Source organism: Cibotium barometz, chromosome 6 (assembly GCF_041138505.1).
Source record: "Cibotium barometz isolate CiBa-2024 chromosome 6, ASM4113850v1, whole genome shotgun sequence".
NCBI lineage: Eukaryota > Viridiplantae > Streptophyta > Polypodiopsida > Cyatheales > Cibotiaceae > Cibotium > Cibotium barometz.
In genome coordinates, this window is record NC_141051.1 from 17258921 (window position 1) to 17403099 (window position 144179).

The 144179-nt window shown below is 44.0% G+C and overlaps 2 protein-coding genes across 2 annotated transcripts; one reads left to right on the forward strand and one right to left on the reverse strand.

Moving 5' to 3' along the window:
* Positions 1 to 5180: 5180 nt before the first annotated feature.
* Positions 5181 to 32645, forward strand: LOC147637461 (vesicle-associated membrane protein 721-like). The gene is made up of 5 exons (XM_086799254.1): positions 5181 to 5595; positions 29873 to 30014; positions 30130 to 30250; positions 32026 to 32088; positions 32230 to 32645. The coding sequence occupies exons 1-5, from the start codon at positions 5406 to 5408 to the stop codon at positions 32374 to 32376; spliced, it is 663 nt and encodes a 220-aa protein (XP_086655380.1). The 5' UTR covers positions 5181 to 5405; the 3' UTR covers positions 32377 to 32645.
* Positions 32646 to 51367: 18722 nt separating this feature from the next.
* LOC147637462 (serine/threonine-protein kinase BSK1-like) lies at positions 51368 to 113037 on the reverse strand. Its single transcript, XM_086799255.1, has 10 exons — positions 112467 to 113037; positions 111975 to 112195; positions 108244 to 108379; positions 88078 to 88211; positions 87135 to 87240; positions 75045 to 75130; positions 69463 to 69651; positions 53225 to 53395; positions 53010 to 53123; positions 51368 to 52403 (listed from the first exon to the last, which is right to left on the reverse strand). The coding sequence occupies exons 1-10, from the start codon at positions 112546 to 112548 to the stop codon at positions 52158 to 52160; spliced, it is 1485 nt and encodes a 494-aa protein (XP_086655381.1). The 5' UTR covers positions 112549 to 113037; the 3' UTR covers positions 51368 to 52157.
* Between the last annotated feature and the right edge of the window lie 31142 nt (positions 113038 to 144179).

Sequence of the window (144179 nt, forward strand, 5' to 3'; positions counted from 1 at the left end):
GGCACAGATCAGCCTATATCTGATGCAGATGTGCATGATGCACTTGAGGATGAGAGACAAGAGATTGAGGGCTCTAGGAATATGCCTAGATGGCTGGTGCAGACTTTGCGTGACAGCAAGTTGGATGCCCCTTTGTCTAGTCGCACTCGTTCTGGCTCTCATGGTGCCTCTTATGCGTCAGATTGTTATGCATTGGCTGTTTCTAGTATGTGCGATGAAAGTGAGCCTGTTTCATTTGATGAGGCACAAAGTTCAGAAAATTGGATGGCTGCTATGCAAGCAGAATACGATGCTATTATGAAGAATGGTACATGGTCTTTATGTGACTTGTCCCCTGGCAAGAAGGCCATTGGCACTAAGTGGGTATACAAATTGAAGCGTAAGCCTGATGGCACAGTGGATCGCCATAAGGCTAGGCTTGTTGCAAAAGGTTATGCTCAAGAGAAGGGCATTGATTTTGATGAGACTTTTGCTCCCACATGTCGTATGACCACTGTTCGTAGCATCTGTGCATTAGCAGCTCATAATGGTTGGAATGTACATCAGCTGGACATAAAGACTGCGTTCTTAAATGGAGATTTGCATGAGGAGGTGTATGTATCGCAGCCTCGTGGTTTTGTTCAAAGAGGGCAGGAAAACAAAGTGTGCAGGTTAAAAAAGGCTTTATATGGTTTAAAGCAAGCTCCACGAGCTTGGTATGAAAAAATACATGCATATTTGATTGCACATGGGTTTCAGAATAGTCCAACAGAAAGCACTTTGTATGTTAAACGTGTGGATGGTGTACATCTAATCATTGCTCTCTATGTCGATGACATGCTGCTCACAGGACCAAATGAGAGTCATATTGCTGATTTTAAGGCTGATTTGAATGCCTCTTTTGAGATGTCAGATTTGGGGCATTTGCATCATTATTTGGGGATACAATTTAAGCAGTGTGATGGAGGTATTGCTTTGTGTCAGACAAAGTATATTGAAACATTGTTGCGGAGATTTGGCCTTGAAGACTGCAAGCCTATTGCTACTCCAATGGAGACAGGTTTGAAGTTGAGTCTTCATGATGCTGGAGATCACTTTGATGTCACACTCTATCAGACAGCTGTTGGTTGCCTCATTTATGTATGCATTACGAGGCCAGACATTCAGTTTGCAGTCTCACAGGTGAGCAGATTTATGCATAGCCCAGGCATTAAGCATTGGCAGGCAGTGAAGCGTATCTTTCGCTATTTGAGTGGTACTCGATCATTGCCGCCAGATTTACATGTTTTTTCAGATTCTGACTGGGCTGGTTGTTATGACACACGCGTGTCCACGAGTGGTTTTTGCTTCATGCTTGGAAGCTCATGCATATCATGGTTGAGCAAGAAGCAGCCTACTGTGGCCACTTCTAGTTGTGAAGCTGAGTACAGGGCAGCTTTCACAGCTACGGTTGAGTGTGTGTGGCTCAGACGCCTTATGGCTGATTTGGGTGTTGGGCAGCCATCTGCCACCACCATCTTCACTGACAGTCAGAGCGCATTGGCAGTTGCGCGGAACCCAGTGTTCCATGCTCGTACGAAGCACATTGAGGTGCACTACCATTATGTCAGGGAGAGACTCTCTGCAGGAGAGATCAGTTTGGCTTATGTGCCAACACAGGATAACCTTGCAGACCTTTTCACAAAGGCTCTGCCTCGTGAAAAGTTCGAAGCTTTTCGCAAAGCTTTGGGCTTACTCCCTTTTGTGGATTCGTCCACATAGCTAGACACTTCCCTATACATGAGTGCTAGCTCTTGTTCACCGCATCACTCCAGGGGGGATTTGTTACCATATTATAGTAGTGATGTGTGTGAACACACTTAGGACCGCCGGGGCACTTTTTCCCTCACTAGGAGGTTTTTTCCCCCGTGCATTGTATATACGCCCATTATCTTTTAGGGTTGGTCATCTTTTATTTTTGGCACTCATAATACACTACAGTGTTGTGCTCAAGCTTCCTCATCTTCTTGAAGTTGTGTGTGCATTCCTGCAACCCTAATTCCAACATTTTTTCTAATTTTAAAAATAGTTATTTATTCCTAAAAAATACATTTTTTCTAATTCTAAAATATTTATTATTTATCTCTGATAAAATTTATAATGTACCTTGCGTAGCTCAAATTCAAGAATTATCACCATGAGCCCTTGTAATGCTTATCTTAAGGAATTTTATGGTTCATTACCTAGAAATTCTCATTTCTAAAATTTACAACATGCAAAATTAAAAGATAATTGATATCATTTATTTTTTAGAGAGAGGGACCCTATAATTGTGGTGATCATTGAGTAGAATATTTGCCTCCAAACTTGGACATAAATAAAGGGGTTGAATGACATAATTGTTTGTTCACTTGTGTGTGTGATGCCCCCTTTATTTATGCATCTTAAGTAGCTAATTTTCAAGATGTAGTTGAATGATAGAATTGTTTGTTCTCTTAAGTAGATGTAGCTAAGCCACTGACTCATATGTGCTCTTGCTTTGATTATTGCAAGTAGTCACCTAATCCATCCTCATGGGACCTCTCGTAGCTTTTTGCATTTGCTAACCCTGCTTTATGAAAGCAATGTGTTGTCCCTCTAGAGCTCAAGCATCATTTTCTATGCTTGAGAATAAGTGTGTGAATCAGGCCTTGTTTCCTAGTTGTCTTTCACACTTGAATAGATACCCAATAGATACTTCCTTGTTCATTAACAAAGAAAACATTTGGTTTTCTCTTGTACATAGTTACAAAAATAAAATTCAAGACAATTTTATTTAAAGCCTTGGACAACACTAGATTACGTAAAGTGAAGGAATTTAAAATCATAAGTCAATACCACCTCCTATGAGAAATTAGAGAGAGCTATTTGTACACTCATTGTTGAAAAGTTCTCCTTTGATTTCCATTTCACTAATGTCATGGTACTACATGAAGTCTTAGAAAGACATGTCACTAACAAAAAGTTTTGAAACATATTGTAAGGATGTTATTAAGTAATTACACATAGCTTATAATTTAGAATCCAAGCAAGCCCAAGAAAGAGACAATACACTCCTTAAATAAGTGGCACAATGTTTGTCACAAAAGATCTTACAATAAAAGAGTTGTGCATATCATGCACTTAAAATATTTCACCTTGGTGAACCTTTTGTGTGGAAAAAAAGCATTTTTGGATATAAATAGATGTGGTTGGATGATAGAATTGTTTGTTCTCTTAAGTAGATGTAGCTAAGCCATTGACTCGTATGTGCTCTTTCTTTGATAATTCAAGTAGTCACCTAATCTATCCTTATGGGTTGGAGTATAGCTCTTGTAGCTTTTTGCATTTGCTAACCCTACTTATGAAAGCACTGTGTTGTCCCTCTAGAGCTCAAGCATCATTTTCTATGGTTGAGAATAAGTGTGTGAATTAGGCCTTGTTTTCTAGTTGTCTTTTACACTTGAATAGATACCCAATAGATACTTCCTTGTTCATTAACAAAGAAAATATTTGGTTTTCTCTTGTACATAGTTACAAAAATAAAATTCAAGATTAAAGCCTTTGACAACACTAGATTATGCAAAGTGAAGGAATTTAAAATCATAAGTCAATACCACCTCCTATGAGAAATTAGAGAGAGCTATTTGTGCACTCAACGTTGAAAGGTTCTCCTTTAATTTCCATTTCACTAATGTCATGGTGCTACATGAAGTCTTAGAAAGACGTGTCACTAACAAAAAGTTTTGAAACATATTACTAAGGATGTTATTAAGTAATTACACATAGCTTATAATTTAGAATCCAAGCAAGCCCAAGAAAGAGACAGTGCACTCCTTAAATAAGTGACACAATGTTTGTCACAACAGATCTTACAGTAAAAGAGTTGTGCATATCATGCACTTAAAATCTTTCACCTTGGTGAACCTTTTGTGTGGAAAAAATAAGTATATCATTTTCTTTGCTACTCTAGAGTGAAAGGCACTAAATTAGAGATAACATAATGGGTCTCATCATCAAGAAATAGAGTATAAGCAAAGCAACAAAAAGTTAATGTGGCACCTCGAATCATGCACATCTAACATAAAGAACTAAGCTTGTGGAGCTTTATTTGGGCTTCACTCAAGGTTTAAGGCTTATGAGCATCCGTGTGTAACAAAATTTATTAAAAACCTTGGCTACGCTCCTTATATGAACATCCATATAAATTGCAAATCATATGTTATACATTTTAAATTAGCATAACCTTGAGTTTGATGAGTGGAGCAGCTCATTGAATTTATTAAAAACCTTGGCTTGGCTACACTCCTCATACGAACATCCATACAAATTGCAAATCATATGTTATACATTTTAAATTAGCATAACCTTGAGTTTGACGGAGTGGAGTAGCTCATTGAGGATTTCAAACTAGTTTTACGACTCATACCCAAATTTTAAGGAGGGGCATTCCACATGGGCCCCTCCCTTCATAGTTCTTAGAAAATGCGATTGACATGTGGGGGATAGTTGAACATGGACGGGCATTATTGATTGTCCATGTGCTAGCTTGCAATCTTGTCACCATCATGTGTAAAAAGTACCTAATCTTTCCCAAATCAAGGCTTGATTCTAAGCATGCAAGTAATGTTTGATGTGGTAGTTGAGAGAAAGAAAGAAAGATATATTAAGCGTCTACTAAAGACCCAACGGGCTTATGAGACCAAAGTGATACAATAATGTCCATGGCATATCTTATCATGGAATGGAAAATAAAATAGAAAGAAAACATAAACAAAGCTATCTCACTGGGGTGATACAAAACTGTCCATGGAATACTAAGAACATAGAAACATGAGAGCAGCATCAGCTCCAAGTAGATGGTATACCACTCTCCAAAATATCAAGCATGGGGCTAATGAGTATGGCCGAGAGGTCTCCCTCAGGTATGTCATGTGGAGCATGTCCTGGATCTGGAGCTGATGAGGTGATCGTGGTCGACGACCGAGGGCGTTGGGCACGCTGGAGTGTGGAGGCTTAGTCCGAAAGAGGGAAGGGAGAATTTAAAGGCGGAGGGGGGATTTTTATGTCATAGTCAAGCCACAAGATGATTAGGGCTTAAGCTGTTGGACCACGAGAGAGAGAGAGAGAGAGAGAGAGAGAGAGAGAGAGAGAGAGAGAAGGTAATGGGAGAATTAATAAGAGAAGGAAAATGCAGGACGAATTTGACTTTAGCCAGCTGGAAACTTCGGCTCCCCTTCTTTGAACTCAAGTGCTGGGGGTAGCCCGCTGAAACAATTGTATCTGCTTCTTTCCGATCCGATCCGATCATCCGACCCTCTCCCATTGAACAATCAGTGACCCCGCCGCGTCTCCTCCTCTCTCTCCGCTCCATTTACGATCTCATCGAAATTTCTCTTCCACTGCAGTAGCAGAAGACCCCGCCAGAAATGGGCCAGCAGTCGCTGATCTACAGTTTCGTGGCCCGGGGCAGCGTGGTCCTTGCGGACTACACCCACTTCACGGGCAACTTCAGCACCATCGCCGCCCAGTGCCTCCAAAAGCTTCCACCCAACAACAACAAGTTCACCTACACCTGTGACCAGCACACCTTCAACTACCTCGTCGAGGATGGCTTCAGTAAGTCTCCCCATTCCCTCCCCTCCTCCCCTTTGTTCCTGATGTTCTTGGGCTCACCATGTTGATTTAGACCTGCATGATGTAGCATAATAAGACCATAGTCAGAATTAAGGTTTTGCGTGCATATATTCCCTGCCCTGAACATAAAGCATGGTCTTGATGCCATATAATAGTTAGAAGACCAATTCTTACAAGAGTTACTCCTTTGAATGGATTTGTCCCAGGTGCAACCTCACCCTGCTGGTTTCGGTAGGGCTTGACCCTTAAGATTTGCAGGTTGTGAGGCTCGGGCATTCCAAGCCACCCCTAAGATTGGCAGACCTTCTTCTGACCTCAATTTTTGGTGGGAGCTTGGGCATATTTTCCCTGGACATGCAGCATGTTTATGATGCCATTAGAGTGAGCATCTCCTTATGTAGAAGGTGAGGTGGTCAGACCGAGGGCCTCCTGACCCTCTGGCTTAAATTTTGGACTGGCAGGCCACATGTGTATAGTCAAGCCACCCTCTAGACTGACAGGGCCCATAGTTCCAAATGTAAGGCGGCCTTACCTTGCGGCCGGATTTTAGCTGTCCAAGCCACCCCTTCCACCCTTGCTTTTGGCTATTGTCGGTCAATCATGCTTGTCCCAGTCATAATTCACCATATATGCACCTTATCCCCATGTCTTCCTTGGGACAAAGAAAAGGCTATGAAAAAGACATGCGAACGTTGAATTTGTTAAAGCAATCAATCATAAGGGCGAGTTGCTTCTTTTATATAAAACCATAGGCTTGGCTCTACTATTAACTGTTTGTTCACTCAGTCGCATGTAGTGCTGTATTGTGAAGCATATGTACTTGCCTACAACTTTGTAGAAGTAGTCTTGGACAGGGCGGCCTCATGACAGTGTCCTAGTGGTAAAAAAGACATGTGACTCAATAGCATGTAGTGCTGTATTGTGAGCTTGCGTGAAGCATATTTACTTGCTTACAACTATGTAGAGGTAGTCTCGGACGGCAATGAGGTGATAGCCCAAGCGGTGAAGGTGTCATACGGCTTCCAGCTACTTTTGTCACGTGCACGCCCGTGCCATGGCTAAACTCCAGCATGAACAGTCTAATCCTTGATTAATCGAGCAGCTAGGACATGCAGTTAGGTCATCAACACCATCTTCATCAGGATCAGAATCAACAGTAGCAGCATTAACATCAGTAGCATCAGCATCAGCAATAGTATCATCATGATCATCCACATCGGCATCATCAGCAGCCTCAGCATCAGCATCAGCATCATCATTATCATAAGGAGGGTCTAGATGATCTGTCGGCAGCCAGCAGCATTCAGTCGTCGGCAGCCAGCAGATGGTCTAAGCAGCAGCCAGATTGGCATGGCAGCAGTGTGGGAAGCATCTAATGCTTATCACATTATTAAATGGGATTTAATCCCTTAGTTCAGGTCCACAGCAGCCTTTGCAGCTGGCCGACCTGAACCTCAGCAGCATATATAAGCATGAAGGCATAAATCAGTTCATTCAGCAGTTTCATTCATTCATCAATTTAGCTATCAGTAGAAGTTCTGTAAGGGGCTAGAGGTCAACCCCTTTGGGCTCAAGCATGTAAAGACAACCATGTAACCTTTTTGTACCATATAATACAAAGAAAACCCTTGACACCAATCTCCCTCTTCTTCTCTTTCCTTTGTCTTAATCATGTTTATTCAGCATCTTGTTCTTAATTAGGCTTAGGGTTGTGGATCAGTACAGCAAGGCTTCCGCGCATGCAACATTGGTATCAAAGCATTTAGGCTCAACCCACTAAGCATAGTCCCAAGGAAGGTGCACTGTTCCGGCAGAAGAATGCAGCAGGGTAGCATATGGAGTGGTTTGCAATAGGTGAAGCTAGAGGAAGCATTCTCTGAGGGTATGTACGTAGAACCAGTACATCATTAAGCTCTCATATCAGTTCCAAAGGCCTAGCTACAAGCATGATCAATTTTGATAGGTGACCCACCGCTGTGTTAAGGGTAATGGATATCAGCCAAGTTTGTGACTCCATGAAGCTTACAGCAACAAACTATCATACTTGGTCTTCACTCAGCTGTTTTGCTGAAAGGATTCGGTGTGTGGATGGCTATCTCCACACCTCACTTGGTGGAACCTGCTTTGAGAAGCATATTGGATGCTTGGGCTCATCTTATCATCATCCATTGCATGACTCCATCTATACAAGTGAAACTTGCGGCATCCGGGGGACTAGGGCCTTTTGACACACTTGTTAATACCATCAATGCAAATTAAAACATTTAAACATGGTTACAGCCTTAACACATATCCATCATCACTTTGCATAAAATATAAAAGCTGGACAAAACATCCACAAATGCTGAAAATGGAGCTGGCACATGTGACACCGCATAGAGGTCGGAATGGGCCGACTTCCCCCTTGGAGTAATTTATTACCCAAGGAGAATAATCATGTACAAGCTTTGAGGGCCTTACTCTCCCCATGGGAAATGCCGGATTATCCATATACAAATGCCATAACACAGCCCAACACAAGGCTACCAAACCGGAACACATGCTGTAGAAATGCCGAGCCAACAATATAATCCATATACCTCCGTGTGGGTATTGATTTGTAACACGCGGAAGCTCTGGGAGTCTTCTTTCAGCCTTAAACACCAATGAGAACATGTTGATGCAAAAACGCACACAAAAGGGAGAGTAGAGAGAGAGAGAGTTGGAAATTCAGTATATTCATATGGTACAAAAAGTTACCCCTAATCTATAGCCATAGGCTGCCTTCATAAAAAGGTGGAATACACCAAAATACTCCTAGTCTAAAGACTCACTCCATAAGAGAGAATGATCTATCCAATGAGCACATGTGCTATTTATATTCTCTTGGACACTTGGTATGCAGCAGTCAGCCAGCCGACTGGTAATCATAAGCATTTATGCGCCTGCAGCTTGAAGCCGCCTTTGCTTTGGTTCAGTGACAGCCTTTTGTTTCAGCGGACAGCTCTTGCTTTGCTCTGGTACAGCCGACAGTCCTTCTTGCAGCCAACAGTACCCACTTGCAGCCGACAGGTCATCCTTGTCCCCTTCTCCTAGTCCACACTAGCCAAAACAGCACCTTATGCTCCAAGTCCTGGTTCTAATGCTCTTTTTTTGGCTGCCCCTTTTGGACTAGCTACTGAGAATGTTCATGGCAATGCTTGCTCATGACATGATTCTTTCCCAAAAACCACGGGTCTTCATGCAATAGAGCTGGTAGAGCAAGTACAACACTCCATTCAGCCGGTACAACAAGTACAATGGTTGGTACAGCAGGTATAGTGGTTGGTACAGCCGGTACAGTGGCTAGTAAAGCAAGTACAGTGGTTGGTACAGTAGGTACATCAAGTACAAATGTTGCTACGACAGGTAGTGGTTGGTACATCAAGTACAAATGCTAGTACAGTAGGTACAATGGTTGGTACAACAAGTACAGTGGTTGGTACACCAAGTATAGTGGTTGGTACAACAGGTATAGGAAGTACAAATGCTGGTACAATAGGTACAATGGTTGGTACAGCCGGTACAATGATTGGTACAGCAAGTACAACAAGTACAAGGACTGGTACAACAAGTATAGTGGCTAGAAATCATAATAAAATGATTAAATACCCTTGCCTTCAGTATTTCTTCGCAATGGAAGACTCCAAAACAGTCCCCAACAGCCGATATTCTTCATGGGGTAGCCTTCAAGAAAGAGAGAAAGAGAGTAGCCATCATTAGGGCAGCCTGTAATAGAAAGAGAAGCCTATGATGACAAGTGGAGAGTCACACAAAAGCTGAAGTGACAAGTGTGAGGCCACTTGTCTCACTTTGATCCACTTTCTAACAAGTGTCAGGCCACTTGTCTCACTTTGGTCCACTCTCTTGCCACATGTCCCAATCTAAGAGATGCGTCCTTCCATAAACTTTCTCTCTCAAAATATCCCAACTGGTAGACATTCTGTTATAGGCACTTTGCCAACTCTTGGTATCTACTCGATTCTAGATGTAATGACGCGAATAGAATTTCCATCGGAGTCGGGCCAAAAATAGCAACTCTCCTAAATTTGAGGAGTGTGGTCCTTTGTATTCTAGGATAATCCCCCATTCCCAAAGCTTGTACTTTCCAAATATTTAGACATCCTGGAGTCCAGCAGACTCCTTTCACACTGGGAAATGCCCTGGTTGGTGACAATAGGCACAATTTGTCTCTACCCGGAGTAATGCTCATCAGATATGGATAGAGATCGAGAGGAGGTACGGGAGAGTTTTGACAGTGAAGATTGCCAAATTGGAGTCAGATTTGGAGAAGCTTACAATCAATGAGTCAGATAACTTGATTGAGAAGATTGGAGAGTTCACACGTATCAAGCTGCAGCTTGAGGAGTACGGGAGCACCATTAACAATCCCATCCATAAACTACTTGGTAAATTGTCTGATTCCTTTGATTCTTTGAGGGATAATATTTATTTCCGTGATTCTCTTCCCCCTTTTGAGAAAGTTGTGAGTTATCTCCACGACAAGTGTATGCTTCGCGGAAAAGGCAAGTCAGAGTCTGCTTTTGTTGCCTCTGACAAGGGCAAAGGCAAAGGTGGAAAAGGGAACAACAACAACAACAACAACAACAACAAGAAAAACAAAGGCAAAGGCAATGGTAAACAGGATTCTAAGAAATCCAAGGACAAAAGCAATGAATGTGATTACTGTGGTAGGTTAGGTCATACCGAGGCTCGCTGCTTTGCTCGTCGTGATGATTCTTGAGCAGCCAAAGTGTAACGCGCGGAAGCTCTGGGAAGTCTTCTTTCAGCCCTAAACACTCTTGGAAACCTTCTGATGCAAAAACGCACCATCTGATGCAAAAACGCAGGTAGAGAGAGAGTAGAGAGAGAGAGTGAGAAGTGCTGGAAATTCAGTATATACTATGGTACAAAAAGGTACATATCTTGCAGCCCTTGGCTGCCTTCATAAAAAGGTGGTTAACCCTAAAATCTGTCCCCTATGGGACTTCTAAGGATCCAAACCCCCTAGTGGGATTGAATGAGATAAATGATGAGCACCATTGCTATTTATAGTCACTTGTATGGCTGGAGGAGCTGGCCGGCTGCTGTCGGACCAGCCAACTGGCATTAAATCTTCATTAAAATATTGGATACTTGCAGCCGCCTTTTCCAGGTACAGCCGACTCCATTTGTTCAGCCGACAGTCCCCTTATCTTGCAGTCGACAGCCTTCTCCTCTGGCCCTGCTCCAGTCTACACTACCAACAGCTCTCTGTGCTCCATTTTCTGGTTCTAATGGTCCTTTTTCTAGCTGCCTTTTCTGGACTAGCTGAGGAACTTGTCCATGGGCATCTGTGCACATGACATCCCCCTCTGCTAAACTTGATGACGGGATTCCAACCTGCTCTTGGATGACTGTCATCCTCCCAATCCTTTTCCCGAAGTCCCTCTATCATCATCCATCCCTGGCAAACCCTTTTCTCTGAAATCCCGGCGTGTTCTCCAAACCACTCTGTCTCTGATGAAGATCTATGCCTCTGGTTTCCTCTAGTCCACCATCCATTCGTGCCCTGACTCTGAACACCTTCTTGGTCTTCATTCCTGGAACTGAGTCTGGCACTCTCACATCACCCTTGGAGGATCAACCTCCCTTGGGACCGTTACCTGAGAACCTATCTGGCTCACGGAACTGCCATCCCCATCTGGCACTGTGGAACACCACCAACAAACCTCCTGGGAGTTCTTCCCGATCTGTGTTCTTGCCGTGGGCTTCGAATCCGTGTACTTTCCTGTACCTTGGACCTGTACACCATCATATGGGACTGAATCAACGTTTAGCCTGGCTGGGCCTGATGCTCTGATACCAATGTAACGTGCGGAAGCTCTGGGAAGTCTTCTTTCAGCCCTAAACACTCTTGGAAACCTTCTGATGCAAAAACGCACCATCTGATGCAAAAACGCAGGTAGAGAGAGAGAGTGAGAAGTGCTGGAAATTCAGTATATACTATGGTACAAAAAGGTACATATCTTGCAGCCCTTGGCTGCCTTCATAAAAAGGTGGTTAACCCTAAAATCTGTCCCCTATGGGACCTCTAAGGATCCAAACCCCCTAGTGGGATTGAATGAGATAAATGATGAGCACCATTGCTATTTATAGTCACTTGTATGGCTGGAGGAGCTGGCCGACTGCTGTCGGACCAGCCAACTGGCATTAAATCTTCATTAAAATATTGGATACTTGCAGCCGCCTTTTCCAGGTACAGCCGACTCCATTTGTTCAGCCGACAGTCCCCTTATCTTGCAGCCGACAGCCTTCTCCTCTGGCCCTGCTCCAGTCTACACTACCAACAGCTCTCTGTGCTCCATTTTCTGGTTCTAATGGTCCTTTTTTCTGGCTGCCTTTTCTGGACTAGCTGAGGAACTTGTCCATGGGCATCTGTGCACATGACACAAAGCCAAGTATAAAGCCTAGGATGCTTCTAAAGCATGTGACAAGGACAACACCAAAGATAAAGGCAAAGTTTTAGAGGAGGGATCTGCTAAATTTGCATACATGGCAGTCACAGATTCATCCACTTCTTCATAGGATTCATTTCTCGTGATCACAAATATGACTTCTCCTGAAGACGTTAGTGACACACCTGAAGCGGTGGAATTGGTTGGTGATAGTGATGCTTTTGTCCACATGACCAATTAGGCCCATCTCTGAGAGGACTACCAGACTCTCTCTTCTTCAGTTCGTATTGGCGACAACTCTTCACTCCCTGTCACCGGTGTTGGTAATGTTTCTTTGGGTTCCTATGCCACCTTACATGATGTTCTACATGTATGACGGATTTTCAAAAATCTGTTTTCAGTATACAAAGCTTCTGAGAAGGGACTTGGTGTGTACTTTGATGATGAGGTCATCAAAGAAATCGATAGGAAGACTCTCTTGGTTGTTGCCAATGGAGTTCATGATAGGAGTCTCTACAAGATCACCAAATTTTCTTCTAAGATCCCTCACACTGATTCCCATATTCATCAGCTTTTCTCCCCCTTGATGGCTTTGGTTTCTGAGGCAGATACTTCTCTGTGGCATTTTCGCTTCGGTCATGTACCCATTTCTAAGCAGGTTGTCAGTGGACTACCTCAGCTCAGGTCTCTCTCACACATCTGCTCATCCTACATGATGGGCAAGCATGATTGAGATGCATTTCTAGAGGAGGCCACTAACCCGACTAGAGCTTATACATGCAGATCTTGCAGGACCTACGGAGGTTGAGTCTCTTGGAGGGGCTCGATATTTTCTTCTTCTTGTGGATGATTTCACTCGCATAGTTTGGGTATGTTTTGTGGTTCGCAAGTTAGATGCTTTTGCCAGTTTTAGGACTTGGATCGCGATGGTGGAAAATCAGTTTGGGGGTAGAGTTTCATTCCTCCGGACTGATAATGGTGGTGAGTTTGTACCATTTGATGACTTCCTTGCTTCGAAGGGCATTCATCACTGACAGACTACAGCTCTTTACAATCCTTAGCAGAACGGAGTTGTGGAACGGAAGAACCAGACCATCAAAGAGATGGCTCGTGCTTTGTTGCATCATGCAGGTCTCCCTCCTGCTTTTTGGGGTGAAGTTGTGGCTACCTCAGTTTATCTCATTAAACGCTCTCTCACAAAAGCGGTTGAGGGGATGACTTTGGAGGAGGCTTTTACAAGACACAAGCCGTCTATTTCTCATCTTCGTGTTTTCGATTGTGTTGCTTATGTGCATGTCCTAGATAAGAAAAGGACCACACTCGCACTGAAGTCAAAGAGGATGATCTTCACAGGCTATAGTTTGAGATCCAAAGGGTACTGCTTTTGGGATCTGGAGGTTGATGACATCATCATTTCCCGTGATGCTCGGTTTGATGAGAGCTTGTTTGGCATTGATTCCTCTCCACCTGATGCATCTTTCAACTTTCTGGATGATCCATTCTAAGCAGATGCTAGTGATCTTATACCTCTTCCACGTCCAGCTCCTCCTCCTCCTCCCCCTGCTGCAACCTCGGTGCCAGTTGCTACTTTATAGCCACCTGTTCTTGTTGCACCAGCTTCTGCAGCTCCCAGTCCCTCTACGAGTCTTGCTTTGATTTCCGGATTACCCTCACCAGTGCTTATTTCATCACCACTTCCAGCAGCATCGGATGAGTCCTCTACTACAATTGGATCTTCTGCTTCACGCTTTGAGAGGAAGGCTGGCCTACCTCGGTGGGTTCAACAACTCTTTAGAGATTCTGGTCTCATTGATGCACAGCTCCATAACCAGATCTCTACCACCACCCCTGGACCTCACTGTTCATCTCGGGCTTCCACATCTCATCACACAGTGAATTATGCTCTCATGAGTTCTCTCCAGGAGATCGATGAGCCTGAGAGTCCAGAGGAGGCTCTTTCATAGCCGCAGTGGGGCGGCAAGCCATGGAAGCAGAGATGGCCTCTATTGCGAGGAATAACACTTTGTCTTTGGTACCACGGTACAAAGCCCACCTTGTTGCTCGAGGATATGTTTAGAAGGCAGGTGAAGACTTTGATGAGACATTTGCTCCTACAACTAGGTATACCACCATCAAGATTGTTTTGGCTCTAGCTGCACACTTCAGATGGCCCGTGTTCCAGATGGATGTCAAATCTGCTTTTCTGAATGGAGATTTAGAGGAGGAAGTTTATGTTGAGCAGCCTCTTGGTTTTGTGATTCAGGGGGACAGGACACCCATGTGTATCTTCTGTAGAAGGCTCTTTATGGTCTCAAGCAAGCATCCCATGCCTGGTATCAGAAGATTGATGCCTTCTTGTTATCTCTTGGCTTTGAGAGGGCATATGTTGATAGCAATCTCTATGTGCTTCTTTTTGATGGAGATATTTGTGTCATTGTTTTGTATGTTGATAGCCTCATTCTTTCTGGCTAAGATACTTGGTTGGTCACGCAAGTTCAGTCCAAGCTTTCAGAGACATTTGAGATGACTGATCTTGGCCTTCTACATTATTTTCTTAGGTTGGAGGTTTGGTATGAAGATGACTGTATCTTCATTTCTCAGCAGAAGAATGTGAAGAAGTTGCTTTCACTTTATGGGTTGTCAGATTGTACACCTCTCTCTTGTCCCATGGATCCCAATGCCAAGTTATCCAAGGAGGATGATACACCCTTGGTAGATTCCATAGAGTACCAGCGGATTGTTGGCTCATTGCTTTACCTTCCCAACACTCGTCTAGACATCTCCTATGCTACAAGTGTCCTCAGCTAATTCTCTTCAGCCGCTCGAAGGTCTCATTGGCAGGCAGCTTTGAGAGGTCTTCGTTGTCTTCGATGTACTTCAGATTATAGCATCACCGACTCTAGTGGTGCTGATTTGGTTGGCTTCATAGATTTTGATTGGGCAGGCTGCAGTGATACTCGGAGGTCTACATTTGGATATTGCTTCATGCTTGGTTTTGGATTGGTTTCTTGGAAGTCTCAAAAGCAGAGGACTGTTTCTACTTCTTCCATCGAGGTTGAGTATAAATCCTACCTTCTCTCCTCCACTAAGGCACTTTGGATTCATCAGATTCTGGAGCATTTGTGCTGTGCCAACACTTCCACGGTTCCTATCTTCTCGGATTCTCAGAGTGCTATTGCTCTAGCTCAGAATCCTGTGATACGAGGATGATCCAAGCATATTGAAGTGCATTATCATTTTGTATGTGAGTGGATCGAGTTGGGACTTCTTCGGCTGGTCTACTATTCTACCAAGGACAATGTGGCCGATTTCTTCACCAAACCACTTCTGAGAGCTACTATGGAGGTGTTACTTCAGCGTGTTGGTATTGGACCGTAAAACCTCTGGCACTGAAGAAGAGGTGTTGGATTATATCATGTCCAGAGGGTCTACATCACCTTTTCATGCTTGTACTGGTCATTTTATGAGACCCTGCATTGGCATATTTTAGCAGATATTATTCAATATTTTTAACCATTTTTAAGGCATTTTTAGAGCGTTTTATGCTACTGGTTTGCTGTCAAGCCTGCTACAGTTGGCCGACCAGCACTCTGGGGGAGTATATAAGGGTTGACCCCCTTTCTCCCATTTCATCTCATTCTTTTGCATCTTGTTGAGGTCATTAGCAACTGCTTCTGCTTCTACTTCTTATCATTGTATAGCACCTACGGGCTTCCCTCGTGCTCAGTTTTCAGCAATAAACATCAGTTTCTAGCATTTACAAGTCTTGTACCTAGGCCTACGTCTGTGTTTTATATTTGCTTCACTTTCTTTCAGTGTTTGGTCCTCGCATGATAAACCAGATTACCAGCCAACTGTATCCTGCTCATGTTGTCACGATGTATGACAACAGCTCCATCATGATGCTGTCCCACATCACCAAATAGCTTTTTCAGCCATACCACCTCACATGCAGCCATAGCTGCTCATCGATACTTTGCCTCTGTGCTAGATAAAGCAACTGTGGGTTGCTTCTTGGTACTCCAACTCACTGCAGCACTTCCCATGCTAAATGCATATCCACTAGTAGACCTCCTGTCATAAGCACTACCTACCTAATTTGCATCTGTGTAGCCATACACCATCACATCCTTCCCATGCTCATAGAATAAACCATAATGGGCAATGGTCTTCACATATCTTATGATCCTCTTGATAGCATCCGAATGTGGCTTCTTGGGACTACATAAACTGACTGACTAGTCCCACTTCATAATATGAATCTGGTCGAGTAAATCAAGTCCATGACCTTCTTTCTGTACATAGTACCATCATCCAACTCATCACGATTCACCAAGATTAACCCTTAGCTTTATGTTCAGCTCCAATGGTGTTGCCATAGGCTTGCATCCAGTCATGCCATACTTTGCCAACATATCCAAGGCATATCCCAAATACCATGTGATGTCGTGATAACCTCTATGCCAAGAAAGAATATCAGCTCTCCCAAATCCGCTGCTTAAGGCTACCTTCACATTGGCAATGTCATCCCCACAATCACCTATGACTATCAAGTCATCCACATAAATAAGTCATCCACACAAATGACAATCACCACCATACCATGATCTGTCTTCTTCACACATAGTTAAGAGTCTGAACTTTCCACATAAAATCCAATGCTCACAAGATACGTGCTAATCTTGTCACTCCATGCTCGGGGTGCTTGTTTCAACCCATATAGTGCTTTCTTTAATCTGCATACATATGTGGGAAAGTTTGGGTGTACATAATCCTTTGGCTGTTCCATAAACACTTCCTCTTGTAACTCCCCATTCAAGAATGCGTTCTTAGCGTTCATTTGATGCAATTCCCAACCTTTAGACACAACCAATGAAATCATAGATCTCACTATAGCTATTTTAGCCACTGGCTAAATGTCTCATCATAATCAAGACTGTGTGTCTATGCATAGCCTTTAGTGACTAGTCTTGCCTTATATCTTTCCACGGATCCATGTCACGTACATTTGACTTTGTAAACCCATTTACGTCTAATCACATTCTTTCCTTTTGGTAACTAACTCAATCAAATTCCAAGTATCATTATGTGCCAAAGCTCATCTCCTCATCCATAGCTTTGTCCCATGCTTCTTTGCCAATAGCCTTCTTATCAAAACAAGAAGGCTCCATGTGCTTAACCATAGATATCATATATGCATAATGCATAGCATGCCCATTGTATGTGAATATGTGTATTAGATATCTCACCCTTTGTGACCTCCTCAATGGTTGTGGGTCACTACGAGCTCCCTGAGCTCTAGCATGTGGCGGTACATACTTGTCATTTCTCACACTTGGAGTTCTTACCACTGAGATTCCCAATTCATCATCAAGACTCTTTGTTTGAACTTGATGAGTCAGAACCTGCATTCCCAATGCCAATGCCTTCAACTTTCTTTTTATCCTTATATCTAATGCACTACGCTCAGTGCTCACCTCATGTCTTGACCATGGACTCACATTATCACTACTAGATGTCTCATATGGGCCAGACATACTAGTGGACTCCTCCAAAGGTAAATGTACATCCTCATTAGTATTAATGTCATCAATCATGACACTCTCACTTTGCTTATACTAGTTGGCTATCTCATCAAATATCACAACTCTGCTAATGAGAACCCGCTTTGTCATTGGATTGTAGCATTTGTCCGAGTTGCGGCCAGTTGATATTGTACTAATTCTTTCTATCTTTAGCGGTGCATTTGTCCTATCAACTACTTATTTGTTGTACTAATTCTTTCTATTTGTTACTTTCCTTAGTGCTAGGCTTCATTATGGCTAAGTCTGTCCTACATCTCCAGAGGTTTGACAGAAACTCAGTACGAAGGGCTTTATGTGAATATATGCTCTTATGTATGTGTGTGTGTGAGAGAGCATATCTTGATACAAAGTTCTACACCCACTATTGGGCACTGATGATGTTTGTTAAATCCCCAAGGATCTCCTCGTGATCGTTCCTGGTACGAGACTCAAACCTGCAAGCAAACAAACAAACAACAAGGGGGTGCAGGCCTGACTCACCTCCCAACCATGACAGCCGTGGGCAAGCCCACAGTCTTGGCTGTCCCCACCGAGCCACGAGCTAAGCTAACTAGGTTGACGTACTGACCAATCTCCTCTTCGCGACGTCCCATACCGCCACGAAGCTACCCTCGCGGGCCTCGAGATTGCTGCCGGCCTCGGCTGCGTAAAGCAGGTGCACGTCTGCACTAGATCTAGGCTCCAAGACCATAGAGCTCTCACAAACTCGCAAGACTCTCTATATCTCAATAACAAACCTTGGCCACCCTTTTATAGGCTCTTGGCCGGTCATCGGGCTTCCATACTTGGGTGCCCGCCCGTCCATACTTGGGTGCCCGTCTGTTAGTCTATCCCTAACTCAGCTCGTCAATCAGCCTGCCTAGCTCCAAGCTTCCCCAAGCCTTGAAACCAGTCTTGCGTGCGTGTAGCACACGGTAGATACACACTGTGCACATGACATACTCCCCTTCCTCTAAGAGCTCACTCCTGAGCTCATTAAAAAGCCAGGGTAATCTCTCTGAAGAGTAGTCAATGTCTTCCATGTAGCGTCCTCCTCAAGACGATCCTTCCACTTAATCTTGTATTCCGTGATAAGCGTATTACGCAATCTTCTTTCACGAAATCCAAGAATCTTTTCAAGTTCGTGCGGAACAAATGTCATGTCCTCGACATCTATAATTTCTTGAGGAGTAACTAACTGATCTGTTCCACCCAGTACTTCCTAAAGTCTACTGACATGAAATACAGGATGAATTTTCACATGAGAAGGCAAATCCAATTCATATGCAACTGAACCAATCCGTCGTGTAATACGAAATGGTCCACAGTATCTAGGGGATAATTTCGGAGATCGACCTGTCCGTAAAGTCTCGGAATCTTTCGGAACTCGCAAATACACCATCGTTCCTTCAGAGAACTCTTTGGGTGAACGATGTCTATTAGAATAAAATCTGTCTCGGTCTTGTAACATTTCCTGCATATCTTGCAAAAAATTATGTGCTGCATCATGCTGAAGTCATGAGAATCCTACTGTAATAGGTGATCTAGGTTGAAAACCATACATAAGCATGAAAGGACTAAAATCTGTACTCGTATGCTTAGTACTACTATATGCAAATTCTAACATAGGAAGATAATCCTCCCATGAACTCTGTCTTTTGGATACATATGCTCGAAGCATATCCTTCAAAATCTGATTCACTCTTTCAGTTTGGCCATCAGATTAAGGATGATCTGAGGAACTCAAATTCAAAGTTGTTTCCAACTTTTCAAAAACAAGTTTTCAAAAATCACTCGTAAACTTAGAGTCTCTATCACTGACTATGTCCTGCGGTAACCCGTACAGTCTAAACAATTGCTCGATAAACTGCCGTTGTAATTGCGTAGCTGTAATAGTCTTCCGGGTCGATAAAAATCTAGCCATTTTTGTCAAGCGATCTACCACAATCCAAATAGAATCGTGGCCTTGATGTGTTCTTGGCAATCCGGTAATAAAATCCATGGAAATACTTTTCCATTTATTACTTGGGATTTGCAAAGAATGCAACAACCCAGCCTGTCTAAAGCGTTCAGCTTTATTTGCCTGACAAATTTGACACTTGAGAACATAATCTTCTACATACCCTTTCATCTTTGGCCAATAAAAAGTGTGTTTCACTAACGATAGCGTCATGTGTACCCCAGGGTGTCCAGCAGAAGGGGCGTCGTGACACTCCTTAAGAATCTTGGACCTAATGTCCGGGATCTATGGTACACAAATTTTGTCATTACGGAATAGTAAACCATTCGGATTCATCCACTGGTCTCCTGCAGCCTGAATGGTAGACTGCTCAGTCATTGAGTCTTGGTGAATCAATGAGCTCTCGTCCTGGATCTTCTGCCAAAATGGACCAAAATAACTATCAGTCTTGCAAAGCCCTCTCAATGACTGAAATAAGTTAGTAGAAATTTCGGTGAACGACAAAGTATTCACCTCTCTAATTCGACTAAGCGCATCTACAACACTATTCATGGACCCTTTCCGATTAACGGATCTCAAAATCAAAATCTTGCATTAACTCCGCCCAACGAGCTTTCCTTCCTCTCAAATCATCTGCGTCACACACATACTTGATTGACTGATGATCAGTCAATACCACAAACTTGGAGCCATATAAATAATGTCTCCAAACCTTGAGAGCATGAATCACAGCATAAAGCTCCTTCTCAAGGGTTGGCCAACGAGATTGTGTGTCGTCTAGCTTTTTACTTTCAAAAGCAACCGGTCTACCATCTTGAAATAAAGCAGCCCCGATAGCATAGTCACTGGCATCAGTTTCAAGAACATAAGGCCGACTAGGATCAGGTAATGCTAAGATAGGTGTTTCCTTGACTTTATCTTTCAAAAGTTTGAAGGTCATATCCGAATCATTATTCCAAGTGATAGGCTGATTTGACTTACGTCCACGACCTTTCAATAAGTCGGTCATCGATAGTGTGAGCTGAGAGTACTCTCGCACAGATTTCTGAAGAAAAACTACAAAACCGAGAAAAGAACGAAGTTGTTTCACTGTACGCGGTATTGGCCAGTCCAAAACCTTCTGAACTCGGTCATAGTCAATGCTCAATCCATCTCGAGTGATCTTGTGTCCCAAGTAAATGATTTCTGTCAGAAAGAACTCACATTTACTTAATTTAGCATATAGTTGATTCTGTCTTAAAATAGATAAGACAATCGTGAGGTGTCTGACACGATCCTCAAGAGTACGGCTATATATCAAAATATCATCCAGGAACACCACTACAAATTTTCCCAAATGTTCACGAAAAAGATCGTTCATCATTTGCTGGAAAGTGGCTGGAGCATTGGTTAACCCAAAAGGTAATACGAGAAACTTGTAATGGCCATACCTAGTCCGAAAGGCGGTTCTTTCGACATGCCTTTCATGAATACGTATCTGGTGATAGCCAGTACGTAAATCTATCTTCGTGAAATATTTCGCTCCTGCTAACCGGTCAATCAGGTCATCTGATCTAGGGAGAGGATAATGGAAAGTGGAATCAATACACAATGGAAAGCGGTATACAAAGAAGAATCCATTATATTTTCAAAATCAATTGTATTTACAAGAGGTCCCTGAGAGGGATGTATACAATCACCTAAAATACTATACTGGGTGTCCCTATGCTGAAAAGAAAAAATATGACTAGACCAATCTATCTAGACTTAAAGAGTCTTAAACCACTCAATCCCTAATAACAAGTCTACATTTTCTAGGTGCATAACATAGCATTCCAAAGTATCTTTGTAGTCTTGAATCTGGATTGGAAGCATCTCCACCTTTCGATCCCAAACTTACCTTCCCGCAGATAAGCGTACCTCATAGGTATGATCGTTGGGTGTCGTATCAAGACTCAACTTCTGCACAAGTTTGTAGTTAACAAAGTTGTGTGAGCTGCCAGGGTCTAGAAGAATGTGAATCTTATGGCCATTCACTTCTCCATAAACTCGGAGAAAATCATGCAAGCCCACACAGTCTGTCTGCAAACATCTCGATCCTCAGTGGCAGGCTCCGCTGAAAGCAGGTCACTATAAAATGCAGTGGCAATGGCTCTGATCTCCCCGAGCTCAGTAGCTACCGATCCATCCGGTCTACCAAGCTGGCGGACTCCTGCTCGCGCATGACGGGGTCCAGTGATCTCAAAAAACTCCCCAGTCACTCTATCACCAAGCTGCGTCCACTGAGAGGCCTGACGACGATAGTAAAACTCATGTCTCTGCTCCTCTACCTCTCTAACCTCCTGGCGTGCCTGGCTCAACTGGGACGCCACCCACTCACATGCAGGCTGCTGCTCCTGAAGGCGCTGTAGCGAAGCAAGGCTGCGTCTCAGCCGTTGCTCCCGCTCGCGAATCTCTCCCAGTCGTGTCAAAGCTGCAGCGTGTAGAAAAGAGCTAAGATCAATGAGTCCCTGGGCACACTGGCCCGCTGCATCCTGGTCAGCGCACTGACTATCATGCCAGATCCTCTCAATGTCCTCAGCGAGACTGGGATCTGCAAGTACCCTCTCTGGGATCCTCAACTGCAAGCTGGGCTCCCGTGTCCCCTCCTCCAATGTCAATATAACTGGCGCATGATCTGAAAATGAGGTGCCAGCGAGAATGCCGACGGAGCCCCCTCGCTCCCCTAACCAGTCACCCACATAAAAGCGATCAATCCGTGATAGATTAGTCCCTCCCTGCCGGCGATCCGACCGAGAGAAACTAAGACTGTCCTAAGACCGGGAGAAAGCCCCATGCTGCCATGCATCAGTGATCCTCAGTGACATGCAAAACCGGTCCCAAGCTGCAAGCTCTGTGCCGTGCACTGTAACATGACTGCCTCCCACCCTATCTGCCGGGTCCTCAAGCATGTTGAAGTCTCCCCCAACACACCAATGTGCGGCCTCTGGCAATGCATCTGTAACCTGAGTCCAGAACTCTGCTCTGGCACTAGCATGATTGGGCGCATAGATGTTGAGCACACCCAATAGCTCACCATGCATCCTCAGAATGACATACTGTGCTCTACCAGGCACAATGATCCCTCGATCCACAATGGCCTGCCGCCATGCATCTGCAATAACCATGCATACTCCTCCCTGTCCACCCAAAGGACCAAACCCTGCAGACCAAAAAGTGTCCCATCTACCAGGCATCACCGAACCATATCTCCGGATCCTGCTCTCACCCAAGTGGTGCTCCTGCATCATCAAAATGTCAGTGCTGCCACCAACCAGGCATCTCTGAAGCTCCTGCCTCAAGCAACCTCGATAGCGTATAAAGTGTGCTCCCCAAGGCCCTGTACATTCCATGAGATGATCCTCATGGATGCCCTGCTGAGGTGGATGCTGTCTCAGCCGTACGGCGGGCGTTTGCAAGCGGCTTGGATGGAGAGTAGTCCCCATCCGAACGGCTGCGAATCTGCCCACCCGGTGTACTGCAAGAATCCCGGATCAGGCGCCAGTGGCTGTGGCCCATGGCGACTGCCTCCTGCTCTGACAGAGAAACCTCGTGTATACTCACATATCCAGGGTCGCGTGCCAAGTCTGCCACTATGCGCACGACCAAATGCCGAATCCCTGAGGTATCCACACTCCCGGGATCCAAGAAAAAATGAGCCAACTCCCAAAGTCGGCCTATCACATCTGTCACCTCCAGATTGCTCATGTGGTGAGAAAACTCAACTGCCTGAGTCTTCAAAGTGCTGAGAGCGAGCTCAAGAGTCCACTCCCGATCACAAGGTCCACATAGAGGGAACGAGAAGGCCACCGCTGAGTCTAGTGCCTCCTCCCCGCGGGCCGGAGGTATCACTACATGAACTCGAAGGGGTGCTGGCTCATGGGGGGCCTCTGCTCCAAAAAGCCGTGTGAAGGTATAATCAAAGGCCTCCGAGCGCTGTCTAATGCCAAGGCGACTCAGCCGACTGCGGATAGATGAAATCCGTGAGGCCCTAATCGGCATAGGTCTCCTCTGTGATGCTCGAGCGAGGTCAGTGCTCAGCGCTCTCCGGATTGCAGGTGAGCGCCAGGGAACTGCCAGGGTCTCCCGGGAAGGTGAGGCGGGCGGAGGGGGAGGCGAGGGAGGTGGAGAGGGAGCCGCTGCCGAAACCGGAGCGGGGGCGCAGGACGTCAAGCTTAAGATTATATATTGGGGTTTATTGTCAGATTGCATGACAAGCCGGTTATGGGCCTACCCACAATATGCAACTCTTTTTAGCTTTTCAGTAGTTAAAGCTTTGATGGTCCAGCTTTATAGCCGTAGCAGATGTGTGTACAGCTACGCAAGCTATTTCAAGTGTACATGCCTATTCATATCCCACGACAGTAACACTTTGGTTGTTTAGGAGCTAACTCATGAGAGTGCAACCTTTGGAAACAAGTGTTAGTTTTCAAGATTTTAAGGTTTAGACATATACTTCGATTGGGAAGCTAGTCAAGGTAGTTGTTCTTTGCGCACAGATATTGTCTAATCCTTGGACCAAGTTATGGTCATTAGTCTCGAATAGAGTTCTTTCTTTTGAGAGCAGTTGTTTCAGTTTGTGGCACTTGGTCAGCCATTGGCATTCCACTTTTTGATAGATCGTGACAGATCCACAAACTGGTGTTTTGTAGTAATCGTAGCACGGGTATGGGGTGTATCATGGTGGTGTGGGACGCCATGATCCATCCCATGCTACGGGGTTACACCAAATGTCCAGGCTTCCTTCGGACTTTGCGCCTACAAACGCAAGGCTACCTCATCATTTTGAGGGATAGATACTTTCCGCTTCATACAGCCAGTTATGATATATGCTAGCTTTCGTCATAACCAAGTCTGTGGTGTCCAAGGTTCTCATAGACTTTCCAAGATTGGGAAGGTCAGATTTGCTTTGAGTTAAGATAACATAGCTTTTCGCGGTTGAAAAGCATATATTTTTGACTTTCCAAGTTTGGGAAGTTAGATTTGACTTCGCTTCCTCCGAGTTTTGGAAGTATGGATTTGATCTTTCCGAGTTTGGAAAGAAGATTTGATATGTCCCCTTTTGGGAAGAGACTACTGTAGTTCAGTAGTAGATTTTGGGTTTTTTCGGAGTATTCGGTTTTTCCCCAGAGCATAGGACATTGAGATTAAAGCATGGTGGTTAAATGGAAGATACTTTTGTTGGGACAGTTGTTGCTTACCTTGGGCACTGGAAGCATGTTGCTTACCTTGAGTATTGGCAGCATTGTCAGAGTAGAGTTACTCAGATGGTTCATTTGACATGTTTTTTTTTTGCCTAGGATTTTGTCCTCGAGACTATGGGTTTTCGATCCATAGTGGGTCATTTCTAGTGTTGCCAGTTGACTACTTCTGAGTTTTTGTGAGCTCAAGAGAGTATGTCATGTGCACACTAGGGACAGGCAGGCAGATAACGAGCTAGAGTGCTATCCGTGGGAACATGGGTCAGCAGCATCACTTTTTGTTTTTGTGTGATTTTATTGGCGGGCACTTTTCCCTGAGCCTATATAAGGAGTGACAGGGCCATAGAGTCACACACCAGCCAATGGAGATGTAGAGCGTGGAGCTAGCAGCGCACGTGATCACCCGACAGTATGGGACGCCAAGGGCTCTGGCAGTTTCCACGAGGTTCTCTAGCTCGGGCTTGGTGGGGCTGATCGAGTCATGATCAGCATGGGTGGATGGCGAGTATTCCTGCACCCAAGGCCTGTTTCTTCTTTGCTCTCTAGGGTTAGCGTTTGCTACGTTTTCCTGTGTTTCATGGCTGTTTTGCAGGTTTGCATCTTAGAGAGATCTCGGGTCTTGACACACGGTGTGCTTGAGGGCAAGCTGCTAGGGTTAGGGTTTTGTTGCTCAGGAGGAAGAGTATCTTACCGAAATAATATCTTGAAGAGGCACACACGTATCCGTAGGAAAGGGGAAAACATAAAGTGTTACATGCTACATTATGCAGTGCTGCAAGCTTTGTCGAGCATCCTTGATTCTGCTTTTCTTTTTGGTGAAATGGCTGGATTCTTCTTCTTCTCTCCCTTTCTATCTTATCTATTATTTATAGGGAAAGGCATGGAAATTCACAGGTAGAGCTTATTTGCTCTTATATCACAGTGAGTCTGTGATGATTTCTTCCTATAGTTTAGACATTAACACAGGATTAAGACCTTTGGGAAGCCTATGTCAGAATATGCAGCGGAAATGATGACCAAATCTGGGAACACAAGAGCAAAAACGCAGGCAGAAAAAACAGCACAAAAAGAGAGAGATGTAGGCGTGTAACTCTGCTCTGATATACACAAGAAGATCCCGAATATGATACAAATAAGGCATGGGGGCTGAGGAGCTATATATACTCCCCTAGAGGGCAGTCGGCCAGCACTGGAAGAGGCCCACGACTGGACAAAACCAACGACTGCTGAAAAACAGCAGTCGGCCAGCATCTGGTGCCCCATGTCTGCACAGAACAAGTCGGCCAGCACTCAGACAGCCCACGACTGCTACAGATGCAGTCGGCCAGCTTCAGAGTGCTCCTGGCATCACCTGGCAGCCCTCCCAAGCCTCAGAAAAATGGGAAAAAATAGGGGAAAAATACGGAGAGTGGGGAAAAATGATAAAACACCTCATAAGGGCGGGCACACCCACAACAAAGGCCCTGGTGTATAAATCTAGACAGGAGATGACTTCTAACACCCCCTCTCAGCTCCTGGCTGTGTAACCAACCACTGGGAGCTGGGGTGCCGCCTGAGCAAATCCTGAGAGCGACTTCGTGAAGAGGTCCACCGTACTGTCCTCCGTCGAACAGAACTCCAGCAAGATGTCATCAGCAACAATCTGTTCACAAACAAAGTGCCTCTGGATGACCAAGGGTTCCTCCAGTGGAAGCCCAAACCTGCAATGTAACCTCCTCATGCTCCGTAAAACTGCTCCTCGGGCATAAGTAGATCTCCTCGTGTCCGGATCTCCTCCCCAAACCAAGTCACTCCAACCGCGGAGTCGGACTCCATCCAACAATCCCCCTCCTGTGTACAAGAGTCTATGATCCTTCGCATGCCGCAGAAACCACAGGAAACGCAATCCTGCCTCACAAAGAGACATCTGCAACCAAGAGCTCAACTGCCTCATCAGGAAGCTCCCGTCCAATCCGGTGTCCATCAACCAGATCCATGAACCATACAGCTTCTGAATCACAGAGACATCACACTGCTCACAAGGATCAACACCTGTTACGGTGCACAAGCAAGTCCTGGAAGCCTGATGAAACCTGTCAACCACCCCCTCTGAATCCGGAACCACAAAGCGTGGAGAAACCACCTCCTTCTGCAAGTAAGCACCTGTCACCTGCCTGGCTTTCCGAAAGGTCCCCGTGGAAAGAACATCCTCAACTACTGGAAGTTCTATGTCCCGAACACGACGAGACATCAGAGCATAAGTGACCTGTTCAGCTTCCTCTGACTTACGAACACAAGAACTACCAACCTCAGTACTGGAAAGTTCCTGCCAACTGCTGCCATCTACTGGTAAGCTATCCACCACCTGGTCTCGGAAAGCCCGCACCTGCAGCGTATCCACACCTGAGTAGCTATTGCCACACTGCCACTCATCACAATCTTGAGGACCTGGGAGAGAGAGTGCTGAAAGCCTGTAGACTCCATTCTCCACTCCACCTTCCCAAACCACTTGGCCTGTTGCTTTGTCCCGGAGAGCAACAAAATGCTCATCAAACTCCACCCGTACGCCAGTCTTGCAAACCTGATGCACTGACAACAGATGAAAACCAAGTGCCGGAACATACAACACCTGGGAGGAATGCTGCCCCCCTCTGCCATCGGGAACTATCTCCATCCTGCCCTCACTGTGAACTGGGATAGTGGACGTATCCCCAGTAAGAATATGACCAGAAAGCCTGCAGAGATCCTGTAAACCGGAACGGGAAGGAGTCATGTGCCTGGAAGCACCACTATCGAGAATCCACTCCCGAGTATCCGTTGCGGAGAGTCCTCCAATCTCCTCCCTGCCTGAAGAAAATGAAGCATCGGTGTCCATCACCTCCAGGTGCACAAAAGCCGGAGTCTTCATGATTGCTGAGGAGTCTTCACCCTTCTCGGTCTTCCGCTTGGGACACTGCCTCCAGTAGTGGCCTTTCTCGCCACAATCATTACAGGTCCTCTCTGCCTTCAGTTTCTCGCGGTCACTAACGGACATCTTCTCAGAAGACTTCTCCGACGAAGCCTTCCCCTTGCCCGAGTTACGGCCTTTCGACTGTTGGCCAGTAAAGGCCTCCGAACCTCCACCCTGAGGAGGGTTCGTAAATCGTTCCTCCTGGTCCAAGACCATGGGCACAAGCTCCTCCCACGTGATGGTGCTGAGCCTGCCACTGGTAATCAACGACGAGTAGAATGCTGAGTACGAAGAGGGCAAATGTGACAGCAACGTGATGGCCATGTCCTCTGACGATATCTCCTTCCCAGCCTGGAGAACTTCCTGCTGAAGAGCCTGCAGCTTGTTAATATGCTCCCGCATCGTCGCCGACTTTGCAGGGCTCATAACCCGCATCTGTACTTCCAAAGAAATCCTCTTCATGGGTGATACCCTGTTGTACAGAGAAGCCAAATGTTGCCATATACCTCTGGCCAGCGTCATGTGCTTTACATGATTGATTACCTGTGGTGTGCAGTTGAGGAAAATAAACGAACGGACCCTGGCATTGACGCGATCCCACATCTGCGTCTGGGCCTCCCGGTCCTTTCGGGTTGACGGTAACTCCCCTACCTCTACTTCCGGCCGTGGAACACCAACAACGACAAAATCGGCGAGGTCGTAAGACTCCAGAACGGATTCCATCATCACCTTCCATATGCCGTAGTTGCTCCCGTCTAACTGACGGTCCACCGGGAACGTGGGGAGTGTCGGGATCTTCACATGTCTCTCGGCCATCTCATACAAATCTGCCATAGCGGGGATGTACTCTGAAAAGGGTGGGTGGGTGGGAACAAAGAAGAACTGATACCTGCAAGTGGCTGTCCAGCAAATCAGCCCGCCTTCCTCTTGCTTCTCCTCTTCCCGATCAGCCCAAAACAGTCCACCAATCAGCCACAAAACAGCCCCCTCTTGCTCACACAAATCCCAAGACCTATCTAGAGCCTAGGCTCTGATACCATGTCAGAATATGCAGCGGAAATGATGACCAAATCTGGGAACACAAGAGCAAAAACGCAGGCAGAAAAAACAGCACAAAAAGAGAGAGATGTAGGCGTGTAACTCTGCTCTGATATACACAAGAAGATCCCGAATATGATACAAATAAGGCATGGGGGCTGAGGAGCTATATATACTCCCCTAGAGGGCAGTCGGCCAGCACTGGAAGAGGCCCACGACTGGACAAAACCAACGACTGCTGAAAAACAGCAGTCGGCCAGCATCTGGTGCCCCATGTCTGCACAGAACAAGTCGGCCAGCACTCAGACAGCCCACGACTGCTACAGATGCAGTCGGCCAGCTTCAGAGTGCTCCTGGCATCACCTGGCAGCCCTCCCAAGCCTCAGAAAAATGGGAAAAAATAGGGGAAAAATACGGAGAGTGGGGAAAAATGATAAAACACCTCATAAGGGCGGGCACACCCACAACAAAGGCCCTGGTGTATAAATCTAGACAGGAGATGACTTCTAACAGCCTAATGCAGAAATTAAGGTGTGTTGCATTGACATCAAGGCTCTCTTATATAGAGGCCAAATCGTTACATTGAAGAGTCGTCAGGTGAATACCTTGTGTGTGGAGGCATGGCTTTCCTTGAATGGATGTGTCTGCTCACATAACCTTAAGCAAGAATTGCGACCTTTCTTAAGTGTCCTTTGAGATAATAATCAATAACTAACAAACAATAATGTGTAAGGAGACTTAAGTCACAATCGTGACATCTTGGGCACTATTAATTACTTACATGTACTTCTACTTGTTTTATATCTTCGTATGTAATTTATTCAAGGATTACAAAGACTTGAACTATATACCAAGTGCCAGTATGCAGTCATCCTATAGGGGTGCAAGTAGTGAATCAACAAGCATCATCTAGGGTTGGGTGCACAAGCGCTACACATTTCTCATATTGGGTTTGAACGTAAGGTTTGAGCACATCAATTGCTTATTGACTGAATCCTTTTTCACCATCTAGCTGCTCATTATTTTGTTGGAAGATGTTTTCCTAAAGTTTTATCTAAATGATTTTGTTTGTGATGTTACATTAATATGTGCAGCCTACATGGTCGTTGCTGATGAGACGATTGGAAGACAAACGCCCTTTGCATTCCTGGAGCGTGTCAAGGATGACTTCAAGCGGCGGTTTGGAGGTGGGAAGGCAGACACTGCTGTTGCTCATAGTCTTGATAGAGAATTTGGGTGTGTATTTCTAACAAAACTATGAGATTTGTTTTTGAAAGTGTAGGATTCTTGAACCAAGCTAGTTCGATTAGTTCTTTTCACTCAGTCATAACTTTTTTGTGTGAAACTATAGGCCTAAGTTGAAGGACCATATGCAATACTGTGTTGATCACCCTGAAGAGATGAACAAAATTGCCAAAGTCAAGGCTCAAGTTTCTGAAGTGAAAGGCATCATGATGGAAAATATCGAGAAGGTGAATATTCGGTGCTAGCTGCTTTAGCTTGAATAACCAGTTGAACATGTGTCTTGACTGCCATCAAATTTAAATTTGTGCAAAGGCTGGTTACAGAGTATCCCCACCAATGTGACTTTGGGTGGGGAGGTGGACAGCAAGATTGCCTATCCATCCCTGAAGGGTCCTCGCTGATGGTCAGGGGTTTCTGTGTAACCAGCCTAAGTTTTTTTTGCCTCTGCTTCTGTATATGATTGCTATTGCGTGTTCTTGTGGATGGTCGGACCTGGAACTAGGTTCTTTAAGGTTAGTAGAATCTTCCATGATGGGTAGAGGAGCCACTTGCCACAGCACAGAGTCTCTATAACATTTCCTTTGGGACAGTCGCTCATAGTAGAATCTTCCATGATGGGTAGAGGAGCCACTTGCCCACAGCATAGAGTCTCTATAACATTTCCTTTGGGACAGTCGCTCATAGTGACCAGGTGCAGCAGAAAATTGCAGTTCTGTTTACGCAGGAACCCCATAGCACCCAGCCTATCCTGTGGGGAGTGGTTCCATGGGTGAACAAGTCAATCCCTGGTGCCTGTTCTTTACTCTGTCTAGGATGGCACAGGCCTGGTACATTGTCTGGTCTTGTATTGGATCAAACGCAAAGAAGTTTCTGTTTGTGTAGTTACTCAATCAGTTGCACATTAAATGTAACGAAGTTTTCACTTCTTCTTTGTTATCTTTTTTATGCGTTTTTAATTCTGCTTTGTCTCTCAAAAATTTTCCTTCTAATGTGTATGTTGTTGTGGAGTGTTTTTCAACATCCTTCTAATGTGGAAGGTATATTCTTTGTTTTGATTTGGTCTCTTTATATTTGATTCTCGGGAAGGAATATTACTATCTATGGTAAGTTTTGTTTTTCTGCATTTGCAGATTTCTTTCATCTATTGTGCTTACTGCACAGAGTTTGTGTGTGTGTGTGTGTGTGTGGGTGTGTGATGTGTGCTGGTGTAGTGGTTTATGTACAGGGCACAGGGCTCCTGCTGAGAGATACAGAGTTCACTAGTCCTATTCCCTGCGCTTCAATGCTGTCAAATGGATCATGTCATCTGCTGGATTGGCTATGGCATTCAAAACTCCATTCATTACTCATGCACGGGCACATGAATACAGGCCCTTAGTCCACCTCCATGCACCATGCACCCAGCATGCACACCCATACCCATACACCTTCCCATTCATGTGCATTTTTTATTCTGCTTTATGTCTGTCAAAAAATTTCCTTGTTGCGGAGTGTTTTCAAAATGTGAAGTATTTTCTTTGTTTTGATTTGGTGTCTTTATATTTGATTCTTGGGAAGGAATATTACTATCTATGGTAAGTCTGCGTTTGCAGATTTCTTGCATCTATTGTGCTTGGTGGACAGAGTTTGTGTGTGTGTGTGCTGGTGTAGTGGTTTACACACAGAGCACAGGGCTCCTACCGAGAGATACAGAGTTGACTAGTCCTATTCCCTGCTCTTCAATGCTGTCAAATGGATCATGTGATCTGCTGGATTGGCTATGGCATTCAAAACTCTATTCATCACTCATGCACGGGCACATGAACACAGGACCTTAGCCCACCCCCATGCACCATGCACACCCATACCCACACACCTGGCCATCCATGTGCAGCCAAGCCCAGCTGCATGTCTGGCATTACAGCATTCTTCTATGGAAGCTGTTATTGCATACCCAATCTTACAACGATTAGCTAATTTAGTTTCTATGTACTTGCTCTGTTCACTGCCTCGATTCATGCAGGTTCTTGACCGAGGAGAAAAAATTGAGTTGCTGGTTGATAAGACCGAAAATCTCCGTTTCCAGGCAAGTGTTTTGTAAGGAGTAGTCATGGGCTTATTTTGTTCATCATTCTTCTTTTCAGGACTGCCAACTTCTTGATGAGGTCGAGTAGTCGTCATGGAACTTAGCTTATTGAATTCTTATTTTACTGTCATTCTTTCATAGGCGGACAATTTTCAGAAGCAAGGCAAGCAGCTCAGGAGGAAAATGTGGCTGCAGAACATGAAAGTGAAGCTAGTTGTTCTTGGCATTGTGATCATTCTCATCCTCATCATCTGGCTCTCCATATGCAAGGGCTTTAAATGCCATTAACTATTGATGTGTGCGGCACTTCTTCATCACTCTTGTATACAGTGGTTTTGAAATAAACTTAAGTAGCAAACTGCTTGTCTATGTCTAATGTACGAGTTGTAATACTTTCTTTTAGAGACTAGTGACTTCTAGTTCGGGAAATGTGATAAAATGCTGTGACTTCAGTTATACCTAGTGGTGTGGTGCTGCCGTTTTAGCAACCAACATTTTTGTCTATTTGTAGATGTGATTGATTATTTCTTCTATGCAGTACACTTTATTGTAGTTCATTGGCATTGCCAGAATTGTGGCCTTCTTTTGAAAGTTGTGTGCATGTGTGTGCGCCCGCGTGTGTTTGATTTCACCTCTCTTGCTGGACAGCATGGTCTGATAGCCACTTCATTAAGGGCCCGATAACAGAGTTTTGGTCTTTTAAAGTGGTGTAGTGTTCTGTGAAAGTCAAAGTAAGTGTTATTAAGTATTGTTGTGTTACAATTATGGTGTGAGAGTGTTTTAGGCTCCGAAATCTTCCTATATGGTTGTGTAAGAGTTAGCTGCATAACCTTCATATATGATTGTGTGAGAGATCTTTGCAGGTCAAAGTGAGTCTTTGTAAGTATTCTGGATCACAAATACGGCATGGATGTTTCTTAGGCTCCAAAGTACTACGAAACCTACCTATATGCTTGTGTAAGAGTTGTAACAGCTTACTCTTCATTGTGGTGGGTAGAGAGATTATTATAGCTGAAAATTGGCTCGAACTTGTACTATTAGGTTTCTAGCAGTTCAAATTTAGATTGTTTGTGTGATTCCAAGAATCATGATTGTTGGCAGGTCGGGATATTGCATACAAAAAGTACATTAGATATGAAGTACTTCATATTTAATGTAATATTTTGACAAAGTAATTCATATCTAATGTAATATTTTGACAAAGTAATTCATATCTAATTCATATCTAATGTAATACCTTTCCATGCACGTTGTTTCTGTTATCAAGTTGGCTTACACTTTCTTCATAACTGCTACGAGCTTTTCTTGGTGTTTGTTCTCTATCTTCCCTCTCTCTCTCTCTCTCTCTCTCCCCCCAACGTCCAACTAGCCTTAGGCCCAAGATCCTCATGTAGTTATCGTTTTCACAGTCCATATAGGGGATGCACCTTGTACCTCTTGGTCCTAGACAAGCACCTTTACCACTTGAGCTATCACCTCCTTGGATTGTACATGCAAATCTTTAGTGAGCTTTACTTTGTAATGTGCTAGTTTGATTCGGTTATAGAGCAATTTTTGTATCAGTGGTCCATTATTCCTTGTGAAGTTGCACCTTTGCTTGGTATACAAGATTGGATTAAAATGTGTTACTTCGTGACATGAAACATAGATAGTAGCATAGGTTTTGTTAGCTCTATGAGCTTTGGTGATTGGTAGAATAACCAGGTGGTAAGAGGACTCACTCCATTTTGATTATCAGGCAAAGGTCTAAAGCAGAGCGATTAGTTAATGGATTTTCGATTGCTTAAAAATGCGTGTATGTACTGATGCATGTGGTGTATACGTACGTGCAGACGGATTTAAGTCAAAATGGGTATGTTGGACCGATACAAGGATCCAAGGAGGAGGATATGTTGTACCGTATCAAAGGGTGTGCCAGATCAGCCCAGGAGGACGAGTACGTGTACAGAATGAGTACTTGTATTGATCCTGGTTGAGTATGCATGTGGATCCAAACAGAAGGGGCTGTCACAGTTCAATCCAATGAAGATGAGAAGAGCCTTGTGGCTATGTGAAGACAATGCTCCTAGTCAAGGCCATGATGGCGGTGAGATAAATGAGAGAAGAGCTACATGTTCAATTGGTTTTTCTTTTGAGGATAAGTTGTTGAAATAGGTAAACCATGACAAAGAGAGAAACATATATGCAGACGTATTGACAATAAGACAATAGGCTAATTCAATGTGAGTCTGCATGCTTGCATGCTAACTCTCTACTTTCTTTGACATTTTCTCCTGCACTTTTGCTTTCTTTGACATGTAAGGAGATTGGACTTCCTCCTCCTGCTCCTTTATTGACCTTCAAAGTCAGCTATCCTCCAAAGGTAAATATGATTTATGTCTCAGTTGTGGAATAACCTTGAGTCTCTCATAGGTCTTTGAAGGATCGTATTGCAAGACCCTAGCTATCGGAAATCGAAGGATTGTATTGCAAGACCCTAGTTTTTGGATCATGTTGTAAGGCCCTAGCTATTGGAAATCCATCACCAAAAAAGAGTGGGCATTCCAAAGGCCTTGATCTTAATAGTTTGTAGGACTACCAAGAGGTTTATCAATGTTTCCATACGTGAGCTTCACCAAGCAATTGGTATCATCTAGGTGAGGCTTCCCCAAGCTTCTTGACAACGCTTGATGATAATGTTGGCTACTATCCAAGACAAGGAACATCTTTAACTTTGTATCCAATACGTAATATTACATTCATTTTATTACACTCAAAGTACTAACCTCATTTGTTCAATGTGACCTTGTTTGGGTTTGACTTTTAGGAATTGAATGGGACTTATAGCTTGACTCTAGCTCTATTGGATCTTGCACATGGACTCTCAAATTGCCTTTCATCAACTCTTAAATATCTCTCCATAAGTGAGGATTTCTTTGCAATAAAGAACTTACGGGTACCAGACTTTGGAGGATAGAAAAGCTATGAGGCCAATGGTTGCATTTGCTAGATAGTGGGCTAAGTTCTACAATGGTGTTAAAAAATCTATCTAGCTCCTCTTTCAAAGATGGCACGTCCAAAGGGAAAATTCTACATCTTTCACAAAAATGAAATGCAAAATCTCCCACGCATCTTGAATTAGAGGAAGAAGACAAGCCATACTCTCCATCCATGCATGAGAGCACACAATGTACATCCACCTAGTTTTGTTTTCTTTTTTATCTTGTTTCTAGCAACATCTCACGTGTACTCATTCGTTGGCTATTTGTTTCTCTTCAAGAATGTGAAGTTAGTCTTGCCTGTGATGTTGAGACTCAACTAGAAAATGAGCCTCACTCTCCATCACTCGATGCCAACCTAGCATGTGTAACCACATTCTTTGTTTTTTGAGAATTGTTATTGTTTATAGCTTTTATTTCTTGTTTCTTCCTATGGCTCCTCATCGGGTGGTTATGTTTTCACTTGAAAGGTGAGCCTTTGCAAGTTCACATTTAGGAATGGAGTCATTTGGGACAAAAACAAAAGCCTACAGGGCATTGAAAGAAATGATACAACCTCCTTAAGTGGAAGACCATGGTTTTGATAGTATTTTTTCTCCATGCCACATGTTTACCCTCAATCTTAACAATTGAAGTGGCTTATACTTATTATGAGTGGCTTATAGTTATTGTAAGTGGCTTTTACTTTATGTGGTGGGGGGTCTATTATAATTCTATTGTAAGGGAATGAATGTTAAGTCAAAATTTACTTATATACAAATGACTAACTTTCATAGTAGGCTGAAGAAAAATTATAAATGATTAATTGGCACTAAATCTACTCCTAACCAATTGTGTATATGAATTTTATCACTTCCCAATTTGGCATCAAGGTCAAGATAAGGTTGTAGCCATATATATGGTAGTAAGTGTGGACATAGGCTAATAATGGACCGAGTATGTGACCTTATCTCATGACACTTCACTTGTGCTTTGCTCATTCTCATCAATTTAATTTGAGTGTTGTGCTTCCATCTCTCTCTCCTTGCTTGCTGCATCTATGCGTGTGTTGCTAACTCCAATAATTGGTATTAGAGCAAGTTATCTAAGCCCTCAGCCCCTTGTCATCTTCTTCTCAAGTTGCTCTTTTGATTTTCTTAGATTGAGCTATCCTCTTAGGTAGAAAAGGCATACCATATAGTGTGCAGTTAACTATGTTACCAATGTCAGTTAGCTATGTTAATAGAACCTTTTCATATTTCAGAGTATTTCGGGGCTCGTTCACTTGTTAGGTTTCTGTTGATCCTAAACTCAAAACCTGCTCTACAAATCCATCGCTCCTTTTAGGCACAACTAGACTACACAAAGTCTCACTCATTGTCTATAAACAAGATGTGTTTCCCTTGTCGCTCCTGACAAATCTGGTCATATCGAGGATCCCCAACCATGCATGGAGCAATTGCCTCTGCATACTCTGGCAGTGCACTTCACATAGACAAAAAACAACATCAAAGAAGTTCAAGAAATTAGGATTTTCATTTATCACTCAATTCACCAATACCCTTCTCACAACGTCTCTCTTAGCAACCTCAAATCTACAAATCCAAGCACATATTGTAGGCACATAAAGTAAACAACAAAGAACACATTGCTACAATATCACAATACGACAATTCTAAGTCAAGACAAGATGTCACCATAGTATCATAAAGAAAGGCACAAGCCACAAACCATCCAAAAATCATAGTCAATGCAATATCTACCACAAATCATCCAAAAATCTCTACCATCACAGTCAATGCAATGTCTACCACACCCCATCCAAAAATCTCTACCACTACACATCAATAGTGAAGGCAGAGTGTAGGTTCTCACTAGTCATTGTTGGGATTTGTCGCCGCAAGCACGTCCACCCTGTCCTCATCCATGTGAGTTGTGTTGGCCTACTCAAATACAACTCTCTTCTTCCTATGAAGAAGAGGCTACACATAAGATGTGAGAAAGGTGTCATCGATATCCATCGCAACACACATGCGCCTTGTGTGGAGACATGCCCTCAAGATAGGGGCAACACCGTATCCCAACTCGAGGGCTATGCCACTATGATGGCACAATAACTCCAGATAGCAAGCCAAAAAAGTATGGCTCCTCTCCATACTCCCACAATACTTTGCCCCATCTGGACTCCTAGCTCTACTGGGGCTGATGGCAAATGATGGTATGCTATGGACTCCAATGGCCGTAAGCATGGTCTCAAAAAGCCACACACTGTCTAACACAAAAAGAGGAGGATCCATCCCTCAATGGTGGCAAATCAAACCAATATAAGTTAGACTGCAAGGGCACTAAACCAACAATGAATATAAGTGAGACTGATTAGCAGGAAATGAAGTATGAATGAGCAACACAAACCCACAATCAAAGCTAGAGTATAACCTTGGTCCTCATCCCTACAAGCTCAATATAGCCGTATAGGGAGCATGATGAATGACGAGAATGCAATGCCAAATCTCAAGATCAGACAAACGACAAAACTGATCCACCCATCCCACCACGTGTCCTACATTTAATGCACAAAAATACATATTGGATTCATCCCACTTGACAAGAAGGATTCTTCATCCCAATTGAGAAGTCTTTCCCTATGGAAATGAAATCACCATGGAATGTAAGACACCTCCTACGAGGAAGAAAATCAGTGCCATGCTTAGGCACCATACACAAAAGTGCTTGTCTTCTTGACGAGCATTGCGAGAGAACACCCAAAAAAGACAACCGTAGTACTCACATAAACTTATCATCACCATGACTTATACCAACCAGTTAGCTTATCCAATTTAACTAGTTTGAAATGCATATCAAAAAACTTCATTTGACACAACCAATAAAATCAAATGCAAAAAGAACTTCATTTTGCTACATTATACACCACCAATTGACCCAAGTATCTCCTTGTGTAGGTTTTATGTTCAAGAAATTTTAGGTTCAAACAATTTCTTGAAACTATGGTGAGTGAGGGCTATTCTCATCTTTAACTTCTACTTTCCAAAAGGAAAAATTTGTAATTTTTCTTGCCTCTTCCTTCATTGCTCATCCTCATGATCTTCACACTATGAACTTCTACCACATCCACATCCTGAGCCTCACTCACCATAGTTTGAGAGCCCTCCCCTTCCTCAGTACTCACTTCTTGAACCTACACTACATCTTCTTTTAGCAAAATCCATAACAACAAAACTTATGGAGATCATAACTTGACAAACATGTCCACTCATAAACCACATGAAATGAAAAAACAATTAGGGCACCCAAACAATTTCTTGAACATAAACCATGAGATCAAATGTTGAGCAAGCAATTAATTTATCACAAAGAAAATATGGCAAGCCAATTACCCAAAGAAGGTACAAAAATGTATATTATGTAAACAAGAAGCCTGCTAACATATGTTCATCTGTGAACTATAAAAAAATAGAGGCAAAAAGTAGCCCGTGCTAGCACAGGCGGCTGCTTTGCCTCTCTTTCTTTATATTTTATGACTCAAAAGCCTTTTAAGCACTCCAATTCATCTTATAAGTGAATAAGACAGTAAGCTATGTTCTCTTATTTTGCTAGGGATTGAACAAAAGCATTTCTATATTTTATTTGTTGCACTGTGGAGCACCATTCATGAAGCCAGCCGCCATGGCAAAGCTCACAAACTAAAAGTTGTAGAGAATGGCCAAGCTACTATGATAAGTGGCTACCTGAACTTGTCACTACACACGTGTTGAGATTAGCTAAAGGTGTGATACTAAGGCTGCCACCACATGGATGCCATGCATCTACCTCTCTTACAAAGCTAAGGGAACTCTATAAGGATCTCCCGAGACTTGGTCACAAAATCCTACACATACCTGCTATTAGTACAGTACAAGGGTTTCATCCATACACTATGCTTCTCAATCAATGCTATATGGCATAAAATATTGCCTGCACCTAAGTGCAATGGTCTATGGTATAAAGAAAAAAATTGATATATGTCTTGGTGTAAAATTTGATGTCTGGTTATCCAATTAAAGATATCAAAAATTGATATATGTTTTGATGCTCATATATAATATATTTATCAAAAAATATAAAAGTAGATAAATATACTTTAAACATTGCATTATACCTATGATAATATATATATGTTTCTATATTCATTTACAATATGTGAAATTGCTCTATAAAATTTTATAAAATAAGTTTTAAATTTTAACATTAGATTATACATATGTTAATATATATATATATATGTGCTTCTATATTAAATTAGGAAAAAATAATTTCAACATTAGATTATACATATGATAATACATATATGTGCTTCTATATTCATAAATGAATAGATATGTGTATTTATCCATTTACTTTTGGTTGTAATATAATATATTATTGTATTGTTATATATGAATATATATATATATATATATATATATATATATAAATGAGATGAAGCATCATGTATCGAAGGTAGTATTTTATCACAAATATAACCTAGAAAATGCTAGGCAATCAGTACATGAGGTTGGTTATAAATATTCATTAACAGTAATGGGGGAATATGATCTTTGCATCAATGATCTGACAATGGTGGGCATGGAGTAACTTTGTAATGGCCAGGATATTCATGTAACCAAATTCCGCAATCCAAAATTACAACATATTTTTTTAACAAACACAAAAAAATCTAGTAAAATAAAATACATAAAAGAATTTCAAGCGTTAAATAATGTTGTCGTTTACTTTAAAATTAATAGTTGGTAATCCTCCATATTGTGCACTCATCTTGGGCTATTGCATAATTTTTGCTCTCTGACATGATAGCTAAATTTGAGTATTTTCTAGCTACTCAGTGCTCGATAGGTGTGTGTGGGTTAGTTCTCTTCCAAATGCCCCATGGTGTGACTATATATGGGCCAACAAGTGGAGCCAAACTTCTACTTCTCCAGGATCAAAGGTTTTGTGAGAGGTGTCAATTTCAAACTTATAGGAGCATTTTGATCTTCAAAACAAGAGGTTTTCCCTTTATCCTTTACCACTTGATAAGTGAGGGAGTTAAAATGGAGGTTCAAACTCTGAGCACCTTTGAAGAGGGGTTTATTTTAGATGCTGACATCATGCAATAGTTTTACAAAGTCAAAGTTTAGGCTTCACCAGAGTCAATAGGCCATGAAGAAAAACAACAGTTCGCAAGTGTTTTAGACATCATTGAAGTACCCCCTCTTAATATAGTAGTTTGCATGCACCTTATAAAAACATGCAAAACATACATGCTATGCAGGAAGTCCCTATCTCATATGATGGTTATGTTGCCTTTGAACTCCCACCATGCAAGGGTGACTCCACAATGGTGGGGATGGAGCATAGAAATGATGGCCATATTTGGGCAGACTGTTACATGCAGCTATGATTGTTTTCCTGGTATTGTGAGGTTAGGTAGGTGTGTAGGACATCTGAGATCCTATAATTTGAAGTTTAGTGGTTGATGAAACACAATAGGTAAAGCCAAAAAGGTCCCCTAGGTAAGTGCCATAACTAATGACACCGGAACTTTGGAGTGTGCCAATTGCAGAGTGCCACTAGACGGTGTAAAGCAATGCCCTATTGTTATGTATTACTGTATACCAAGAGATCAGGAGAATTCCACTAGATGTGCTATACATCTTGGGCACCATGATCATCCATTTGGTTGCTAAGGGATCCTGCGGAGAGAACGAAAGAAGGATGTTGAAGAGAAAGTAAAATCACATGCAAGGGTCAGTCCTTATGCACACCAAAGTAGGTTCAAGTAGCTTTGTCCAAAGAGATGGTTCTTGATTTGCTACTTAAAGAGTCATAGGGTGCCACTAGACACACTGAGGTGTCTAAATTTTTTAGGGTGATTACTCCAGTCTAATAAAAAGTGGATTGAAAGATGTATGCAAGAGGCTAGAAAAGATACCATGTATAGGCCCAAGGGATCGGAGGCCATGCTTGATCTCAAGAATCGCATCAGGTATCCATTTATTCATAGTCTATTATTTCTTGATCAATTGAATATGAAACTATAGCCACATGTATTCAAGATGTCGATGATTGGACTAGGAAGTGGATTAGATTTAGTGAATAGGATGAGGCCTGGAGGGAATTTGCAAGACATGTGGGTGCACTTTGACCATGTGCATAGAGTGCCAAGGTGGTTGACAATTGGAGCCTATGCGTACCTTCAAGAATTGTTGGCAATTGCGACGTTTGAGATTAAGGTTGAGGATAGATATGCCCAGATAGAATTTTGGAAGATGTTGAATGCTACTGTGAAAAAGAGTGGATATAATGTACCTCAATTTAGGGGATTCATCGCAAATGAGGAAAGTGTAAATTGGATTGTTGTTTGGAAGGTTTATTTTAGTGGGAAAATAGATGCCAAAATAGATGCTAGATAAGAAGCGTTCTTGTTTTTTCCATTGGGAGCAGAGTATGGCAAAACACACTAAGAAATGTATAAGGTCTTCTTTTCAAGAACAGCACAAGGTGCTTTGTAGAAAATGGAAGAATGCAGCAAACAGAGATCTATGCCAAGAATTGCAAACATGAATTGCAGCAATGGTGGAGGAAGGGTCATGCTATTGATAGTGAGTTTTCATCCTTGGAGACGTGACGCTTGGTGGGAAGTGCATGCATTTCATTGGAGTGCATGGTTTTTGAAGCAAGAAGATGATGGGTCTTTTCTTCCCACCACCAATTTGGCAGAGAACAAGCACTCAAGTATGAGAGCAGCAACTGGTTTTAAGAAGCACCTTGCATTATTGTGTTTGAGGCCACGGCTGTTGACCTGTCCATGGTAGTTTTATAAAGTGCCAACTCAAATTCCCACAGCAAAAGGTTGGTTGACTTGAGACACACTATCATGGAGGAGGTCAATATTAATAGTCTAGAGATGCAAGAGCTCCACCAAGAGCACAGAAGTGTTCAACACAAGAGACCAATTTTGGCTACTCAAGGGGTTGTGCTTGAGAGTGAGTCATAGACCAGCATATGTCGCAATAACTATGAACTAGAGAAGGGAAAAAAGTACCATGCCAAGGGTCTCTATAGTCAAAGAAAGAGGACTAAATTAGAGCTTTTGGGCCATTCGTCAAACTAGGCCAGGGTCCAAAGTGACATGTTTATTAATCCTAAAGAATGGCCACCACAAGAAACAGGGGTGCTTGCCCCTAGCTTTTGGGGGTCGGCGCTCCTGCCTTAGTCATGATGGTAACCCTAATGGCTTTACAGAGGGGTTCATATGGTTCTGTAGTTCCTTTAACACCCATTATTGTTGGCAGGTGGACACTACTAATGTTATTAGACCCCCAGGGCTTGCTCCTAGGGTATAGCCTATGTCTCAAGGGGAAAACCTTTCTAGTGAGGAGATAGCAAGTCTAATGCTACAGGATTTGTGCTGGAAAATAGATGGAGTTAATCTTGTGGCTGTGACTCCAAGGGTGGCAATAATGGTGATTTTGTTCTATTAAGAATTAAGAAACGATGAATGAAAAGTGTTGGAAGAAGGAGCCCTATCATAAAATTAGCTTCTAGATTTTATGGACCACCAATAGTTCCAAGTTCAGTCATGCCAAAATATAGAGCTGGGAAGATAGTCCACTTGAGGAGCATGCTGACTAAAGAATTTTGTGAGAACATAGAGAAAGGTCATTCAATTGTAGCAGAGATTCTAAGAGAGTATATTATCCTTTTTTGTAATGAGATGAACATTATCAATTTTGTCCTGATTCTCTAGTCAATCACAATTTTATCTTTTTGCTTGTATTATGTGCCACTACTACACTACATTTGCCCCGCACATAGACAATTTTAACTCATTTGAAAATATATTTTTTCCATGCAATTGTATTTTGGAATAATTTTTGATATTTTATTTTTGCATGCAAATATTTTCTTCAGGAAATTATCTATGTCGATGAGTTTGCATCAAGAGCTGGTGGAACAAGGGGTGGTAGAGGAAGACTCTAGGATGCAACTTGGAAGGAGTATATTGGCAAGAATTTCCAAGACATCGTTGTCTTTCACAAAGTATGCTCCCCTGATGGACAAGTCTCTCATGAAGATCAAGGCTTTAACAAAGGGTGCTACATTCAAGTCCATGCCTGTGACATCAAGCTTAGAGAAGGTGGTGCTTGTGAAGCGCTCCAAGCTCCTATATTTATTCAAAGCTCAGCGTGGAAGGGAAGATTCATTCACTTGTCGGCCTAGGCCTTGCTATTGAGAAGATTGATCTTCATGCCATCCAACTCGAGCTCAAAGGAAATTTTATTATAATTCCTTCGCTTAAAATTCCTACCGACTCTACTGAGCCTTGTAATTGTCAAGGAGAATTTTGGTGTGACAACACAGTGAGGATGTGATGGTAGACAAGCTAGCACACCCATATAGGGAAATGCAATTTATGACTCTAAGGCAAGACCCAATGACATATACTTTGGCAAGGCTAAGGTAATCTCTTGACTTGAGCAAATACAAATGGATAAGATAAGCTATAGGTGTTTCACACTTATCTTAGGACCAAAACTCACTTTTACATTAGTCTAGCTCTCTACTCCTAATTTTCAACAATTTAATTAAGCTAGGCACATTATCAGGCATATCTTAGTGTTGTCACATGCTTCTAGTACTTCACACATTATCTACTACTTGATGGATAAATCCAAAATGGCTTCTTATCATGCTTTAAAGCCACCTTGCTCAAAACCTACAAGCTAGCTACTTTTATGTGCATAACATACTGCTCCTACTATAAAATTATAACAAGATATAGAAGGTGACTTGATATGGGAGATGACTTGCATAACATGCTACTCCTACTATAAAATTATAACAAGATAACAGAGGTGACTTGATATAAAAGACAAGATGCTCATACAAAACTATGATAATTTTAGATGGCAAATGTTTGCATGCAACAGTAGTATATAGATAGTGAAAGTGAAGTCAATGGTATAAGGTTAAGATTATTAGACCATTAAATCATGTATATTTCTCACTTTCTAAAGGACACATTTTTCGAGTGTTAGCCTACTAGCGATGTTGCTAGGACTCAAGATGAAAGAGTGGAAGTGTAGTCTCATAGCATGATTTGTACTCCAATTTGTGTTGTGTGAAACTCATTCAAAATAACTCATCCACACTCAAAACCGCTACCATATGATTTGAAGACTTAATTCTTAACTAATTACTTGATTAGCAAATAATTATGAAATGGCAAGATTGAAAATAGCACACTAAGGAGACTTGTGATTTCACACATCCTTTGTGGACTCCTTCACAAAGAAAAAGTTATGGACAAAGTCTAATTTCCATCCACACTACTAAAGTACTAGGAGGGTGACCAAATGGTGCTGGACACTTATTATCTAGCTACCACACGTAAAGAGATGCGATCCACTCTATCACCATATCCAACGATAAAGTTTTTGATCAAGTCGTGTCGCTCCATATGCCACATATCATCCCAAAAGCATTGGCACTACTTGAGATTTCAATTGAGATTTCAACACTCCCCCTCAAGTTCAAGCCCATCTCATGTACTCATGTACTCCAAGTTCCTTTTTGAAATGATGGAACTTCTCAACACCCAATGGCTTTATGAAAATATGGGCCAACTTGATCATTTGTGCCAACATAAACCAACTTTATCTCACTTGCTAGAACCTTATTGCGCTGATGTAATGAAGACGTCTTCCAACGTTCACACTACCTCCTCACACATCATGAGTGCTTGTGGGCTCATCAAATTTTCCTTGCCTTTCCTTGATGCTGCATGTATCATGGATGTCTTAAATGCATCACTATAGTACCTCCTTCACTAGTCACATCTCGTGAACTAGTCTCACGTAGTCTACCTATCCATGGCGAAGAAGATGAAGACCCACCTAAGGAGTCTTGCGGACCTATCAATGTGTCTATGCTTTGGGGGGCTTGATGACCAACCACACCATCATCCAAAAATCAGCTCCAACATTGCCATCTTTGCCTCACTAGCCTATGAACTTTACTTGAAGTGTCATATCATGCACCACAAATATGGGTGTCTTGTTCACTATGTAAATTATTGTATGCACGACTTCAACCCAATAATAATGAGGCATGATCCTCTCATTCATCATAGCTCATGCTACCTTTGCAATCTTCCTCTCAATAATCCCATTTTGTTGAGGGGTGTACCTGGGGTGTAAGTTTCCTCCCATGAGTTCTTAAGATTGCATGAAACTTATTAAGATATGTACTCACCACCACCATTGGACCTTAAGAACTTTATGTGCATGCCTTTCTATAAAATATATTTGAATGGTTGAAAGTACCTAAACACTTTGCTCTTCTCTTTCATAAAGTAGACCCATACCTTTCTAGTATGGTCATCATTTCTAGTTTGTGTAGGCCCCATACCTCTATATGCACAATCTCTAGAGGCCTCCTAATTACATTTCCATGTTTGGGAAATGGATGCCCATCTTGCGTGCGAAATTGACAAGCATCACATACACCATGAGTTTCATCAACTTGAAACTTAGGAAGCCATGTTACAAGACTTTTACTTGCATAGTCTTTAACCTTTCCACATTTACATGGCCAATACTCTTCTTCCATATCTCCATGTCAATGATGACATCTGTGCCATTAGAGAACAAGGCGGCAATAACCTACCATTCTTCTTTCCTCTTACAATAATATTGTCATTCCTCCTCAAAGGAGCCATTCTCATTGAGGCGAACTTGCAAATCTCGATTTCCCATTTGGCCCACTGACACTCACTAACACTAAGTTCTTGGTTATTGTAGGCACATGCACATTACTTAATTGCTTTGCTTTGCCATCCTGTAGCCTCAATGATATTTTTTTTCAACATGTGTAATAGAGTGAGCAATGTCATCTCCCATCGACACATAGCTTGTACTTGTCATAGGTTTGATGTCATGAAACCGTTCATCCTATCATGTGGTTTGAGGCCCCAGAGTCCACAAACTATACACCACCTCTACCTCTCTGCCTCATCCATGAGGAGGATCTTCCCTTGTCTCATCTATCTACCTCTACTAGAATAGAAGGCTTGCTCACCTCCTTGAGTGTTTCGTCACTTCTTCACAGAAGAGAGGAGGCACACTAACTCTCCAAAGTCTAGGAAGTTCTTTTGCACACCAATATTTTCAAAGCCTTTGGAGTCCCTACCAAGCCCACTCACGATAATAGCCACAAGGTCACCATCATCCACTAGAGGACCAATGACACTCAAAGTATCTGCCAAGCTTTTCACCTTCTAGACATAATCATTAATTGACAAGAATTCTTCTTCATACTATTCTTGCTTAAGTTACTTTTGCGAGCCTTTGTATTTGTGTCATAGAGACCCATAAGTACTTCCATTCCTCCTTGGGATTCCTTGCATCCTATCTTATCTATTACATATTAACCATTGGACAACCAAGGCACAAGGAGAGGAGAGAAAAAAGAAATCATGGATTTCTAAAAAATAAAAGAAAAAAATCCCTTCGATTGACCCTTTGTATTCCGATTGACTCTTTGTATTCTGATTGACCCTTTGTATTCCGGCTTCCATTCCTGCATTTCTCTTCTTAATGTCTTTTACATACTGTTGAGTACTAGTATAAACAATCATGTCATCACTTGTGCTCATTGGGACTCAATACAAGACTTGTCTTGCCATCTCATGCCATGACTTATATTCTGGCATAGTTGCCTTAGATTTTACCATAGTTGCACTCTCATGCCGCCATGACTTATGTTATGCCATCGTTGCCTTATCGCCTGGCTCTTTCTCCTCATCACTAACCAATTTCTACATGCCTTCAACCATTAATAAATTTTACATACATAATTCCAAGCTTTAAAATTATTCCTATCAAGCTTCTCATATGATTTGCAATAAACTTGCATCCGTCGTACTTGGCTGACAAAAGCGCTATATACACTTCATAGTGAAAAACTATAACAATACAAATCTGAAAACAAAAAATACGTGTGATAACCAAAAAAATATTGTTTTAATATTTTCTTGTAGAGGGATTTGCGTTGAGGATTTCTAGCTATAAACACCCAAATCCAATACCGGAGCAAAAGGTTATGGCCAAAAGGTCGTTTTTGAAAAGAATATTTTCTACACGTAGCATGTGACCCTCTTCTTGTAATAATGCAAATATATGAACCATACATGGGTATCAATATGCTCTTTAAAGAGTATCCCAATTCTCCAATGAGTGTTCAATTCACTCAATGATCCAATCACAAGCACTCAATGATCATTGAGTGTGTTCGATCTAATGATCATTGAGTGTCTAATTACGTTGATCCAATGACAAGCACATATACATATACATGCACATACACAACACTATGTTCTCGAACAAGGCAATCTCTAGTACTAGTATTCATTGGTTTGCTCATAACAAGTCAACTGTCTTCTTGTAATAATTCACATATATGAACCATACATGTGCATCAACATACTCTCCAAAGAGTGTCCCAATCCTCCAATGAGTGTATGATTCACTCAATGGGTCCAATGACAAGCACTCAATGATCATTAAGGTCCAATCCAAATATCATTGAGTGTCCATTCACTCATTTCACATCGAAATGACAAGTACATATACATGCACAGACAACTCCTCGAGCAAGGCAATCTCTAATACTAGCATTCACTAGTTTGCTAGTAACAAGTAAACCACTACAAGAGCTAAAAGTGCCTGATTCACTCAATAATCCAATGCCAAGCACATATACATGCACATAGACAACTTTATGTTCTTAAACAAGGCAATCTCGAGTATTAGCATTCACCAGTTTGCTAATAATAAGTCACAACCACTATAAGAGCTGAAATTGTTTACTTCAATTATGAGATTAACTCACTCATATATAGCCATACATTTCTATTCCAATGGTCTACACATTCATCATTTATCTTGCTCACATAGAAGCTTCAAATCAAACTCAAAAAAACCCTATTGTCCACACAATTTCCACACAAAAAATGCTTGACAGTTTCACTATTGTGGACCAATTGAGCCCAACTCCACTTATGAGCTTTAATACATCAACTAAATACATCCATACATGCCAAGGACCTAATTTACCAATAAATTTGACAAGAGCTTGAGCAACTTAGCTCAATCTCAAAGCTTTCCAACAACTTATAGGGTTGAAATTTCACTACTAAGTGCTACCTTGCATTGTTGGGCTTAATTAAAGCACTTAATCACCTACAAATCAATGACTAATTGTAGTAACTTGCAAGGGGGATCATATGTTTTACTTGCAAAGGTCCTCCTCTTACTTGGAGCTCCTAAATTTGAGCTCTAGTACCAAGATCATCACGCAAAAGTGCAATCCCATAGCTTGATTGTATTCCAATTTATAACATGAAATCTCATACACACTAAAATGGCTAGCTTATAATAGGGAATTGATTAGGGGATCTAATCCTTGCTTAATTAGCAAAATAATCATAAAATTCAATAGTTGCAAATAGCTCACTAAAGGAACCCACAAACACCTCCTTAGTGGATATCTCTTTACATAAGAAAAGATGGGGGCAAAGTCTAATATCCATCCACACTACTAAAGTACTAGGAGGGTTCCCTAGCTACCACACACTACCACATGTAAAGAGATGCGGTTGCACGCTGTCATCATATCCAAAGACGAGGACGTGGACCAAGTTGTGCTACTGCATATGCCACATATCTATCATCTTGGAGCTTCGCCACTACTTGAGCTTGCTATTTCAATCACACACACACACACACACACACACACGCATGCATATACATGATATAAACATACATGCATGCACATATGTTCATGTGATACATGACAAATGACACCATATACATCACACAAAAGAAAGTTGTGTTTTCCTACATTTATATTTCTTTGAGATGAAATGTAGCAACTCTTGCCATACTTACATGTGACTAATATAGAATATATAATGTTAAGATATATTCTTTACACTTATGAGTGACATGGCACATTACATGTGACATATGACATGGCATATGGCAATGCTTTTTGCCAATTTAAAAGTCCTACATTTTTATATATTTCCTAAAAATGAGAAATTTAAATATGAAAGCATTCACAATTATCTTTTATACAATTATTAACCCCTGTGATTTCCAAGGGCAATTGGACAAGTTGATCCTTTCACTTACGATTACTCATTTGTGGTTTTACTAGCGTTACGTTGAATTCTTAGCCTTCATTATTCATTAAAGTTGTGTATATCTCAAATCAACATACTATTATTCGTGATTAGAACAATATCATCAAATTATAACACCAATGATGATTACCAAGCATTCTCTACTTAATATTTTTCATAGCTTCTATATATATGTGCTCTAAGAGATGCCCTCTGCTCAATATATAACCAATTCCAATGTGGAAGCAAAGATCAAATCTTTCACGCGGTGTTGTGCAATTCCAAATTTTGTTGCTTCCTATGATCTATAACTGGCTCAACATTTAAGTTGTTTTTGAGGGGATGAAGTGTATTATTATAAGTCTAAGATGGAGTTTTTGAGGGGATGAAGTGTATTATTATAAGTCACCTCTTGAGGGTTTATAGCATATCCTTAGGACCATGATCGAGGGGGCTAGAGCACACCGACTGTGCAGGTTTACTGTCACTTGGTGGAATTTTGCAAGGCTTTTGACTCAGTCCCCAAATCACATCTCCTTGGATTAAAAGAGCTCCACTTCCCACCTAAGATGATCCAAGGAACAATGGCACTATATGCGTCTGGTCTGAGCACTAGGGAGCCTTCTTGAGAAATCAATAGCACTATTGGGGTCAAACAATGTTTCCCACTCTCCCCAACTATAAACTTTTTGACTTACATAGTAGATGAGATTGAGTTGGTTATATCATATATATATTTGGGGATCAATTTTATTGGCTTGCTTTTTACTATGTGCCCAACCACCATGCATTACAAGTAGTGGCATACACACACTAGTTGGTTCAAGTCATATGCAAATGGGCCGCCTTCTTACCTTTAAACACAACCTGGACCCCCTCTTCTTGATCTTTCACGGCAGGAGATTAACCACATCATCCGTCTAGATGTAACTCAACTTCATACAAACAGCACATGGATATCTCCGGTCGAGCTTACATCAAAGCTCCAATCCTTCAAAGAGTGTCTTGAGGGATGGATTCTTTGAGAAGCCCTCTAATCTCCAAACACATGTCCATGCCACGAGGACTGCCGTTGGTTAGTTGAGGGTGTCGTTGCATCGCCTATGGATTGAGACAACGAGAACAGAGAGAGCACATGAGACAGACGAGCATGCGGACATGTAGTAATAAGGAGAATGAGCCCAAGGGGCATTATGATACTCGGATACCCAATTTATTATGAGACACTACCACTGTCCCTGTCTGACCCTTGTCACAAGTGATGCATTGTCGAGATCAGAAATCCATGGGACTATAACAAACTATTGAGGCAGCCACCCAAGATGTTGTATACCACATTGACAATCTATCACTGACTTCTTTGATTCTCACCAAAGGGCCTCAGTTCCAACTCAACCCATACAAAATCCACCAAGACAAATGGATGAGGACAGCAAGACATCCTTGTCGAGTGGAGTCCTCGAGAGAGAGCACAGTGCCTCCAAGGAGTAGGGCATCCCCCGCTGATGACCCAAACCCTCCTCTCGCCATCTCCAAAACTTGCTCCAACAACACAATAGGCCACAACCCCCCAAGTAGTCCACACTGATAAAGAGGACACACTGAGTTCAAACACACAACTCTCTTACTGCTTCTACACAATAATGTATACACGACCACATACCACTTTACCACATCAATCCAGACCCAGATTCAGCCTTCACTGTATCTTGATGTGTGAAGGTGTCATAAAAACAATCTTCATTGTCTTTGTAGGCGGGTTTTGCTTCAAGTAGAATTTTTGACACCATAAATAAAAAGGTTCACTGCCATGATGTGGATGCTCTACAAAGCCCTAGCGCTTGTGTACTACTGATTATAGCACAACATATCTTATGGATCATTCTAAACAGAACGTCATTTCACATCTCTCAATGTTTAATTTGCTTTCATAACTCAATTATTCATGTAAGCTTTGGGTACGCATCACATGGATTGGATTGAATCTTATCGTCCAGCGATCAAAGGTGATATAAATGTGACGTGTTTTGCCCCTTAGTAGTAAATCGAAGGTGCTATTAACGAATCACTAACTGTATCTATGGAAGACAAATGACTAGTGGAATCCTGAGACTTCAGGATCAGCTACATATACCTAGATGAATCCAGGAACATGCCCAAATTCACCTTATAAGAAAGTGCATGTTATAAACTCATGGCAGTCATCCACAAGACTAAATAACCATCCATCATGCATAGTAAGGTGGGGATTCAGAATTCTCTCCCAAGAACTTACTGAAATGCATCTGCCATCATCGCATGGACTACATTAATCATTCCTGGTATCAAACCTCACGTTCATAATATTAAAACCCACTACATTCATGCATAATATTAATACCCAGGACATGCATGATATTGTTACCTGCAACACATGGTCTTCAGCTTTTAAGTGTTTCCAAAACACTATGGCATTATAAGCCTCCTGATCAATGCCGCAGGCCATGGAGCACAAAACAAGCTCTCCGATTCTATTTTTCCTGAAATTCCACAGTTTCTAGAGAGAGTTCATCAGATGGGGTTGATGGCAGTGAAAACAATTGCAAGCTTATCTTTTGCAATAATGACGACACAACCTTGCACGAGCTACACCCCTACTTGAAGCATTACAAAAGAATAGGAGTAGGCCATAGATAAAAGCAAATCTGTTGGGTCAGTGCCAAAACCCCTGTGTACTCCTCAATGCAGGAGACAGGTAAACCCTTTCTTGAACAAAGCAAACACATATCACACGTACTGCATACTCGAGAGATACAATCACCCAACAACCTTCAGTCTGTGTCAACATCGTGTACCCTTGAGAATCCAAATCACCGTCACTTCAAAACTTCCACAAAATGGCTGGCACACTAGCTCTTCCCACTCTTTTTGGCCTCTAAAGTAGCACCTTCATCCATCATGTCAGCTGCTTCTTTTTCCATGTTGAGTTTTGCTAGTGCAACAGACTGCAAGTAAAAAGCTGTTGCCCATTCGGGATTTACATACTGAGCTTGCATTGCATCACGAAGACCCGCATCAGGCTGATCTGTCATAAGGTAGGCCAGGCTGCGCCTTGCAAAGACAGTTGGAGATACCATGGCACCACCATTGATAAACTGCACAATATACATTACAACATTTTTTTCAAGCCCAATCTCAAGAAGGGACACAAGCATGCATACCTTTTTTTGTGAAAATTATTTGAACAAAGATCCTTAACAGTGTACATGTATGTTAATGGAAAGTTCAAGTTATCTCCCAAACTCAATTAAAACCAAAGCATGATCTTGATTCCATAAGCTTGAATCATCAACTCCATCACGCATAGCATAGACTACATGTTACTCGAGATTTGTCACCTCAGTAGACAAATATTTCTCACTTCTCTGGAGGTGAAGAGCATAGTTATGCCACAATGAAGGCTAGCACACGAAACATACACACACACACGCACATGCATGGAGGGTAGCTGCTGGGCAAATCGCACCACTTTGAATAGAAAAAATTAACATAAACCAGCTGGCCACAACTTGGATGAAAACTTCAAAGAAAATTTGCATGTCTGTTAATAATGCAACAATGGGGATTTAATGAGCTATTTTTTAAATTGCCAATAATCAATGAGAAATCTTGTTATTTACCAATAATCAATTAGATATTTTAAGGGGAAAATAACCAAGTTGCCTTAGCTTTAACCAGGTCTAGATGAAGGTCAAGCTTACTTCAGAGTACCGTTCGATAGCTAAACCAAAATCTTTTTCGCGGAAAGCTAGATCACCCTTTTTCCTGGCATTCAGCATCTCCTGCATTTGTTTAGTCCACATCTGGAAAGAAAGCTGGCCACAAACACCAAAGCACAAAAGAGAGAGATTAAGTGCACAAAAGACATGTGAAATATAGGGTTGACAACTAATAAGAGAGAGATTACAGCTCTCACCTCATTTTCACCTGCATCATCTTTATAGTGTGTCTTCACTAGAATTTCATGTATTGCTGTAAGATCCATCCTGGAGCATGCATCTTTGAATCCAGAAGATGCACGGGTAACACTAGGTAAAGGTTCAGGAGGCAGCTGTTTACGCACACCCAGCATCGTAAAAGAAGGCACCTGTGCAACCATGTTCATTAAGTCAAGATAAGATGATGGTGACACCTTAAAAGGCAACACAGATGTAGCCTTCATCTTGTATAACCACTCCAAACCAAGAGGCGAATCAATATCACTTTATATTTTTTCAAAAAAAAAGCTAAAATGGCCTATGAGACCAAAGAAAATACAACGTGTATAGAATACATAATGGTTTATGCCTAGAGCATCCCAGAAGTGCCATTGCAACAAAGAAATGAAAATGGGCATGCGCTGAACATTGCAAGAGCTAGAAAAGCACTCTAGAACATTAGTGATAAGTTATCGCCAGATGCTCCTTCACTAAGGCTGCAGGCTCTCTCTTATCAAAAGAGGGGGTGGAAAAGCCCATGCACATGCACACACATACACAATATATTAGGCGGAATACAGCCTAAAGACTCCTATGTACTCCACTATTTTTCCTAAACACATTATGTATTCCACTTTGGCCTAAAGACTCCTATGTATTCTACATGCGCATGTGTGCATGCCTGCGTGTGTCTGTGATAGAGAAAAGAGAAAGAGAGACCTTACCTATGTTTTCAAGATGAATGAAATGGAATGGTGAGATGAGGTGAACATGTGAACATGGCAAGTTGGATGCCAGACCTGTGCAGGCATGCATGCCTGTGCGCGCATGCGCTGTGTGTGAGCGAGAGAAAGAGAGACCTTGCCAATATTCTTAAGAGACCATAGTGGAACACAATATATACTTAGTATTAAAAAAATATGGGGGATGCTTGTCACATCCCCTAGAGCTATCATAAAAAAATATGAAAATGAAATGGAATTGTGAGGTGAGCATGTGAATATGACATTTTGGATGCCAGACCTCATCAGAGTTTCCCATATGCTCCTCTTGAAGGGCTATGAGCTCATTTTTGTCAAGGCAATGGATTTACTAAAACACCTGAGAATCTCCCCTTTCAAGCGGCTGTGTAATAATCCCTGTGTGCCTTTAAGCAACATGTCTCAGGTTTACCTTTGGGTCCCTTGCTATCTCGTCTGAGTAGATGTGGCCCCAGACATCCTTGGTTTATGGACATTCCTCTAGGTGCGCAGGGTATACAAGAATGCAATGCAAATCTGTCTAGCTCCAACTAGTACCATAATGGGCGTGTAATATGTGATACATAGGCGATGGCAAGGCATACCTCGGAGCATGATCTCCGGGTGTGAGTGTAAGTGAGCTAGCCGCTCCTGGATATGGTGCTGGTGTCGAGCCCGTTATCTCTCTGATCTCCCTCTGATGCAGTCTGGGAGTCTGGTAGCCTGGTGCTCTCGGTCTCCGTCTGGCTCAGAGGTCCGCAGCGCGCTGAAGTGTAACCCCCTCCTGTGTCAGAATAGGCACTGGGATAGATCTCTGGAAGAAATCAGTGAGCTGGAGCTGGAGCTGGAGCTGTCGCCCACCTCTCCCTGTGGCATGAGTCCGTAGCAGTGTCTCTCTGTGGCGCTATGTCTCTAGCAAGAACTGGCCAAATCTGCGCTGGTCTGCGGACTCCATGATCTGGCGGAGTGAGGGATGTCCACTGAAGATGGTGGTGTATCTCTCTCTAATGACACTATATGCTGTGCATCTGCATACATAATGTTCCTCACTCTCAACCTCCTTCTGGCATAGTCTGCATATCCTCTCTACTCTAGGGATCCGTGTTGCCCTACCTGCCTCAATCTCAAGCTAGTGTGATGACACTCTGAGCTGGCCAATCACCACTCGGGCACTGTGAGGCATGTACACATCCATGTATCCAGGTCTCTGTATGAATCCATCCGCTGAGATATGCATAAACTGATCTCTGTAGTATAGCATCTTCGGCGGTAGAGGCTGACTGGGTATAATCCAAGTCTCTTGAGTGTATCGCTGCCATAAATCTTGCCGAAGGACTCTGTTCCTCTCACTGTGAGAGAGTTGGATGTGTGGTGCATGTATATCATACTGGAAAGGTGGCAGGTGATCTATGTCAAGACCATGCTGAGTGACCCACTGTATCATATGTGAATACCATGATCTCCTATCTCCACTCTCTGCGAGCTGCCTGGACGCCTCAAAGCTCTATGTGAGAGTCGATCTGATGGCATATCTTTGATCCTCTGTATGAAGCAGATCGTCTGGAAGAGGGCCTCTACTAGCATAGGAGGTGCAGCAAACTCCGTCCGGACAATGTCATGTGGGACGGAGGGTTTGCTGCGGATCATCCGTGAGAGCATGAGAATCTGAGGCCTCTCGATCTGAGACCATGTGGAGGTGGCGAGCCCAGGTGCCCATACTGCTGCAGCATACATCAAAGTAGGGGTGACTAGTGTGTCAAACAACCACCCCTTCGTGCGGGGTTCTTGGAAGTGTGCCTGGTGACACTGTCTCTCTAGCATGGCCAGAGCTGCATACCCTCATGTGAGTCTATCCTTGGTTGCCTGTGCCATAGTAAATCTTCCTGGTGGAGTCGTAAATGTAATCCCCAGGTACACATGAGTCTACCTGTCCTCCTGCTAGTGTGAAGATGGCCTATCGTCGAACCGGCCCTGGCCTTGGTTTTCCCAAGGTTCACTGTAAGCCCCCTCTGTGTGCAGAAGTCATCGAGTGCATGGAGATGGTGCTGTAGTCCCATCTGCGACTCACAGACCAGAATAACATCATCTGCATATAGCATAATGTGGACTGTGGTACCTAAGATGTCTACCCCATCCCCACCACCGTGACCAATGAAGTCAGCCACCTCATCGATGTATAGCCCAAATAGTGTAGGAGAGAGTGGGCATCCTTGCTTCACACCTATGGTGCTAGCAATAACATCAGATAGCCCCCCGAGGCATCGTATGCGCCTGAAGACCTGCTCATATAAGGAATAAATGCCCCAAACCATCTCTGATGGGATCCCCAATGACTGTAGGCGCTGGAAGAGTCTCTCTCGTGGCACCGTGTCAAATGCTTTGCGGAAATCCACAAAGCAGCAGTATAATCTCTTCTCTCGCGCCCTAGCCTGGTCAATCAGACACCTCAGAGTGAATATAGGGTCAATAGTGGAGAAAGCTCGTCGGAATCCAGCCTGCCCTGGTGCTCGCAGTCCCTCCTTCTCTGCATATGAGCTCAACTTTGCCTCGAGCACTGCGCCATAAAGTTTGGCCGATGTATGACGAATCATGATAGTCCTGTAGTTGCTGGGGTCTAGCATGTCTCCCGCTTTGTGGAGAGGCACGATGGTGTGCATAGTCCACTCAACTGGTAGGCCCTCCCCTAGTGCCCTATTAAAGAGGTGAGCAACAAAGGGTCCCAGTGTGTCAGCTGCATAAATAAGATGCTCACTCTGTATACCTGTGTGGTCAGCTGATCTCCCATGCTGTAACCGACGGATAGCTCTCTCTACCATCGAGGCGGTAAAGAAAGTGGAGGTGGTAGGGCGGGATTCCTGTGACTGTGGTATGGGCAGCTGCTGAGGGATATGGTAGAGGCTCTTTGCATATGTGTGCCATGTGTGTGGATCCTCAATCGGGGTACAAGGAGGATCTCTCATCCTGCGCCATGTAGTGGCTGTATCTCTGCTCATGAGAAGGTGGTATATATCCCAGTACTGTGCCTCCTCATATGCACGCCTCTTACGGCGTGTGAGGATCCTCATCTATCGGCTCGCCTGTCTCTGTGTGATGGTCCCCAGTGCTCTCTGGGCACGGAGGTGTCTATATAGCTCTCTGCACTCATCATCATACCACCGATTCTGGGGCATGCTCCCAGATCGATCTGTATGTGCAATGTGTGTATGATGGGGGAAGCTGCGGGTGGCAGCCGTATGTAGTAGAGATGACAGTTGGGTGGTGAGTGTGTCTAGAGGTGACAGGGGATCCATCTGGAATAGCCCGTCATATACATGATGCTCATATATGTCTGCCAAGTCATGGGTGAAGTAGAAGGTTGTATGCGATGCCTATGTGGGCTGTGTGGGTGCTGGTGTGGAGCTCGCCAGTGAGACAGTAAGAGGTACGTGTGATCTGCACCAATAAGACAGGGGGGGATGGTGAAAGATGTCATTGCCTGTGTGGTCTCCATGGACCCCATGATGTAGTCCACTGTGCTACCCCCCTGATCGTGGAAAGCATGTCAGTGCTCCTGAATCCTGCCACTCTCATCCCGTTATAAATAACGAGATGGTGTCGCGCTCCTAGCTCAGGTAAGTGAGAGAGAGAGAGAGAGAGAGAGAGAGAGAGAGAGAGGCGGAAGAGAGGGCGGTGAGCAGTGAAGCGACGGGCGGGAGAGAGGCGAGCAGCGAAGCGAAGAGAGGGAGAGGGAGAGAGAGAGAGAGAGAGAGAGGAGAAACAAGAGAGCGAAGCGAAGAGAGAGAAAGAAAGAAAGAAAGAAAGATTTTATTAACGTCTTCCAAAAGACCGAACTCGGCCTATGAGACAAATCGGTGTACCTGTATGGGGTATCCTCTGTCATCCCAACAAAATGAAAAAGTACTGAACTAAAAAGCTGAATCTGGGTGTGCAATAAGTACAATGAGTGGTGAAGGGGATGGAGCTCTACTACTAGGAGAATGCAAAGCTATATGCATGTGTTGGGGTAAAGGCATTATGCCCACCCTTATAGTGTGTACTAGCCCATAAGTTTTATAGTACATAGTACACTTAGTACTTTTAATGTACTAAGTGCACTATGTGTACTAGAGCAAATATACATGTGTGATAGGGGAGTCACACACTCATACTGTGAGTTGACTTATCCCCACATGTCTCTCTCTCTCTCTCTCTCTCCCTTCTTCTCTGTGTGTGTCTCCCACATGAAACTCTAACTCTCTCCCTTCAACTGGTATCAGAGCCTCTCCATCCTGATGCCCGGCATCTTATTTCTCTGTGCACTTAGGTTGCAGTCATCCCCTAGTCGAGCCTCTGCTCACGGGTGCCACCTGTTGACGCCAACATCAGCCAGCATCGCTACCTCCTACAGACCGTTGGCTCCCGCAGCGGAGCTAGTGCTTGCAGCACCTCCTGCACACCCTACGTCAGCAGCAGACTACGCAGTGCCCACCAGCCATTAAATTTGTCCACAGGCTCCCAAAATGGGTGCATGTGCGACCATTCTCGCATGGCCAAGGGCAAGGCCAACACCCAACATGCTGTGCATACAGGCAAGGATGGAATCTGGAGCCTGAGAAGGACACGCGCATCCACTGGAGCTCCCCCGACGAAGGCTGGATTGAAGGAGCTTCCCGCGACGCCGTCTCTGACAGTGCCTCTATCGCAGAAGGCCGCTGCTCCGCCTGTCGCCGCGTCTGGTTCCGTCCGCTCTGGGAGCTGCCCACATGTCTGTGTGGCCCGTCTGTACCTCCGCGATGTCAGCTTACTGTTCTACACCCTTGCATCCAGATTCTAAGCCCTGTACCTGCTCATCCGACAGCTCCTGGTGCTCATCCGTACCTGCACAGCAGCAGCAGCATCGGCTACACGAGTCAGCAAATTCGAAGCCCCCCCCCCTCTTTTCTGCACAGGGCTGCCCAACCCTGGGATTGTGGACAAAACATGTGTCCAGCCCTTCAGGATCAGGTGCCTGATGTCCAGCCAGCCAGGAAGAGATGCGCAGACATTATGGGATTTTTCCAGCATTTTTGGGGATTTAATTCAGCATTTATTGCTGAATTTACTCAGTCGTGGGAATATGATGCTGGCTGCCTGTTTATCAGCTGGCCGACTGCTCATGATGGGAAGTATAAATAGAGGAAGCCACAATCCCATAATTCATCTCAGTTTTCACCAAGTGCTCAAGCGAATCAAGGGCCAGTCAAGCCAAGGAGATCGCCAAGCAAACGTTTGGACTTCTGAAGGTCAAGGGCAGGATTCTCCAGCCAAGAAAAGGTCAAGTTTTCTGTATTTGTTTTCAGATTTACATCATTCTAATAAAGCAAATACACCATCCGTGGTGGGGGCCCTACAGAGGGTAATTGGGACCCAATACTATGTCCTCTCCATCTCCCCCTTCTCATGCTGTCTGATGTGAGCAATCTCACATTCGGGGCTAAATTGCAGGAAATTGGAGTGCAAATCAAAGGGCTTTTGTGCCAATTGGGTTGATTTGCATGCAAGCACTGGCATTTGATGTTTTGGGCAATGTGTTGATGCCTGTCAAGCACTCAATGTGCCAGTAAATCAAGGGGCTTTTATGTATTGGATGTATATGTGGCCAGGGGGAAGCATTGTGAAGACTCTGGATGCCTTCATGTGCATTAATGTACCATTCATGATCAGAAATTGATCTTGAATCAAAGGGCTTTTCAAGATTTTGTGCTTGTTGAGCTTGGCAAAGCAGCAGGGAAAACTTTTATGCCTTGAACCCTCAGTAATCCACTTGCAGTCAAGGGGCTTTTGCCCAATTTCTGTCCGGGACTGTTGTATGCAGTGGTGAGGACTGTCAAGGTCTGATTTTCACTCATTTGGACAGCCAGGAGAGTATTGCTACTGTACTTGCTGGTACAGATTTGGTACAACTTTGTACAAGTTTTGGCATGGTTGTACATTGATTTGAGTGAGGAAAAGGCTCATTTGCAGCTGCTGTACTTGCCGGTACAGATTTGGTACATCATTGGTGAGCACTTAGTACTGTTCTACAGTATTTTGGAAGGGGAACAGAGCACATCTAAGGTGCTGTCCTAAATCTGCAGCAACCAGATTTTGGTGATTTTATCACATTCAGGGGGAGGAGAGTTGCATTCGTGCTTCCACAGTGGGAAATAAAATTTGGGAGAAGAACTGTGCGCACTTTGTGTGCTTTTGGTGCAGTGTTTGCACATCTTGCAGGGAGTCAGGCATTGACCGTGTCAAAGGTTGCATATTGCTATGGCAACCACAGGTGAGAGCTCTTCATTGCTTCACATCAAGAAGCTTGAAGGCTCACATAATTATGACATTTGGCAAACCCAGTGCTATAATGTGTTGCTCCAAAAGAAGCAGCACAAGCCCATCAAAGAAAGGGGTGTAATGCCCGCTTCTCTTACTGCTGAAGAATGGGAAGATATGGATGAGCTAGCAAGATCCACTATCATGTTGTCTGTGTCAGACACTTTACTTTTCAGCATACGTGAAGAGAAGACAGCTTGGGGAATGTGGCAAAGATTGCAGGACTTGTATGCCCAGCATAGTGCCTCAAGTAAAGTGTATTGGTTGAAGAAACTCATAGGTCTTCAAATGGTCTTCAAATGAAGGAAGGGGCGTCTATGACAGCCCATCTAAATGAGTTTAATGGTGTTGTCAGCCAGGTCATCAATCAAAAGTTGGCAATGGACGATGAGTTCAAAGCCACCTTTCTCTTATGCGCTCTGCCAGAGAGTTGGGACACATTTAGGACAGCCACTAGCAATTCAAATGCTATGCTGTCATATGCAGATGTGGAGGGTGCTCTACTTCAAGAGGAGATGAACAGGAAGAACAACTCTGTTGGAAAGTCCAATGCAATGAATGCACGTGGGAGATCCCAGCAAAGGGGTAAAAGCCAAGAGCGGGGAAGGAGCAAGTCCCGCTCCAAAAAAGACTTGGAATGCCATTATTGTGGCAAGAAGGGACATTTCAAAAAGCAATGCTACAAATGGAAGAATGATCAAAAGGAAAAGGGCAAAGGCAAAGACAAAGACAAAGATGAAGCCAAAGATGCAAAGCCAAAGGGCAAAAGTGGAGTCAAGATTGAAGAAGTCAATGTGTCACATGCAGGTGACAGTGAGGATGAAGTCCTATTCATGTCTTCACTTGATGCCCATTCACTCCATGCAAGAGATGGTCATGGTATGCACTCATGGATCATTGATTCAGGTGCCTCCTTTCATGTCACAGGTTGCAGAGACTTGTTTGTCAGGTATACTGCTGGCAATGAAGGAGTAGTTTATTTGGGTGACAACCATGCATGCCAGATTCTTGGCAGAGGTGATGTGAGGCTTGTGTTGTCAGATGGCTCACAGCTTATGCTCCATGATGTCAGGCATGTGCCTGAGATCAAGAAGAACCTTATTTCTACTGGACAGCTTGATGATGCTGGTTATGTTACCACATTTGGTCGTGGAAAGTGGAAGATTAGTAAGGGCTCACTGGTTGTTGCCAGAGGCTCTAAGGTGGACACTCTTTACTTCATGCATGCTAATGTTTGTCACCATGCTAATGTAAATGCAACCGAGCTGCCGGAAATCTCTGTGTGGCATAGCCGGTTGGGACACATGAGTGTCAAAGGAATGGAGCAATTGTCTCGTTTTGGTTACTTGCCTTCTCTAAAGTTCTCAAGTTTTCAGTTTTGTGAGCATTGTATATATGGCAGGCAACTCCAGTGCCCCCACAAGAAAGCTCTTGGAGAGAAAGATGCTCAGTTAGAGCTTGTGCATACAGATGTATGTGAGATGTCTCAGCTTTCTTTGGGAGGGGCAAAATATTTTGTCCCCTTTATTGATGATGCCACACGCAAGGTGTGTGTTTATCCTCTTCGTTTGAAGAGTGATACATTCTCACTGTTTGAGAAGTTTGTTGCTCATGTTGAGAATCAAACTGGCAAAACACTGAAGGCTTTGCGTTGCGACAATGGTGGAGAGTATATGTCCAAACAGTTTCAGGACTTTTGTGATGCTAAAGGCATCAAGAGGAAGCTCTCTACTCCTTATGATCCTCCACAAAACGGGACAACAGAGAGGATGAACAGGACCATTTAGGAGAAGGTCCGTTCTATGTTGTCACATGCTGCGTTACCTCATGGTTTTTGGGCTGAAGCTGTTATGACAGCCGTTCATCTTATAAACAGGTCACCTAACACGAGGCTTGGTGGGAAAGTGCCAGAGGAAGTATGGACAGGGAAGCCTCCGTCCTACAAGCACTTGAGTGTTTGGTTGCGTTGCGTACGTGCACATACGCAGGGAAATACGCACCAAACTTGATCCTAAGTCTCACAAATGCATATTCCTAGGATATGGTGACAGAGGTGAAATGGGGTATAGACTTTGGGATCCAGTGAATAGAAAGATTATACGCAGCAATGATGTCATTTTTGATGAAACATGCATGTATAAGGAGCCTGCAAGGCAACAGGAGCCTGGCAGAGTCATCTTTGATGATGATGGACATCGTGGACAACAACCAAGGGCTGTAAATCAGCCATTACAGCAACAAAACCAGCCCTTAAATGGTGCTAAAAATGGTCCAAATGGACAGCCAGAGATGGCAGAAGATATCCCTATGGATATTCCACAGTTAGAGGAGATACCGGGCATGATCTTTCAACCTTATGGCATGGAACAGGAGCCACCAATAGGTGATATGCAGGCTGGACAGCAACCTGCAAATGATGGTCACGGGGTACGGAGGTCCACAAGACCCTCCAGACCCCTTCACAGGTTTGTTCCAAGGGTTGACTACTTGATGCTCACTGACTGTGGGGAGCCCTCATGTTATAAGGAGGCTTTACAGAGGGCAGACAAGGCTCTTTGGGAGCGTGCTATGAAGTCAGAGATGGATTCTCTGCACAAAAATGGAACATGGAAGTTGGTGCATTTGCCTACAGGCAAGAAGGTTTTGCCATGCAAGTGGGTTTACAGGCTCAAAGTTGCACCTGATGCAAAGCCAAGATACAAAGCCAGGTTAGTGGCCAAGGGCTTCAAGCAGGAATATGGTGTGGACTTTGATGAGATCTTCTCTCCAGTGGTCAAAATGACCACACTTAGAGCTGTATTAGCTTTGGTTGCTCATGATGATCTGGATTTGATTCAGATGGATGTGAAGATTGCTTTTCTTCACGGTGATCTCCATGAGGAGATATATATGCAACAGCCAGAGGGTTATGCAGTGAATGGAAAGGAGAAGCTTGTATGCAAGCTGAAAAAGAGTCTTTATGAGCTCAAACAGGCACCAAGGGAATGGTATCATAAATTTGATACATTCATGAAATCCCAGGATTTCAAGAGGAGTGACATAGATCACTGCTTATACACCAAGAAAGCTTTGGATGGCAGCCTATTGATCCTCATCTTGTATGTTGATGATATGTTGATTGCCGGGAAATCTCGTAAAGAGATGGATGCCTTGAAGAAGAGGCTACATCAGACCTTTGATATGAAGGATTTGGGTGATGCAAATCACATTTTGGGTATGCGGATACTTCGGGACAGAAATCAGCATGTGTTGTATTTGTCTCAGAAGGAATACATTGGCAAAGTTTTGCAGAGGTTCAATATGGAAGGGGGGAAGAAGACTAGTACTCCTTTGCCTCCACACGTGAAACTCACTGCTATGGACAGCCCACAGTCGGATAGTGACAGGGCTGATATGGCCAAGATTCCGTATGCTTCAGCTTGCGGCAGTCTCATGTATGCCATGGTTGCTACCAGGCCGGACATTGCATTTGCAGTGGGAGTGGTTACTAGATACATGGCCAAACTTGGCAAGAAGCATTGGGAAGCAGTGAAAGGTGTCATGAGATACCTGAAGGGCACACAGGATATGTGCATCTGCTTTGGCAAACAGGATGCATTAGTGCATAGTTACACGGATTCGGATTATGCCGGTCATCCAGATAACCGGAAGTCTACTACCGGTTATGTGTTTACATTCACAGGAGGTGCTGTGTCATGGATATCCAGGATGCAGAAGTGCACTGTCTTATCTACTACAGAGGCCGAGTATATTGCAGCCACAGAGGCTTGCAAGGATGCATTATGGCTATCTCGGTTAGTGATTGATTTGGGTTATACAGGGGATGTTCCATTGTTGCATTGTGACAGTCAGAGTGCCATCCAGTTGGCAAAGAACCCTGTTTTTCATGCAAAGACGAAGCATGTGGATGTGAAGTATCACTTCATCAGAGAGGTGATAGAGAACAAGCTGATTCAGCTTGTCAAGATTCATACGGATGACAACCCGGCTAATCTATTGACAAAGAGTTTGCCTCCAGAACGGTTTGCTCATTGCAGACACTTGATGGGCATTGGATGAGGCCAGTTTCAGCCTTGATATGGCCTTGTATATTATCATGTACATGCTGATTTTTTTTTCCGTCATTTAAGGGCACTTTGCCTTTAAGTGGGAGGTTGTTGGGGTAAAGGCATTATGCCCACCCTCATAGTGTGTACTAGTCCATAAGTTTTATAGTACATAGTACACTTAGTACTTTTAATGTACTAAGTGCACATTGTGTACTAGAGCAAATATACATGTGTGATAGGGGAGTCACACACTCATACTGTGAGTTGACTTATCTCCACATGTCTCTCTCTCTCTCTCTCTCTCTCTCTCTCTCTCCCTTCTTCTCTGTGTGTGTCTCCCACATGAAACCCTAACTCTCTCCCTTCAGCATGGAGTATACAATCATGATATGCAACCTAGCTAGCTCCATCCTGTACCATACTGAGGGTATAAAATGGTATACATCAATGAAGGGGGTGTCCACAGCTCCCTAAAGAACATGCCTGGGTGTGCTCTGAAGCGAGCCAGTCGCTCCGCACCCTCTCTGTGAAACTGAGCTCTGATCTCTGTCATCTCTCTCTCTGGTATAGGCGTGGTGTCCGAAAGCCAAGTGTCCTCTGTCTCCTGCGGGCTCTGAGTGTCTCTGCTCTCTGGAGAGTAATTCCCTGCCGTGTAGGGGCTGGGAGTGGGATGGATCTCTGGAAAAATGTAGTAATATGTGTCTGTCGTCCCCCCTCTGGAGCTGTCTGAGCCTGTAATGATGTCTCTCTGTGGCGTTGTATGTATAGAATGAATCTCCCCATTATGCGCTAGTCTGCTGCCTCAAAGATCTGGCGTAGGCAATGTGGCTCTTTGAATAAAATGGGATATCTCTCTCTGATGGCTGTATATGCTCTGCATCTGCATACATAATGCTCCTCACTCTCCACCTCCTCTCTGCACAATCTGCATACCCTCTCCTCTCGGGGGATATGTATCTAGGCCTCTCTATAAATCCATCATCAGTGATACTCATGAAGTGATCTCTGTAGTATAGCATCTTCGGTGGAAGAGGTTGTGTAGGCGATATCCATGTCTCTCATGTATAGAGCTGCCATAGATCCTCTCTCAATACTATGTTCCTCTCACTATGAGAGAGACAGATATGTGGTGCATCCCTGTTATACTGGAATGGTGGTAGATGATCCATGTCTAGGCCATGCTGTGAGAGCCAATGTGTGACCTGTGCATACCATGATCCTCTGTCTCCTGCCTCAGCCAGCTGTCTAGATGCCTCAAAAGCTCTGTATGACAATCTGTCCTGTGGCATCTCTCTGAATCTCTCTAGCAGGCATATAGTCTGGAGTACTCTACCATCATAGGAGGCGCAGCAAACTCTGCTCGGATAATGTCATGAGGTACTGACGGTTTGCTGCGTATCATGCATGCCATCATGAGGGCCTGTGGTCTCTCTATCTGTGTCCACCAATGGGTAGCAAGGCCTGGCACCCATACCGCTGCTCCATACATCAATGCCGGTGTGACTAATGTGTCAAATAGCCACCCCTTCGTCCGAGGCTCCTGAAAAAGGCTTGGTGGCACTGTCTCTCTAGCATAGCCAATGCTGCATATCCCCGTGTCAATCTAGCTCTGGCTGCTAAACCCATGGTGAAGTGTGTGGCTGCTGCAAAGAAGGTAACCCCTAGGTACACGTATGATGTCACCACCTCGACCTGGCGTCCTGCGAGAGTGAATGTCAGCTGACTCCTACCCTATCTCGATGTATGAAAGACCATAACCTTGGTTTTCCCAAGGTTCACAGTAAGACCCCTCTGTGTGCAGAAATCATCGAGTGCATGTAGATGCTGCTGTAGACCACCTGGAGACTCAGACACTAATACAATATCATCAGCATAAAGCATAATATGTACTGAGTTACCTGCTAAATCAACTCCATCTCCGCCTCCCCGTGTAATGAAGTCAGCCACCTCATCAATGTATAACCCAAATAGCGTGGGGGAAAGTGGGCATCCTTGCTTCACACCAATGGTGCTAGCAATAGTCTCGGACATAACTCCTAGACATCTGACTCGTCCAAAAACCTGCTCATATAATGCATAGATGCCCCATGTCATATCTGCTGGTATGCCAAGAGACTGCAGGCGCTGAAAGAGCCTCTCTCGTGGTACTGTGTCAAATGCCTTGCGGAAATCCACAAAGCAGCAATAGAGCTTTCTCTTCCTCACTCTGGCCTGATCAATCATACATCTCAAAGTGAATACATGGTCACTAGTAGAGAAAGCTCTCCTGAAGCCTGCCTGCCCTGATGAGCGTAAACCTGCTCGCTCAGCATATAAGCTAAGCTCTTGCTCCAACACTGCACCATAGAGTTTGGCCAGCACGTTGCCAACCATAACCGTCCTGTGGTTGCTCGGATCGAGCATATCCCCTGTTTTGTGAATCGGCACAATGGTGTGCATCGTCCACTCCGCAGGCAAACCCTCTGCTAGTGCCCTGTTAAACAGGTGTGCAAGAAAAGGAGCCAAAGAATCTACTGCATATATGAGATGCTCACCCTGCAGGCCCATATGGTCGGCAGCCCGTCCATGCTATAGGCGGCGGATAGCTTCCTGTACCATCGAGTGGGTAAAGAAGCTAGCTGTGGTAGGTCGAGGCTCCTGTGGCTGAGGTATAGGTGGCTGTTGTGGGGTGTGGTATAGGCCCTCTGCATATGTGTGCCATGTATGTGGGTCTACAATAGGTGTCGGTGTCCGAGGCTCTCTGAAGCGCCGCCATGAGACACGGCTATCTCTACTCATGAAGAAATGAAAGATCTCTAGCTCCTGTATCTCTGCAAAGGCCCGCCTTTTGCGGCGAGTAAGTCTCCTCATCTCTCTCCTCGACTCCTGCTCTGTGATGGCTCCCAAGGCTCTCTGTATGCGGAGCCGTGAGTATAGGGCTCTGCACTCGTCATCATACCATCTGTTCTGGGGCATAGTCCCAGATCTCGCAGGCTCTCTTGAGTGTACACGATGTGGGAAGCTCTGTAATGCAACCGTGTGTAGGAGTGATGCCAGCTGAGCTGTAATGGTATCCATAGGTGCCAGGGGATCCATGAGTAGGAGCCCATCCTCTACTCTGCCAGTGTATATGTCTGCCATGTCATGTGTAAAGTAGATGGTAGTGTGTGGCGTCGGTATGTGGGGGGCTTGTGATTCTGGTGATCCGGCTAGTGAAAATGCCAAGTATGTATGATCTGCCCCAATAGGACGAGGTGGAATGGAGAATGAGGTGACAAGCTGTGATGCCTCCAAAGACCCCATAATGTAGTCTACCACCGTGCCTCCGGTCCGTGTATGACCCCCATGTGGGAAGCATGTCAGCCCTCCTGATCCCGGCCACTGTAGCATCCCGTTATAAATAACGAGACGATGCCTGGCTCCCAACTCTAGTAAGTGGTCCCCATAATGTCCTCTGTCTGGTCCAGTGTCCTCTGATGCCCGACTAGCCCCTATCTCCTCTGGATCCACAGGGTGGAGGATCTCCATGTCATCATAGTCATACACCTCACACTGTCTGCTCTGAGTGTGGGCATTGAAGTCGCCCGTAAGAAATACTTCCCCTAGTGTAGAATAATGCATAATCTCCTCTGTGATGACAGACAATGACCCTCTTCCTCATGAAGGTGACCCTCTCCGTCTCTCCTGCAAACTGTAGGATGAGGGCTCGCTTGCGTGTTGAGTCTTTCCCGGCTCTCCATGCTTTGGTGAAGGGGAGAGAGTGCTCTTCCTTGTAGCCGAGCTTCATGCATAGAAGCTGTCCATCTTTCTCGGGAGTGGAGTCGGGTGTCTTGGCTATACCTGTGTCTCGAATGTTGAGGCGGCGGGCATGCCTCATCTTCTCCTCCTCAATGGTGGTGTGAATGATTTGGTGTTCTTCCCTTTGAGTCTCCTCCCTCACTTCTTTACGGATGTTCTTCTTCACCACCTCAACCCATCCTGACTGCTTGGCTTCGAGCTTTCCCTCCATGTTCTTTGTGATCTCCTTGGAGATCTCTTCTTTGATGGCCGTGAGAGTGTTGTCATTGATCTCCCCTTCTTTCTTCTCAGTATTCTTGATGGCTACCATTTCCACTTTCAATGCACTCACCTCCTCCTTGAGTGCCGTGTTCTCTTGTTCGAGGTTCGTGACCCGTGCTTCGAGAGCCATGATGTGCTGGTGTAGTTTGTTCTCCACCTCATTGAGGTTGGAATCGGATGTCTTCTTGTTCTCCTTGATTAGTGCCTTCATTGCCGTCTCGAGGGCCTCGAGTTTCTCTTGGAGACTCGGGGCCATTCCTCCAGATCACTCTGCAGTCCTTCCCACAGGCAGGGAGGAGAGAGAGAGAGAGAGAGAGTTATGTTGCTGCCTTGGGGGCCTGAGCAAGGGTGGGTGGGGAAAGGGGGGCAGCCAGCGCAGCGAACAGAAGCCACAGTGGGCGGCGAACAGAGAGAGAGAGGGCGGAGAGTGAAGTGACAGGCACAGGGCAGAGGAGAGAGGCGAACAGTGAGAGAGGGGGCGGCGGAAGCCAACAGAAGGCGCAGTGGGCGGCGAACAGAGAGAGAGCAGCGAACAACGACAGTAGCGAACAGAGGACAGCGGGGAGAAGGCGGCGACAGTAGCGAACAGGGGCGGCCCCGGGAGAAGGCGACAGTAGCGAACAAGGGCGGCCCAGGGAGAAGGCGGCGGCGAGCAGGGGCGGCCCAGGGAGAAGGTGACGGAGTGGGTGGGCGGCGAAGAGAGAGAGAGAGAGAGAGAGAGAGAGAGAGAGAGAGAGAGAGAGAGAGGAAACAGGTGAAGCGACGGGCGGGAGAGAGGCGAATAGCGAGGCGAAGAGAGAGAGAGAGAGAGAGAGAGAGAGAGAGAGTTATCTGGAACTCTTGCAAAAGTTCCAGAAAAAGCTCATACGAAAACAAGCCAATATCATCCAAAAGATCACACAAACATCCGTGCTTGTTACTCAATTTGAAGTTGACATGCAACTGAGGATTATCCAGCACATAGAACCAACTACACACACAAACCATACATGTTGGCCATCTACCGTGATTAAGAAACACACAAAAAATGCCTGATTCAGCATGAAGAATGCATCTCTCGTGAGATGGACTGGTACTAACCTCATTTCTCCTCTGCAGGAGCACCAATGATTGTACAAGAGCTCTTACATTCGGTCGCTCCCGGGGTTCAAACTGTAAGCATCGTGAAGCCAACCTTACAACTTCAGTTCCATCCTCGCTTGTAAACTGGCCTTCCAAGTGCGAGTCCATTAAGGACAATGCATTTCTCCCTTTGATCAAGTCTAAAGCCTGCAACATCGAACCCCAAAAATCTCTCTCTCTCTCTCTCTCTCTCTCTCTCTCTCTCTCTCTCAGATAGTTGTTTATCATCCTAGGGTTTTCATTAATCTTTTGCTTGTGCCTAAGTGCACCCCGAAGTGCATTGTAATGACTGTGAGGTACCGGTTTTTGGTCCCATATGCCTTCAAGGCATTCCATGGACGTTAATATGACTTTCTTTCTTTCTCTCTCTCTCACATCTTCAGTCACAGATAATCACCACTGTTTCTTTCATAACGCAGGGGATACCAAGTAGGTAGGGTAACTCTTTGCGGCGACAAACTAGACTTGGGATACCCCAACATAACTGTCATGAATGACATTTCTCACAACAGCTCCAAAGCCACATACTGAAATAGTGAAACAGGAGTGGCAAGACACCCAGTCCCAAAACCAGGTGTCCATCCACTACCGCATAAGACAGGTAGACAAGATCAAAAGTCAACGGCTACTGTTTCATGGCCTATCCTCCATCCACAAGAGCTTATTGATGAAGCTCATGACCAGAGGATACCTGGTTATACATAGCTAACATGCTATTGTCACTAACTTTGATCAAAAGGAACTTATTGCTGTCACCGCCTGGACATAAAACCCCACCTTATTGATTTCTGAGCCAACTCCTAAAATGTTAAAGTACAAGCTATTGAGAATGGGGGAATTTTTCTTATTAATACAATATGTTAAAAGGTCAACAGGTGATTCTGTTGGAGGAGGGATGGAGATCAAGCAGCCACGCTTCATACTCCAATGTTCCCATTGGTTCTCTTGGCATGGCCTCCAAATAGACTGTCTCCCCCCTTTTCAATACAGCTTGGATACCTCACTTCAAGACCTCACCCAGCATGAGATTAATCACATCATTCTGACAGATCTCGTTCAGCTACATACTTGCAGAACCTGGCTACTCCATAAGCTTCTTGTGGGGCTTCACTTCTTTAGAGAGCACTTCCTCAAGGTTTCAAGCAATAAATTCATTGAAAAACCCGTGTCTCTCAGTCGAAACATGTCCCATGCCATGTGGCTAGCAAATGGCTTCATATTGGCTCCAAGGAGAGACGGGGCAAAGGGCATCCTGTCACATTCATCACCCATGTGAGTGCCATGTAGACACGATCAGCCGACTCAAGCGCACATCTAAGGGCACGATTGGATCAGATTTGACAGCCCAACAGGTGCCCAGAAGTACCTAGAACGTGCAGCCACATGTGGGACATTTATTGAGCACAATATGAACACATTTAATGACATATATGATAATACTTTTGGAGGTAAAAAGTGATGGCCAACCAGAAAACGACCAACCATAAGAAACCTATAAATAGGCAGTGACGGAACTAGATGAGATGATCCATACGCCCAATCTGAAGATCCCAGTAAGAAGCGGCCAAGACAAGTTACGGATAAGAAGCAAGGAGTTCCCAAGAAGCGAGATTCAGCCCAAGAACAACCCGAACAATAACCTTTTCCCATTGTTGCATTATCACACAATAGGAATGTGTCAGATTTAGACCCAGATCATCATTATACATATTCATCTTTTGCAATTTATGCAGTATATTAGGTCCTTATTTGCAGTAGATTAGGTCCTTATTTACAGCATGAAAGTGATTATCGTTAATTGGCGAGCTTAGTTAGCGCTTAATTAGCATGAACACGTCCACAAGCATGTTACATTGGTATCACATAACCAGGTCAACCTACTACTTCTTGCTTTAGGCACATCCTGAGCCATTTTGCATAGAAGTTGTGTTCGGGTTTCCCACGAGCCATGTGTGTTGGTTTGCACAAGTCTCTACACAGTTTTACGTTACGTCTTGCATGTAGGAGCCTTGCATGCAGTTTGTGCTAGAGTCTCGGTTTTCCTCCCTACTTCAAGATCTGTGTTTTCTTAACGCAAAGGAGGATCTGCATGCATCTCTGTGAACAAGCAGTTCTTACCCACACTGATCGATTCAGGCACCATTGTCACTGGGTGATAATTAGGATCAGAGAGGACAGAGTGGGCTTCTTGAACCTCTATGCACCAAGCAAAGCCACTTTTTGCAGCACCGTCCGTGTCCCTCCCATGGACCGACTTTTGATGCATCAGTGGTGATTTTGTCATGTCAGAGACGATGGAGGACTCAGAGAGGTGGCACGGTCACAGTTTCAGGCACGGAGTAGTAGGCCTAGGAGGAGCTGATTCTGGCTTTGAGGGGGCAGGACCCTTCGGAAGCAACCCTAGGAGTCTGTGCTTCTCAAGATCCGACAGGAGGAGTGCAAGCCCCAACCTGTCCAGATTAGACCAGTTTTTTGTGGATGAGTGGTCTTGCAGACAGGGTGGCATGGTTGGTATTCTAGTAGGTGCTACTTTCTCCGGTCATGCACTCGTCATTCTCTCCCTAGATGACCCATGGAGGCAGGATAAACATTTAAGCACCCAGATCCCAGACAGACTCATACAGGATTCCGAGAGTTGCAATAATATTGAGGAGATTTGGGATACCATTCCTCTGCCTATGTGGGCCTATAATCTCAAAGATTTGGGAGATTGCAAGGCCAAGATGGATCCATAGTTGTTGTCAGTTGATCCCCCCTAGGTGTGCAGAGCCACTCACACGGATTTCTTCCGTTCCCTGCTCACAGGTGCCCCCCATCCTCTTAGGTGATGGATGCACGTGAGCAGGTTTGGCGGTATACGAGAGAGGTGGTCCCCCAACTCTCCGGACTTTTCTTTTGACACGCTTTACTTCAGAAGAGCTGGTGGAGGCTTTGCTCGCCTCCCCAGGGAAAAATGCCCTAGAGAGGATGGGCTTCCTATTTCCTTATTTCTTCGTCATTGGGATCTCATGGAAGGCGGCTTCAAAGTTTCTTGCTCTCCACACAGGCAATCGCACGCACACATGAGGCTAGGATTAGGTTTTTTTTTCTCTCTGCCTTCAATGAGATTATAACCACGGGCTCCATGCCAGAGAGGCTATAAGAGGGATTGATTCATTTGATTCCCAAAGAGGACCGCATACAAAATCTTAGCCAAACCCATACATAAGTCAGTGACTGTACGCAAGCAAGTTTTGTTCAAGATCAGAGCATTCTGGACAACATCTCCACTTTTTGGAAGGCGACCCCTTCGGCCAGGTTGAGGCAGCATCTAATAGTTCTCCTTCTTGATTTTGAGAAATCCTATGACACAGTCAACTGGGGATTTTGGAGGGGACAATGTGCCAAATGGCAGAGCTACTCAACTCAGAGTTTTGCTGATGACACAACAACATACTTATCTGGGGATGAGGGGAATCTCCAAAAATTAACTGATGCGATTGAAATCTTCTACTGTGCATCCGGCACACAAATCAACTGGCACAACTCATGTGGATTCCAGGTTGGCTCATCGACCGCCCCAACTAGAAGGCCAATTGAGGCTTTTCAATGGATCCCGAGCAGCACTCCAGTTCGCTATCTTGGATGCCAGATTGGTATCAATATTTCCCAAAAGCAACAATTATCTCCTCTTCTTCTAAGCATTTGGAAGAAGTTTCTCTACTAGAGTTTAGCCAGGCTTTCCTTAGCTGGCCGGATCGTGGTGGCGAACCAGGTTCTTCTCGCCACTCTATGGTACATCATCACTTGTTGGCCTTTTCCCGGGCTTGCATTGGTCAAATTCAACAATTGATCTACAACTTTCTTTAGGCTAGTGGCGATGGGCATCATCCAACCTCAACACCGGGGGGGGGGGGGGGGGGGGGGGGGGGGGGGCATCATCGACTCCTCTATTCAAAGCCGTGCTCTTTTGGGCAAGTTGATAGTTCTTGGACTTCTTCCGGGTGGCTTGCCCTGGAAGGACTTTCTCCTAGCCTAGATCTCCGTCCGTACCCTCGCCGTTTTGGGAGGTCCATAGCCCTAGAGTACGAGATGGCTTTTCACACAAATGAGTCATGACTCTAGCCCAGCATTTAAGGACAGATTTGCAGCCAGCCTCGTGCAAGCTTGGGACCACATTAGGCCGCCCTTCAGCAATCCACTCATTTTTTTTATCAGAGGAGAGCCTCTGTTAGCCCTTGATATGAAACCCCTTGGTCCATTTACCCAATGGTCATATGTTAGGGGCCCGCGATCCCTTTGATAGAGAGGACGAGACTTCAACGGGATCCAAGGGGGTGGACATGGCACGATCCCATTGATAGATAGGATGTCCTGACACCCCTTTCTTTGCTTACAACGTACTACTAGGCTCAAGGATTCAGATGCCCGCAATCGAGGGCACTCCAATAGCAACGGCGCACTGACACTCTCAAGGCCTCCCAGAACCCCTTTCTTTGCTTACACTGGACCGCTAGAGGATTCAGATGCGCGCAATCGAGGGCACTCTAATAGTGGTAGTCTCAGGGCCTCCCTCCTCAATTTCTCTTAGATTTTTGGAAGAGGCTATGGAACAATTTACAGCCGCGAAAGATCACTCTCTTTCTGTGATAGTTGGCACATCTGAGCTTGGTGGCTGGCACTTGATTGGCCATCGGAGGTAGGCCAGCAGTTTGTTCGAGCTGTGGCCATCTTCAAGAGTCCCAGCAACATTGCCTTTGGGATTCCCCAAAGGCTTCGCAGATCTGGAAGAGGATTCTCCGCATTTTCACTACAAAACCCCCCCCACCCCCCCACCACTCGGTTTTGATCATTGGACTCCCTGTTCCTGCCAAATATGGGAGATTTGCAACATTATTGTTGCGTGGCATATTTGGAGAGCTCACTATAGAAAGGCCATCGAGGGCACCCTCACCCCGCCAACAGAGTCCATCCGGAGGATCTAGCTCGATATCATTCATACCCTTCGTGGACATTAGGGGACACTTCAAGGTGGCTCTGATGATTGATCACATGCAGAAGCGCTGCAAGGCCTTCCTATGGATTTGGCATCACGGTCCTTTTATCACTAATGGTCGTGGTGAGACCACTTGGCATTATAGACCACCTATGTGGTTGCCCCAAACACACCACCCCTCTCCCCTCCATGGAGCTGAGTTTGTACTTAGCCAGCATGGCTGTTTTTCTTGGTAGCTAATAGAAGGATCTCTTTCCCGGGGGGCTGGGGGGGGGGGGGGGGGGGGGGGTAATTTAACATCCAAGTTCCTTTATGCTCTATGTGTACTTGTTTTGTTTGTGGTGTTTCGGTTGTGATACATGATATGTCTATTAAAGAATGTGATGGCAGACTGAAATTTGTACTAAAACTTGATGAGACTGAAATTTGTACTAGAAAGAGGGCATTGGATCCTTCCATAAAGCCAAGTGATCCTCGGAGCTCATCACAAACAAAATCTTTGCTAACACTTGAGGGAGAGTTCTTGAAAATTTTAACAAAGCCGAAAGGCAAGCAATGCACTCACATGAGTTGGGGGGATGTGCTTTCCACTCAGTAAGTCCAGCAGTATTGTGCCAAAACTAAAAATGACACTCTCTGAAGTAACTCTGCCTGCAAACCACAAGAGGATTGTAACAATTATTAGTATTCAAACTCAAGGATGAAATTTTATGAAAAGAGAGAAACCAAAAGACCGATGCTAGATTTACTCTTAAAAGTAAGTCATGCACACAAAACGCTTAGTTTAAACTTTACCCTAAATAGGTACCACCTGAAACCCCTCAAGAAACCTGTTTTCCAAACAGAAACATCTGACAGGCTGGCAATTCGCTGACGTCATGGTAATTGATGTGTCACGTGACTAGCAAGGGCATTCTAGGCTGACAGATCAGCACAATTAGAACATTGATGAGACTGGCAAGGGAGTACTGAGTTGACAAACCAGCAGGATCAGATTGATTTGATTTCCAACAGTGCTGACGTGGCAAGATTTAGCATAGATTATGACGGAAATTTACTGCAGGAGGAGCCAACTTAAACAGCAACCCTGGCAACAAAACCAGCCATTACTCCAACGCAGCAATCTTCCTAACGGCAGGTCAAGCATGGCACTCGACAGCAAAGCTCCAATGAATCCCACCCAGCTCTGATACCAATTGTTGGAGTGGTGGAGCCGCGTACTGGACTGGTGGAGCCACATACCAGAGTGAGAGATCCCACCCCTAGCCACCTAGACACTCCAAGTTTTGAGGCATCACTCATAACATGCACAGGATGTTTTCCAGCCCATATGCCTTTGCAAGGTTGACTAAAGTCAAGATATTTGCTCAGCTTTGACCACTGTTTGCAACTTGCCTCATGTGACCAGCCTGTGGCTTCAGATGACAGACTTCAAATTACTAGTTCAACATTGACTAGTTTTGGGTCTATTTTAGAAGGAAAAAACACTTTTTAAAAAAGCAAGCAAGAAGAGTTATAAATCCATTTTCTGAAGCTGTGAATTTAAGGAGTGCTTTCTGAAAAGGAAGTGCAAGATCTTCACTAAAAACCACTTTATAGATTTACACATCTCGGTTTGATTGATCGCTAAGTGTGACCTAGAACTAGTGCGGTGTCCCTCCCTAGTACGTTTGATACAAAGTGAGGAATGAAAGATTCTCCGAAGGGGGAAACCAGCATGCCTAGTTTGGTGTACAGTGGGCATGTAGAGCCTCTCTATCTGCATGTGTTTAAATTCTTTTATTTATTTGCTTGTGTACACAATGGTATCAAAGCAGCTGATTGCAGATTCAGCTAAGGGGCTACAGAAGCACTTGATGGCATTGCAAGCCTTTTGTGAGCAGCTGGACCTTTAGTTAACCTTGGCAAGACCAAGGTTATGATCTTCAACGCCTCACACCCGGTAGCTTCCAGACTGAGCTGCATATATGCAAGGGATCAGGTAGACACAGGGTATGTGCCTTTGGCTCGGTTAGAGCACCGACGCTTCCAGGGTCACTTTCAGGAGCCTAGCAGCAAGGGGTGGCATTTTGACACACTTGTGACACTGCTATGATGTATGGGGCCTTCTTTTGGGGACCAAACCTCGGGGAGGATTACTGGACGAGGATAGAAAGATTGCAGGCCGTGATGTTTTCATGGATGCTTCGGAGCAAGCCCTCGTTGCCCCACTCCATTATTCTCGTAGAGTTTGGATCAATGGCCAGCCCCCTTGGTAGTTGATGCCCTCTTCCAAACAGTGACCTTCAATACCGCATCTGCACCTTGGCCAGAGACAGGCTCCCCTGACTGGCATTGGAGTCATCTAGGCAACTAGCTGAGACATGGCATCTTAGGGTTTGGTAAGCCACGGTTACATAGTGGTTCCTCTCACGTGCGCTTCATATGGATCACCTGCCCACCTTCCACTACAGTTTGGATGCACCACTGTTACATCTCACCCGCCAGGACATTAACCCAACTTATCCAAGCCAACCTCTTTAGACTGGAGACCCACATCACATTGTTAGACCTGAAGTTTCCTATGAAGATGCAGTTTTACCAGGACCACTCTATGAAGCTTACAGAGGATGGCTTCATTCAGAAGCTTGGCCTATCTTCATAGACATATGTCACATGCCATGAGGATTGCGATCAGCCAGATCGAAGTCTCATCACATCACGTGAGCGTGGAGATTGGGCAAGCAGAGGGCATTGCTAGAGAGAACAGGACCTGCCGATTCTATTCACAGGCCAAGATAGAGGCACACTATGCTTTTAGATGCCCAATGTACTATGAGATTCGAGGGAGGTTTCATTGCCTCTTCAAGGAGGGATTTGACCCACCATCTCAGGTCATTGATTTCCCAGACCAGCAATGCCTGGGACTCTACCTAATGGAGCTGCGTGGCCACAGAGATCAACAATGCAGAGAGACATAGATGCAGACCCCAGATACCTCACAGCCCCCATCATGAGTTTCTTTTATCCAACGCAGGATGGAGAGCCCCCCCCCCCCCCCCCCCTCTCAATGACCACGAGAGAGTTCTCACTGACCAAGATGCCCCTACTCAACAGACCACACAGCACACAGTGACAGTTCATGTGTCACAGGTGCCACTGTCACCATTTGTGCCCAAGTAGACTTTTTTCCCTGTTTCGTGCCTAGGTATAGGAGGCCAGGGAGCTTCGTGTCACCCATACTGAGCCCATGATTCGTGTCACCCATACTGCGCCCAAGATTCGTGTCACCTACGCCAGGTCTCGTGTCGCCCGAGTGTGGCCAAGACGTGGAACCCACTGTCAGGGATCCTAGTTACTGAGCCAGTTTCATGCTCGGGAAGACCTGTTGTTTACAGGTTCCAGGAACGGGAGATACACCCATTGCATAATGCAATACGGACATTGAGATCAAAAACGACTACTTTTCGAATGCCCTACCTAGTTTGCAATCCAAGGTAGATATCTTTGCTCATTTGGGAAGGTTTTGAGCCTCTTATCACAATTCACTAAGTATCACTGATCAATAATGCATGCGCCTCTTCTTCTCAAGGTGAAGATGCTTTGACACTTCTACAGAGACCACTCATCAATCACACACATTACCTCTTTCTTTCAAAATGCTAAGAGTAACAAAAAGTGAGGCTGGGAGGACATCAACTTGCAGCAACAGAACAGACCTAAGCTATTTTAGAATGCCTTTCATGTACGCCCCTTACAGACCTTGTTCACAAAAGCCCCCAAGCCACCTGCAAGTAAGGACAGTGGGTGCCGCCTAAGTCATAGTCACCAGACACCCTGGGCCCAAAACCGAGTGTCCACCTACTAAGAGGCCAAGACATGTAGCACCAATCCAAAGTCAACACCCTACTGCTTCGCAGCCTATCCTCAATACAGAGAAAATATTGCTGACCAGAAGCGATGGGACTGCATATTTTATTGTACATGCAGGGCTTAGGTAGTACACAGGCCCTGTTTTTTGGTAGATGGGTTTTTTCTGTGTCTTTCCTTGTTATTGGGCATTCAGCGTACTCATGGATCACATGTATTACCTTTTGGTCTCATAGACCCTTTGGGTCTTTGGTATTACCATGCCCCAGAACTATTGGTATGGAATGTCGGGCCACACGCTCCCGTCTTAAGCATGAGGTACGGATTGGGTAAATCATGAAGCGCCAAGCGCAACAGATTAGACACAAGGCACTCCTATGCACGCTCCCTCTATCATATCCCCCATCAGCCACCCCTACCCCCACCACCAGACCCCCGACCCACCACCTCCACCTTCTTCACAAAGGGCATGGTCTTCAAGGCCATTCGTAGACTACGCAATGAGCGAGCCCAAGATCATGGGGGACTCACTGCCATGTACATCTCGCATGCCCATGATACCCTAGTGCCCCTACTAGCCTACATGTTCAATAGAGCCCTTTGTGAAGGATTTCCACCCTCTTGGTCCACCAACACCATCACCCCGATCCTCAAAGCCGGAGATCCACTTGATCCTAATAACTACAGGACGATCATGATTGGCCACACATTGGCCAAGCTCTATGGATCAGTGCTAGAGGCGGAGCTCAGTTCATTTGCAGAGAGCCAGGGATGCAAAGCCTCAGGACAGGGTGGCTTTCGGAGGAGCTACTCTACCGTTGACCACATCTTCACCCTCCGTGCCATCAACGAGGAGGGTAGAGCACGACACCAGAGAATTTACTGCTGCTTTGTGGATTTTTGCAAAGCTTTTGATACTATACCCCGAGCCCGCCTCTTACACCGTCTACTACAGGAGATCGGAGTCCCATCTGACATGGTATGGAGCATCATCGCCCTCTATGAGTCCGTCACCAGACGAGTGAGAGCTCCAGGAGGTACATCACAAGAGATTTCCAACACCATTGGGGTGAAACAGGGCTGCCCTCTATCACCCACTCTTTTCGGCCTCTACATTGACGAGATCTCAAGCTTCATTGATGGATTAGGCGGGGCTGGTCCCACACTGGCAGGCATATTGATCCCCATACTACTTTATGCAGATGACATCGTCGTCCTCTCAGACTCAGCCGAAGGGCTACAGAGACAGTTGGATGCCTTACATGACTTTTGCACTCAGCGGAACCTCTCTGTTAACCTTGGTAAAACCAAGGTAATGGTCTTCAATACCTCCCGCCCCGTCACATCCAGATTGAGCTTCACATATAGAGGGGATCCTGTGAAGATTGTCTCATCCTATGTCTACCTTGGTGTCACTTTCAGTGGCCCACGCTTTACCATGCTTCCCGCAACACATGCCAGAGTTGTTGGACGAGAATGACTCAAACACAAGAGCTTGCAGCCAAGGAAGTGCAGAGGAGATAGAGAAGAGTGAGAGAGAGAGAGAGAACTCACACAATGCTCAAGAATATCTTGATTGTCTTCATGAGGCTCAAGGGAGACCTCGTATTTATAGTGATACAAGGGTATGGGCGGGCGCCCAACTTATGGGGCGCCCGGCGGACCAAATACAAAGAATGCCGTTACAAGGCCCAAATGGGGGCCAAATGTACAAGTAAATATATGGCCGCGAAGCTCTCGAAAAGAGCTACGCGATGATCAAGGTCCGGAGGCGAAACTGGGACTTTATACCCAACAACCTCCCACTTAAAGGGCCAGTGAAGCTCCTCTAAGCTATGTAACTCCCACCCGCTGGAGACACATATCAAGCTGTGCTTTTGGCAAACTTTTGGTGAGAGCATCTGCAGGGTTCTCATGAGTGCCAATCTTGACCAAACTGACCAAACCATCATCTAGCACCTGTCTGATGAAGTGGTACCGTACATCAATGTGTTTTGGTACGAGCATGAAACATGGCATTCTTAGCCAGGTATATGGCACTCTGGCTATCACAACCAAGGACCGGAGCCCTCTCTGGCAATCCAAACTCTGTGACAAGGCGTGCTAACCAAATGGCCTCCTTAGAAGCCTCTGTGACGGAGATGTACTCGGCCTCAGTAGTAGAAAGTGCTACTATCCTCTGGAGTCTAGAGCACCAAGAAACAGCACCACCTGCAAGAGTATAGATGTACCCACTAGTAGACTTGCGGGTATCAGAATCACCTGCCATGTCTGAATCACAATAACCCTGCACCTCAAGTGGACCTTTACCATACATAAGGCATTTCTTCTGTGTCCCCTTCAAGTACCTCAAAATAGACTTTATAGCATCCCAATGTGCTTTGCCCGGGTTGGACATAAAACGACTGACTACTCCCACTGAATGAGCAATGTCTGGCCGTGTAGCAACCATAGCATACATAAGAGATCCACAAGCAGAAGCATAAGGGATCCCACGCATAGTACTGGCTGCATCATCATCTTTTGGGCAATCATCCTTGGATAGTTTAACATAGGGCTGCAATGGAGCACCCAAAGGCTTAGAATCAGCCATGTTAAATCTATCAAGGACTTTCTGGATATACTTCTCCTGCGAGAGGAAAAGCAACTTCTGTGCTCTGTCCCGTCTAATCCGAAGACCCAAAATATGTTCAGCTGAACCCAAGTCCTTCATAGCAAAAGCTGACTTCAGCTGGTCCTTAAGAGCTTCCAAAATGCTCTTATTCTTCCCGGCAAGAAGCATGTCATCAACATACAGCACAAGTATCACTGGGCTGCCATCTGCATCAGTTTTAGTATACAAGCAATGATCTGCATGGCTACGATTTAAACTTCTGGTTAAGCATGAAAGCATCAAACTTTTTGTACCACTGCCTCGGGGCTTGTTTCAGCCCATAGAGACTACGCTTCAGCTTACAAACCAGATGTTCTTTGCCAGGAATGACAAAGCCTTCAGGCTGCTTCATATACAGCTCTTCATCTAAATCACCATGTAAGAAAGCTGTCTTTACATCCATCTGATACAGTTCTAAATCCAAAACAGCAGTGAGAGCAAACAAAACACGAAGGGTGGTCATTTTGACCACAGGAGAGAAGACCTCCTGAAAATCAATCCCTTCCTTCTGAGCATAGCCCTTAGCAACAAGGCGGGCTTTATACTTAGGCTGGCCGTCAACTGTCTTGACTTTGTACACCCACTTGTTAGGAATAGCCTTCCTTCCTTTGGGCAACTCAACCAAATCCCAAGTGTCATTTGCATGTAGAGACTTAATCTCCTCCTGCATAGCATGCTCCCACTTGTTTCGGAGTTCACAAGACTTAGCCGCTTTGAAAGTAAGAGGCTCACCCTCATCTGTAAGCAAAACATGTTGCAAAGAGGGATCAAATCGCTGAGGTTCCCTCCGAAAGCGAGTAGACCTCCGTACCCAATGATCATTGGCTGGTTGGGGGTCAATATCGGGAGGAATCATAATTTCAGCATCAAAAGGCTGCGGGTTTTCACGAACAGCCTGATTTTCAGCATATAGGGGTTGCTGCCCTACACCTCCAGGAGCATGAAGCGGCTGTCCAACCTCTTCTGGCTCAAATATCACGGACTCATTATCTTCAGCCCTTTGTGAAGCATCCTGGGGCTCATTTTCAGCATCAATGGGTGGCTGCCCTTGCTGAAATTTGACCTTTTTCTGATCACCATGAGAGGCACAAACATTACGGAGCAGCTTTGCCTCATAAAATACAACATCCCGGCTGTGAACCACTTTGTTGGTTGATGGCAACCACACACGGTAGCCCATCTCACCTTCATCACCGTAGCCAACGAAGGTGCCCTTCTCGGACTTAGCATCAAGCTTGTTCCGGTCTTCCTTGCGGATATGTACATATGCATCACAACCAAAGATGCGTAAGTGGGCATATGAGGACGGTTTGCCAGACCAAACCTCCTCAGGGATTCCACCTTTCAAAGCTGTGTGTGGAGATCGATTGCAGACATGAACTGCAGTTTTCAAGGCTTCTCCCCAAAAATCCTGAGAGAGATTAGCTGTGGACAGCATGCATCGAACTCTTTCACACAGTGTACGACTATACCTTTCAGCCACACCATTTGAAGAGGGGCTATAGGGGGGTGTAAGTTCCCTCTTAATGCCATTATCATCACAAAATTTCTGAAATTTAGTACTAACAAACTCACCCCCATTGTCAGTGCGTAAGCATTTAATCTTCACTCCAGTTTGAGTATGAACAAATGCATAAAACTTTTGAAATGCAGCAAAAGCATCATCCTTAGATTTCAACAAAGTGATCCATACTTTTCGTGAGTGATCATCCACAAAAGACACAAAGTACTTTGAACCACCTTTAGATTTAATGGGCATGCTGCATATGTCAGAGTGGACCAAGTCCAACTTTTCAGCCTTGCGAGAGGCACGAGAGGAGTAAGAACTCCTATTCTGTTTCTCATACAAGCAATCATTACAAAAATCAAGCTTGCTTCCTTTTGCATCAAACTTGTTCAAGGAGGACAAAATGGAGAGACCCTTATGGCTCATGTGGCCAAGTCTCTTATGCCAAAGCTCCATGTGGGAGCGTACCTCTGCAAAAGCAATAAACTTACCAGACAAAGCCTGACCATGAAGGCTATATAATGTTCCTTTCTTGCATCCTTTTGAAATCAGCCTTGTGCCTTTGGTCAATTTCCATGTGCCATTTCCAAATATGGCCGTGTATCCCAAGGCATCAAGCTGGCCCACAGACAGGAGACTGGTTTTCAAACCAGGCACATACCTCACATTTGGTAGCACAAACTCACTACCATCCTGCAAAGTCAAATTCACGGTGCCCATACCTTCAATATTGCAAGCATGATCATTCCCCAAGAACACCTTTCCTCGGGAGCCTGCAGTGAAAGTTGCAAAACACTCCTTGATAGGAGTTACATGAAAAGAGGCACCCGTGTCAATAATCCAAGTCTGTGAAAGCACATCAGATTCATACATCAAGGCATGAATAACATCTGGTTCTGTGACATGCAAGTTATGAACATCAAGAGCATTAGCAGAAAAAACACATAGCACATCATCTGAGTCAGACAGTTCCTCTATGACAACACCAGAGGCCACATTGGCCTTGCTCTTGTCCTTTTCGAACTCTTCTGCTTTGCTGGAATTACTCTCTTTTTCCTTCTTTTTGTCATTTGAATGACTGGATTTCTTCTTCCGGTCTTGCTCCATCTTGTAAAACTTGCAATCTAGCTTCTTGTGGCCTTTACGACCACACTGGTAGCATGTAACATCAGATTGCTGGCCCTTGCTCTTGCTTCTACCCTTTGAATTGGTAGTAGTATTTCCCCGCTTGGTCGTCCTCCCTCGTGAGACATTTGCAGAACCGCTAGTCTCTGAGGTCTTCCTCCGGATATCTTCATTGAGAATAGCACCCCTGACTCCATCAAAAGTTAGGTTGGGATTTGTCCCAAGTGACACCACAAGTGTTTCCCAAGAGTCAGGCAAAGTAGTGAGCAAAAAGATAGCTTTCAACTTATCATCAAAAGCAGGCAATCCAGAATCCTGCATCTGATTAAGCACCCCTGTGAAAGTAGTAATATGCTCTACTGCATTCTTAGAATCATCAAGTTGCATATTCATGAGTTTCCTGATGAGATGTACCTGGTTCACTGGCGTGGTGATCTCATAGGTGCTTCTCAGCTTCTCCCAGACGGCATAGGCTGTTGTCAGCCCTTTGAGGTCTACAAGAACCTCATCAGCAACAGCCATCTGGAGATAGGCAACGGCCTTTCTGTTCAGGATTCCCCATTCATCATCTGTCATAGCAGCGGGTTTGAACTGCTCAAGTGTAGTATCACATTCCCGCAGATAGAGGATATTCTGAATCCTCACCTTCCAAAGATCAAACCCAGTGCCTGCAAACTTCTTAATCTCTAGTAGACCCTTAAGATCACTTGTAGACGCCATGACTTATCAAACTGACACTTCAGAAAGTAAGCAATAGCAAGATGTTATGTACCAGATATGGGTTGAATGTAGGATGCTCGTAGATTGATGAAACAACTTCAAGTGAAGGAGACGGCGGAAGAGTATCACCGGATGTCGATGTAAACCCGAGGGGCAGTATGTTGCTGTCTTTTGGGGGTTGCTCGTAGATCCTGTCTGCTGGAGGCAACGTCGGCTGCTGCTAGTGGCCGTGGGGCTGCTGGCTGCAGCCCCGACTGCTTGCTGGTGGCCTTGGGGTTGCTGGCTGCAGCGTTGGCTGCTGCTGGTGGTCGTGGGGCTGCTGGCTGCAGCCCTAGCTGCTGCTGGTGGTCGTGGGGCTGCTGGCAGCAGCGTTGGCTACTGCTGATGGCAGCCGTACAGCAAGGAGAGAACAAGGCAGCAAACGCTGCTGATTGCAGCAGCGCAGCAGCAGAAACGCAGCAAAGGGGCAGCAAGGGAGAGGAAAACGCAGCAGAAGGGCAGCAGGGGTGGAGCAGAAAACGCAGGAGAAGGGAAGAGCAAGAAAAAACCACAAAAAGAGGCTCCTGCGTTAAAAAGAAAAGAGCAGCACTCTAAAAAAAAAACGCACCAGATTGATGATAGAAGGGAGGTGTTTGACGCGAAAAACGCAGACGATCCCGTAGTCAATTGGTGGAAGACACCTCTAACTCCATAGCTTCTACATACAGCTTCCCTCCATAGCTCTGATACCAGTTGTTGGACGAGAATGACTCAAACACAAGAGCTTGCAGCCAAGGAAGTGCAGAGGAGATAGAGAAGAGTGAGAGAGAGAGAGAGAACTCACACAATGCTCAAGAATATCTTGATTGTCTTCATGAGGCTCAAGGGAGACCTCGTATTTATAGTGATACAAGGGTATGGGCGGGCGCCCAACTTATGGGGCGCCCGGCGGACCAAATACAAAGAATGCCGTTACAAGGCCCAAATGGGGGCCAAATGTACAAGTAAATATATGGCCGCGAAGCTCTCGAAAAGAGCTACGCGATGATCAAGGTCCGGAGGCGAAACTGGGACTTTATACCCAACAAGAGTGACGCGGGGAAATGCAGCCTTGAGCTTACTTGAGCGGCAGTGCTTCCATGCACATTTCCAGGAGCCCAGGACAAAGGGCTGGCTTTTTGACACCCTCGTCACACCAGTCTTGACGTATGGAGCACTCTGGGGCCAGATTTATCCGATGAGGATTGGCAGTGAGTTGAGAGGCCCCAGGTCATGATGTTCTCCCGTATGATCCGCAACAAACCATCAGTCCCACACCAGATTATCCAGGCAGAGTTTGCTGCAGCCCCGATGGTAGTGGAGTCACTCTTCCAGACAGTCACGTACCTTCATCGCATCAGTCACATGGATCCCCATAGGCACCCGAGGCTTGCCCTGGAGTCCTCCAAACAGCTAGCACTTGAGGGGCACTCTGGAGTATGGTATGCACTGGTTTCCACCACGGACCGCCTACCCCCCCTTCAATATAGTTTGGACTCCCCCTTTTTTTCGGCTGTCTCACGAGGATACCAACCCGGTTATCCGATTAGATCTTCTTAGCCTCTACACACATTGCACATGGATCACACCCCCGGAGCTCCCCACGAAGATGCACTTTTACAGAGACCACTTCCTCACACTCACTAAGGATGGATTCATCCAACAGCCGGGCTACTTGAGTGTTCACATGTCCCATGCCATGCGGATTGCGATTGGCCAGATACGGGTTTCTTCCCACCGCCTCAGAGTGGAGATAGGTAGAGCTGAGCGCATCTTCAGAGCCGGGAAGCTCGTACGGACACCCAGAGAGGATCTGCCGACTACGCCACACAGAAGTTGAGACAGAGGAGCATTACATATGCCGCTGCCCAGTATACTATGAGATCCACGAGAGGTTTCACTGTCTATTTCGTGAGGGATTCGGTCCACTCTCTAGGATCATTGACTTCCTAGACCAGCGTTGCATGGGCCTCTTCCTGCTTGAGCTCCGCAGACACAGGGACACCTTCTTGAGACAGGCCCCAGCCACCCCGCCCCCTCCCTCGGTAGCCAACCATCACTAGTTTCTTCCGGGCCCAGGAGGTGGAGGAAACCGACATAGTGGATCTTGTGGACCCTCCACGAGCTACTCTGGACCTACCTCGCTCGAGAGGAGTTACCTCGGACCGAGCCTCTGCACTCCAACAGCGTGCCCGACGCCCTCGACCCCCCCGTCGGCCACGATCACCTCATCAGCTCAAGATCCAGGACATGCTCCACCACCATCGAGCTACCTTTCCACGTGACATAGCTAAGGGAGACCTCTCGGCCATACTCGTCAACCCCACGCTTGACATTTTGGAGAGTGGTATACCATCTACTTGGAGCTGATGTTGCTTCCATGTTTTTATGTTCTTAGTTTTCCATGACGAGTTTCCATGGACAGTTTTGTATCATCCCAGTGAGATAGCTATATTTATGTTTTCATTCTGTTTTATTTTCCATTCCATGATGAGATATGCCATGCACATTATTGTACCACTTTGGTCTCATAGGCCCATTGGGTCTTTAGTAGACGCTTAATATATCTTTCTTTCTTTCTTTCTCCAGACACCCACATATGTGCCTAGAATCAAAGGGAGGGAAGGATGAGAAGCTGTTGGGGGGGGGGGGGGGGGGGGGGGGGGGGAGGGGGAGGGGGAGGGACCATATATATATATATATATATATATATATATATATATATATATATATATATAGAGAGAGAGAGAGAGAGAGAGAGAGACCCACAACAGAATAATTACCAGTTCTTTGATACTCCGGTGGTGTATATGCTAAATTTGTACTGTAGCTCTTTCCATCTCTGCTATTTTTCATGAGGCCAAAGCATGAAAGGCGTGGATTGCCATCCTGCCACAAGAATAAATGCAGGATAGGTGTTAAGCAATGGAGAAAAATTAACAACATTCGAGAGTTGCATTGCCATGACCAGAGGCAAATGTCACTATGCTCAAACAAAGCCATTAAGTAAAAGTTAATCATTCAGCAAGTATTTAGGACATCTTTATGTGTATAGCTTTTTTTTAGAGATAGTTACACACCTACACACACATGAGTGGGCCCTCCCCGGCTCCCGTATGATGTCACTGCCCAGCTGTCCCAAGTATGAGGCTAGCTAGATTGAAAAACTATCTCACATAAAGATGACTGCTAAATACTCCTCAAAAATTACAAACTTGGCTACTAGTCCACTAGTCTTGAGCACCCCTACCCCCCAAAACCCCCCGTACGCGCATCATTTCCTTCCCCCCTTCCCTTAAAAGAGTTTATATGCATAAAACTAATCCAAGGAGGGAGGATTAACCTGCAACAAGCTTGACAGGACTCCAACACTCAAACCGCTAGGATACACAGCTGGAGACTTATGCATAAAGCTTTAAAACTATGCAGGCAAACCTTAAATTTAGCAGCCAGCAAGAAACCCCACGCTTTTGACAATTTTTTACCATCATATATTAAAACATGTACACATTTAAGCCACTATGTAATTGAAACAAAGCAGAAACTGAAAGCAATATAAAATGCTAGGAACTATAGAAATGGTCAAACAAAGCATATATGACAGCACGTACACATTTAAGCCACTATGTAATTGAAAAAAAGCTGAAACTGAAAGCAATATAAAATGCTAGGAACTATATAAATGGTCAAAACAACGATGGTTACATAACAGACGTACAGACAAACCTGATCAAACAGAACACGGTATGCATTTAAGTCATGGTATAAAGGGCGCCCATTGTTGCTGCAGTGCTCTAGTGCTTGAGCAAGGTAAAAGGCCACTCTTAGTCGCATTGCCCATTCCATCGGTCGCTGCTCCCCTGAGGATACCAAAATCTCATCAATCAAACTCATGTTCACTTGATACAATAATTCTTACCGTTTGAATTTTAAGTAAGCAAGCATGCCCACCATCCGCAACCGTGTACACAGTCGCAGTGCATGCACACAAGCACGGACACGCACACACAAATGGAGACAATTAAATATTGAGCACAAAATCTTCAATAAAAAAAGTAAAACAAACAACTTGCTGCTTTTGTAATTAAAATAACCCATTGTGGAACTCTCCAAGTTAAACAAAGGAAACCCAATAAGACCTCAAGTTGATCAAATGGATCTCATCAAAAGCTCTATACATCAAACACCACTTTGTCAAAGTCACATCATAAAATGCACAATCTCATCCTGTATCTCTCACCAATCTCCATGAATATACTTGTGGCCACATTTTCCTTGCATGTACTTTACAAGAGCCTTTAAATGGCCTTATTGAAATTGACCTCTTCTGCAAGCATGCAGCCTAGCCTAACATGGGGCTGAGTAAGCACAGTCTTTGATGGTCAGATGAACATACCAAAGGAAAGCTCAAATCCATTCCCAAAATCAAACAAAACTAAAAGTGCACTCTTTAACTCCTTGAGAGTCCACTCACGAAGCTTCAAATCATCGACTTTATCATGCAAAGCATAGACTACGTGCTATGACAACCTGATTCCCCATATGTTAAACTTTAGGGTACGAAACCAAGGAGCAAGAGTTCGCAAAATTATAAGACAAAAAAGAACTTTCTATGTTTACATATGCATGTGCATACAGGCATATGTAAAAGTTTAACTGTTTGATGCACCTAAGGATGGCACAAAAATATATAGTAGCATGTGCTTGTTTCATCCCATTATTTCAACATACTTGATGGCTGGAGAGTAGCACCATTACGCAGCCTCATATACTATCGATGTCCGGCAGCTAAGCCAAACAAACCCACCCAATCCTAATGCCAACACATCCCAGCAATGGCCAGCCAACCAGGAGGGGTCCAAAAATCCAAGCAAAGGGAGAGCCAAAGCAATTGAGGCACCCCAACACCTTTAAAGGTTTAAACGGTCAAACTAATCCCGTATATGGTATAAACAAGTGCCACCAACCCTTACCTAATCACAATTGAAGAATCCCCGTCCACAAGCACCATCATATTTTTATGTGGGACTGCAATTTTATAGAGCCAATAAAATAGCCTCTGTACTAGTTTAGCTCACCATGTAGCAGACCTTGCTGCCAAGACACTAGGGTTTGTGACACTGGTCTATGACATGGGTTCATTCTACTGCAGTATGTTCACAAAAGTTGCTACTTGACTAGGGAGACATGCGGCTATGCAGCTACACTGCCCCCCTCCACTTCACACAACTTTGACAAGACACTATGCTTATCAGCAATCAGCAAGACAACACAAGACGACTCAAGAGATAATACACAACATGTAACACTAACACTTTGATTCATTCAAAAGTTCCCCCTCTGGCAATCCCAAAGTTACATGTTTATACAAGTGGTCATCCCATGGTAGATGCACCGTTTCGCACTGAGTACAGCGTGTTTACTGCATGCTTCCCACTAATTGCCGATCTCATGGCACCATCCACACAAGTCGCTGGAATGCACCGCTGATGCCAGTAAGAGTGCCAGAAGTAGGTAGTGAATGGAGAGGGCTGCAAGTGGATGCCAGATGCCATTTTGTCAGCCGAACACTTGTCAGCTGGACACTTGCCAGCTGAACACTTGGCAGGACAGTCTGGCAGGTTGCCCCCCACTAACGATTCACCGTCCCAGAAATGCAATTGAGAAGAGGCGAGGCCACCTTAGGCCAAGCCGTGAGAGAGGTAGGGAGAGGCCACCACAAGCCAAGGTATTGAAATACATGGTGTGCATACAGAATGTAAAAACTAAACATAAAATAAGGAGGCTCAAACCATTCGATGAGACGGCCGAGGAAGATGCAAGGTATTGGGAAGCTGAGTGAAGGGAAGAACGTACCATAGTAGGGGATCGGGACTCGCATCGATGAACAGATAGGCACTTCCGCAGCGAGCACCAAATGGGGATCTGGGTGAGGAGGGAGCGGAGGGAGGTGATTGGGGAGAGTAGGAGAGGGACAAACTTGGGGATCAAGAAGGTTAGGGCCCTCAAAAACTTTGCCAAATAGTGGAGGGGCTATGGGTGAGCTGGATATTGGAAGCTACACAATGGTGGAGGAGGAAGGTGGCAGAATTGGATGATCGAGAGTGGATGTAGGTGGTGTGGTTGCAGTGTTGGACAGGGGTGGGATGGAAGAGGTATTGGTAAGACTCTGGTGGGGCCAAAGGGGGTGGGATGGAAGAGGTAGAGGCAGAGCATGGAGGAGGTGTGGGAGGCACCAGAGGGGTGGAGAGCCAACAAGCAAAGGTGGTGGAGGTGGTATCTGCAGCAGAGAAGACACCAAAAGTGACAGCAGGCCCCTATGGTGGGACGGTACGACATGCAAGATGTGGGGGGGGGGGGGGTGGGACTGGCTAGGAGTGAGGTTGAAGATGAGGAGAATAGGGGCCCCGGAGTACCCGGGGATGGTACCGACGCATCATGGGAACACCATGAGATGCACATGGAGTGTCAGAAGTGCTAGAGAAGGCAGGTGAGGAAGCCAATGCTTGGCAAGTAGAATTGAAAGCCATTACTGAGACAAAAACGACGACACTGGATACAGATGGTGTCGTGGAGAAGGTGTGCTAAGGGATACCGGCAGATGGTAGTGGAAAACTTGGTAATTGGCTAGGAGGGTGGTGTCATGTGCAAGACATGTTCAGGCTAATCCCAAAGCTAATCCTTGAAGGGCAATAGATAAATAACAGGTTTAGGACCACAGTTTGGAGCTCCGGCAGCTAGGCAGGGAAGTCCCTGGAGATGCCCAGGAGGAGATCTATCTGAGTCGGCTGCAGCATGTGAAGGTGGTTTGTCCACGGACCTGGCTGACAACAAGTCGGCCAATCCAATTGGTCTTCGTAGGCTTAAAAATAGCAATAGGCTGAGTTCTTATTGATCATTCAGTCCCTCCTTGGGATTGAAAGAGTGCACACAACGGAAGCAAAGTGGCACTAGAATGTGCTGAACAAAGAGTGTAAGAGAGAGAGAGAGATGGAGAGAACTATGCTGAATATCCTGAAGCAAAACAGTCCCAAGCAAGAGACACAGATAGTCTCATAAGTGAGGGAGCAAAATATGTACAAGACTGAATGAGAAAAGAGAGGCCAGCACCCACTATTTATAGTAAGGGAATGCTGGCCGACTGGAGCTGATAAATAGGCCGACTGGAGCTAATGGACATGGCCGACTGGTAAATGCCAAAAAGGCTGGGAAAAATCCCAGAAAAATAGTAAAAAAGGGGTGGCCAGCCCACAAGCAAGGGCCATGCAAAAAGGGACCAAATGGCCACCATAAAAGAGCAGAATCTGGGGATGAATGTGCTAACACCCCCTCTCAGCACCAGATGCTGAACAAACTCCGAGAATCCAAAGATGAGGAGCCAAGGAAGCCTGAGAAACCAGCTTGGTGAACAAATCTACAGCATTCTCCGCAGAAGGACAATACTCCAAACGCAAATCTCCAGCAAGAACCCATTCACGAACATAGTGATACTGAATCTCAATGTGTTCCGTACAACATGAAACACAGGGTTCTTGGCGATGGCGATGCAACTCTGATTGTCACAGCAAAGAAGAGTAGATCCGGTAGGAGGACAGCCAAGCTCCTCCAATAATCTCCGCAACCATATTGCCTCACATGCAGCATAACAAACTGCAAGGTACTCCGCCTCGGAAGAGGAAAGCGCCACAGTAGGCTACTTTTTACTACTCCAAGAAATGGCTCCAGACCCAAGTGAAAAAACACAACCCGTGGTCGAACGCCGTGTATCTAGATCTCCAGCCCAGTCTGAGTCAGACCATCCAACAAGAGTGCGTCCTTGGCCATAAAAGATGCCAAAATCCAGAGTGCCACGCAAGTACCGAAGAACTCTGAGAGCACACCGCCAATGCTACTGACGGGGTTTGGATGAGAAGGAACTCAATAAACTGACTGCGAAGCATATGTCCAATCGGGAGTAGGTCAACCATACCAAACAACCGACGAGAAGATACTGTCCATGATCAGTCCCTGGAGAAGCATCAAGTGAAGAAAGCTTCTGACCAATATCCAGAGGAGAAGATACTGGTTTGCACCCAGTCATCTGAAATCTGTCGAGAATCTCCCGAGTGTACTTCTGCTAAGGAAGAAAATGCACTTAGAGGTCAAAGCCAAGAAAATAATGCAAGAGGCCAAGATCCGTCATCTCAAACTCTCTCTCCAAAGCATCCATGACAAAACGGACCCGCACAGAATAAGAACCTGTAAAGATGAGGTCATCAACATAGACCACAATGATAACAATCAACCCCCTCTCAAGGAGGATATAAAGGTTTGAATTTGCGTGAGAACGACGCAAGCCGAGCTTCTGAAAGAACTCATCAATCCGCTCGTACCAAGCCCGCGGAGCCTGCAACTTGCTTTAGACCATATAAAGCCTTCTTCAACCGGTACACATGATCCTGTTTGCCCGAAACAACAAATCCTCGCGACTGATCAATATAAACTTCCTGTGTAAGCTCTCCATTCAAGAAAGCTGACTTGACGTGGAAAACAGGCCATCTACGATGTCTTGAAGGCGCAAGAACGGTGTGAATGGTAGTCATCCGGGCCGTCAGAGCGAAGGTCTCATCAAAGTCGACACCAAGGCGCTGAACATAACCCTTAGCAACCAACCTCGCCTTGTGCTTGTCCAAGCTGCCATCAGCTCGAAACTTTGATTTGAAAATCCAACGCACACCAATTACCTTACGCTGCAGAGGCCGAGGCACCAAAATCCAAGTGCCATTCCGTTCGATAGCATCCAGCTCTGCCTGCAGAGCATGACGCCAAGGCTCATGTGGAAGAGCCTCGTCTATAGAAGTGGGATCAAAAGGACCATTAATAATTGTAGACATAAGAGCATAATTAACAAACATGTTGCCCTCATGAATTTGTTTCCCTGTAACTCTGGAAGAACGCCGAAGAGAACCAGGCACAATAGCAGAAGGAAGCTCACGTAACCCAGAATCGCGAACTGTCTGATAATACCAACCAGGTACAAGTACAGATCTGCTCGAACTCGCCAGAGGAGGAGCAGGGTCATCATCATCTGACTGAGTATCCTCAGCTGGAGTAAAACAGCGGGAGCAAGAGGAGGAGGAGGTGAAGACAGAGGTGGAGGAAGCAGAAGCTCACCACCCCCGTCTGAAGATGTAGGAGTCTCGTCGAACACCACATCATGGCTCACAACTTTACCGGCCTGAGGATCATAAAGACGATATGCCTTGGACACAGTGTTGTATCCGAGAAAAGTCATGTGCTGAGACTTCGAGTCCAACTTGGGCACATGAACATACGCCGTACATCCAAATATCCGGAAATGAACAACGGAGGGCTTCTCACCATGGAAAGCCTCATATGGAGTTTTGTCGAGAAGAGTAGCAGTAGGAGACCTATTCTGAATGTAGACAGCAGTGGAAGCCGCCTCAGCCCAAAAACGTCGAGGTAATGAAGAATCCTCAAGCATAGCACAGGCCATCTCCATAATGGTCCTATTCTTCCTCTCGGCAACTCCATTCTGTGATGGAGTATATAATGTAGTAAGCTGTCTCCGAATGCCATGTGTCTTGCAATATAGCTGAAACTCTTGGGATGTGAACTCACCCCCTCCATCAGTCCTGAGAGCCTTGACCAAGTGACCGGTCTCTTTTTCCACCTCAGCTTTCCAATCACAGAAGTGATGAAAAGTCTCATCCTTGGTCTTCAGAAAGAAAACCCAAGTATATCTGGTAAAATCATCCACCATCACGAGCATGTACAACGCCTTACTCAAAAACGTTGTACTCAGAACCACATAAGTCTGCATGAATGAGAGCAAGTGATGTCGAAGATCTGTGTGTCGCCTCCTTCGGAAAGGCGGCTCGATGTTGCTTCCCCTGTAAACAAGAGGAACAGGCAGAAGATGGAGCCTTGATGGTCGGTAATCCCTCAACCAACCCATCCTTCGAAGCTCGCTGCAGAAGCTGATAGCTCAAATGGCCAAACCGAGCATGCCAAAGAGCAGAAGAAGCACCAGGAGAAAGCAGAGCGGTCAACTTGTAGAGACCACTATCTTGGACTCCCTGCTCACTGACAAAAGGTTAAAAGCCAAATCTAGAATATACAGAACGTCAGAGAAGTACCGCTTGTCCTCGTTAGAACGGAAGATGGGGATAGTGCCATGACCATGCACTAGCACAGAAGAAGAATCACCCAGAGTGATCTCACCTGATCTGGCAGTGAAGTCCTCGAACCAATCTCGATGGGGTGTCATATGAGCGGTAGCACCGCTATCAACAATCCAAGACCGTGACTGAGAAGTCACAAGAGCAAGTATACGCCGAGTACCTGCTAAGAGAAGAATGCCATCATCCTTTGAGACATCGCCGTTGAGGAAGAGTTCTTTGCTTCTTCATCACGCTTCTTCTTGTGACATTGGGGTGACTTGTGACCCTTCTTGCCACAATAATGACATTGAATGTCCTTATTCTTTGAAGATTTGTTGTCTTTATCCTTGTCGAAATCCCTGGAGTTCTTGTCAGAACCCCCTTTTCCTTTCTTTTGTTGAGTTTTCCCTTTATCTCGTGCTGCCAAAGCTCCATCAGGGCCACCGGAGGTGCTAGTCCGCTCCTCAAAGCGAGACTCAATCTGCATAACGGAGGGGAGAACTTCCTCCCAAGTAACTGGAACAGGACGAGAAGAAGAAACCAGAGACTGAAGGTATGCATCAAACCTCTCTGGAAGTTTGGAGAGCAGCCGAATAGCCATATCCTCAGTGGAGATGTCCTTGCCACAAACAACAAGCTCGTCTCGAAGATCTTTCATCTTCGAGATGAAAGCAGATAGAGATGGAAAGGTAGAAACTGATAAGTTCATAAGTTGCTTTTCCAACGCCAAAATCCGACCCGGAGACTTGATCTCATAGAGATCTGCAAAAGCCTTCCAAACTTCATGTGCAGCATCTGCTGTACGCACATGAGAGACAATAGCATCCTGACAGTTCAACATCAGAAAGGAGAAAACGCGTCGATCATTCGACTGCCAAATATCAATTTGTGCCTGAGTCGCACCACCGGAAGCAAGGGTGGGAGGGGGCATTGGCTGGTGTAACAAGCCAATCCCAAAGATCCACGCCACGCAAGGCCGATTTCACCTTCACCTTCCATAGGGTGTAGTTGGAACCATCCAACTCGGCAGACTCAGCAAACATATGAAGAGAAGTCGGTGCTGTCATCACAAAAGCTTGGGCTCAATCTCAAAAAATGCACAAACTCTGAAGAGAAGTGTCCTCCACAGGTACCAAGAGTGCCACCAAAGCCTACAACACCACAAGCCCCCTCTGCAAAAGGGAAAGGGCCACTAGAGAGGAAAACGCAGCACACAAAGGCTGCTGTCCAGTAGAAAACAGGCCGCCTATTGTCCAATCTCCAAGTGGACAAACGCTGATCAGAAAACGCCAGATGGCTGCTGTTGGAGAAGTCAAAACTGGAGGGGAAAAGACCAGAAGCTGCTGTCCAGAAAACGCAGCAGCAAGGGCTGTGGATCTGGGAGAAAAACACAGAGGAGAAGGTGCTGAAAACAGGGCTGAATCTGGGGCAGCAAAGAGGTTGCTAAACCGGGAGCGATGATACCATGAAAGAGTGCACAGAGCGGAAGCAAAGTGGCACTAGAATGTGCTGAACAGAGAGTGCAAGAGAGAGAGAGAGATGGAGAGAACTATGCTGAATATACTGAAGCAAAACAGTCCCAAGTAAAAGACACAGATTGAGCAAAATATGTACAAGACTGAATAAGAAAAGAGAGGCCAGCACCCACTATTTATAGTACGGGAATGCTGGCCGACTGGAGCTGATAAATAGCTGACTGGAGCTAATGGACATGGCCGACTAGTAAATGCCAGAAAGGCTAGGAAAAATCCCCAAAAAATAGTAAAAAAGGGGTGGCCAGCCCACAAGCAAGGGCCATGCAAAAAGGGACCAAATGGGCACCATAAAAGAGCAGAATCTGGGGATGAATGTGCTAACACGGATTGCCAATTGGGTCATAGATTAGGCTTAATTAGGTGATTTACCACCTTTTCAAGGCAGCCAATGGCTGCAGGACTTGTACTACAGGAATATACTCAATACTCAGCCATCTCTCTCTCAAGGTGCAGTGTTGAAGCAAGAGCTTAGCTTATATGCTGAGCGAGCAGGTTTACGCTCATCAGGGCAGGCAGGCTTCAGGAGAACTTTCTCTACCACTGACCATGTATTCACTTTGAGATGTATGATTGATCAGGCCAGAGTGAGGAAGAGAAAGCTCTATTGCTGCTTTGTGGATTTCCGCAAGGCATTTGACACAGTACCACGAGAGAGGCTCTTTCAGCGCCTGCAGTCTCTTGGCGTACCAGCAGATATGACATGGGGCATCTATGCATTATATGAGTAGGTTTTTGGGCGAGTCAGATGTCCAGGAGGTATGTCCGTGACTATTGCTAGCACCATTGGTGTGAAGCAAGGATGCCCACTTTCCCCCACGCTATTTGGGTTATACATTGATGAGGTGGCTGACTTCATTACACGGGGAGGCGGAGATGGAGTTGATTTAGCAGGTACCTCAGTACATATTATGCTTTATGCTGATGATATTGTATTAGTGTCTAAGTCTCCAGGTGGTCTACAGCAGCATCTACATGCACTCCATGATTTCTGCACACAGAGGGGTCTTACTGTGAACCTTGGGAAAACCAAGGTTATGGTCTTTCATACATCGAGACAGGGCAGGAGTCAGCTGACATTCACTCTCGCAGGACGCCAGGTGGAGGTGGTGACATCATACGTGTACCTAGGGGTTACCTTCTCTGCAGCGGCGACACGCTTCACCATGGGTTCAGCAGCCAGAGCTAGATTGACACGGGGATATGCAGCATTGGCTATGCTAGAGAGACAGCACCACCAGGCGCATTTTCAGGAGCCTCGGACGAAGGGGTGGCTATTTGACACATTAGTCACACCGGCATTGATGTATGGAGCAGCGGTATGGGCGTCAGGCCTTGCTACCCATTGGTGGACACAAATAGAGAGACCACAAGCCCTCATGATGGCACGCATGATACGCAGCAAACCGTCAGTACCTCATGACATTATCCGAGCAGAGTTTGCTACGCCTCCTATGTGGACACCCCCTTCATTGATGTATACCATTTTATACCCCCAGTATGGTACAGGATGGAGCTAGCTACGTTGCATATCATGATTGTATACTCCATGCATATAGCTTTGCATTCTCCTAGTAGTAGAGCTCCATCCCCTTCACCACTCATTGTACTTATTGCACACCCAGATTCAGCTTTTTAGTTTAGTACTTTTTCATTTTGTTGGGATGACAGAGGATACCCCATAGAGGTACACCGATTTATCTCATAGGCCAAGTTCGGTCTTTTGGAAGACGTTAATAAAATCTCTCTCTCTCTCTCTCTCTCTTGTATGCGTTTTGCATCAAGCATGTTCTAGGATGGTGTTAGGGCTGAAAGAAGACTCCTAGAGCTTCTGCATGTGACATTGGTATCAGAGCATCACGCTCAGCAAGGCCAAACACTGATTCAGTCCCAGATGAAGGTGCACAGTCCAAGAAAAGGAACACAAGACATGAAAGAAGTTCCCACGAGGTTGGTTGGTGGTGTTCCACAAGACCTAAGGGGAATGGAAGTCTTGTGAGTCGGCTGCCACTTGGGGCACACCAGGAAAGGCTTTCAAGCAGCGGTTACAAGGGAGGATGATCCTCCAAGGGGTGGAGTGAGAGTGCCAGACTCAATACTCAGGAAAGGAAGACCAAAGAAAGTGTTCAGGGACAGCGCATGAAGGGATAGGGGACAAGATGGAACAGATGCACAGATCTTCATCAGAGTTGGAGTGGATTTGGAGACCGGGCCAGGTTTTCAATGAAAAGGTTGCCAGGAAGGGAAGGATGACAAGTTTGAGACTCCGTGAACAGACAATGGGATGATGACAATCATCCAACGAATCCCATCATCAAGTTTAGCAGAGGGGGTGTCATATGCAAGACATGTACAAGCTAACCCCATAGCTAATCCTTTAAGGGCACTAGATAAACAACAAGTTTGGAACTAGAGTTTGGAGCTACAGCAGCTAGGCATGAGCAAGGAAGTCACTGGAGATGCCCAAGAGGCTATCGGCCAAGCATTCAAGGAGATCTATCTATGTCGGCTGCAGCACATGGAGTGGTATTTGTCTAGGGACCCGGCCGACAACAAGTCAGCCAGTCCAGTTGGTCTTCATAGGCTTATAAATAGCAATAGGCTGAGTTCTTATTGATCATTCAGTCCCTCCTTGGGATTGGGTCATAGATTAGGTTTAATTAGGTGATTTTCCACCTTTTCAAGGCAGCCAATGGCTGCAAGACTTGTACTTTCTTTTTGTACTGTAGGAGTATACTGAATACTCAGCTATCTCTCTCTCTCTCTTCGCTTTCTTCTGTATGCCTTTTGCATCAAGCATGTTCCAAGATGCTGTTTAGGGCTGAAAGAAGACTCCCAGAGCTTCCCCGAGGGTAATAGGCAGAGGATTTTTCCGTGGAAAACTTGGTAATTGGCTAGGAGGGTGGTGATGATTTCATTGACAAAATGGGAGCCCCAATCACTGGTCACCTCCAAGGGACAACCAATGCGGATGAGGATGTGCTCATATAGAGGAATTTGGGTATTGTGGAGGAGGAGGCATCTTTGGTGGCCTGTGCTTTTGCCCACTTGGTGGCATAATCAATAGCAACAAGGACGTAGCGACATCTGATTGGATGCGCCATGGGATCTGTTGGACAGTGTTCATCTCTAACATATATCACATTTATTGCACCATTTATGCAGTATATTTATCTAATGTATTTTAATTAGTCATGGGTTATTTTTCCCACATTTTTAGACACTTTTCCCTAGTCATAGTAGATATTTTCACCAATCGTGGGTTTCTTCTACTGGCCGACTTGGCTATTTGTGTTGTTTATGGCTATTTGTGCTATATATAAGATCATGCTTTTTGCCATTTAATTCATTCATCATTTTGCTCAAGTGTTGGATCATTGTTGGGTGCTCCTAGTCTCTCCTCTGCTTCCGCTTGCTACAAAGCGCTAAGGTTCTCAGACCCTTGCTTCTACACTCTACAGGAAGACTATCAACCATCATTTTCTTTTTTTTCAACCCTCCCTCTTGTAGAGGAGGCAAAACGCAAATTTTTTTATTTTGTGTATTACGAAGACTATCAGCCAGCGTTTTCTTTTTCTTCTTGTCCTCCCTCCTTGCAGAGGAGACAAAAAAACGTTTTTTTTTTATTTTGCGCATCTCTATATGATCCGGACTAGTGGCAAGTTGCAACACCATGCACTTGCTCGATTAGCCTCTCCCTCCCTCCCTTCATCGCGCATCGGGCCGGCTCCCGTCTTCACCCATGTGCCATGATCTTCGGAAGGAGTGCTGTTCTACATCTTTCTTTCACCTCACCTAGCATCTAGGAAGGAGTGGCCAGCCCTCGAGTACCTACTTGCAACCTTTCCGTTTAGATTCGAGAGGAGGATTCCATGGCTTCTACAACGACTATCATTTCTTCATCTATTACCCAACTTCCCAAGGAATCCATCCTAGATGGGACCAACTACCTTGATTGGTTTTTGCAAATGAAGACTTCACTCCGGTATCATCGACTATGGGGTATCGTTACCGGGGCTAACGTCAAGCCAATTGCAAGCTAAGATTGATGCCAAGCTTGATAAGGATGCTCGAGTACATGCATCATCATCTTCAACATTAAACCATTTGTTGCTCGTCAATTTGATGACCCTAATGATGAGATTGCAGAAGAATTGTGGGATACCAATCAAAGGACGTATCATAGAGAGAACTCTACTTCGAAGATTGCCTTGGAGAATTAGCTTGCCAACTTGAAGATATCCAATACTACCAACATCATGGATTCCATCACGGAGTTTGTTACCATCCAGAAGCAGTTGGTCTCTTTGGGGAGCAAGGATAACTGATGAAGACTTTGTTGATTGGCTCCTCGCCAAATTGCCTGAAACTTTCTCATCTTTCTATAATACTATTTCACTTCTTTCCTCTACTCCCGATCTGCATACTGTTGTTGGCATGCTTCAAGATAGAGCTATGAGAGAGAAAACAAGCCAGGGTACTTCCGTGACCTTTCTTCACATCAAGGGCAAAGGCAAATCGCAATCTAAGGGTTCCAAAAGCAACAAAGTTGACTCTAAACCTGCTAACAATCCTGCTCATAAGGATCTTACTTGCCATTATTCTGGTCACAAAGGTCACATTCAACTTGATTGTCGCAAGAGAGAAGGTGGTTCTACAAAGAAGCCCACCAATCAAACCTCTCCATCTACCAAACAATCCTAGAGTTCCTCTTCCACCAAGTAGACTGTCTTCATCGGCATTGAGGAGCTTCCCATAGACTCACTTGTTCCTTCCACCTCACGTCTTACGGATTGGATGGTTGATAGTAAATGCACTATGCACATGACTCATATGACAAGTCCATTCTGCATGACATTCAACCTAGCTCTTCAAAGGTGTCCATTGGTGATGCTTCCAACCTTCAGGTCTCTTGTGTGGGTAACATGCCACTTAACTCTTCTCCTAGCTAGCCTTCTACCATCCAAGATGTGCTTTATGTTCCCAAGCTCTCAACAATCTACTCTCAGTATTTCGGATTGCAAAGAAAGGCTACGGCGTGTACTTTGACAGTTCAATTGTTGAGGTCATTGACACCAGCACCTTGCAGATTGTTGCCATGGGTGTACAGGAAGGCGGTCTTTACAGGTTGAAGGACTTTGGTGGCTCTTGAATGAGTCATAGTCTCATTTGCTACAACTTCTCCAAAGCTTTCATGCCTTGGTAGCTCATGAGGATACAACATTGTGGCATGCTCACTCTACAACACTTGAACTATGCTTCTCATCACTAGTTGTCTTCTCAGCACATGGTCGAGGGTCTTCGCACCTAAAACCCTCCCACTCCACTTGTGTGGCTTGTTTGCATGGCAAGCAACACAGAGAGCCTTTCCCTCATGAGGCTCCTCATTGGACTTCTTACATCCTGGAGATTATAAATATGGACTTAAGCAGTTCACCCAAGGCATGGTATGATAAGATTGATGCATTCTTTCTTACCCTTAACTTCTAGAGATGATTTGCGAACAGCAATTTCTATGTCTTTACTCACAATGCTTTGATCTATTTGATTGTCTTATATGTTGATGATTTGTTGATCATTGGCTCTCATCTTGCCAAGATTGAACAACGTTGGTCAAATTTAAATCACTTTTGAGATGACTGATTTAGGACTTCTCCACTACTTTCTTCGTATGGAAGCCTATCAGAATCCTGATGGAGTTTTCCTTAGCCACTCCAGATATCTACAACAACTCTTAGAGACATTTGGGATGACAGAGTGCCATCCTCTTTCCTATCCAATGGATCCTAACTCCAAGATTTCCCAAGAAGATTCTACTCCCATCTTTGAGGACAGTACACAGTACCAGAGGCTTGTGGGTTCTCTTATTCACTTGACTTATACTAAGCCCTACATTTCTTACAATGCCAGTGTTCTCAATCAGTTCTCTTCTACTCCTCGACATTCTCATTGGCATGCCCCTCTCAAGGCTCTTCAATACTTATCTCCATAGTTGTCAGGTATGAAACGAGACGAAGGCACGAAAAAACAGTAACGATATGGGACTTTTTATTTCGAAAAAATAAGTTCAATAGAGGTACGGTCCACTTTAAAAACACTTGAAAAATAGATATTTGTACACATTTAGAGATGCAAAGTTGAGAGAAGGTGGCAAGGTAGAAAGCCCCCATTGCCCTAACGGCCATAAAAATAGTAAAATAAAACAAGCATTAAAAAAAGGGCATTAAAAAAGTCACCAAAAAAACGGTCATTAAAAAACACAGTTTTGCATTAGTTTCACTTGCATAGTTTCGTACTATGCCGTATTTTACGTACCTCATGAGCGGGACTAGTTTCATAAACAACTATGCTTATATGGTACCTTGGATTATGGTCTCTCTTTCAAAGGAGGCACTGAGCTTGTTGGATACCCTGATGCTAATTGGGCAGGTGACCAAGATACTAGGCGGTCCACTTCTAGTTATCGCTTCACTTTAGGTTCCGGCCTCATTTCTTGGCGATCCAAGAAGCACGATACAATCTCAATTTCTTTTACTAAGGCTGAGTACCAAGCCTATTTGGATACTTGCTATGAGCTGTTATGGTTGATGCAGATACTGCGTAATCTTGATGCTCTTTCAGACTCCTACGTTCGCATTCTTACATACAGCTAGAGTGCCTTGGCGTTGGCTCGAACTTCATCTTTTCATGGCAGGACCAAACACATTGAGGTCCATTTTCACTTTATTCATGATCTGGTCACTAACAGCATCATTTCTCTGGAGTATTGTACGTCTCAAGACAACCCAGGTGACCTCTTCACTAAACCTCTTCCTCAAGATTCTATTGATCAGCTCTTGGCCTTTACGGGAGTCAGTCCACTGTGCTGGAGCTAAGAGGAGCTGTTGCATTGTGTTCATCTCCAGCATTTATCCCATTTATTGCACCATTTATGCAACATATTTATATGATGTATTTTACTTAGTTGTGGACAGGTCATCCAAACCCTCCAATGCTGTAGATGATGATGATGATGATGATGCTATGAACCTAAATGGTGCTACTGTTGATGATGATGATATTAATGATGAAGCTATGACTGATGCTGAAGATGATGATGAGTTTGATGCTACTGCTAACTGCTGCACCAATCAAGGATTAAGCCAATTCATGCCGAAGATTAGCCATGGCACGGGCGTACACGTGACATTTCCTTCTGCTAAACTTGATGACGGGGTGGACAATCTGTCATCCTTCCTCCTTGGACTTCTACTAACTTTGAACTTACTGACTGATATTTTTGTCTGAATACCTTCACTCCTGATCTCAAGTTCCGAGTCTTGATGAAGAACTGAGCATATGTTCACTCTGTTGTCCCCATGCTTCCTTCCCCTTAAACTTGACACAGTGGTGGGTCACCTGGCCTTTGGAAATGATCTGATAACTTATTAAGGTACTGGGTATGCGTACCTACCCTCAAGGAATGCTTCCTCTAGCTTCGCATGTTTTGCAAACCACTCCATCCGCTACCCTGTTGCATCCTTTCTGTTGGAAACTATGCACCTTCCTTGGGACAATGCTTAGTGGGTTGAACTTGAATGCTCTGATACCAATGTTGCATGCGCGGAAGCCTTGCTGTACTAATCCACAGCCCTAAGCCTGATTAAGAACATTGATGCTAAATAAGCATGATTAAGACAAAGGAGAGAGAAGAAGAGAGATTGGTGTCAGGGTTTTCTGTATTAATATGATACAAAAAGATTACATGATCCTTGTACATGACTTAGGCTTATGGTCAACCCCATAGGGGTGACCCTCGCCCTTCTGCATGACTTTCCTGATGACTAATGGATGAATGAACTTCTGAAAAATGTGTGCTCGACAAAGACTCATGTGCCCTTTGAGCTAATGGGAGGAGGGAGGTGAAGAATAGCAATGATTTTGTCTGGATTTGGAGCAAGACCCTCCAAAGAGATAATGTACCCAAGAAGGGTGCCTTGTGCCACCAAGAAGTGGCATTTGAAAGGGTTGAAGCACAGGTGGGATGACCGTCACTTGTCGAAGATTTGGGCTAATTGGAGGAGGTGCTCACTGAAAGCTTCTAAGAATGAGGAGAGACGGGTGTCGGTAAAAATGGAGAAATCATCCACAAAAGGTGTGAAGGAAACTGAGGAGAAATTCCCGAAAGATGATGATGACAATTCTCTAGAATGTTGCCAGTGCATTGCTGTGACATGCGGGGGATTGATCGTAATAAAACAACCTTAGGCTAATATTACTTAATGATGCATAAGAGATAGACAATGGTGTCAATGCAATGCACTACAGCTATATTAATTGCAATGGTTACAACTGAGATCTATGAATAGATCTATGCTGAATATCGTTCTCAGAATGAGAGAGATATGTGGAATGCTGATGGGGATGACTAATTCCTTCTCCAATGCTGAGGTCCACCCTTGGATGTCGACTTTCCTATATGTAGGAGGTAGGAAGATGACTAATTCCTTCTCCAATGCTGAGGTCCACCCTTGGATGTCGGCTTTCCTATATGTAGGAGGTAGGAAGATGAGCTGAATGTTGTCTATTGTCTATATGCCGAATATACTGCTGATCTGTTGTCTCCCCTTGCTCCCTTAGGAAGGAAACGCTGAGAAGAGGTGAATATGCTCAGATGATCTATGCTGAAATGATGCGAGTCTATATATATGGTGCACTAATGCAGGTCGGGCAGGTCTGCTGCTGTTGGCCAGGCATTAATGCTCACGATTGCATAAAATACTCCCAATAATGCTGTAGGCTACTGAATGTTGCTGTCGGCTACCATTAATTCATGTCGGCTAGCATAAATGCCCACAACCTGATGCTATTAAATGCGTTGATGACTCATGTGCTGAGGATGGGGCTAAAACAGTCCCATACATGCTGTGATAAATGCTTGAATGCCTGAATAAATCGATAAATGCTTGATAAATGCTTATGGATGCTCTGATATGCCATGTCACTTGTACACCTTCTGGGTGTGCACGTGACAATTGCACAGCCCAAAGGGCATCTTGTTGTAGATGTATGTGCCCCACTCGATGATCTTGGCATGATCATCTTGGTGAATGGCTACTTGATTGTAGCCACTGAACCCATCCATAAAGCTGTATAGGGCGTGACCAACTACATCCTCGAGAACCCTATCCATGAATAACATGCATCACTTTGTTAAGAGATCGAAAATCTACATACCCCAAAATTTATTGTTCTTCTTGGGCATGATGACCATGGGGGACAGCCAGTCGGAGTGCCCCATTCGCAAGATGATATTCGAAGCCTCCATCTTTTCCAAGTCTAGCTTCACTGCTTCAGCATACTTGGGATTCAACTTGTATACACGCCCATGAAAACAAGTTGTGCACTCTCTTGTAAAGGAATGGTGTGCATACCTATGTCTATTGGCACACCTTCTAAGTCTTTGTAGGTCCCACAGCCATGCGGCTAGTAAGATCGATTGTGGCTCCTCCACTGTGCCAAGATTGAATTCCTTCAAAAGACCTTGGGAGAACAGTGAGAGAGAAAGCTCTATATACCTAGATGAATCCAGTAACATGGCCAATTCCACCTTATAAGAAAGTGCAATTTATAACCTCATGGAAGTCATCCACAAGAAAATAAACCATCAACTCCATCATGCATAGTATAGACTAGATACTACGACATCCCCACTAACGTCATCAGTGCCCAATAGTGGGTGTAGAACTTGGTATTAATATATGCTCCCACCCACACACACACTCCACGCACACACACACACACATAAGGGCATACATTTATACAAAGGTTTGTGTACTAAGTTTCTGTTAGAGCTCCGGAGATACAGGGCAGACTCAGCCATAATGAAGCCTAGCACTAAGAATCATAACAAATAGAAAGAATTATTACAACAAAAAGGTAGTTGATAGGGCATATACACCACTAAAGATAGAAAGAATTAACACAATATCAATTGGCTGCCTTTGTTGGCAACTTGGTTGAGCATGATGGGGTCATGGGCCGTTGGTCAATCGGGAAGTCGCCATATTGATCATGTTTCCATGTGGGAGGGGGCTGCTCTTCAAGAGAAATGGGAGGGTGACTGTTGGTTGCGGGTTTGCATGGATAGGGTGGCACCTTGGCAGGCGGAACCTCCTTTGGTGAGGTGGAGGTAACCAACCCTTGGAAGCCTCTTGCCACACCTTCAATCAATCAAGCCAAGGTGCTTGTTGCTTGGAACCAATCCAACAATTCGGCATCTTCTATGTAAGGAATGATGCTTTCCCCTTCAGCTTGGCAGTTGATTGCTGTAGACACTTCTGGGATGAATGTGCCGCCATGCACTCCTTGATCCATTCCTCCTTCCAATTTCAGCTCACGTGGCCCTTGAGCATCAGGGATCCACAATTTGTCGGACTCCCACTCATGCAGCACCCCACACAGCGCAGCCAAGGTCAGCCAATTAAGAGGGAGCATGCTCCATGAACCTCTGGAAGGCAGATGACCACAAAGTCAACTGGCACCATCCGTCTGCACTGAGACTCCCTCCACAAGGTCCAGGGGAGTGACCGCACGTTGATTGGTTATCTGTATGCAGAAGTTGGTAGGATGGGTGAGTTCAAGGCCGATGGCGTGCAGGATGAACGCAGGCATCAAGTTGACACCAGACCCACCACCTATTACTGCACCAGAAAGTCACGTGCCATTGATGTGGACTGTCAGCAGCAGGCGAGGGCTCCAGTAGTCTGTGAGAGTGGTGGTGGATGGGCCCACTCCCATGCATGTGGCAATGTACCATTCCCCCAGTCACCCACCACTAAGAGGAGCTGATGGACTCTATCCTTCCCATTGAGCAGTGCTGCAAATGGTTAGCGGACCTTGGAGCTCCACCGTAGTAGATCATGAAGGGACACATCCAATCTAAAGGCAAGGTGGTGATCCTTCAGGCAGGGGCATTTGCTTTGGTAGCAACCATACTCGCCCACCTGGATGGGCAGGCATGCGGGCCACCAGGATGGTCGCCCGTGTCGTGAGCTCTGAGACTATCTCCAAGAAGCAGCTTCAAGTTGTGGAGTTCCTACAACACCCGCTCCTCGTGATTACTTCGACGGAATGTCTTGAAGAAGGTGTCATGCAAAACTGTCCAGTTGGCAAAATCGTTCACCAGAAACTGACTCAACCATTTGTCAGCTGACCCCTCCAACGCGGAAGGAAAGAGTACCACATGTGCATCCTCCCTATCCATCTCTCTCCTTCTACACAATTCTAGGAAGTGCCACACATGGTCGTCAAGGTTTGTAACACTGGTTTGCGTCACTTGTTCACTCTACGGTAGTATGCCCTCAAGAGTTGCTACTTGACTAGGGAGATGTGCAGCTACACTGCCCCGCTCCACTACGCACTCACACAACTCTGTTAAGACACTATGCTTATCATGCACCTGAGACTAGATCGTAACATGAGAGAGAGACGATCAAAAAGACAACTCAAGACAGTACAGTACATGAAGAGCATAACACTAACAATTTGATTCATTCAAAAATTACCCCTCTGCCAATCCCATAGTTACATGTTTATACAAGTGGTCATCCCATGGTAGGTGCACCAATTGGCACTGAGTACAGTGTGATTACTTAAGCAATTGCCACTAATTTCCGATTTGGTGGCACCATCCATGCACGTTGCTGGAATGTGAGTCATTCAAAAATACCTCTCTGGCAATCGCAGAGTTACATGTTTATACAATTGGCCATCCCACGGTAGATGCACTGTTTAGCATTGAGTATGGCATGATTACTGCATGGTTGCCGCTGATTGCCAATCTCGTGGTAGCACCATCCACGCAAGTCCCTGGAATGCGCCACTGATCCCAGTAAATGTGCCAGAAGTAGGTAGCCGATGGAGAGGGCTGTAAGGGGGTGCTGGATGCCACTTCATCACTTGTCAGTTGGACGCTTGTCAGCTGGACGCTTGTCAAGCAAACGCTTGGCAGGGCAGTCTGTTGGGCTACACACCAGTAGCGCTTGGAAAAGACATAACCAATATTGTGTGGCCAAAATTTCAGATTGAACATAGATCCAAGTTGGATTTATAAACAACAGCAATACAACTATTCCATTCTTTGTTTGTTTCTTTTTTTTTAAGAAAACAAAGCATCAAATTCCAGCACATGCAACTTGACTACTTCTAACACTTACAATGAAAAAGATGCCTAGCAAGGGTTTCATTGGGCATGTATTCAGCAACTAGATAGCGCTCATCACCCTCGTAGCAGCAACCAATCAGATTGACCATTCTATCAGAGCGAACTTGACCCACACTGAACGCTTCATCCTGCATATATGCAAAGAAATTAGAGCATTGAGACAGAATAAACACAAATCCATAAAAATGATAGAATGCATGAAAGCAGATTACCTCTTGGACTAGATTCACACAAACCCATTGATAATACATTGCAAGCTACATGTATCGATATCAGCTGAATTCTTAGCCATTCAACTTACAGTAGTCTTACTTTTCACATGTGGGTGGTCGGACTGCTGACATGGCACCCCTATGCTGGCCGACTGGAGTATGACCTGTATATGCTGCCGACTGATGTTGACATGATGCGGCAGATGCTGTCCTAAACTTGCTGCCTAATGAGGGATTACATGTAAGGTTAGCCATGAACACATTGTGTGCACGTGACACTAGGTGCTACCGAGTGAGGTTTTTTAAAGATCATCACCTTGATCTTCCCAAGGTTAATCGTGAGGTTCTGCTGCCCACCAAATGTGTCCGATGCATCCATGTGCTTGTGCAATTCCTTAGCTGAATCTGAAATGAGCATTATATCATTTGCATAAAATAGTTGGGGAATCAAGGTGGCAGGTGCTTCATCACCCTCCACACCCTAGACAACCACAGGTTATTGAGACTTGCTTAGGAGTCCTCTCAACAACTAGCAAAGCAGGGGCTTGTGATCGGGTTTGGTATGCTAGAGTCATCTGCTAGTTCCTAACAAGGGCTCCATATGGATGACCTACCTACCACCTTTCCAGTACACCCGACCCCCCTCCCTCCATCTCACCCACCAAGATACCAATCGGATCATTCAATTAGATTTCCTCCGCCGACACCCCAAAAAAAAAGACTCACCCCTACGGAGCTACCCACGAAGATGCAATTCTACAGATCACTTCTTGGGGGCCACAGTAGATGGATTCATCCAAAGGCCAGGATACCTACACAAGCATATGTCACATGCCATGCGGATCGAGATTGGATAGATCTAGGTTTCATCTCACCGCCTCAAAGTGGAGACAAGGAGAGCGAAGGGCATTCATTGCAAGAGAGGACATGATATATAGACTCTGCTCTATGAAGGTTGAGACGGAGGAGCACTATATTTGCAAATGCCCAATGTACTATGAGATCCGGGAGAAATTCCACTTCCTCTTCCAACAGGGGTTTGGTCCATTTTCCAAGATAATTGATTTCCCCGACTAGCAATGCCTGAGACTTTACTTGATAGAGCTCAACAAGCATAAAGACACTCAGACATAGCACAGCCCAACCTTGTGACACCTCACAACTGGCCATTACTAGCTTCTTCAAGGTACAGGATGGCGCCAGTCGGTGACCCTAGAGAGGTACCTCAGCCCGCAGCCCGACCCAAGAGAACCACCGACCATATCACACCGATCCATGGAACGCATGGACCACTTGGAGTCACCTTAGACCACACTCGCCAGCTACAACATGCTCTACGTCCAGACCCTCGGTCCATGGCAGCCCTCCAAATGGCAGCTCGAGTTTGGAAAGATTCTCCAGCGACATAGGGATACTCCCCCACTCGTGGTGGACATAGCGAGCATCTTGACAGTCATAGATTCCCCTATGCTGGATATTCGGATGGATGAGGATGATACCACATGCACATGAGCTCTCCTTTGTTGTACTTATAAGGAGATGTACTCACACATGTATGCTTACTGTATGCTCAATACGCTAGTCTATTCTTTTATATGAGCCTTTTAATTTCTTATAGTCTTCCAATGGCTCAGTATCACATGGAACCCTTGTACTACTTTTGATCTCACAGACATAGACGTAGACCCATTGGGTCCTTCAAAAGAGAGAAAACTCTCTCTCTCTCTCTCTCTCTCTCTCTCTCTCTCTCTCTCTCTCATACTCACAGTAAAATCTCACACAATCACAAGGGTAAGTGTACCAAGGTGAAAGGTGGTGAATATGATCCGGCAAGTAAATGGACGTAAGTGCCTGTGACGACCAAGTGTGGTTGGTGAGCACGCAAGGTAAGAAGTCAAAGAGGGGTGCATACTCCAGAGTTATGGCAAGTGGCTAGGGACTCAGGTTCGTGCTTGAGGGATCCCAAGGAGGACCAGTGTCAACAAGTGAGTGTGAATTGGGGCTTAGGCTTGGGCTTGGACAAAAAAAAGGAAGGTCCTCGTGGGGATAAAGGTTGGGTTGAAGAAACAAAGCTTGCCAAGGAAAGTTTCATTTTCAATATAATACTCACAATAAAATCTCACGCAATCACAAGGGTAAGTGTACCAAGGTGAAAGGTTGTAAATATGATCCGGCAAGTAAACGGACATAAGCGCCCCTGACAACCAAGCATGGCTGGCCAGCACGCGAGGTTCAAAGTCAAAGGGGGGTGCGGAGTTACGACAAGTGGCTAGGGACTCACATTCGTGCTCGGGGGATCCCAAGGAGGACCAATGTCAACAAGTGAATCAAGTCACCGCGTGAATTGGGGCTTGGGATTGGGCTTGGGCTTGGACAAAAAAAGGAAGGTCCTCATGGGGATAAAGGTTGGGTGGAAGAAAATGAAACTCTCTAAGGATCCCAAGCACTAAGGAGAGTTTCATTTTCTTCCACCCAACCTTTATCCCCATGAGGACCTTCCTTTTCTTGTCCAAGCCCAAGCCCCAATTCACGCGGTGACTTGATTCACTTGTTGACATTGGTCCTCCTTGGGATCCCCCGAGCACAAACGTAAGTCCCTAGTCACTTGCCGTAACTGCACACCCCTCTTTGACTTCGGACCTCATGTGCTGGCCAGCCACGCTTGGTCGTCACGGCACTTACGTCCGTTTACTTGCCAGATCATATTCACTACCTTTCACCTTGGTACACTTACCCTTGTGATTGCATGAGATTTTCCTGTGAGTGTATCTCTCTCTCAAAGACTTGTATAATAAATGAGGTTGAAGTTGAGGAGCATGCCATCCTTTGATGCCCAGTATGTTACAAGATAAGAGGCTACTACCACAATCTTAGGATTGGGCCCTCCATAGAAATAAGTGATTGCTTTATTCCTGCTCAAGATAGAAAGGCTTGCGAAGACGAGAAAACTAGAGCCACATACTGCTTACATCAGTTTTCCAGAACTTTGGCCAAAGTTAGAGTGCCAGGTGCTAAGGAGGAGACACAGGAGCACTCTACAAGTGCATGAATCAAGAGGTCCCACCACACCAACAACTAGCCACCCCTGGACCAAAGGGCACAAACCAAGGAACTTTGCAACCACATCCACTCAAAACGAATCACCCAGGACTCCAAGGGGAATCAAAGACATGTTAAATGAGCGGAGGGATCAGCACACTGCCCCTCTTACCATGTGCAGTAACCCCATTGCCTGGACAAAAAGCTCTCTAAAAGGAGTATACGGAGAAAACGAAAACTCAACAAGCCGCGAGCTAATGCTAATGAGCTCCTAAAAACAAACATGCAGTAACAGCAAAGGGAAGAAGAGGGTTGAGGGGCCGGGGCAGCCAAGAAAATAACTTATTTAAAAAAGGCTATTTTTTTCATGCAGTAATGTGCTTAAAAATACATGAATGAATAAAATCATGACCCAGCAAAACTTGTCAGAAAAATTTCATAAATACAAAACTCTCTAGATCTATGGACTTACAGCAAATTGCCTTGGGTCAGGCCAGGCCGTTTTGGGAAACCTCTTCACTGCAACCCAACGACTGCTTTCCATGTGCCCCTTGAACACGACATTGGGCGCCCTCTCCCCCCCTTCCGATACAATATTCTCATGGCTGAAACCATTGGTTGCTGCCCTCAGCTGCTCTAAAGAAAACTCTCTAAATGAAGGCACCGAATCGGCCTCGTTGAAATGGGGCTTCTCTGCAAAGAGCAAAATGGACCAAAACGCAAGCCCCCAATAAAAAAGGAAAAAAAAAATCAGCGAAGATCTTCAGAAAGCTCAACATCACGCACTAATCAGAAGCATTTTAGAGGTAAATCTGGCAACCAGATGAACTAATCCGAAAAAAAGATCGAGAGTAGCACCAGATCGCGGGTCAAGCACATGCAGATCGCATTCATTCTGACAAACTAGGGTGTCACTGGGGTTTCCTGCAGAGCTAGGGTTCTATTAGGTTAAAATTAGGGTTACCTGGCTCCGGCAGCTCTTCATCGCCTGGTATGCCATTCAATGGTGGGCTGACCGCGTTGAACCGTGATAAGCAGGATCCCATGGTCACTGAGTGTTACAGAGCCTCTTTTCTGAGCTGAGCAGAAATCATGGCTGTGTGCAGAGAAAAAAAGCTACAGAGCGCGGTCCTTTCGAGGTAGATACTGTGATCGATCACACGTCTGCGCAGCCAAACGAAAGGAGAAAGTGAGAAGCTTTTTTAGCTATGGCGAAAGAGAGCCTTTTGGCTGCGGCAATATGGAGCTCTTTTCTGGCTATGGCGTGGAGAAACCCAAGAGAGAGAGTGAGAGAGAGAGAAGTCTATGCTGGCTGCCTGCGATGGGCTTGTCGCGAGGTAGCTGCTTAGTTGTACAATTAGGCTTAATCCACCTCATACTAATCTACATTTTTTTCAGTCTCTGCCGCACGTGCAAGCATAGCCCACACCAGTGCTCGAAAAAAATGTTTTTTTCAACCCTTAAAATTTAGACTTAAAAATCAGATAAATGTCTAGATTTATAATTAAAATGTGCATTCAAATTAAACGCAGCGTGAGATTCTAACTGGGATTTTTGAATTTTAGTCAAGAAAATTACACTACAAATTAGGTTATGTGAGCATTGGCCCACACACACACGTGCATGCGCGCACATGCTCTCTCAATCTCTCTCTCATTCAAGTCTCTCGAGTGGCAGTGTGGAAACTAGTTACCAAGGATGGACATCTCATAAGACAATTTTATCTAGTGCTTTTAATGTATAAAAAACTAGCATCTCTATTTTGCATCAGGTTGAAATTTTTCAAACTCGATAAAAGCTTATCTTATCTCTAAGAAAATCGATGAAATTATTGCATTTTTCGTTACAAAGCAACAATCATAGGAATTTGATTAAAGAAAATCGGTTACACTCCAACCTGTTCCTTCTTTTGGCTCGCCTCCCCATGCCAAATAAAAATTTCCATCATTGATGAGTTGCTAAACAGAGACTAGAAATACTAGGGTTATGAGATTGATGAAAGTGGTTTTGTTTGTAAAGGACATTTTTTTTATAAATATATAACTATCATTGTTCCCAAAAAAAAATCCATCACAAAATTTTTTAATTCTATCCTAATATCCAAATATCTTCAATGTGTCCCTTCCATATTGATGTTTAGCCAACCTTATGAACCAGCGACTCAAGAATCCCCTTTGATGGCATTCAAAGGGGACTGCTAATGGGAATGTCCCACACTAATGTATGCACAATCTAGCTGTCATGCAAGCTAGATAGTCCATGGTATTGTGTTATAGATTGTCCTTCTCTTGGGTCCTTTTCCACCCTTTCACATTCACTTCAATCAAACACATACATCGATTGCTTTGGCCTTTAAATCACAACCTCATGAGACCAACAATAAAAGTCCATTGATGATTTTAAACACTCTTAAATCAACGTATATAAGCCCATGCATTCACTCTCATTAAATCCACCTCCCTTCCCTTTCCAAGCACCTTAGAGTAAATGGTCCATGCACTTAATGACCTAGGAATAATAAAATCATAAGGACATCTCAATGATGTTCCAAGATGCACCCTTAAAGATTGCACAACAAATGGGAGAAAGCCTTCATGGACCAATTGTACTACTTTTGGCATTGCCACGCGAGGTGCTACTTTATTGCATTGGGTGAGTGAAGATTTTCCAACATAGTTAGCTATAGCTCATAAGCTCATAGTGCATAGTGAAAGCATAACCATTAACAACTTTAAGGGAAAGACTTAGTTATTGTTATGATTTTTTAGTCATAAAAATGAACTCTCCATATTGAGCAACTACTTGCGATTCATTTTGAAGCGCATGGTGTAAAAAAACAATTAAAACGCCATGTGCATCAACCACTAAAAGATATGGCTTGATGCTATAATGGTATAAAAAATCATTAAAACGCATCGCCGCCAATTAGATAAACCATTGAACTATTGAGCACTAAGAATGTGTAATAACATCAAATGATTAACATGAACCAATCATCGTGGTTTATAACAAATAATTAAAACCCCCACCAATAAAGTTTTGTAAGCCATGTAAATTCATATGCCACCATCATTAGTGGTTCTATACATGTAAGTAAGAATAACTTTATTTTGCCTTTGGAGATATTTGTAGCTTTACCTTGATGACTAGGAGCCAACTCAAAATGTCTTTTGAAGAAGAAGGTTTCCACTGACGTCAGCACACACCATACTCAAAATCACATCATCCCCACAAAGGAACTAACTACATGGAATGACAATGATACCTCCTCTCCATAAAAACAAGTTCATCATGAAACATAAGGCCCCCCACCCTACCCCTTTCACATGGAGTATTGTACATCCCATCGTACTTGTAACCAATCCAATCTTTGTGCTTAAAGAATCTACTTGTCTTAGACAATAAGAACATGAAAGAAACTTAATAAAGAAATTTAAGTTTCAAAGATGCTCATTAAAGACAATGTGGCCTCTCTCTTGTTGAATTTATATAATAGATATTCTCTTATTCAATTTATATCATAGATAGATAAGTAAAGTTGCCTTATTTTCTCTTTCTTTTCAAAAAAAAAGATATTATTCATTTTGATGAGAATTACATAAGCTCTTCTTTCTTGTAGAAAAATTATGTAATGTAGGTGGAGTGAGTATAGCTAATCACCATGCTTGTAGAAAGATCTATTCCTATATCCTTGATAATGACCTGCTTCTGAATATTTGTACTAGCAAGGCTTTTACTTGCTTTTTGTAATATTTTAAATTACTTAAAAGTTTTCGCTTTGATCTATTGATAAATTAAGTCTATAGTTGATCCTTTAGAATATCACACTAGAAAAAAGAAACAACATTATATGGATCCAAGCACCTTTACAATCTCTATGTGCTTTCAAAAGCAATGCAGATGACATAGATACAAGCTAACAACCACTCTCTCTCTCTCTCTCTCTCTCTCTCTCTCTCTCTCTCTCTCTCTCTCTCTCTCTCTCTCTCTCTCTCTCTCTCTCTCTCTCTCTCTCTCTCTCTCTCTCTCTCTCTCTCTTAGTGTGTAGGTGTGTGCACGCGTGTGTGTGTTTTCTTAGATGTTTAATTACAAACGGTATATATATTAAACATTAGGTATATTTTCTTATATGTTTAATTGCAATAATGTGTGTATGCACGTGTGCAGGTGAGTGTGTGCTTGTGTGTGTGTGTGTGTGTGTGTGTGTGTGTGTGTGTGTGTGTGTGTGGGTGTGGGTGTGTATGTGCATGTGTGTTTGCATGTGCATGTGCATGCATACACACACATACACACATGTGCACGTGTGTGTGTGTGTGTGTGTGTGTGTGTGTGTGTGTGTGTGTGTTTTAATTACAAAATGGTATATATAATAGATGTCATATACTTGTGAACTTTTCATAATTTTTTCTCTTGGCATCCTAAGACAGTGATAGTTTTTTGTCAAACACTTTGGCCTTTGTTAAAATTAAAAAGATGTTCTATGAAAATTGAACTAGTCTTTTTACTCTAATATGGAGTGATTTGCTATGATTTTAAAAGTAAAATACAAGATAACTATTCTTTTTAACTCTTACATCGATGATTTGTGTGCTCTCTCTTTTCTTCCTCTATGCACAATGTAGCCTCTAGCAAAATACTCGATTTCATTTTCTATAGGTAAAACCAATGGCTAAGCATTTCTTTACGGATAAATTTATCACAAACCAATATTAGACTTAGACCATATCAAAGGTTTGAGAACCCATATCTCCTTTCATGAAATTGGGGATGGGCATAGAGCGGGCTTTTTTTGATAACAAATCTCTCTATACCCATGTCTTCTCTCTCTTCTCCCTACTCCCAGCCCAGCCTAGGTCGGCCCCACCAAGCCACCTCCTCCCCCCTCCAACCCATCGTAACCAACTCCTCTCTCTCTCTCTATCTCTCTCTCTCTCTCTCTCTCTCTCTCTCTCTCTCTCTCTCTTTCTCTCCTTCCCCCTCTGCTCTATCAAAATCTATCCCTCTCCCTCCCTCTCTCTCCATGTACTCTATGTATATAAATCTCTCTCTCTCTCTCTCTCTCTCTCTCTCTCTCTCTCTCTCTCTCTCTCTCTCTCTCTCTCTCTCTCTCTCTCTCTCTCTCTCTCGTTCCCCCTCTGCTCTATCAAAATCTATCCCTCTCCCTCCCTCTCTCTCCATGTACTCTATGTATATAAATCTCTCTCTCTCTCTCTCTCTCTCTCTCTCTCTCTCTCTCTCTCTCTCTCTCTCTCTCTCTCTGTGCCCTCCCTCTCTCTCTCTCTCTCTCCCCCTCTCTCTTATGTTCTCGCACTCTCTCTCTTTGTATATATATATATATATATCTTTATCTCTCTTTACTTCTCTCTCTATCATTCTCTATATATCTCTCTTTCTCACCTTCTCTCACTCTCTAACCATGCATTTTCTTCTTCTCCCCCCTCTTTTCTTCTTCTTCTTCTTCTTCTTCTTCTTCTTCTTCTTCTTCTTCCTCTCTCTCTCTCTCTCTCTCTCTCTCTCTCTCTCTCTCTCTCTCTAACACATATTTATTTGCATGTAAATACTCAAAATCTTAACTTTAAGGAGAGGAGAACTATTGAAGGAAAAAAACAAACAATACCATACTAGCTAAAATAACTTCATGCACAGAATTAAGTATCCTACGACAATAGTCCAAGTTTACAAAAAAAAACACACATTTATTAAGAACGAAAAAGTCCATACAACAACAAGTGATCTCTAACCAAAACAGGCAAGCCCACACATTTACATCTTCTAGTTACCATGATTATTCTCTTTTGTTCAATTCATGCCAACACTATATGGTCTATTACGACTTCTAAACTAGGTGTCTTTTTCTTGCACTTTCTTCCCAAGCTCTTCTGGAAGAATGGATTCTTCGTTGTTGCTTTATGTAGCCATATGCATGCCAACTCCTTATTGTAGTACTCAATATTATATTCCATTGATATACATCTCCATCTTCAAACACACCATCTTCATTGAGTTTGTGTAACATGCCCATCTTCAATAATAATATATGTCCATTTAATAGATGAATTTATGGCTTTTTTGTGGTGTAAAAATCATCAATTTTAATAATTGAACTATTTCCACTTGGAATCTTAAAATTATGAGTCCAAATTTGGAATATGCGCACGATTTTACCCTAATATAGGATTTTACAGCACTCAAAACGGACATCGGGATAAGCCTCTGCTGGCGTAGATTTTTTAGTTATTTTTAGTTAAAGTACGGTAAATTTATGAGCTTAATAAATGCATGTCTAGGTGCCCGATTGATGAACGAACTGCACCCCTACGACCAAGGAGACACCCCATACATTTTTACTGAGAAAAATATTGGCTATCGAGTGTACCGACATGCATATCGAGGCAAGTACCCGAAAAAGGGGTCCTCACCCCAAAAAAGATGTCGTTCACATACCCGAGCACTCGTACAATGGCCACGTAAGGACCAAAGACTGAACGCCCTATCGTATGGTCCTTACTGGCCATCACGTGGACACCCATGCGGCCATTGACCCGGAAGGTACATGCATACCTCATCTTTTGCCCGCGCACAAGTATCATCCCTTTCCCCAGACTTATGCAGCCATAGACCAATGTACTTTCATTGGAACACGGGCACATGTGAAGTGTGTAGCCAGGGCCAAAACAATCTTGATGGTGGTATACCTGGCTGTAGGAGCAAATGTCTCATCAAAGTCTTCTCCTGCCATCTAAGCATATCCTCCAGCAAACAAGGCGGGCTTTGTACTTTTCCAAAGTACCATCTGCATGAAACTTGACTTTGAAAACCCATTTCACACAAATCACACGACGATGTAAAGGTCGTGCACCAAAGACCAAGTGTGATTCCTCTCAATAGAGGACATCTCTGCTTCCATGGCTTGCCCCCTCTGCGGCGGCTGTGAAAGAGCCTCCTTTGGACTCTCAGGCTCATTGATCTCTTGGAGAGAACTCGTGAGAGCATAATTCACTGTGTGATGAGATGTGGAAGCTCGAGATGAGTGGTGAGGTCCAGGGATGGTGTGTTAGCAATCATCTCTTGTCTGTACCATATTACTCAGTAGGGAGCGAGGGCCATTGTTGTGGGTATGCCCATTTGTGTAGGAGTTTCTCCATTTTTCCTCATTGTCCATTTTCCCAGTTTTGTAGGACTGTGGGGAGGCGTGTATTTTCTTTCTGCTGTTCTGGTCGGTTGTATTTTGTGGCTGGCTAGGAGGGGCCCATTAAGGGGCTTGTTGGTCATGACCACTCCTGGCTAGTTCAAGTGTACCGTCCTTTGCACCCCGCTTTGCTCTCCCTTCCCTGCACCCACACTCGTATACCAGCCCCTATATAACCCCCCAGCATACCCATGGTCGACACCCTCCACTTTGTGCAGAGACTGCATCCGACAATCCGTACCTGACACTCTATGATGCAGGACTGTACCCAACAGCCCTATGTAGCCCCTCTCTCCCAACAAGCCCTTTTAGCCCATCTCCAAGTAGGCTATGTAGAATTTTATTTCATCTCACTCTTAGTTGAGTAGAGAGTGTCCTTAACTGCTCTCTCTCTCTCTCTCTCTCTCTCTCTCTCTCTCTCTCTCTCTCTCTCTCTCTCTCTCTCCCCCCCTGGCGCCCCTTGTGAATAGACTTAAGGGAGAACTCCCCTTCTCTCCCTCTAGGTGTAGCCTTTTGCCCCGAATTCCAGTTTAAGGACACCTTCCCCCCCCCTATTTGCGGTGACTTTGGCTCTTAGAGACCGTTCCCACCTAAAGAGTTTTATGCTCATAAAGTGAGCAAACGAACTCTGATTCGTGATCCGGCTAAAGCGTTGAGTTCGCTAGACATGGGCTACGAGAAGGTGGATAGAATGGCTCCTTCATGAAGACGCCAAAATATCACTTCGAGAAGCGTACATATCAACAACCCTAGACAGAATACTCCGGATGCGGCCCCAAATTTCCCCTTCGGAGTCCCACAAGGAACTAATGGTAAGGTTAGCTTAATAATCGTTTAAAAAAATAGGTTTTTTAATTGACTTTTAATGTTAGCATTAATTATGTAAGAAAGAAGTTGTTACTTTTCTTGCTTTGAAAATACCAAGATTCTTATGAAATCGTTGATCATTGCTTTCTCGAGAAAATCATGTTTCTTGTATCCTATGGTCTAGTTAAGCAATTGTGTTGTTATCTTGATTAAGTTAAAAGTACATGTACATCTTCTACCTGGCTTAATGTTAACCTCGTTTTCGTGCTGTATAGCCAGGTGGCGACGTGAGTGAGAGCCAGAGTTAGCCCAAGGTATCCCTCCTACCATAGGGAAGATGAGATTTTCTGGTTTAGGCGAGTATTATGATGCTGACTAGTTCTACGGGTCCAGGCTAGTACGGTGAATAAGCCCACTCTAGCATCTAAACATCCCTCTGAGAAGGGAGGATCAAATGATGGAGCCTAAGAGGGCAACAAGCTAGCTTGAGTCCTCGCCAGCTGCCCGACGAGGTGTATGGTCTCGTAGGGATTGCCCAGTCTATAGAGGCTGGAAGGTTGAATTCTAGATCATCAAGGGAGAATAAAGTAAAGGAATAAGAGAGCATGGATTTGGCTATGGATAGTTTTGAACATTGTATTTTAAAATTTTTTGAATCCCTTGTTTGCTAGCATTGTTGTATCATTGTTAAAGGTTGTTTAAACAAACACTATGAAGGTCATTAATTAAGGAACTTGTTTATTTATGCTGTCGAGCAGTGTGGTAGGATTAATTAGAAAACAAAATTGATGTGTGAGTTAGGTGGAAAGTGGGAGGATGGAATGCCCTAATGGCACCATCCTATGGACGGATGGACCCGATTAGTTAGGTAGCTTTCCAACAAATTAATTGAAAAACTCTACGCTAGATAAATAGGTCCGTGGACAACCCTACTCTAGAGGATAGGTCAGCGCGGCTGTGCCTCGCATAGATGGGGAAAAAAGTGTTGTCTCTAGGAATTAAGAATGGAGGTTGCCCAAATTAAGATCAATCACTCTATGGGTGATTCAATTTTAAGAGTCATTTAGAAGACCAAGCTCTCCCTATGGGATAGAACTAGGTTTTGCCTATTAATCGTATCCTTGTATCTTTACATGGTTAAGGTGTCGACGAGTAAGAAATTTTTCTCGAGTTAGACTTAGTAGACTATCTTATGGTTTCCCCTATTTAGGAAGGGGAGGGACCTTACAATTGGTATCAGAGCCAATCTTAGTTCCTAGGACTTGTTATTTAAGGTTGTTTTGGAATGTATATTCTACCTAACATAAAGCTGATTGATAAAATACCTTACTAGAACAATTTGAATTGGTGGTTGAATGATTGTAGGAAGAGGGAGACCCTTACTCGAGATTCCTAGTTTTCCAGTGCATCTTCCAAACAGCATGTCACTCTTCAAATTTTTAATTCCGTGATACGATGGTACAGATACTCAAGAGGTTCTCTTTCCTCGTCCCTCTTATATCCAAAGAGGGTGGGATAGAGATCACTTTTGGAATCATGGGCCGAGGTACTTTTTCATCTGAGCAGATCAAATTGGGAACCTCACCACTAATTTAAAGCAGGTTTGTTGGATCGAGAAGCTGAAGATGGTCCGCTTATTCTGGTTCGTGGGGGTGGGTACTCCCAGAACTGACAGCTATGTGACCATAGAAGGGAACCGTATACCATAGAACCGTTGTGTATATGACCAAGTAATGCAAGTCTTACCTGCCCGATAGAGTAGCCATTATGGAATGTAACACAATCCTGAGGCTACCGCCTCTACCATCAATCTTTCGTATCTTAGAAACCACGGCGGAACCCCCATATTTCACCTATGTGGACCGCTCAAGTCTTATGTCTTAGTTGAGCCTAGGATTTTCTTTATGATGAATAAGACTAATTATATTAGTCTTAAATCTTTGTAATAAAGCTTGTCCTTGTAAATATTTGAGAAATAAAATGATTTCAAAGTTAATTTGAGAAATAAAATGATTTTAAAGTTTTATTTTTAAAAGCATGAGCGTAGTCTAAAGTATGAATCTCGTAATCCTAAAATTTAATCTTGCAATGATGACCATGATAATCAACCTCCTCTCCCCAATGCGCTATACACAGATACTTAGGAGAAGAGCTCCTACTCAAACAGATGCAACCTCCCTCCTTTAAGGGGGAAGGTCCAAAAATTGAGAAGGATGCCAAGGTATGGACCAAAGAAATGGATGATTATTTCTCACTTGCTGCTGGTACTGGAGCGGCAAACTAGTCCACGCTTGCACGATTTCGCCCCACCGGGGATGCTAAAATTTGGTGAAAGCAATGGTGTCATGACAAGGGAGTCACTGAACACCCCCAAACATGAGATGACATCAAGCAAGCTGTGAAGGAGCGGTATCTCCCTCCATCTCATGAATTTATCAAGATGAATGAGTTCTTTAGTCTCGAGCAGCTCAGTTTAACCTTGGAAGAATACTACTCTAAGTTCATCACTCTCCAAAAGTATGCCCCATCCATGACTACCTCCAAGTAGCCCACTTGTGCCAAGGTTTGAATGAACCTTGGACTCCAACCTCGAAGCAATGAGGTCAAGCACATTGTAAGATGCTCTCATACAAGAAAAACCTCTTGTGAAAGAGCTGAAGTTTAGCAAAGCTAAGCCTTAGAAGAGATCTTACCCTAAAGCAAACACTAAAGATCAGTCTTACAAGAAGCCCCAACAAAATACTCCCTACTACAACCCAGGTCGGCAAACCAACTTCTTTGTTTCCCACTCGTATGCTGCTTCTTCTAGAGAGGCCCTTTGTGTGTTTCAATTGTAATGAGCCAAGAAACTTTAAGGCCAACTGCCCCAAGCTAGCAATATCTTTTCCTCAAGGGTTGTGGAACCCCCATCCACCAAGGTGCAAGAGGTGGTGGATGTGGTAGTCACAGAGCAGTTGCCTGCATAGCCTATGCCATAAATGAAGAACCAACTTTGGAGATGGCTAAAGAAGAGTATGCCACCATCCATGCGGCAGTAGAACATCAAGGTCCAAATCAACAATTTGGTGTTATTCAAACCCCATCCACTCATCATGGTAAGCCATTCCAACTTTTAATTGATTGTGATAGTATCCATTCATTTCTTTCTCCTAGGTGCTTACAAAAATTAAATCTGGGTCAAAAACCAGCTAGGAAAATGGTTGTAGAGATAGCTAGTGGGAAGGAAATAGTATCTCGTCATTATGTAGGAAACCTTGACTTTGAATTGGGTAGTGAATAAAGTCATGGTTGTTTTAGGGTCTTACCATTAGGATTTATGATGGGACCCTTGGGATGGATTGGTTAACCACCACAAACAATGCTAGTATTCACTGTAACTAGGGAAGTATTACTTTTTATAATAAGCACGACCAAACATCTTCTCAAGGGAGCACATAAGGGACATCAAGTTTTCCTATAATTAAGCTTAACAAAGCTTTTGAACCTAGTAAAGAATTAGAATCCTCTTGGCTCTAAGAATTCTCCGACATCTTTCCTGACAAGCTTACAGGGCTACCACCTCCTCGAGAAACCTCCTCGAGAAACCTCCTCGAGAAGTCGATCATGAAATCGAGCTGATCCCAGGTGCTCAACTTGTCTCAAAAACACCCTATAAGATGTCTCTCCCTGAAGCCATTGAGCTTAAGGAGCAACTTTCCCAACTCATTGAGCAAGGATTTGGATGCTGTAGCTCTCCTTGGAGAGCACCCGTTCTTTTCAAACCGTTCTTTCCAAAAGAAGAAGGATGGCACTCTTCGTCTCTGCATAGATTATTGGGGGCTAAATCAAGTCTCTGTCAAGAACAAGTATCGTATCCCTCGCATCGACGAGCTTCTTGATAAGCTTCATGGGGCCAAGGTTTTCTCAAAGATAGACTTGAGGTCTGGTTACTACCAGATCAAAGTCAAAGAAGCAGATATACCCAAGACAGCTTTCAATACTCGTTATGGTCACTATGAGTTTACTATAATGTCATTCGGGCTAACCAATGCTCCTGCAACTTTCAACTACCTAATGCTAGATATATTCCATCCCTACTTGGATGGATTTGTTCTTGTCTTCTTTGATGACATCTTAGTCTCCTATGAGTTTACTATAATGTCATTCGGGCTAACCAATGCTCCTGCAACTTTCAACTACCTAATGCTAGATATATTCCATCCCTACTTGGATGGATTTGTTCTTGTCTTCTTTGATGACATCCGTTCTTTCCAAAAGAAGAAGGATGGCACTCTTCGTCTCTGCATAGATTATTGGGGGCTAAATCAAGTCTCTGTCAAGAACAAGTATCATATCCCTTGCACCGACGAGCTTCTTGATAGGCTTCATGGGGCCAAGGTTTTCTCAAAGATAGACTTGAGGTCTGGTTACTACCAGATCAAAGTCAAAGAAGCAGATATACCCAAGATAGCTTTCAATACTCGTTATGGTCACTATGAGTTTACTATAATGTCATTCGGGCTAACCAATGCTCCTGCAACTTTCAACTACCTAATGCTAGATATATTCCATCCCTACTTGGATGGATTTGTTCTTGTCTTCTTTGATGACATCTTAGTCTACTCCAAGTCGGTGGAAGAGCATGAGGAGCATGTGCGCAAAGTTCTGCAATTGCTGCGTAGACATAAACTCTATGCAAAGAAGAGCAAATGTACCTTCTTTAGTCATCATATTGAGTATCTTGGATTCCTTATCTCCCAAGATGGTATCTCAGTAGATCCTGCCAAGGTCAAAGATATACTCTCTAGCCCCTAATTTAATTTGTAAAATTTGTGGATTTTTGGGAATCACAGTATGGTACAGGATTTTCATCAAAGATTATGCCCTAGTAGCTGCACCCTTGTCCGATCTTCTTAAGAAGGATTGCAGAATAGTGTGGTTACTAATCCATCAAGCTAGCTTGATCAACTCAAAGCCAACATTATCTCAGCGCCAGTCCTGAAAATTCCTGATTTCACCAGAGACTTTGAGGTGGTTATACTGATGCTAGTAGTCTAGCACTTGGTGGTGTCTTAGGCCAAGAAGGAAGACTAGTGACTTATACTTCTCGCAAGCTGAAATAATATGAAGGAAATTATGCCACCCATGATTTGGAACTCTTAGCTATTGTTCATTGCCTCAAGTTATGGAGACATTATCTCCTGAGGTGCAAGTTTGAGCTTGTAATTGACCATAAGAGTCTGAAGTGGAGCTTCACCCAGCCTAACCTTAACACACAAGGAAGAGAAGGTGGATTGAAATCCTACAAGAATATGACTTCGACATCAAAGTCCGCTTTGGGAAGGATAATGTGGTAGCTGATGCACTCAGCCGGCCGTAAATCTTTCTTGAGTGCAATTTCTATGCTAAATGATCCCATCATGATCAAGGTGAAAGAAGTGTCATTTCATGATCCTGATTACCAAAGGATAGTGAACCTAGTCAAAAAAGGAGGAACCTCAGAAAAGGATAAAACTTTAGTTAAAGGTTACTCCACCCATGATGGGTGCCTCTACTTCAATCACAGGCTATGTATTCCTAAGGATCTTGCTCTAAAGAAACTAATCCTCTAAGAAGCTCATGATAGCCCCGCTGCTGTAGGGCATCCAAGCTATGCAAAAACCTTGAATGCTATAAGGAGGAGCTACCATTGGGTAGGCTTGAAAAATAATGTCCTTTGGTACTTGAAGCAATGTTTCCCATGTCAAAGGATCAAAGCTAAAAGAGTCAAGATGCCTTATCACTTGGAAAATATAAGAAACTCAGCCCAAGATATTGTGGACCCTATACATTCATCAAGTGTCTGGGCAGACATGCCTATGAGCTGTAGCTCCCAGCCCATATCAAAGTCCACAATGTATTTTATGTAAGTTTGTTAAAGCCTTATGTACCCAGTATTTTATGTAAGTTTGTTAAAGCCTTATGTACCCAGTATCAATCATATTCTTGATGATGAGCAAGTTGTAATCCTTACTCATGGAGTCCTTGAGTTGCAGCCTAGTAGAATCATACATTCTAGAGAAAGGCAACTTCGTAATAGAACTCTTATAGAATATCTAGTACAATGGAAAGACTATCCTGAAGAGGATACAACTTGGGAAGATAAAGCTACACTCTTAAAAGAATACCCTTAATTCATGAGATGAGAACATCTCGATTTCTTTAAGGGGGGGAAGGATATAACATGCCCATCTTCAATAATAATATATGTCCATTTAATAGATAAATTTATGGCTTTTTTATGGTATAAAAATCATCAATTTTAATAATTGAGCTATTTTCACTTGGAATCTTAAAATTTTGGGTCCAAATTTGGAATTTGCGTGGGATTTTACCCTAGTATAGGATTTTATAACACTCAAAACGGACATCGGAATAAGCCTCTATATAGATTATTAGTTATTTTTAGTTAAAGTACGGTAAATTTCTAACCTTAATAAATGCACGTCCGGGTGCCTGATTGACGAGTGAATTACACCCATACGACTAGGGAGACACCTCGAACATTTTTGCCGAGAAAAATATCCACAATTGCCGGGCACACCAGTACGCATATCGAGGTCGACACCCCAAAAATGGGTCCCACTCCAAAAAAGACATCGTTCATATACCCGGGCGCTCGTATAAACGATCGCGTAAGGATCAAAGGCTGATCGCCCTAGCGTACGGTCTCCACTGATTAAGTTAAAAGTTCAGGTACATCTTCTCCCTGCCTTAATGCTAACCTCGTTTTCGTGCTGTGTAGCCGAGCGGCGACATTAGCGAGGCCCCAAGTCAGCCCAAGGTATCCCTCCTACCATAGGAAAGATGAGATTTTCTAGTTTAGGTGAATATTATGATGTTGCCTAGTTTTGTGGACCCACCAGTCTAGTGTGGTGGATAAGCCCACGCTAGCGTGTATACATCCCTCTGAGGAGCAGGAGGATCAAGCGATGGAGCTTGAAAGGGCAACAGGTCGGCTTGAGTCCTCACCAGCTACCGACGACGAGGTGTATGGTCCCATAGGGATTGCCCAGTCTATAAAGGTTGAAAGGCCAAATTCTAGATCATTGGTGTAAAGTAAAGGAATAAGAGAGCATGGATCTAGCTATGGATAGTTTTTTTGAACATTGTTTTTTTTTAAAATCCCTTGTTTGCTAGCATTGTTGTATCATTGTTAAAGACTGTTTAAATGAACACTGTGAAGGTCATTAATTAAGGAACTTGTTTATTTATGTCGAACAGTGTGGTAGGATTAATTAGAAAACAAATTTGATGCATGAGTTGGGTGGAAAGTGGGAGGATGAAATGCCTTGACGGCACCATCCTATGGACGAGTGGACTCGATTAGTTGGGTAGCTTTCCAACAAATTAATTAAAAACTCTACGATAGATAAATAGGTCCGTGGGAAACCCTACTCTAAAAGATAGGTCAGCGGCTATGCCTCCCATAGATGGGGAAAAAAGCATTGTCTCTAGGAATCAAGAATGGAAGTTTCCCAAATTAAGATCAATCACTCTATGGGTGATTGGATTTTAAGAGTCATTTAGAAGGCCATGCTCTCCCTGCGGGATAGAACTAGGTCTTACCTATTAATCGTATCCTTGTATCTTTACATAGTCAAGGTGTGGACGAGTATAAAATTTTTCTCGAGTTAGACTTAGTAGAGTATCTTATGGTTTTCCCTATTTAGGAAGGGGGGGACCTTACAGTTTGTTCCATAGCTTTTTTTATGCTTCTAGACTCAGCTACATGCGCTCCAACACTACGTCCATTTTGGCTCTTGTCTTTCATCTACACCCTTTGCTTAGACAAGAATGTGGAGATGGCTTCTTTGATGTTTGGCATAGTGTTGCTCGAGCCAAACATGTTGGAAGGATGAGAGGGTGAGAGATAGAGGGTATGGGGTTGATGTGAGTGAGAGAGATAGAGAGGGAGGGAGGAAAAACTTGTTGAGGGACTATGCATTCAGAGAGAGGGATTATGGTAGATCTAATGAGGTCCAAGCCATACCTTTATCTAGTTTTAAGTTAGTCTAATTATAGCCTCCATATGTCACTTTCAATAGGGATCTCTCCTCTCTTTTTTTGGCCTCTTTCTCCTTTTGTTTGTTGTATGCAAAAATTAGTGATTAAAAGAACACCTCTCGGTACATATAGAAAAAGAGTGATTAAAGGAACACCTTTTCTTCCTTTTTTTGGGTGCTTTCAAATTGGGAGAGAGCAAGAAAGAGAGAGATAATGCACATGATCCCATCCTATTTATGACCTAAATACTCGTTATTTGAAAAAGAAAAAGTGAATTCTATTTTTATGGTTAATTTGATGAAAGTTAATTATCAGTACATTGTTTACAAGGTCGTTTAAAGACATATTTCCCAATTGTTAGCTTCAGGGTAAAATCTTTCAAAACTATTCGTTTTATTTTAAAGAAATTAAACAATTCACAAACCACTTCATAAGTTCTAGACAATGTGCGAAGCCACGCAGGTCAAGAAATCCAAAACCTTTAAAAAACTTGACATAAACAAAAATACAACAAAACCATCCAGTGGCTTTTGATCATGACACTGTAGGTCCTCCCATCATGCCACTCTATGACATTTTCAAAAAGAGATAGACACAACACTTCCCTAGGCACACGATGCTGTTATTTTGGCATAGACCTTTTTGCACTCAAAATCCTAGCTAGGACTTCCTTTTGAGATGTGGCTTGTGTATAAACATGTTACTGTTTGCATCGAGCCCAAGTACACACAAATAGACAAAATACATGTGCTTACATGCAACAAATGGATGTCTATTACCTGCTCTGCTGTCATCTAAAAATCTAGACAAGTACATCACGGTAGCTTGGCAATTATGACATCATACCTCTCACCTTGCATCCTTTAAGAATTAGTCTCTACTATACAAACATCTCATGTTCCATTTTCTTCACAACCCTTTCTGCAAATGATTGAAGTTGACAAAGTGAGAGCATTGTCTATCCTCTTGGCTGCTATCTATGACACTCATGTCTTGTGCCTTAGGATTGTGCTTTATGCTGTGTTCTCTTCTTTTAAACTCTCTTTCTATAAAAAAAACCCAACTCCTTCTAGAGCTTGCACCTTGTCACTCATAAGCTTTATTTCCTTCTGAGAACTGGCCAAACACTTGGAGGCCACACATGTGTGTTTGTGATTGTTGAGCATATAAACCATGTGTGGTCCAAGCTTATATTGTAGAACCACGTGAATTGTTTGCACTACCGACCTGTCCACTCGGTGCATTCCGTAAAAGCTCGGTGTCGAGACCCTTTTCCCTAACTATTTGATTTGTTTTCTACATTTCCTTGCTTGGCCGCTTAGTAATTGACTTTGCTGCTTATTTTTGTGCGACGAATTACCCACATTGTATCATGAATATCTATTTCCTACACTCTTCACATTCCCTCCTCCTCCTCTCTTTGCATAGCTTTGTTTGTTTGTTGTTTTGGGGGAAAATCAAGTTTTTTTCCTTTAGCTTTCCGGGGTTGATTCTCTATAACATATTTTGGCCTATGGGAGATATTTCCATCCTCATTTATTATGATTTGTGGACACCACTTGATTTGTGGACACCACTTGAGGTGCACTGTCTCATTGTTGTCACCCCATTACATTGGGAATGTGGAACATAGGAGTTCCTCTAACTGTTTCTCCCACCAACCTACTTGTTACGGTTGGGCTTGGACGAGATCCTAAGTGCTTCCCTTGTTGAAATGCGTGCCTTGTACACTTTGAGTTTGTGTGTTGGCTAGGTCTATCTCACTGTTGTGTCGTAAAGAGAGATGGTCCCCTTGAACCCCTTGCTAGTAAGCCAACTTGCGTGATTGGACTTTGCCAAGTTCATTCATGGAATGTGCTCAGTTGTTGTGTCATCCCACAACCTATGAAATGAGATGAAAATAAAAAAAGAATTTCAAATAAATACATAACGGCCGCAAGCCAACATTTATTCTCTCACCCCAAGAAGTTGTTTTCTCCAATGAGGGTATCGTACATTTCACCAGCTCAACCAACAATACATAGTAGGAATGTTTCCCTCTGCCACTTTGCCATTACCCCACCATGCTGTTATATATCTGTATTTAGCTAAGGCATCCTCTTCACTATCTGCACACCTCCATTGTTTACACAAAAGCTTATGCTCATCCTAGTAGTTCTTTACCACATAATGTTGTGTATGTATGTGAAGACTTTGTTCCCAATGAAACAAGCATGATCTACCCTCAATTCTCTTATCTGGCCCACCATTGTAAATAGGCCTCACAGCCCTCCAATTCGCTCTACAGCCTCGCTCGCCCATGAACTAGCAAAGTCTAGTTTTGGCAGCCCCGTTTACTCCACTACCTCATTAAGCATATGCTAAAATTTCTTGTGCATCTGTGTTTTCCTCTTTCATTTTTCAAGTGGAAATTGTCATAATCTCCTACACAACACTGAAGTATATACTTCAATGTATGAGTACATGTAAAATCTTAGTAGAGCATGGACATTGTATAAGTTCTATCACTAAGTATACCTGGGGTCACAAACATGTGCCACCATCGTGGTCCACCCTGCAACCCTACATACATGGTTAAAGCATACCCAAGCCTCCCTTAAATCTCCATTCCCATGGTAATTTATCCTAGTCACACGAGGCTGACACCCGATGATAGTCCATTAGTCGACATCTTAAATACATAGCAATGCTCCTAGTATTTTGTCCCTTGCCTTAGGAATCTACTCCCATGAAAGAATTCATATGCACATTGTTTTTCACCTCTAGCATGCTTGACTCTACACCACTTGAGCAACCACCATGCCTTGAAGCCTTAACCAGTCTCTTGAACCTAAGTTTGACAAAAGAACTAATAAAATTAGATGGAAAAAAGTTTACTAAAAAGAGTTTGAAATATATAGATTTTGGAAGCCTTTACCTGTGTGCTTGAATGAGAGGTTGCATTTCTTCTAAAAGACTTCCAAGTTCCACTGGTCCGATTTGATTGTCCATTTTACTTGGTGTTCTCACCACAACATCCATGACAAGGCGCTTTGCAATATTCATTTGAATTTTGCGTGATCCATAGGATGATAAATCAGATATTACCTCCTTAACTAGCTTCTTAGTCCTATTAATGGCAGCTCTTGAAGTTCCTTTTGGACTGCATGTTGATGCACACCTTGGTGTATCATTAGTCTATTTGAATGTGCATGGTTAGGCATGTAGTAGTATACTGAAACCCCACATTTTGCAATGCAAACATGCATGCTTTTACATAAAAAACATTGCAAGGATCCAAACCCATGGGTAGAAATCCCCACTTGGGGTACTTTCTCTGTTAATTTGCCTACAATTCAAGACATTGGTTAGTTGTATCCTATTATGTGATTAATGTGTGAAATATCTGTAAACACTCATCACTCCATGACAATTTTTTTTGCCTCGTCATTGATTCTAAAACTTCCACATAGACTATTTGTGCATTCAAAAACCCCTCCATAATAGCTCTTCCTCACAACACCCAAGAACTTTACATGTGTCTTCATTGGTTTAGTCTAGCGATGGCCATCATACATTTGTTCCATTCCATGCATGGGAGAAAGAAAATAATCACTTGTGCAAGGGAGCTCAAAAGCAATGTTGCCATTATATGTTTCAGGAACTTCAAAAACTTTCTCTATACACAAATATCCCATTAAAATTTTCTTCAATATACTGCCATGAGAGTTACTATTCATTATGAAATTGACAATGCTATTTAACTTATCACCCTTTGGAACCACACTAAGGTCATTGAAGGTTCTTTAGTCGTGAGATTCACCACTTCTGCAGACCATGATGGAGCATCTTCCGTAAGATCTAGAAAATCTTTTTTGATGTTTGGAGTAGACTGCTCACCCTCACTTGATGGAATCATTAGATATCTATTTGACATCTCCTTGTCGAAAACCTACATAGTAGAGAGGGAGGTGGTCTTGCTTGGATACAATTGCACATTAAGTGATTTGGGTTGTCTTCTAACTCATATATGGCGAAGACAAAAAGAGAAGCATTTGGATTTATAAAGAGAGGAGATTATAACTCCTAGTCTTTTAATGCCAAATATTGACCCACACAGGGAAAAGATATTATGTGGTCATTTTTCAAGGCACCAAAGAATACTGATATAATAGAGCAATCCATTGCAAACACAAAAGCTCAAAGATTAGCACACAATTGTGAGAGAAATAAAGTTAGAGAAGCTTAAAGTGGTGCTTAAATAGACATAATTTGATAAAACCTTTAAAAAATCACAAAACTACATTAAAATTTTAAAAGAGATATGAAAGAATTTGCGAAACAATGATTGGTACTATCTGGGATGCATTAACTAGTTATTCCTCATTAGATTTTATTCTGTTGTTTCGATTTTTGTCCAAAACAATGATTGAAAATAAAAGAGAATGCATTTAACGTCATTTAATGACATGAAATGCTCTTAGTTTACAAAGATGCCAAAAAATAAGAGTCTTCAAAGAAAAGCACAAGGGGGAGAGAGAGAGAGAGAGAGAGAGAGAGAGAGAGAGAGAGAGAGAGAGAGAGAGAGAGAGAGAGAGAGAGAGAAGTTCTTTGGAAGATAGGATAGGGTTTGATTTTTTTGGAAGAGTGGTAGGGGTTCTTTGGAGGAGAGGAGAGGGAGGTGGGGGACAAGTGGGGCTTGTGGTGGTAAGCTTGCCACAACCCTCAGGGGTGGGTTGTAGAGCGAGCGCCCACCACCACAACCCCTAACCATTGGGGGACGGACAACACGGGGCCCACTTCCTCCCAAAAAAGGGACCCCCCTTATAAAGGGGGGCTGCATATTTTGGACTCCCCTCCTCCCCTCGCATTCCTGCTAGGCCCTCACTCTCCCCTTGTGCCCCTCCTTGCACCTCCCTCTCCCCTCCCTTGTTGGTGTCCCCCCTTGTGCCTTCCTCTTCCCTCCCCTATTGGTGCACCCCCCCCCTTGTGCCTCCCTCTCCCCTCCCCTGTTTCCGCCCCGTCTCCCCTTGAACCTCCCTCTCCCCTCCCTTGTTGGTCCCCCCCCCTTGTGCCTTTCTCTCCCCTCCCCTATTGGTGCCCCCCCTTGTGCCTCCCTCTCCCCTCCCCTATTTGTGCCCTTGTTTGCACCCCTCCCTCTCCCCAGTCTCTGCCCTTGTGCCTCCCTCTTGCCTTCCTTTCCCCTCACTCTTCCCTTATGCCTCCCTCTCCCCTCCCTATTGCCACTAGCCGTCCCCCATGTTGTCGTCGACCTTCCCTATCCTCACCCCTTGTGCTTCCCCCCCGCCTCCCTCTCCCCTCTATGTTGCTACATCTCCCTACCCTTGCCTCTCCTCTTCAAAAGCGCGACGACTTGTGTGCTTGGGCCTTCTTTATTGCTAGCTTTAAAAAAAAGATATTTATATTTTTGATATGTTTAATTTATTAAAATTTTATATTTATAATTTATTATATTTATGTTTAATAGTTGTTATAATATAAATATCTTTAATTTTTTTAATAAATGTATTATACATAAATATTAGTTGTATAATTAAACATATAGAAAATTTACATTTATAAAAAGACATGACACTGTATATATATTTGTTGTGTTTTTTATTGTTAAATATTATTATAATCTTATAACTGATGTGAATAGCTTGGTAAGTATACTTTGTTAGTGTATCTTTTGTGATTTGTGTAGTTTGTTTTGACTACTAACTAGAAGCAAACAGGTTAAAGGAGATGCGAATACAATACATATGTCTCAAGCGGCAGAAACACACAGCACGTTCGGAAGTCGTCACTCAACAATCACAAAAGGCTAGCAACATCCAAAAAGTGAGGCAGGTAAATGAAAGAAGATGAAAGTGATAGTGACCACATAGAGAAGGTCCACAAGAAGCCAAAAGGTAGAGGAAAAGTGAAAGCAAAACATGTGGTGGTGGAAGACAACAAGAGTACCAATCAAATAGTGGTGAGTGAGAATAACTAGGATGGACATAAACAACGAAATGCTTTCATTGTCAAGTGTGGTAGCAAACTACATGTTGACATGCTATAGGAGGTCTTGGATAGACTGACGGTATGACGTGTCGTCAAAAGTTGAATATATGAATTGGAAAGCTCTAGTTAAAAAGACTATTTAATCTTATCATTTTTCAGATTAAAAAAAGCACGCTTACTCCATTAATTTCACTTTGGAGTTTGGTGTCAAATCCATCCTTCCATTGGATCAATGCACGGTACACAAAGCTATGTGCTGAGTTTTTGAACCATGATTATGTGCACACAAAAAGGAACATTCATATGTTTTATGGCAACTCCTTTGCTTCCGACATGTGAAATAATGGAAAGCGACAAAGGTCTATGGGATGAGATATGGGAGAGAAAAAACCAAGAGTTTGAGGATCAAATCAAAAGGACAAAGTGGGAGATCTTATCGACGAAAAGTATTTTACATCTGGGATGGCAACCACCACTTACACACTTGGATGGAAGAAATTAAAAAAGCTATAGTGTTGTTATATGTATCTTGTACCATGTATAGAGTATAGCTTAGCATATTGAAATAGTTTCGATACAACATTCAAACACGACAGTTCAAGACATCCATTTGTTGAGAATACCTTATTGGATGTTTCCACACATGATGAAGGAGAGGTGTTGTCGATAATCGCTTGACTTAACAAGTGAGTTTTCTAAGCTCTATCTCGATAAACTAAAATGTATGTAACTTCATTACTAAAACATAGCATTGAAACCTATAGCATATTAATGAAAATGGATATGTGCATTCCACGGTGATGGATAAGATATGCATGATCTGTGCAGCACTGGGATGTGTAACAAAGAGATGTTGCTTCACCAAGGTTCACATGAGGATAGGAAGTGGATGGAGAATCATGGTGGTCGGTGACTATGGTACAACTGTCCCTTACTTGTTCTCTCACAAATTGTTTTCCAAGTGAGCCATGTCTTCTAGTACCGCCAGGTTTTGAGTCAATTGTAACCGAACTATAAATCTAATGCCATGGAATATCATACTTGTAGGATGACTACTAGGCTAGGCTATGTAAAAGTCTCTAGCAGAAGGATTTTTTTGGATCCTGACACCTTTCAAAGTAAGTGGAGAGGTGTTTTATGAAGTTTATGCAAGGTGTTGGAAAGTAAATAAGAGACTTGCCATGATGACAGATCTAATTAATGGCAAAGATTTCTTTAGGTCTGTGTCTTCTGCTTGTTTATTTACTAGCTTGTATGACCACAAAGCAGCATGTAACATGTACTATTTGTGTAGTTTGCTAGTGCAAGTGAATTGGGATGCCAAGCCGAAAAGCTTGATAGAAGGCAAGGTGTACTTTATTGCATGCTGGACACTAGCGCCAGTAAGTACTTTATTGCATGCTGGACACTAGCGCCAGTAAGTAAGTGTCATATATTATACCTACTGAAGGATGTAGACAAGGACACAAGGGTCATGCATCATGTGTCTCGTGTGGTAAGTGCAATCGCGAAAGTAGTGCTAATGATCTTGGAATTCATGTCAACCTAGAAATGGTACTGAATTTTCCATTGTGGACAACGTACATAGACATGCAGGACATCATGAGGTACTTGAAAAAAGAGGTGCTGTGGAGCCAAATTTTAGAACAAAGAACCTCTACACTTCGGAATACAGAGATGACCTACAAATTGAAATTTCTTGACACATTCTCTATCACTGTACTTAAAACAAAAAGGAAGTACTTATCAAGAGAGTAAAGTCTTCCTTCATAATTGACAAGTAGCCTGGATTAAAGCAAGTATCAAAGAGATGTGTATTTTTTTAGATATAAAATAATTAAAAATAAGTCTATAAACTGCTTGATTAATTTAAAAATATTTAAAAAAATAGTTTTTGATGAATTAAGAAAGACAAGCGTAATTTTTATATTGGTACAAATTGAGAAAACATAACAACTGAAAAGTACATTTATTAATTTAGTTTGATGAAATTGGTGGAATTGGGGAATTGTTAAACAATTAAGACAAGGACACAAGGGTCATGCATCATGTGTCTCGTGTGGTAAGTGCAATCGCGAAAGTAGTGCTAATGATCTTGGAATTCATGTCAACCTAGAAATGGTACTGAATTTTCCATTGTGGACAACGTACATAGACATGCAGGACATCATGAGGTACTTGAAAAAAGAGGTGCTGTGGAGCCAAATTTTAGAACAAAGAACCTCTACACTTCGGAATACAGAGATGACCTACAAATTGAAATTTCTTGACACATTCTCTATCACTGTACTTAAAACAAAAAGGAAGTACTTATCAAGAGAGTAAAGTCTTCCTTCATAATTGACAAGTAGCCTGGATTAAAGCAAGTATCAAAGAGATGTGTATTTTTTTAGATATAAAATAATTAAAAATAAGTCTATAAACTGCTTGATTAATTTAAAAATATTTAAAAAAATAGTTTTTGATGAATTAAGAAAGACAAGCGTAATTTTTATATTGGTACAAATTGAGAAAACATAACAACTGAAAAGTACATTTATTAATTTAGTTTGATGAAATTGGTGGAATTGGGGAATTGTTAAACAATTAAAGAAAATCGATTTTGAAATATGTAGTACAAACATGAGAGTAATTTGGGAAAATCAACTAGATTGTTTATATAAAAAACAAGGTTTGGAATTAAAATTTGCATAGTGGAGGAATATTAAAAATTTTGAAAATAAAAAATATGTTATGTTTTCACTGTTAAATGAGAAACAAATGGTCCCAATAAGCAAATATAATGTGTCTTCAGAGCCGTCATAATCATTAACGATGACTACTTTGAAGGCACTACTAGGTGTTCATAAATAAAAGAATATTTGGAGATTCGCTGTAGCTGTCAGCTTTTCTAATAATCAGAATATATGTATAAAAATCAACTGTTATAGTGACTCAGCCTAGTTCAAAAATAAAGGAACCGGGTGGTTGAAACTGCATAGAGTTGAGCTTTCATTGGTCTGGTGTGTATCATTTTTCTCCTTTTGTTTGGTGGAACCATGCAGGATACAATGAGCAGGAATATTAGTGTGTATGGCTCCAATCCCGGATAAAAACTCTGCCTGGTCTCTAATGAGAGAATTTTTAAGCTAAAATTATCTACAGACTGTGATTATTTTGATCTGGCAGGACTTGTAATTGCATTGAAGCCCCTTTCTCTAAGCCCTGAGCATTTAAAAATGGACCCAGTCGGCTGAATACAAGTGAAATGAGTTTTGATCTTGATGTAGATATGTATCAATTTTATATAAAAAATATTGAGATAGAAAAAAACAATTCTCCAAAAAAGATAATGTTTTAAGTGTGTTAGATGCTGTTAGGGAACTTCCTCTCAATAGCAGTTTGCATGTTGCATTACATAGTGCCACAATATACATAGAGTGGATAAGTTGCCAGCGTCATATGATGGATATGTTGCTTTTGAGCTGCCACCATGTGGGACTACTTCTGCAATGTATGGTATGGAATAGAGGCAGGATGGACACTCATGGGTTGAGTAGGTAACATGCAGTTCTGGTTGTTTTGACAGTGTTGTTCAATTTAGTAAATGCTCTGACCATTTGCGGTGCATGAATGTAGATTGTCCTTATTAAACCAAGATGCACTTGCATAATGAGACACAATGAAAAGGCCGATTGAAAAGAAGTTGTCCAAAGGGAATGGTTGGTTCAAAGTTTGGTAATATTTCCTGCAAACATTGTGATCAAATTCCTAAATGTGTGAAAACATGCCTAGTTGTTGTTAACCCATGGCGGACATGGCGACGTACTATATTTTACGTCATTAATTTAAATATTCTGAGTCATGGGCCGGGCTTGTCGGCACCATATGTTAAGGATGAAGGGATTGGGTGATCGCCGATGAGAGGCGCACCTTGGATATCAGTAGGATAAGGGTTAGGGTCGGCCGGCCATGTATGGGCGCCCAAGTGTGAACGACCAAGTCACCTATATGAGTCAAATGTAACCCTAAAATCCTCATTCTCATGTGTTGTGAATACAAGAGTGCTCTTGCCTTATCTCTTTGGTTTCCTTCTCCTGCGTTTGTGAGAGAGAGAGAGAGAGTGAGTGAGAGAGCGATCGAGCACTGTGTAGCGGCACGACGGCGGCGGAGAGGCGGTAGAGCGGCGACGGCGGCTCCTCCTTCACGGCTGCGACGCGGGAATCCTTCAAGGCGGCGGTTAAGCGGTGAGTGACACACCTTTTGCATTCTGTTTTGAGCTTGCCTTCCTGGTTGTATGCTTGCAGCCATTCGTGGCTCGCATACGGTGTCCGGCAAGTCCCCAGCTACGACCTGTGCGGCAAAAGCGCACATTTTTGGCGCCGCTGCCGGGGAGTTGCCCTGCACCAAGCTCCAGTTTGCAGCTCGGCTGCTGCGTGAAGTTTAATCTACACTATAGGAAAGGCGTCTGTGTTGCTGTTGAGGTGTTTCTGTGGTTTTCAATCTCTGTTTCTGCAATTTGTCTTCTGTATTCCTGTTTCTTTTGTTATATTTTCGCTCCGCGTGTGGGCGTACGTTCTGTTATCTGGTTTCTGCGTGTGAGAGGAATTTTTGAATCCCCAGATCTGTGCTGTGTGTGCGAACTGCGCCGCGGCCAAGGTTGAACCGTAAGGAAACCCTAGAAAACTTACCCCACAAAAAAAAAACAGAAAATAAAAAATAAGAAAATTATAAAAAAGAAAAAAGAAAAAATTAAATTTTATTTTCAAAGAAAGAACCAAACGTGTGGAGAGGAAAGCTTTTCTAATTGGAGAAAAAATTTTTGAAAAGAAAGAACCCCAATTGACCCACGACCCACGACCCCGACCCCGGCCTCGGTCTTTTGATATATATATATAGGAGAGTGAGCCTCCATAGCTTTCTCTCAAGTGAGAGCTTATGGGAAGTCGTGCCCTATATGTAGCCCACTCCCCAAGGAGTAAAGTGAGCATGTGGGATAAAGCCCTCACCCTTTCCTCCACAAGCAAATAGGCTTTTGCCCCTTTCCCCCAAAGGAAACGGACTGTTTTGAGGACTACAAGAGCTCTGGATAGGCAAACACGGTGCTGTAAAGCACACTAGGACCCTTTAAACGATACGCTCGTTTCGAGCTATCACACGCCCTAGTCCAAGTTCGACCGTAAGTAAGGGGGTCAAAAACGGGTTAAAAACAACACAAAAACAAGTAAAAACGGGGTGCGAAACACCTAAGAAACCACTTGTGTGAGTTTCAAGGGTAGTTACCAACGCACGTAGGGTACCCACGTCACATGCATCTACGCTCTGGTCGGGTGCTGGAGTCTGAGCCACTAGAAAGCATTTCAGTCTACGCAGGCTCACACCATCCCTCCACGTTGGCATCTTGGCCTTCGGCTGGAACCCAAGGGAGTGCAACCCAAGATCCACGAATAGTGGATAGTGACTCGTCTTCTGACTCAGAAGCCATGGAAGGACACCCTACCAAGAACCCTGAGGAGACAAGCCAATACATGCCAGTGTGGGCCCCACAACCCGGATCTAGCATGTTTAGTCGTCTAATAGAGACCTTTAGTAGAGCTACACGCTCTGAACATGCGACAAGCGAAGTAAATGAGGAAGGAGGGGTAGTAGATTCGCCATTCACATCTTATGTAGACCCTACCCTCCCAAAGAGTGTCCATGTGGATATTCTACCCACTTCGTTCAATGAGGGCCCTACTGAGCTACCACATTCCGATGCTCCTCCTAAAGTAGAGGTCCCTAGGAGCCAATCCATAAGAAGTGACATTGCGTCCACTTCAAGAGAACCGTTTGGCACACCAAGTCTGGATGGGATATTTCTCAATGAAAATTGGGAATATGATCTACACACAGAGACTCTAACGGACCTATACACGGGTTACACATACCATGTAGGTTGGTTAGAAGTCCTACGATCTACATCTAGCGCCACTAATCTAGAGGAGCAACAACACATGATATGTGAGGTGATTCATAGAATTATCCAAATTGAGAGGAAAAATAGGGGAGTGAACCTAGTTTCCACTGGCCCTATGAGATTTTTGGATACGGGCAAGGCCAAACAACCAACCCTATCACAATTGGAGACTCCCTCCGTGAGTCCCATAGACCCTTCATATGTTGTTTCGCCTGGAGTCTCAATGCAGGTTGAGCCCACGAGTAGTAACTTTAGCTTTCCAACCTTGGCTCAACTTTCCATTAGGGAATCCGCAATGCCTACCCCAATGATGAGCATGACAGAAAGTGCACCTGTTACCACTGTAGTTAGTACGACACCACTACCAAGTGGAACAGTACCTACAACAGTGCATGGTAGTGCCTATCGGCCTTATGTACCTATTGCTACTCATGCCCATGTAGCTCCTACACCTCCTAGTATGCCAATGGCGTATGCTCCACGACCGCCTTATCACCACCCTTATCCAAGAGGAGCTAGGCCTAGCCACATATCATATCCTACGTCATTTGCCAACCTACTCAGACCAACGCCAACTCCTATCAGCCAGGCTATCCCAGAAGTGCCTCCACCAACTATGCCTGCTCACTTAGGTGATCTCGCAGCATTTGCTCAGACGATCGGACGATCCATTGCGGAAAACATGCGGGGCATGCCTGAGAGAGAGCCTAGAAGCAAGGCAGTACAAGTGGCTAAGCTCACTCAAAACTTCAGTGGTAACGAGGATGTTAGGAAGCACATTGAAGTCTTTGAACACGTGTGTGATTCCTTGGAAGAGCACAATGAGCTCCATAAGTGTAAAGCCTTAGGCTTAACCTTAAGTGGGAAGGCCGGAGATTGGTATCGAACCTTAAGGGTTGAAGAGCGCACTCACTACCCCACTCTCAAGAGATTGTTCTTGAAAGAATACATACGCGAGGGTGTGCTTTGGGGGGTAGCATCTCAACTCCAAAAAGCTGAACGCAAGGAAGGGGAGTCAGTGAGAGACTTTATAAGTCGATTGAAGCATCTAAATTCTCGCTGCACTCCCGATGAACGCTTCAATAACAACCAACTCCTCGATAGATTCATCCAAGGATTGCGCCACGAGGACATTTACAATGGCCTAGTCATTAGAGGTCTTACAACGTGGGAAGCAGTCACTGCCAATGCAATCCAGTTAGAAGACAACTTGATGATTGCAGGTAAAAAGGTGTCTTCAGAAACAAAATCCGTTAGTTCGCAAGTATCTGGGCACGAGCCAATGACGGTAAAACCAATTGCCAAGGAGCCCAAGATATCTGAAATGTCTGTGACCGACCTTACTAAGGCTCTCCAAGAATACTTCAGGGGTAATCGAGCTCCTCAGAATAGCCATATGTACCCAAGGAGAGAGCAACAATGGTGTTCGGTGTGCTTAGGACCACATAGCACGAGTGAATGTCCCACATTCAGAGTCAAATTCAATGGGAATTGCAATGCATGTGGTAAGTATGGCCATCAATCTAAAGATTGCCTAACACTTAAGCGAATGTTGGCAAACCAGGCACCACTAGCTTGGTCAAACACACCTCAAGTACCCGCGCTAATGCCTGCACAACCTATCGAGCAACCATCACAGCACATAGTTCCAAGGAATCCGAATGTAGTCCAGTCTGTGCCGTTACCACCGCCAGTGCTAGGACCACAACCTCCACATCCAAGGATTACCCCAATAAACCAGATGGGTTGTGAGTCACATAGTGCATGTGGGGATTATGAAGAGGAGATAGACCCCACTGCTCCATACGGGATTGATACGTTTGAAATGATTCCCCAGTACTACATGGAGGATCATTTCGGGCAAGTCAAGCCTGTATATCAAGCGGCTGCTCTTGCCACAAGAGGGCAAAACCTTAATACCATGGCGAGGAGACCACCTCTTCAATGTTACGAGTGTGGTGGACCGCATCGTGTAGCGGAGTGCCCTAATAGGTTACAAAAGATCGCTACTCAGATGCAACCAAATCAAGGGAGCACATCGGGAATGCCGGTACTTACATGTAATCGTTGTGGCATAGATCATTTGATCGCTCAATGTCCACATAATCCTAATGCACCCAAGATTACGCCATTGAATTTGGTTGAGGTCACCAACCAAGCACGAAGAACCACACCCGTTGTACCCGCGAATGTAGTTACACAGTCAATGCTTCAAAATCAAAACTACATTCTTGAAGAGAGGGATACTGCATCAATTGCTCAGGCAAAGAAAAAGAAAACACGGCGAAAGAGATCGCTTAATGCCACAAGCTCCAAGCCCAGTTCAAAGACTAACATAGGGACAGGAGACGACCCCGTGTATATGAATGATCCTGAAGATGATTCCGATTCAATAGAAACCATGGGGACCAAAGCCACTACCTTAAGGGAGGAACCCACTCGGGAGCTCAATGAAGGGGAATCAAGCGAGTACATAAATAAGGGAAAACAGAAGGAAACTTCCTCGGCCCCACAACCAAGTCAGTTAATGCCCTCTCGACCACCCAAACTGACTGAGACTCCCCAAGACAAGCCACGTGGGCCAAAAACCCTCAAGAAAAAGATTGGAACTTACCCAAACCCAGTTGAGGAGATTGAACAAGTACAACACTTAAGGGGTTTGGTGGAAGAAACACAAAGAGAACTAGAGCCAAACCCGAGAAAAGTCAAAATTTCAGACACAGTGTTTCCTACGCAAGTTCAGCCTCACCGGAACCATAAACCGTTAGCTATACCGAGTATCATTCGGGAAGAAAGTGAGGATAGGACATCCGGAAGTGGGCAAACACCCTTCTTGCTGGAAAGAATGTTTAGTGAGGGAATGCCTGACCCCATCGAAGAGGAAGTGATTCCATCTTCACCAGTCCCTAGTCAAGGGGCGATGTCTCGAAAAGTACCGTTGAATGTGTCCAAGCTAATGGATTTCATGTCCTCTGAGATCAGAACCACGATCATATCCAAATTATACGGAGATCCTGAGCTATTCTTAGCTCTTCGGGCATTTCTCAATGGAGAACTAAAGGCGGGACTACCACAATTTGCAAATATGGATAGACCTGACACGCTTCAAGATGAAGGGGAGCATTGGGATCTACAACCCAACTTTGATGAAGATTCGGTCGTGGAAATACCTGTGAACAAGTTGGGACAGTACTTTGAAGGTGACGAATCTAATGCCACCCTCCCCATTACTACCAAGGGATTAACTCTAAAGGGAATCCTTGATGGTGGTGCTGGAGTGAGCATTGTGACTAAAAACTGTTGGGAATCTATGGGAAGGCCTCACCTCGAAGTCACAAACATAGTGGTTAAGATGGCAAACGGAACCATAGCTAAACCTATTGGGATGTTAAGGGACCTTAAGATCAAGGTCCTAGGATACAAGGTAAAACATACCTTCATTGTAATGGATTTCTCCAAGCATCCTATGTCATATCAAATGATCTTAGGACGTCCTTTCATGAGGGAAGCACAAATGGTACATGACTGGTCGAAAAACCATGTCTACCTACAATTCCAGGACTCTGTCATTCGAGTTGATCTTGAGAATGGTCGTGCACATCCTTTAGGAAGCAAGGTTATCATCGATAATCGATCGGATACCACTGTTCACTCTGCCCCATTAAGGTATTGCTATACATGCAAAAAAGAGACTGATGATGGGAAAGATTCTCCTTATATGGATGTCCTACCGGGTATGACTGAGTCGGATAACGTGGATTGGGTACACCTAGCGGCAACCATAGACACATGGGGAAATAGAGGCACAAGTTGGGTAACACCTGAGGGGCAAGATATGCCACCGTTAGTGCCAATAAACATGATAGGTGTTATGCACATGACTCCTGATGGCGAGAACGTGGCAAACTCCACCGACACTGAAAGTAGCGAAGACTCTGACCAATGCAACTCTGAGTATGAATCTCAAGAAGAAACTGACCCTGAGCCTGATGGGGAAAATGAATCAAATATTCACCCAAAGGTGGAAGCAAGGTGCTCAAGGCCTAGGACAGTGACCTCTTGCAGTTCATCCGAAAGTGAAGATCGACCAAGTGAGTTCGAATCTGTTAGAAACAAAAATCAAAAACTTGGTAAGAAGAAAACGAGACATAAGCGCCAACGCTATCGAGCTAAGGTACGAACTGCAATAAACAAGGAGCGATCCACTGCAGAATGGCTTAGTTATGTAGGAGCCATTGATGCTCATCGGAAGATAGCGGATAATTGGGGACAATACCTCCAAAGTGTCATGTGGTGTATTCCGCAACCTCATGACGTCGCCCAATTAGAAATCGAAGAGAAGCCAAAACTAAGTCGTACTGCAAGAAGGCGACAAAACCAAGAGTTGGCTCAGCAGCAAAAGGAAGCGGAATTGAAAGAAAAAAGTCTGGCACAACAGGAACCAGTAGACTTACACCCCGCACCCGAGCATTTCAAATCATTCACCACAGGGGAACGTAAAGTAGTCTACACAAAAGCCCAACGAACGCCTACCAATGGGAGTAGCGGTGTCTACGATGGCCCTGCGGTAGTTAAGGAGATAGACTTAGCAGATCCGGGTGAGGAGTCTAAACCAGTTTATATTGCTCAAGACCTCACCAAGGCGGAAGAAGCTGCACTTACGAAGCTTCTTAAAGAATTCAAGGACATATTTGCTTGGACATATCATGATATGAAGGGTGTTCCACCCTCGG

Bases quoted from the DNA above. Each gene is read 5' to 3' on its own strand.
- LOC147637461 (XM_086799254.1), top strand. From the start codon at position 5,406: ATGGGCCAGCAGTCGCTGATCTACAGTTTCGTGGCCCGGGGCAGCGTG. The intron at 30,015-30,129 runs GTGTGTATTTCT...GTGAAACTATAG, and splicing joins AGTCTTGATAGAGAATTTGG to GCCTAAGTTGAAGGACCATA. The intron at 30,251-32,025 runs GTGAATATTCGG...CGATTCATGCAG, and splicing joins TGATGGAAAATATCGAGAAG to GTTCTTGACCGAGGAGAAAA.
- LOC147637462 (XM_086799255.1), bottom strand. From the start codon at position 112,548: ATGGGATCCTGCTTATCACGGTTCAACGCGGTCAGCCCACCATTGAAT. The intron at 87,241-88,077 runs GTTTGTCTGTAC...TTCTTGTGGCAG, and splicing joins ACCGTGTTCTGTTTGATCAG to GATGGCAATCCACGCCTTTC. The intron at 75,131-87,134 runs GTAATTATTCTG...TGTGGTTTGCAG, and splicing joins ACCGGAGTATCAAAGAACTG to GCAGAGTTACTTCAGAGAGT.